At 33.6% G+C, this 121,378-nt stretch overlaps 1 protein-coding gene across 3 annotated transcripts; it reads left to right on the forward strand.

Moving 5' to 3' along the window:
- Nucleotides 1–44,067: 44,067 nt before the first annotated feature.
- On the forward strand, nt 44,068–114,094 carry Bap111 (Brahma associated protein 111kD). Of its 3 annotated transcripts, none has more exons than XM_035359814.1 (14): nt 44,068–44,224; nt 45,151–45,220; nt 66,690–66,745; nt 66,851–66,943; nt 77,749–77,823; nt 78,058–78,189; nt 79,218–79,293; nt 79,425–79,474; nt 79,613–79,676; nt 84,969–85,138; nt 90,906–91,007; nt 103,571–103,858; nt 107,669–107,807; nt 113,877–114,094. In XM_035359814.1, the coding sequence occupies exons 2-14, from the start codon at nt 45,157–45,159 to the stop codon at nt 113,882–113,884; spliced, it is 1,317 nt and encodes a 438-aa protein (XP_035215705.1). In that variant the 5' UTR covers nt 44,068–44,224; nt 45,151–45,156; the 3' UTR covers nt 113,885–114,094. The 3 variants fall into 3 exon arrangements, with proteins under 3 accessions (XP_035215705.1, XP_035215707.1, XP_035215706.1); XM_035359816.1 differs by having other exon boundaries at nt 107,720–107,807; XM_035359815.2 differs by having other exon boundaries at nt 44,069–44,211.
- Nucleotides 114,095–121,378: the final 7,284 nt, after the last annotated feature.

Genomic DNA, 121,378 nt, shown 5'->3' on the forward strand with positions numbered 1-121,378 from the left:
TTGTTGAAAGCCTATTTCCGTAATAAAATAATTTTAATACAAATCACATCGTCCTTTTCAACTTTTGAGGTTTGAAGAACAGTTTCATTTCTGGTGTGATTTCATTTTCTTCTGTCTCATCGGAAAGTTTTCGTGAGGTTGATATCAACTTCGGAATTTTTTTTTCAATTTCTGTTGCAATAAAATGCGATAACTGAACGGCTGCAAATTTTTTATACATATTTTTGCTCCGTTTCTCCCTGGTTTAAATAAAACTTTTACTGGTTCTCGGTGGAAGGTATCGATAGAAACATGCATCATTTTAATTAATTGCTAAAATGTCAAGGCCCTCTTGTCTAAATGTCTCTTGCCCCTTCTCATGATGTTCTTAAACATTTTTCGCTATAATTTCTCATTGGATATGCGCATTTTTTCACAAGTTGTTGAAAATATTAACGTATCTTCGACCAGTTCATTTCGGCTAAAGCAAATAATTTTTGTACGATTTTATCCAAAGTAATTCCTTCTGTCTGCATGTACTTTTGGGTATTGTTTAATAATAATAATTCTCAGAAAATAAAAGGTAAAAAGGCTTACCTTTTAGTCGATCTTCTTTCTTCTCCAAAGGCATATCCGGGAGTATTTTTCTTAATTACATCGATACACTACTCACAGAAAGAGAGAGGCTTCTAAGATAATAAGATATTTAATTTACATTCACATCACATCACTAAAATATATATATAACACAAAGATAAGGATTACATGTTTCACTCAAACGTCCATCACGAATTCTCAAAGTTCAACTAAAAAAGTTCTGATTTAGTTTTTGCTGCGCGCATGCGCAAATCACGTGGTTGTCGGTGAGAGTATCAACAGGTATGGTTCATCCCCTCAAGAATCTTGCACCACAAATGTAGGTAACCGAGAAAATTGAAATTTCAAATTTTTATTATCAAAATGTGAGATAAGCCTCTCGTGTTTACGTTTTTTTGCTGGATAAGGTTTTTGTTATGTACTCCCAACTATTTAGAAAGTTTTTTTATTCGCTTACGTCGTTCGAAAACGATTTTTCTTTTATGTTTGCAAGTGGAGTGAGAGCGTAAATATATAGCTGTACAATTTAACACATTCTAAATGAACAGTGAAAAGCAGAAATGAAAAATAAAAAAATTACCATATAAACTATTTTATAGCTTTGTTACTTCAACACACACAGAGCAGCATCCACTGAACTGAAACTAAATCCAAATCTCACTTCTTAGCCATCTTGTTGCATTCAGTTTCTGCACTAAACTAACCTAATTTCACTGCGGATTGGAGATCAGCCCTCGTATTATTGCCATTACTTTGGAAGCAAAGCTTAGTAACATCGGCCTACCATATATTACATAGTCCCCCTTGGGGTTGTCGAAGAGTGGGTTCGTCGTACGTCTAGTAAAATAAAACTTTTTACTGGTACATATATTTGGTGGAAAAATGAAGGATGCAGATTCGAGATACATGAAAAACCAGTGACGCTTAAACTGATCTGTACCGGTGGGACTCGAACCCGCAGCCAAATCCAAACGAGAATTAGCTGCGTGTTTGATCGCTCGGCAAACTCTTCGCACATTCAAGCGAGAGTTAATCATCCTGTTCTGCGAAGAAAATTTTTGTCTTAATTGATTTGAATCGCCTATAATTGTTTCGGATGCTGTTTTTGGTCTTTTAAGCTGAGAATACAAGGGGCTGTTGCCAATTATAATTAAAAGTTTGCTTTACATAAATCTTTTTAAATTACATATATATGTAAAATAAAAAGTATGACAGCAAACTTCTAATATTGATTGGCAATATTAATATTATTTTATTATTCATTTTAATTTGGGTACTCCCTCTTTTATCCTAAAAATTATAACTATTTATAATATATCAGTCTAAACTGTGTCATTCCAGATTAATCCGTTTCATGCCACCTTACAAAACACTGCAAGGCAGGTTATAGTCAGTTACTTTTTCAAGAAAAGGAATTTGTTTTACTCTTATCTCCCACTTCTTCTTGTCCTTCTAAATATTTTCATGCTTGCTGTCTTCAAAGGTGTATTCATAAGTTTATCAATACCGATGTAAACATTCTTTAAGAACAGGGGCGATTGGCCCTATTTCATTTAAATTGGATGATAAAAAAATTAATGAAGTTAATGGAATAAAAAATTGGATTAATGAAAAAAATGTGCGCCAACCATGAACAAAATTGAATTAATCCATGTCTGGGAGTTTCTGCTTCGTCTTCTGTGTCTACGGCGCCATTACCTCTTCCAAGTTATACCATATTGTTACGAAATGTACAGGCGCAGTGGGATAGCTTTCCCGCAAAACAGGTTTAGGGTTGCCATAAAATAACAAGGAAGGCAGGATTGCCACATTTGGCGAGAAATCGCCCATTTGGCGACATAATTGGCGATATGCCATGGACGGATGGAGAACCTTCTGAAACGAATTCTTACCGGTTTAGCCCAGAATGTTCTCGAACACAAACCGAAAGCTATATAAAACCTGCTGGTCCGCAGTCAGGGTGCCTCGTAGAGGGCGAGATAGTTAGTAAGTCCGTGAGGAGTCGACCGAGTTGACAGCCGGGCGAGTGCCGAGTAGGTTGTCGAGTGCATCGAAGAGTCTCTTAGTGTATCGCGGTTAGTGCATCGTCGAGAGAGTGTGTTAAGCTCCGGGAACAACTGAACCGAAGAGTCGAGAGCTGTGCTCTGTGTGTCGTCGAGTACATCGCGAGTTGAAGCGTGGAAAGTCTCGAGACTACGTGGAGTTCCGAGAACGACCAATAAGAATCGGGAACTCTAGTCTAGTGCTTTGCCGTGAAGCTGTCTCCACCGTTATAGCCTGATAGTGTGAAGGCTGTGTCGCTGATTGTGTCAGCGTGTTTATAGTAGATCTTCGACAACTGTAAAAAGGGACTTTGGAGCTGTCCTGATTAATACTGGCTAAGTAAAGTGTGTTTCGATATTTCATCAAGTAGTGTCGTCATTATTTACTCCAAGTTCATAGAAACCCCGTACGAACATGAAGAAAGAAAATAACGTAACAACTGTTGTCATAAAAAAAACGCAACAATATATATATATAATAATGTGGCGCGCGTACGGGGTTTTAATACTAGGTGATTATAATTAAAGTTGCGATTTCAAAATGCTATAACTACAGGTCAGAATGACTTGATATTTTACCAGAACATTCCTGAGGTAATGGAATTTTGTTTGACGAAAGAAAAAAAATATTTCCAAAATTTGTCGATAGATTGCGCTGTCACATTGTTCACATTGCTGCTGTGGATGTATAGCCAAAAGGAAATAATAGACTACAAGGGTTTACGACAATTTTTATTAGCGAAAAGCCAAGAATACGTATTTACAGAGAAAACAGCGATAGTGACAAGAGAAGCTTCGCGAAACAAACATCTTACAAGTGATTAATGCATAAGTTGTTCGATATGCTCTACTCCTTGCACCACTGATAATTGGAAGCGCAAAACTGTATATTCCACAACAGATCGGAGGGTAACTGTGCTGATGCTATGAATGTGGTGCGTAATATTTGCTCTAAAGTCGGCCAGATCAGCAATCCGCCCACTGTAAATAATGTTTTTCAGATATCCCCAGAGCCAAAAGTCACACTGATTTAAGTCGGGAGAGCGTGCGGCCACGGTGTTGGAAAATGGCGGCTTATGATTCTATCATCTCCGAAATGAGCGATCAGCAACAGCTTCACACGAGTAGCAATGTTCGGAGGAGCATGAATATAATGCGATCCACACACTGACGTTGATGAAGTGCCGGAAAAACATGGTTACGCAAAAGTAATTTTATACCGCTTGCCAATAGCTGCACAGGTAACGGGACCCGCAGGTATATCTTCTCAAAGAAGAACGGACCGACGACAAATGCTACCGTTATTCCGCACCACACAGTGACCTTTTCAGACTTAAGAGGTAATGGCTGTAGCGGGAACGGATTCTCGGTCGCCCATATCCTGCAATTTTGCGTATTTACAGAACCTTGCAAATGGAAATGAGCTTCGTCAGACAGCAGAATATTCCAAAACCATTCATTATCCACTTCCATCCGGGCAAGAAATTGTACTGCAAACGATTCACGTGGTTCCAGGTCAGCAGGATTAAATTCATCTATAATTTTTCGCAGGCCATATGTGGTGATTGGTTCGAATTTAATGCCTTTTAATGTTCGAAACTTTCTGATAGCTGTTAACACACAGTCACCATTCTGATAGGAAAGCTTCACGAGAATAGTCCGATCCTTCTTTGTCAGAGTCACGATGAGCACTCAAGCGAAATGTTATGTGTAGTACTCTGCATTTTTATCTTAGCCATGTCTACAGTGCGCATGTAACGTCTTGGTAATTTGCGTACCAACAGCAGTATAAACTCTGAGAGCGCCATCTATCGGCATATTTTGAAACTATTTTTTTCCTTCTCCAAACAAAAGTCCATTACCTCACGAATGATATAGTAAAATATCAAGTCATTCTGACAAGTAGTTTTAAAGTTGAGCGTTTTGAAATCGCAATTTTAAATAAATCACCCTGGAAATTGAAAGCACACAGAATTCGTGATAGCTTGATGACATTCTTGAATGCACACAGAATTGATGATAGCTTGATAAAACTTATTTTACCAAAAGGAACACTTCATAATTCTGGAACTTTCCACAAAAATACTCGTACAATTCTTCGCAGTATCACAGAATACAATCAGTAATTACATTTCAAACTACAAAGAACTTTAAATACAAGGCAGTGCAAAGCACTCTAAAGAGCGATGCTAACACGGATATGTCAATACTCCGAACATATGTTGTCTCCGGTCTTATATAGTTTTCACCCAGAAACGGAGAAATCTCTAACAAAGTCCATTTCTCGAAATTTCTCGGTTAAAGTTACATCTAAGGGCCGGATATGGTTACAGTTGCATATTGTGATCAATTGCATTTATTCAATTACAATATTCATTACAGTTATCTAGGGACCGCATCAAAATCAAGTTTGGCAGTTTCTCGCCATATTTGGCAAGACAATTAGCACCAAAAACATCGCTACTTTCGCGATATCTCACCAATTTAGCGAGACAGCAATTTACTCAATGTTAAATAGACGTGCCCCTGTATTGTTATTTTTCCGGTAGCGTATCGCTTCTTTAGATTCTCATGTTACGTTATTAAAAAAATCAAAATCTGAAAGGTTTCAGGTTTTAAATTACGTCAAGAGGAGCGTTTTTTTTTTTTTTTTTTTTTTTTTTTTACATTCTATGTGTTACCTTTATTTATGAAATATCATGTTCATAAATAAAGTCATGTTATTTATGAAATATCATGTCGCTTGAAGTCATGTTATTTATGAAATATCATGTCACTTGAACCATAAAATTCAGTTCAAGAGCACTATCGCAAAATAATTTTTAAATGAGCATATCCTTTAGAATTTCCGATGCACAGTCTCGCGCGCTGGGGATAAAAATGTTTTTCCTATACAACGTTGCCATTGCTCGCTTTGAAATCCTTGAGTTTGTTAATCAAAAATTCGTTTTGATTTGTCTTCAAGTTTTACAGAGTATGAAATCGATAGTAAAACAAATTCCAGATTTCAAATTTGGGCTTCCAGATGCTCATATTCGCAGGAGGATTACGCTATTCAAAATTTGATGGCTGTAGGTACCGTTGTTTTATCACAGTGCGAGAAACATACATACATTTATGTAGATTCTTCATTATTTAATTTCTTTAAATATAATACAGGGCGATAATATTTGGTGGCAACAATTTTTGAAATGTGAAATAACGCTTGTAGTGAATTAACGCAAAATGCCAAAACGAAATTATAGTTCTCCTGAACAAATTACATATAATGTCACTAAAATTAATACGTACAAAATTCATAACAATAGATTTGGTAAATTAGCTGTAAATAATTGGAGGTTGTTTATTGTGCAGGTGCAACGTTGAGAAGTTTTACTGTGTAGATAGAAAGATGACACTCGCAGACAGATATAGCCGTGCATAATTTATTGCCAAACAGCTAATTCTTAAGACACATAGTCTAATTCTCACGTCATCATAGGTGCTATAAGCACCCCACAGTTTTGTATAGCTTAGCACAGCTTGAGACAAAAAAGGTACAGAGAAACGAGCGACGCAGGTTAGCAAGAGGAAGGCAAAGTGCAGGAGCTAGAAGAGAAGGGCTAGCTCATAGAGCTTTTTCCCCTGAAGCAGAAAGTGAGAAGTGATGACGTAGACATGATGACACTGAGCGCGCAGATGCAATTCACAGCTTGAAAGCGTTTTTGAACCAGCGTTTGAAATGAGCTGTGTGTGAAAGATAGCTATAATTTGGAAGAGACAATGTTACTGCTTTATGCATTTTAGACTGAACCATTAAAAAAATTAATAATACTTACTCAATTTGAAAATAATAGATAAAATGTGCTACTCTTTTAACATAAAGTTCCGTGTTTTTTTTTTTTATTTTATTTTATTTTATTTTATTTTTATTTGCAGGTTTTTTATTTAATGCACGTTTATTTTTAATCATTTCTTTATCTGCATGTTAACTGAGAGAATTTTTATACTGCTTCTAAGATAACTATAATAGCAGCTATTTAAATTTACTCAAAAAACAATTTTACATTGACATAGCTTTAAACATATGACATATATGGCAACATTTCTGCTAACCTACGTTTGATTTTTTGCCTAGTTGTAAATTTTACATTGTTATAATTCTCTTCCGATTCAATATAATAATAGATATTTTTTAAATAATTTTGTAATTTATACTTATATCTATATTACAATTAAATAAATGTATGTAAGATTGTTACCTTAATTTTGACAAAATAGCTTTACTCAGAGTACCTAATATAGTTATTTAATTTTTCAAAAGTGTGAGTAAAGGAAACAAGTCTTTTTATGCAAATTACTTAATTATGTTTTATACTATTATATTTTATCTAGAATGCTAATCTAGCACAAAATCTAATCAATAATTAGTTTCAAAGGATACAATAAGAATAATTTTAACAAGTACTTAACAAAATTAGTTTGTTAAATACTTGTTATTCTTGTTGGTACTATTTTGGTACTATTCATAATACCGAAGATATTATTTGTTTCGTCTTTTCGGTAGATAGGTGGCGCTCTTGCTGCGCGCCGATGAAAAATACCACTTGACGCTTGAACCTGAAAAATGACGCATGTCATACCTTTTTGATACTTGATTTTGTTTCATGGCCGCTATAGGCGGAAGTAATATACTATATCATTAAGTTTATCGTTAATAAATGTTATTCCTGTGTTCTGTGAAATCTTGGAAGTTTTGATTTGAAATTCTAATGCTCTCCCAGCCTTTGAAAACGAAACAACTTTGAAATTATGACTCATGGAACATCACCACATTCGTTTTGGTGTCTGAAACCCGCGAAAAGGGGAATTACCTCTTGAAAGATAAGAATTTTGATTTATTTGTTCTTGGTATCGATCTTTGAAAATGAAACATAATGGATAATTTAGCAAAAGAGAAAAAGAGAAACGTGCAATTGTACGTAGTAAAGTTACTACACTTCTGAATAAACTTGAGAAATTATTATCGGAAGAATTAAGTAAAGAACATCTAGAAGATCTAAATTCATCATATGTAGGTTAATTGAATACCATGAGAAACTTAAAAGTCTTGACTCAAAGATCGATGCTCTCATAACTGATGAAAGAGAATATGATAACGAACTACTTTCACGTGAAGAGTATGATGAAAAAATTCTAACGTTTAAAGCTAAGATTGTTAGTAAAGTAAAGAAAATTAACAGTAATGAAGTTGTTGAAAGAAGTATACTTACAACTAATAATGGTATTGGTAGTAGTACTGTAAATGGTAACAATGTTGTTACAAGTAGTGCTTCAGTAAAGTTACCTAAATTAAATATTGAAAAATTTGCTGGTGATCCCAGTAAATGGCTCTAATTCTTTAATTCGTATGATAATGCTATTCATTCTAATCCAAGTTTATCTAAAATAGATAAGTTTACATATTTGAAAAGTTTATTATCTGGTTCTGCATATAATTGTCTAGCTGGATATGCTTTATCTGAAGAAAATTACAATATATGTATTAGGTTAGAAGAGAGTGTGCGATGTAGTGAGCGTTGTTTAGCGTAGTAATAAATGAGATGCGTAATTAACAATATAATTTAATCATTTATTCTTAGCGAGAACAGAGACAGCCTTAATTCAGCGAATACATGTTGCGTTAGCGTTCTACTGCGTAGAAGAATAATGTATCTCAGTTGCCAATTCTCAAAGACTAAACTTTACATTATTTCTCGTTGCCAGATGTAACAGATTAACATAATAAATGCACAATAACAAAATGCGACGGGAAAGTGCTCCGTTAGCCAAACGATATTACAAGTACGGAACATCCCGCCCGGCGTTGAAGTGTTACATTATTTCAAATTTAAAGGGTAAAGTATGAATACAAACATATAATGACACAACAAATACACTAATTAATAATTCAATTAAACAAAAGAATTATCCAACACTAGAAATATCGTTATCTATAATAGGTAAAATACAAATTTTCAAAATTGGTCTTCTGAAAACACTCTTTGGAGTACGTACGTCTACGATTCTGACATTTCCGTCAGGACCTGGGATCACCTTAATAATTCGACCCAAAGACTAATTACAAATGGGAAGTTGAGAGTCTTTTAGTAAAATGAGCATGCCAGGAGTTATATTTGGCTTTTTAAGCACCCAATTAGAGCGTTGTTGCAGATGGCTTAGATAGCTGTTTTGCCAGCATTTCCAAATGTTTTGAACTAATTTTTGAGTCCTCTGCCACCTACTTAGAAGATTATCTCTTTTATCAACTAATTTTGTTCTGGTATGGCATTTATCAGTTTCCCTATCAGAAAATGTCCAGGAGTTAATGCTTGAAAATCATCTGTATCAGTAGATAAGGGTGAGAGTGGTCGCGAATTGAGGATGCCCTCGATTTGAACTATTACTGTTAGAAATACTTCTAAAGTTAACTTAGCGGAGCCTACGACTCTCTTTAGATGGTACTTGAAGGCCTTTACACCCGCCTCCCAAAGGCCGCCAAAATTGGGTGCTCTAGGAGGCAAAACTTTCCACCTGATACCTTCTGAGGCTAACAGGCTCGAAATGTCCTCATTATTTAACATTAATTTATGCAAACGTTTTAACTCTGCGGAAGCTCCAGTGAAGTTCGTTGCGTTATCGCTAAAAATTATTGAACTCTTGCCGCGTCGTGCAAAAATTCTCTTTAAAGCAGCGATTAGAGCTGCTGAAGTGAGATCTGACACAAATTCCATGTGAATAGCTTTAGTCGCCATACATACAAATATAGCTACATAGATTTTTTGAAAAGTACCCTTTCTCTGGCCTTTGTATTTAATTGCAAAGGATCCAGCTAATGCTAAAAAATCCGGCTCAAACCTCGAGTTTCTATTTACCATTTATTGCAATTTTTTGTACATATTTACTGTGTCTTTGAAATGTATTTAATTTTTACAAGAGTTCTTTTTTAAATTGTTTGTGCGTTAAAATTTAATTTTTTCTCACCCTTTTTGATTTTGAAGTCATCTCGATTTGTAATTTTTACATTTAGTTTTTACTAGATAGATTTTACTACTTTAATATTGTTTCTAGTTCTTACATGAATTTATATTTTTGCTAAGGAACTATAGTGTCAAATGTATTTTTTAGCATTAGCTTCTTAACATTCCTCTTGCTGATAAAATTTTAAATATTTTGCTGCTTAATGCGCAAACTTCTTGACCACTAAGGTCTTTCTAATTCATGTTGTCTTGCTACTTTCGTATATGTAAACTGGTGTGCAAAACTTAAGCAACAATGTAAAAATTTAGCAGATACCCATGAAATTGCAGAAAAGGAGGTCTGGAGATCAGTACAATGAAGCAGATAGCCGTGAAATTGCAGAAAAGGAGGTCTGGAGATCAGTACAATGAACACGTAAGTCAGTAGAAATGTCATACGTATTCAAATATCAGGAACGAACCGTCAGAGGCTACGTGAGCGTACACAAAACGCGTGATGTCGGCACGCGCAGCTCAACAGTAGAATAAAAGGAAGGACGGAGACGCAATTCAACATATTCGCTGCAAGTGCCAGTGAGTGAGTTCGTGAGACATGGCTAGAAGAAATCACCTGGACGACTTCACACGTGGAAGAATGATCCGAAAGCTGGAGGAGAGGCGTACTGTCACCCAGTGTAGCTGCAGAGTTCGGAATCAACAAAAGAGTCGTTTCGCGCGTTTGGAAAGCGTTCCAAACCACAGGTACAGATGTTAAAAAGGTTGGTGGTGGCCGCCCAAGGACGACAACTGCAGGGGATGACCGATATAGCATCCTGCAGGCGAAAAGAGGCCGACAGCAGTCAGCAAGCGCCATTGCTCAGCAACTCTATACAGCAACGGGGCGACAAGTGTCGCGGTTTACTGTGGCCAGACTCCTTCACAAAGGGGGCCTATTCGCCCGCCGTCCTGAACGCTGTCTCCCGTTGAAAGTAGGCCACCGACGCCACCGTTTACAGTGGTGCAGAGAGCACAAAAACTGGACAACTTATCAATGGAGTCGTGTCCTCTTTACGGATGAGAGTCGGTTCAGTACCAGAAGCGATTCTCAACGCATTTTGATTTGGAGAGAGGTCGGGACCCGGTTTTATCCCAGTAACATCACTGAAAGACACCGTAACGGTGGTCCTGGAGTTCCTGCCTGTCCTAAAGGCATTATGCTGAACGGGCGAACTGAGCTCCACGTTTTCGACAGAGGGTCTGTAACCAGGGATCGCTATTGTGAGGAGGTGCCATTGGCCCAGAGTTAATTTTTATGGATGACAATGCACGGCCACATCGGACTCTTGCTGTTGAGGAGCTACTGGAAAGTGAAGATATCACTCGAATGGATTGGCCAGCGTACTCCCCAGATTTAAATCCCATGATCCTAGATCATGTGTGGGATGCTTTGGGGAGACGCATTGCAGCACGCTTACGTCCTCCGGAGAACACCCAACAAATCAAACAGATGCTGATTGAGGAATGAACACTCCTACCACGAGAAATGTTGCACCAGCTGGTTCTGAGTATGCGGAGACGGTGCGAAGCAACCATTGCAATGAGGAGAGGGCATATCCCATAGTACGGAACAGCTGCTCGTTGTTCTTTCTCTTAGATAGACAATCTGAGTCACGATACTTATACGTTCAATAAAGCTTGTTTTTGTTTGATTCCATACCGTATGCATTGTATTCCTTTTTCAGCTCCCATGCTTTCGTCATCCCTTACGTACATAATACTCTTCTTCATTTCTGCGTTTCATGCCTCTCAGTTGAATTCTCGTTGAGTTATTTCAAAAAACCCTGCTGTTGCTTAAGTTTTGCACACCAGTGTATAACTGTATTGTAAATATATTACTATACGCAGAGAAAGAAATTGCAGTACATATTCCTATTTATACCCTTTTTAAATCGACCTCACTAGCGGCCGAGCGGTAAAATCGCTGAACACTGGTAGTTCGGTCCGAGATTCGAATCCAGCGAAGAGGCTGGCTGCATGGGCGTTTTTGTGGTTTTTCCCATGTGTAATGTATATACGATCTAGTTTTGTAATAGATCTATACGATCTAGTTTTTGTAATAGATTGTAATAGATAATTTTGTTAGAAAGTCCTCCGCAAAGGCAAGCCTCACCTTAGGCAGATAGCTCTCGAGGCTTTGCCGTAATCACATAAAACCAAAACCAAACACTCTTTAAATCTAAATAAAAAATACACAATTAATGTAATATCTAAAATCAAACCACATAAAAAATCTGATAACTAATTATACATAATTCACTAAAATATTTGCAAGAATTTAATTTAACTGAAAATTATACAGGAATTTAACTTGTATTACACAGGAGATTCTAAAAACTACTGGAACTTGACATTTATATTGGTACAGTTAAAACTACTTAAATAAATTTTTAACTCAAATTTAATATGAATGTTGAATTTAGGATGTGCGCAATTTGAATATATACTGCATATTCTTTAATGCATTTGTTAATGTATCAAATTTTTATACATTGAAAATTGAAATAAAAGTAGGAGAAATACATTTCATCAAAACATGAAATTAAGTACATTAATATAGACATTAGTTTAAAAATTACAATTTTAAATTAAAAGTATGCACTCTTTCTTTATGTGTGAGAAAGAATACACCAAATATATTATTTTCACTAAAAATTAAGTTAAGGAATTCTTTATCTGATAGGTCAATAGCCAGAAGCCTATATCATACAGGGGTGTACTCCAACAGCGCTAATGAAAATCCCCCCCGGGTCCTGCTATAGTCCAACTGCGCCGATCAGAATTTCTTCCCCCTGCTGCCTACAGGGTTACAATTTAACTTTTCGAAGCCAATTGTAGCCAAGAGGAAAATAAAAATAAATAAATGAAATTACATATCACAAGACCAAGTAAAAAACTATCTAACAAGCAGGCTAATTACTTGAATAACAGTATAAATGCGAGAGCTAACAAAGAAAATAAAAGGTTTTGGTAAACATACATATTAGCATTACAAACATCTTCCATTTATTATAATAATATCATAAATTAAATAATTTTAAAGCATACAAATTATATTTTTAATAAATTACATCAATAATAGTCAAGATGTCTGAACTAGAGTGGAAAATTTAATAGAGTTCACTAGCGTGCAAAAAATTATTTCATATCAAAGTGTGTTAAAGTGTGCTAAAAATATTTTTTGTTAATTAAAGTAAGTATGTAAATGTTTGCAGAAATTAAATTTAGTTACATTTAAAAAAAGATTAGCATGACATCTATTATAACTGTTAAAAAATTTTATCAACTTTGTACTATTAAAATTTTTTGATCATTAAATAGATAAGTGAAAGTTCACTTACCTTCTAAATAGGGCTGCCCTGAACTGTCTTCTTTCCTTCTTGTCGGTATCTGTCTCTATGATGAACTTCGATTTACTGCGCAACACAGCTATAAACTTTTTAAGAAATTTTAATTCGTATGAAAGATATCTACAAAATATTTACAAGTTATAATGATTACAAGCATAATTTATACGGAGACGGTCTATCGTTATACATCTGTTAGACGCGTCAGCCGTTCAACTGACTACTTTTAGTCTCTTTCGCCAGAGGGCGTTCGTGGAAGTAAAGTTCTAGTAAGCAAACGCGACACTCCCACCTTGAGGTCCAGTATCAACAGAGGATGGACCTCAACTGACCTGTAGTTCAAGTCTTTTGAGATTTCTTCATACGTCGAGTTCTGTACCTCACTTGCACATCTGACTCAGGTGTAAAGTTGAGTTCAAGAGGTATGAGGTTCTTAGTAGGTCTTATAATCTCCCCTTGTGCAATTTTCAGTTTCACTAATCTAATGTGTCCGTCGTGGGATGGAAAAATTTCCACGATTCTAGCTAAGGGCCAGTTTATCCTTTTTTCGTTGTTGGACACAATTACAAGATCACCAACTTTCACAGAAGATGGTTCGCGGATGAATTTTGAGCTTTGTTTTAGTTGCCCTAAATATTCTGATCGAAATCTTTTTCGTAAATCTTTTCTCAATTTGGCTCTGTAAAGGTATCTTTTATTGATGGATTTAGAATCCAAAAGATCTAATTTAGGAACTCCAGTCTCTGTAATTTCTGTTAGAAACATTGCTGGGGTGAGAGCTCTTAAATCCTTTACGTCTTCTGACAAATACGTGAGAGGACGGTTGTTCATAATGCTCTCGCAGTCACAAATGATTGTCAACAGTTCTTCGTAGTTCAGAGAAGATTTTCCTAGTACCTTTCGAAGAATTCTCTTTAGTACTCCAATTAATCTTTCCCACCACCCTCCCCACCATGGCGAGGAAGGGGGTATAAATTTCCATTCAATTTTCTTAACTGTTGCATTTTCTAAGATAGAATTCCAATCTATGGTCTTAAACAAATTATTTGATCCAACAAAATTGGTTCCATTGTCGGAGTATACAGTGACAGGTCTACCCCTTCGAGCGATGAATCGCCTGAATGCGTGCAGAAAACTTTCGGTTGATAGAGATGAGACTAGCTCTAAGTGAACTGCTCTATATATTGCGCAAGTAAAAATGACGATCCATGTTTTATGGCCTCCTTTTAAAATTAAGGGACCCGTCAGATCAACACCAATAATCTCAAAAATTAAAGCATCTCTTATCCTGTCTTCAGGTAGTGGCGCTTGAGGAATCTTATATGAATCAGAGTCGAACCTTCGACATCGTACACAGTTTTGGATAACCTTGCGTACGGTCTTCCTACTCTTTATGATCCAATATTTTTCACGCAAAGCGCACATAACGAATTGTACTCCAGCGTGACTTAGCCTTTCATGTTCAGATTTGATCAGTTTTAATACTAATGGATGTTCTGAGGGAAGTAAAACTGGGTAACGAAAGTCAGCATCATCGTCTCTCTGAAAGATACGTGTCTTCACTTTTATAAGGCCATTGGAGTCCATGATAGGTTCTAGAGCACGTATTCTTTTATCTTTCAATCCTTCGAAAGATTCTCGTTGGATGAGTTGGAAAACCACTGTTTCAGCTCCCTTTAGTTCTTCGACTGAAATTCTCCCATGAGTTCTTTCAGATGGTGGTGTTGTAGCATTTTTAACGAATCTAAAGATCCAAGATACGACCTTTATGATCTTTTCGAATTTTGAAATATTGTCAAAAAGGTTAAATTTATCTGCATTCGTGTTATTGCTGGCTGAAACCACAGTTCGTTTTCTCTCTCCATTTACTATATCGAAGTCAGGATGTTCTCCATCTGCAATAGGCCACTCTTCTGGAGGTCGATAAATCCAATCTGGTCCTTTCCTCCATTCGGATTTCCTCAATTCTTTTGCAGAGCAACCGCGTGATGGCAAATCCGAAGGATTAAACTTTCCGGGAATGTGATGCCAGTGATCTGGGTTACTCAGTTTTCGAATCTCATTTACTCGATTAGCTATAAAAGTGGACCAATTTTCTTTCTGTTTTATCCAAAAGAGGGTATTTTTGGAATCCGTCCAGTAAAAAACTGGAGCCTCTTTTAGTTTCAAGTCTTCTCTTATTGTATGAGAGAGCCTGGCTCCAATAGTGCAAGCGAGTATCTCTAGTCGAGGTATGGTGAGTGCTTTTAGGGGAGCAACTCTTGCTTTAGATTGTATCAATTGACAAGTGACTCCACTCTCACCGCTGTGCCTAAGGAAAATGCAGATCGCATACGCGTCCTTGCTTGCGTCCGAAAATACATGCAGAGTGGTACTTTCGTCTATTTTGGGAAGCAATCTAGGAATTTTGATGTCTTTCAAATATTTTAACTGAGATGACCATGTGAAAAATTTCCTTGCTAGATCATTCGGCAAATTAGTATCCCAGTTAATTTTCTGTTTCCAGCACTCTTGCAGAATCAGTTTAGGCATGAGAGTAACTGGACTAGTAAACCCAATTGGGTCAAAGATTTTACTCAATTCGGAAAGAACAGATCTTTTGCTCAATATAGGGTTTTCTTCATATTTTACGTGACAAGACAAAGTATCGTCAAACAAGTCCCATTTCAATCCCAATACTGACACAACATCTTCATAATCTTTATCAGAAAGGTTTAGAATTGAAGTTTCATTTTTAAGTCTATTATGTTTCCAACCTCTTAGGTCAAATTTTGCAGTAGCCATGATTTCTCTAGATCGTTTGATAAATGAGTTTAATTCTTCAATTGATTCCACACTCGCTACGCAGTTATCCACATACATGGCTTTCTTTAGCTTTGAAGCTATTTCCTGATGATGTTTTGGTACATTTTCCAAATGGTAGTTAATCGTGGCAGTGAGTAAAAAGGGGCTGGCGTTTACGCCGAATACAACCCTTCGGTGCCGATATATAGTCAGTTTTTCAGGCTGTCCTTTCTCCCACCATAGGAACCGGAGAAAATCTCGATCCGCTGGGTTCACACCTATCTGAAGAAATGCTCTTTTTATATCCGAAATTACTCCATACTTCCCCTCTCGAAATTTTATCAAAATTTTGGGGATCAATTCAAGATAATTAGGACCCTTTTCCAGGCAGTCGTTCAGAGATACCGAATTTTTCTCCTTTGCAGATGCGTCGAACACTGGTCGAATTTCGGTAGTCGAATTTTCCCGAAACACGGGTCTATGTGGCAGATAATGCCCTTTGATCTTTTCTGCCTCCGAAATATCGATAGGTTCAATTATTCCCTCTTCTACCCAATCCTTTAAAACAGTTTCGTAGGCTTCTAAGGAATTCTTTGTCTGAAGGGTTTTCACGCAAGACTTCAGACGCTTTTCTGCAAGGATTCTATTATCTGGCAGCTCAGGATGAATTTGAAGCCATGGAAGTGATACCTGATACCTTCCAGCGTCATCTCTTTCTAAAGTACGGATAAAATAATTTTATGTAGCCTTTTGTATTTCTTGTTTTGTTTGCGAAAGAGCTGGTTCAGTTATTCCGATAGAATCAAGAGACCACTAGTCACAAATTTTTCTGTCACTAATGTGTAGTGATAAAAGAACTTCATTAAAATTCTTTCCCTTTACCTTCGTTCTCCCTAATATTGTCCAATCAAGGTGTGTATTCATCGCTACTAAACTCTCCGTTACGTGTTTTATTTCCCCTGTAAAGAGTTTTCCGACATAATCTGCTCCTACAAGCACGTGTATTTCGTTAGGGTGTTTTTCAAATAAACAAGAATTCTCATTAGTTACATCACTGGGAAAAATTTTGTAACCTCTTAGTTTCTTTAAGCATTCCCTATCCTCCAATTTTGGAATATGTGAGCATATGGTTTTTTGGCTCAAAACTTCCATTTCGCATGTGAATCCTGTTTCTGGATTATTTAACTTAATCAGATACTTGTTGTGATTTTCCCTTTTTTCTATCCCTCCAAAAAGCCCATGAGTCACACTTTCCTGACCTAAAGATTTTAGTTTTAATTTCTCCGCAAGAAATGTGCTGATATATGATCTGCTACTTCCGGTATGCAGAATTATTCGTATAAAATTGCTTTCACCATCTCCGTAAACATTGGCAATTAAAGTTTGCAAGATTACACTTTCATAGGATGAATTATTCGTTAAGGCCTTATTTTCAATTTGTTCTTCCTTAACTTCTCCGTTTTCGTTTTTAAAACACATTATAGTGGCATGTCGTTGTTTACATAATTCACACCTTATTCTAGAAGTGCAAATAAAACTAAGATGCCGTGGGCGTAAACAGCGATAACAGATCCCTTTCGCTTTGCATTTCTCCCTTTTTTTCTCAGTAGACCATAAAGATGCTTGTTTACACGTTATAGACTCGTGATCAGAAGAGTCGCAGAAAACACATGGTGTTTGTCCCCCCCGCAAACTTGCGTTCGTTAACTCCGAAGCTGTGTGTTTCGCAATAGGTCTGGTTTCACTCAGTTTGTTATGCTTTTGCGGCGCCGCCTTTGGCTGGACCGTCTGGAATGTACGTTCCCGCGCAACTAACTGTTCAGAAAGAAATTCCACTAGGTGATTCAAATCGTAATTTGATTTCCGAACTGTTTTATTATACTCCAAAACCAAATCTGCGGGCAATGTTTTAAGCAAAATAGGTGTTAATAAAGCTCCATATGTTTCTGAGGTCATATTTAATGATTCAAGACATCGAATATGTTTCTGTATATAATTGAATAACTTACGGAAATTTTGAATGTCATTAGAATCTTTTAGAGGTCTTATTTTCAGTAATTTATCTATATGGGCGTTGATCAGTACATCTTTATTTCCAAATCTTTCTGTGAGGAGTTTAACTGAAGTTTCGTAATTTTCTTCGGTTAAATCGAAACCGTCAATGGTGTTATAAGCAGTGCCTCCCAAAAAGGATTTCAAATAATTAAATTTGCTTATAGCGTCAAGCGTTTTATTTTGGTGTATGGCTGATGAAAAAGTGTTCCAAAATGTCAGCCATTCGCAGCTCTCGCCATAAAACTTCGGAATCGTAAGTTTAGGAAGCTTCACATTATGACTTTCGATTTTAACGTTTTCTATAATACTTTCACTTAACTGTTCAGTGCTTCGTAACACATTAAATTTTTGTTGTTCTATATTAATTTCTTTCAATTTTTTGTTAGCTTTGTATTTAAATGTATTTATTCTTTCACGATATTCGTCAACACCGTTTAATTCCTGGTCAAGATAATTTATGTCTATTAATTTTTCTATATCGGCATCTATTTGTTTTAACTCGTTCGATTTTTCATTTAAGAGTTCTAAGGAAATTTCTAGTTCCTCTGCATTCACTTCTGTTTTTGGTAATTCAGTTTCGATTCGGCCAATTAATTTTGTAACGGCAGCCATTATGTGGCCGCGTTTCCTTTTCAATGTATCGATGAATTCCGTCATTGTTTAATATTCAACAATTCAACAAGTATCAGCAATCCACTAATTATTTATGCTTATGTATTATCTATATAACTGATATCAATTTAGACAGTTTCAATAGTTAGGAAAACAGCAGTTACTGGCAGTCCCTGTTCGGGCGCCATGTTAAAAAATTTTATCAACTTTGTACTATTAAAATTTTTTGATCATTAAATAGATAAGTGAAAGTTCACTTACCTTCTAAATAGGGCTGCCCTGAACTGCCTTCTTTCCTTCTTGTCGGTATCTGTCTCTATGATGAACTTCGATTTACTGCGCAACACAGCTATAAACTTTTTAAGAAATTTTAATTCGTATGAAAGATATCTACAAAATATTTACAAGTTATAATGATTACAAGCATAATTTATACGGAGACGGTCTATCGTTATACATCTGTTAGACGCGTCAGCCGTTCAACTGACTACTTTTAGTCTCTTTCGCCAGAGGGCGTTCGTGGAAGTAAAGTTCTAGTAAGCAAACGCGACAATAACAACATTACTATGCATTTGGAACACTGACGTATAAATTGTAAATAAGTTTAAATTATTATGCTAAGAAGTTTTTTCTAAAATTTATCTAGAAGAAAGGAATTAGATAAACAATACTGCAAATAAATATAATCAGTCAAGCCTCTCAATAAATAAAAGTTTATTTTTTTAACCAAAAACTAAAAATTGGGATGCAAAAGTTTGAGTAATATACTTGGAAATATCTGAACATATAATTAATTAGATATGTATAATTAAATTAATAACAAGCTAATTAACAGTAACATTAAGCTTAATTTCATTCAATCTAAAACAAGCAATCGATGAGGAGCTCAGCATAACTGAAGATTTAATGCTATTTTACATATTTTACATAATTTATATTTATTAGATTTGTGTATAAAAGAAAAGTTGCACTTGTAAAACAAGTGAATAATGTACTGATAGTCAACAGGAATTAAAATACAGTGGTTAAAAATATAACTGCTTCTCAGAAGGTATGCAAAGTTGCCATGGCTAGAGAAATTGAATGGTTATAGAAATCTCATAAAGTTAAGCGCTACAGTGTGAAAAGAAAATTCTGGAATAAACATGTTAAGAAAATTAGATGAAGAAATAATCCTTAATTTATTGATATCCATATAAACTCTGTGCTTGTGGAAAAATGTTACATATAATTTCCACTGAGGTATCAATCACCGAAACCTAGTTAATTTCTTTCCTTATTTTTCTTATTAGAGGGATTTGTAAAAAGATATGCTAAGGTAAAGGTGAAAATTTTTGCAATATTTTTAAAGAATAAATTTAAAAAGTATTTTTACTTCATGAACTGAAATTATTACGCTACATTTTTGCACAGTAAATAAGTACCCCCCCCCAAAAAAAAAAAGCTGGATGATCTCTGGGATTAGAAACTCGGATCGAACTACCAATATTTAGTGACTTTTCCGCTTGATCGTAAGATCTTTCGAAATTAAGCTGAACAATATATTAAAGAAAGTAGATGATACAGCACATGTAAAAACAAAAGTGGGCTGAATTATAGATTAACATGTTTGGTGAATGAGTTAAACATAGATAAGTATGCCATACAAATAAGTATGCCATTATGAAATGTTAGGAATGTAGCATAAAAGCATCAATGAAGAAGGCAATGGAAATTTAAAACACTGTAATCTAAATGTATAATATTATCAGTGTATGCTATTAATTTCAGTACTGCTGAAAAATTATAAATGAATAATATTATAAATCACACGAACTCGTTGCATTATACAGGGTTCGTACGGTCCTTAAAAGTCCTTAATTTTTTCAAAAATGATTTTGGTCCTTAAAAGTCCTTAATTTTGGCGAAAATGAATAAACGGTCCTTAATTTTGCTCATTTGACATTTCTTATCATTTCTAATGATTGCCATTCTATGTGTGAATTGCGATTTCTCATGAATATGGAATTAAAATTGCACGGCTCTTAACCAATCTGTTGGCGAATTTGCGTTGCAAACGAGGAAAAAAAAAAAAAAAAAAAAAAAAATTAGCTACCCGAACGAAAGTATCGGTGTCTGATTGGTGATTGGCTATTCACCCAATCTTTCGAAACAGGTGTTATCCATAAATTTAGGCAGATTGTGACGAAAGCGTGAAGCCGGAAGTTCTTTAAGAGGCGAAAGTGATGATGAAGGTGCTTGAGAAAAAAAAGGGGTGGATTCTGAAAATATTTGCCAAAATTAGAGCAGTCCCAACCTGGAAGGCCACAACCCTTCCGACGCCAATAGGAACGAGATGCCTGGAAAGTACATTTTCAATAAACTGTGGCTTCATCAAGCTAACTACAAAGACTGGATATTGATGGATGACAATCCTTATAAAGCTAAATGTGGTCTTTGTTTGAAACAAATTGAAATTTCTATAATGGGAGAGTGAGCGCTGAAAATTCACATGAAAATTAAGTTTTATTAGTTCAACTCATTGCAAACTTTTATTCATAATCATGAACAGCACTAAAAACTTATACAGAAAAAAATTACAGACGTCCGCCTTCAACACACCCAACACCAACACATGTGGTGAACGAAAAACAGACAGACAAAGTAGACAGGTGTCTTCTTTTGCACCCGCTAAGTCTTTCTGCACCGATGGGCGAAAAATCAAGCATAGGTGCGAAGGAAAGGTATATAGAAAGGGGGGCAATTTCGTATTTTAGGAGAGTAAAAAGGAACTTGGTACATTTTTTACGAGTTCAAAAGGCCAGAAAGAAAAGATGGGACAAAATAAAATTTAAAATAAATGGCCCAAAAATAACAGAGGGGGAAAAAAAGGGCCTAAAGAAAGAAAAGGAAAAGAAGTAGAAAATATCCTAAAATACGATTGTGTCCATGAGTGTAGTTAAGGAGTTCATCTGCAAAAATTAGTGTCTTTAAGAAGCAAACTTTAGCTAAGTTTAATAAAAAAAAATAAATGAATGAATTCCTACATGGTAATGTGTATGCCCTTATCTTGAAACCTAACTAGAAAAGACATATATCATCACAGAGATGTACATAATATTTTAACTAAAGTAACATTAACTATTGCCGTTCCCAAAAAATTCATGTATATTTCAGAAAAACAGTAATTGACAAAATCATATATCCATACACAGTGTGAGAGCATATCAACAAAAATAAATTATACAGTTTATTTTTCTTAAATATTAGTTAAATATAAAATTAATTTATTAATTTAACCGTTGTAATTTATCATAGTACAAGTTTAATAAATTCCGTCACTCTGTATTTATATTTGATCATAATTCCAAGTTTGATATCTGAAAAAAAAAAGGTCGGGGATCTTAGTTACAAAAATCACAATCAATACTCATCGATGGTCAAGAGATCTCCATTTTTTCCCTCTCAAGAAATTCCTAAGCACGAAGAGGGGGCCTCCGAAGGGTGTGAATTCCTGATAAGAACGGACTACTGATAAGGAATGTGGCGTCTCTACGGAATAGTTACGAAGAAAAGAACCACATGACTTGCTACTATTACTAACTATTGTATAATGCTAGAATCCTATGAAAAATAATAAATAAAGAAATTTAATTGCACTCTAGTGATAGAGAAACATATATTGTATACAGAACAGAATGTTCCTTATCTGAATATTCCGTGTCAGGGCCTCTTTTGGATTTCTCGTGTTGATAGTAAACAGCTAACAAAACACCTGAAGTTTCGAAGAAGCGAAGTTTCCTTTTTCAATTTGATGAATAGGATACATTGCATAGGAAAGGTGCATTAAACTTTTTTAGAGAGTTGAAAATATTTACTGAAACAGTTATTTAAAAAATTTCGGAGCTATGTTTAGACACTGCCTCCAGCTTTCGTGAACGCAGCGCCAGCCCCTTCTCGAAATTATTTGGAAGGTAATACGAGGGTCGAATTAGGTGAACGAAAAAACACATGATCAACAAAACTCTTTAGTCAATGTTACAGTTACATATGAAAATTTAAAAACAATAACACAGCAAAAAAAATGTTCTGAAAATTCACACAATTTAAAAAAATTAAATGCACATTATTACAGTTATTAGCAATGACAAATAATTATTACGCTTTTCTTTCATAATTTAAATTGATTTTTTTACCAATTTCTGATCTATCACCAGGCCACTAAAATGCTAAGTTCAAATCCAATGTGTTGGACTGGTGCAGCCATCTACTGACAAGATAGTGAAATGCAAAGTGTTCTAACATTACTCCCTCACCAGTAACTAAGTTACGATACTTAAATTGCATTGGTAAGGTCAATAATCGAATAACGTGATCACTACATCTCATGATCAAAATGTACTTCACGTATAAAAGAATCAATTTCTAAGCTTGCATCTGGTTCTGAATTGTAAGGTTATAGCAAATTAAAATACAAATAATAATTAAGGTAGCTGGAACTTCAAGATATATCACTAATCTTTTTTGTTCCATGCTGGAAATCCACATAATTGTAGATACCACATTCAATATTCTATACATTCATTATACATTTCATTATTATATCTCAAAGTTAATATATACATACATACTCCATATCTGGGCTTAACTGAACAATTCAATGACATGCTTTCAGTGACATGAAAATAGTTAACACCAATGAAAATCTGATCAGTATTACTAAAATTTTCACATTTCATAGCAGGTATTTAAAATACCAAATGTACTTTTCTTATTTTACTCACTCCTGACTGACTCAATGCAACACTGTCCTGAATATACACCTTAGCAACTAATATTCTTTGAAAATTATTAGTTTTCTGAAAAACAGGTATTAGTACTGCATTAAACTGCAGCTGGATAGAAATTATATTTGCTCTAAAGCTCATATATGCCTAATACCAACATGATTAGAATTTGAAGCAAAAATTTCTAGAACAGTAAAAACAATATGGAAAGTATATCTGAATATATTCATGAACAGTAATATATTGCTCAATATCTACACCACTACGACTCTGGTATATTACAGAAGCTACATAAATTAGAAATTATAAAATCAGTATACATTATTGTGAAGGAGATAAATACGATATGACATTAGCACTAATTGGGGAAGTAGATCATGAATAATAATATTTGCAGTAACAAGAAATAAGAGTTGTGATTTAGTTTCAAGTTCGAAACCTAACAAGAAGTTTTATTTCTCTACCACAACGAGTGTTTGTTGGGAAATTACTATGATGCATTTCCTTTGAGGATCCACCATTGACATCGTCGTCAAGAAGCTGATTCGGTAGCTCTGGCATGCTATCTGCATTCATAAGGTAAGCAGGTTTCAGCCTATCAATAGAGATGTTAACATCTTTTCCTTTAATATGCACAGAATAATACTTATCATGTCTTTCTGCTACAGGAAATGGGCCATCGTATGCAGGCTCTAGTGGTTTTTTCACCCGATCAACTCTTACGAACACATGAGTACAGGTCCTTAAATCTCTATGTACAAAAACTTTTTGATAAGATTTACATGTATCTGCAGACTTCATTGGCTTTACTAGGGCCATCTGCTGCTGAAGATTGTACACAAATGTGTCAGGTTCAACGTGGACATTGGGTTTTTCAAAAAATTCACCAGGAAGCCTGATATTGGTACCATATACCATTTGAGCAACTGAATAGTTTGTACCATCTCTGATAGCAGCTCTTAAACCCAACAAAATAGTGGGTAGCATATCACTCCATTTTACATTATTGTGAGCTTTTATTGCAGCCTTTAGTGTCCTGTGAAAGCGCTCTATTTTCCCATTACATTGGGAATGATAGGGCGTTGTATGCAGAAGTTTAGCACCACAAATAGCAGCAAGATTTTTAAAAATTTGGGAGGTAAACTGGCGACCTTGGTCAGTTACAATACACTGTGGCACTCCAAATCTGCTCACCCAATGGTCATAAAAAGCTTTACTCACCAGTTCTGCAGTGATCTCTTCTAATGGAACTACCTCCATCCAACAGGAAAATCTATCAATGCATGTTAGACAGTAAATTTTACCATTAGATGGTGGCAAAGGCCCAATCAAATCAATATGGATGACGCTAAATCTGGCATCAGGTTCTTGATATGTACCAAAGGTCGATTTGGTGTGTCTTGTTACTTTAACTTTCTGGCATTGCAGACAAGCTCTAGCCCAATCACTTGCTTGTTTCTTCATCCTGGGCCATACAAATCTGGCAGTTATCTGTTTTACAGTGGATCTGACACCAGGATGTGCAAAACTATGGATATGATCAAAAATTTTCTTGCGAAAACTTTGAGGTATATATGGGCGAATATTGCTAGCTGAAGTATCACACCATAGGACATTTTTAGATTGTAGTACATATTCCTCGAAAATTAATGAGGTGTTACTTGCAATTAATTCTTTCAACTCAGGGTCATTCTGTTGTGCCTTTGCAATTTCTTCATAATCAATTACAGATATCTCTTCAATTCTGGAGAGAGTATCTGCTACAATATTGTCCTTTCCACTAATGTGCTGTATATTTGTAGTAAACTGGGAGATGTACTGTAACTGACGCAGCTGCCTAGGTGAAGCTTTATCATTCTTTTGCTTGAATGCAAAAATCAGTGGTTTATGATCAGTGAAAATTTGAAAATCTCGTCCTTCCAGCATGTATTTAAATTTCTTCACAGAGAGATATATTCCAAGCAATTCACGATCATATGTACTGTATTTTCTTTGAGCCCCATTTAGCTTCTTTGAATAAAATGCAACTGGTTTCCAGTTACCATCTTCATACTGTTGCAAAACTGAACCAATTGCCCAATCTGAGGCATCAGTGCACAGAGATAATGGACATTCAGACTTTGGATAACTTAAGAGGGCAGTATTAGCCAAGTCAGTTTTGCACTTTTCAAATTGCTTTATGCTTTCTTCAGTCCAAGGTACTTTACTTTTATCTTTTTTCTTTGCTCCCTTAAGCATTTCATGTAGCATGGCCTGGGTCTGCGCTGCATCTTTCAAGTACCTCCTATAAAAATTTACCATGCCTAAAAAGGTTCTTAAGCAATGAAGAGTGGATGGCAGTTCATAATCAAGAATAGCTTTAACTTTGTGTGGCAGAGGTTGCGAACCAGAAGGCGTAATGAGATACACCAAAAATTCAATTTCTTTAACTCCAAATACGGACTTTGACACATTTATGCATAGGCCATATTTATCAAGCCTTTCGAAAATTAAGCTGAGATGTGTTTTATGCTCATCCTCAGATGACGAGGCGATTAAAACATCATCAAGATAAGGAAAACGAAATCAAGCCCTCGAAACACCTCGTGTACAAATCTTTGAAAGGTTGAGGGAGCATTTCGGAGACCAAAACTCATAACGTTAAACTCGTACAGTCCAAATGGTGTAATAATGGCTGTTTTTGGTTTATCCTCCTCAGCTATGGGTATTTGATAGTATGCTTTGAATAGGTCTAATTTTGAGAAAATTGTTTTCCCACTCAAGATTAAATGAAAATCCTCAATCCTAGGAATCGGGTATCTGTCCGGAATAGTCTACTCATTCAGACGTCTATAATCACCACATGGTCTTAAAGTTCCATCTTTCTTTGTAACCAGATGCAGGGGACTAGCCCACTGTGATTTAGATGGCCTGATTATACCATTGTCTAACATGAACTGAAACTCTTGTTTTGCCAAATTCAGTTTCTTAGCATCAAGCTGCCGAGCACGAGAGTAAACTGGCTGTCCTTTTGTAGCAATATAGTGCTGGACCTTATGTTTCACTTTGGTGTTCAATAAATTGGGCTTCCAGGGTACTTTCGCAACAGCTCAGAGAATTTTACAGAATTGCTCACTGTGCTAATCTCAGTATTTTCAGTTACTGACATTACATCACTATGTACAAACATATTTGTCACACCATCAATTAATTTTCTCTGGCGAATGTCAAGCAGTAAGTGAAACTGATTCAGAAAATCGGCACCTAAAATGCCTCTGTTTACTTTTGCTACAACAAATGGCCATTGGAATGGGCGACGTAGTCCGAGGTCCACGGTCAACACGTTACTTCCAAACGTTGGGATTTCAGTTCCGTTAGCTGCATATAGCTTGTATGAAGTGCAGGTACTTTTAGATTTCGTATCAGCTGGAATCAAGCTGATATCTGCTCCACTGTCAATGAGAAATTTGATTCCTGTTTTTCTGTCTTTGATAAAAAGGCGAAATTTGCGGCAATTAATGTTTCCAGTAGCAGCAGGGCTTGCCGCTGATTCTACTGCTAGTTGCAGTTTTCCGGCTGCTTCCAACTGCAGGGAGGTTTGCATTTATCAGGGTAGCATTTTTTTCCAAATTTGAAATGGAAAAAACAGTATTTTCCATCTGGGTCAAAACGCTTGCGGGATCTGCTGCGACTCCTATTTCTTTGATGGCTTCGACTTCGTCGTCTGTCTCTCGTGTGTTGAACACTCAGAGTCGCAATTTGTTGCTCAAGTGAAGAAATGTTTTTTGGCAACATATCATATGGGCCAGCTTCTTGGACCACACTCGCAAGTTCTATCCGGGGATTCATCTCAAGAATTTTGTCGGCCATTGTGGCCAACTTATCAGTACCTTCATCACTAACAATTAAAATGTTTTTTACTTGGTCTGGCAGTTTCTCCATCCATAAAGTTCTCAGAACTTTATCAGACACATCATCAGCATCTCCAAGGGCACGCATTTTTCGGAGTAGTTGGCTGGGCTTTAGGTCTCCCAATTCTAGTCCAGTTAGCAATTGCTTGATGCGTTTGTTTTCACTTTCTTTAAAAGTGCTGAGAAGTCTTTCTTTAGCGGCTGAATATTTGTTTGGCGTGTCGTCTCGAATGATGTCCCAAATGTTTTCTATAAATTTGGGTTCAAGTTGTGCAACCAGGTAATTAAATCTTGTGTCTTCGGAAGTAATTCCACTGATTTTAAACTGTGCCTCTACGGTGAAAAACCACATTTCAGGTTTCTCTACCCAAAATGGCGGTATCTTAACACTCACTTTACTAGCTTCAAGTTTTGAAGTAGATGCAGATTCACTGTCCAATGGCATGTTTGCAATTTTAAGTCAAACTAAAACATTAGCATTCCTAATAAAACACGGGTCACCAGATATTAGTTCAACTCATTGCAAACTTTTATTCATAATCATGAACAGCACTAAAAACTTATACAGAAAAAAATTACAGACGTCCACCTTCAACACACCCAACACCAACACATGTCGTGAACGAAAAAACACATGGTCAACAAAACTCTTTAGTCAATGTTACAGTTACATATGAAAATTTAAAAACAATAACACAGCAAAAAAAATGTTCTGAAAATTCACACACTTAATTTAAAAAAATTAAATGCACATTATTACAGTTATTAGCAATGACAAATAATTATTACACTTTTCTTTCATAATTTAAATTGATTTTTTTACCAATTTCTGATCTATCACCAGGCCACTGAAATGCTAAGTTCAAATCCAATGTATTGGACTGGTGCAGCCATCTACTGACAAGATAGTGAAATGCAAAGTGTTCTAACAGTTTCGTTTTATCATTTCAATTTGTTTTTACACGGTTTTGCTTAGCTTAATTTCTGTGTTTGTTTCAATTAAGCCATAAATTAATTTTTTAACACCTTCTACGGAGTTTATTCTCTTTCTCACGTAATATATGTATGGTATATCGGGATTGTGAGTTTATTTCTGCAGAGGGTGTGTTATCGATTTCGCGAGAAATCTGTTGGCTCCATTTCGATTTTAGGTCGCCAAGGGCAAATTCGATAACGTTAGTCGAGAAAAAGTGAAGTTCGGAAATACGTTTTGAAGCTTTAATAGACAATTAAGTATTTGGTTTAATCCTGTGCTGTTGATAGTAATGCATTATTTTTGCTAATGGCGATACAATTATTAGTTGAAAACAACTAACTAATTAAAAAATTTTTAGTATTTTTAAAGCTGAAAACAACTAATTGAAACTAATTTTCCTGTAGACACAAAATTAACTTTCATGAATTACTAAAAAGTTATTGGGTAGAAGTTTAACTGAAAATATACATTCCGTATATATATATATATATACAGTACAAAGTCCGAGGTCGGGACTTCGGCTATCCCAGATTTGAGATTTTTCCGGATATTAGATCATTTTAAATCTACTAAGATGGCACGTAGAAATTATAAAATTGAAAATATGAAGTCGTGATTTATGAAATAATGAAGCATTTATGATTTAAAGGGTATGAAAATTTACAAAAGAAAACAGCTTAATATTTATATGTTTACTTTATTAAACATTTCTTTCAATGTGAGTTGTTTGATTTGTTTTCTCTGCTGATACTTTAGACGAATACTATAGACATATAATTTCTTGTTGAGTTATTAAGTTCCATTGTTCAAGTCCTGTAATTGCTGTGTCGAGAATTCCGAATAACTTGTCAATCAAAATTTTTTCTCGTTCAGTAACCTCTCTGTTACTTTCTTCACTATCGGTAGCTGTGTTTTCTGGATCTAGAACCATACTACAGATTTCGCCCTCCGTTAATTGATTGATGATTGGGGCATTGTCATCGCAATGAAAAACTTCTGTTTAACTTCCCTAAATTCTGCAGCCATGCGAGCTCTGGCGCTGGTTCTGGCTTTATGTGAATAACAAATCAATTATTCTTAATTCAAATAGCACTAAATATAATCGTTTGTCCTATGAGTATCATTAACAAAATCTATTTTCAGCATAAGGAAAGAAATTTCTGTTAAATCTCCCCTTGTCAACATTTTAGCGCATTAAACTTAAATCTGTAATCGGATAATACTCTATTATTTGGCGTCGTTGCATGAGTCATCACTCAAGTTGTCATCCGTTGATAAACATGCGGTGATGAAAGCAAAATACAATAAATAATGATTCGCGATTTCGGCATCAAGGATATAAAATATTAGTTGGTGTAAAATTAACAAATGTTTCGGTTTGAGATTATGCCAAGCAGATACACAGCTATGGAGTCAAGTTACTAATCACACAAATTTATGCTAAAATAATTATTTCTTCAATAATGAGATATTTTATTTAGCGCCAAACTGATATTAAGAATCGGGATTTCCGACATGTTTTTTTATGATGAGGAAAAAAATCTAATGCGCATGCGTAAAGCATACCCCTTCCCTCCAAAAAAGCCCTAAAAATTGGTTGGTGGTGGCTTTGAGGTCCGGATTTTAGATCATTCCAGATATTGGATGTCCGGATCTCGGAATTTGTACTGTAAATATATATATATGTATGTATATATAGTAAAAAATGTGTATTTTCAGTATACATTTCTTATTATATAGATATATTTCTTATTATATATATACATTATATACATATATATGCGATACTTAATTTTACTAATGCCTTGCATGTAATGCCCCTTTTAGCTGCAAAACATCTTTCCCTTCTCAACTGCAGAGTTTCTTCTAACAGTAGCATGAATTTTGTCAAGTTAGAAGAACCATCTACTTCAGGAAAAGATGTAACTGCTAATTCAACATCAATAAGTGTAGAAAATAATAAAATAAATTCTTTTCTTTTCAAATCTGGAGTTACCATATGCAGAAATATTGTGGGCTTTTAAGTGCATCAAAAGCCACTATTCTTTTAAATCGTGCGATGATATTGGGCCTTTATTCACTAAAATGTTCCCGGATAGTTCCATTGCAAAATAGTTTTCATGTGGTGAAAAGAAATGTGCTTATGTCTGTTATTTTGGTCTTGGGCCTTATTTTAAAACTTTGTTACTAAAGCATTGTAAAAATGCTGAGTTTTTTACATTACTATTTGATGAGACTCTTAATCTGACAAATCAAAAGAAGCAACTAGATATTTATGTGAGGTACTGGCATCACGAAAATAAGGTCAGAACTCAATACCTTACTTCTGCATTTATAGGGCATGCAAAAAGTGAAATTATTTTATCCAAATTTTATGAATGTGTTGAAAAACTAGACTTGTCAAAACTCTTACAAATATCGATGGATGGTCCTGCAGTAAACTGGAAATTTTATGATTTATTGCAACAGGACTTGACAAAGGAATATAACATTCAATGCTTGACATTAGGGACATGTGGTTTACACATTCTTAACAATGCTTTCAAGCATAGGATGTCATCCACTGGCTGGGACATTCCATCATTCTTATCCTCCTTATATTGGATTTTCAAAGATTCTCCTGCAAGACGTGAAGATTTTTTAAGTATATCTGGCTTAAAAAAGCTACCTGTGAAGTTCTGCTTTTACCGATGGTTGCAAAATGTCCCAGCAGTTGAAAGAGCCATTGAAATATGGGATGACTTGCTACCGTACATTAAAGAAGTTGAAATGGGGAAGTTAAAAAAAAATTCATCGAAATCCTTCTCAAATATTTTGGAGGCAACTAAAGATAAAACATTTCTTATAAAATTAAATTTTTTTCTCTCTCTGTCGAAAATATTATTGCCTTTCCTTGAATATTATCAAAGTGATAAACCACTTATTCCCTTTTTTGCTGAAGATATCTTAAAACTTGTAAATGATTGCCTTCAGCACTTTAAAATTTTGAAACTAGAATATTAAAAAATAACTAAAGCAGAAAATCTTTATAAATTTAATTTTAATGATCCAAATTGTTATAATGATAAAAGTAAAGTTTATTTGGGATTAACTGCTGTGCAGTTAATGAATGATAAATGCCGCAAGAAGGACATTTCACGAGCTTAAAGTTTTGCTTTGAAACAAGGTCAACAATGTGTCTTAACAATAGTACAACACTTAATGTCTAAATGTCCAATAAATTCTTCTCTTATTCGAAATGCATCTTGTATAGACCCGCGATTGATGGTTAAAAGTCCAGAAAAAGCCCAGAACAAAATGAAAATAGTTCTAACGGTATTAATGCAGAATAAACGTGTTTTACAAGATGATTGGGATGAAATTCTGCTGCAGTTTGGAGAGTTTCTAGACAAAGTAGTTAAGACAAATTTACATGAATTTTCTACTTTTGATCCTCAAAATCTTTCTCTTGACACATTTCTCACTTCTTATTTTCATGATTTTCACTATTCAAAAAGTATGGAAAATAGTGAAAATTATTCTTATCTTGTCACATGGACGGGCCTGTGTGGAAAGGGGCTTCTCTGTAAATAAAGCAATTGAAATTGAAAATTTAAGTGACTCATCATACATTTTTCAACGCACAGTATTTGATTACATAAAATTTTCTGGAGTTGCTCTTAATATCGAAATTAATAAAGAAATGAGATCAGCAGCAGCTTCTGCAAGGTCTAAATATATGCAGTATTTAGAAGAACAAAAATCTTTAACTAAATCTGAAAATTCAAAGAGGAAAAGAAATATCATTGCGGAAGAAATTGATTATATGAAGCAGAAGAAAAAATTTCTTCAAAGGGACATTAAAGATATTAATGAAGAAGTAGATGCTTTGTAAGGATCTTAAGTTTTACTAAAGTTTATTTTATTTTAAATCTTTACTATCACTTCTTATTTTCTACTTCCGGCCAGAATTATAAGCGTTAACTTATTTATGCAAAATTTGTCTGGCGAACGCCAAGTACTTAAGTTGTGGCTTTTTGCCAAGCGAGAGAGAGGAAGGAGTTAGACGAAGCAGGCCGCTTGCCTTAGAAGTTTTACTCAGTTGCTGGTTGCCTTCCAGGCCAGAGGTTTAATCCTCTTGATAATTTTAAACGTATTGTAGTGTTAACAGTTCTCTGTACTACATACGGCTTCCTGTTAATATAAGGTCAATCTTCCACGTTTATTATTTCAAAGTCAAGTTAGAGTTTAGTTATATTTTTATATTCTTACGTTTAGACCACAAGTAGTGGGTCTTTGTATTCCGAAGTACGGAAATTATTGTAAATAGAGAAAAATAAAGGGTTTTGTATACCCTTCTTGTGTATCCTGTCTACTTCCCACAGTTATTGAACATAGCTTTAATAAGCTCTCTGTTCCGAGTCAGGTCCTTGCATGTTCCCGAAGAAAGTAAGACGGAACATTGAACTTGATGGTGGCGCCCAACGAAGAAGAATAACCATGGCCGAGTTTCAAGAAGAACCTGTGCTGCCTGCAGAAGCGGCTCAGAATCCAGAAATGCCAGCTGCCGCCCTGGAAGGATTTAGTTACATCGTCCAGACCATGCGCGCTTCGATGAAACCAGAAGCAACATTTAATGGAAACTCACCGGTAACCAGTTTTTTGGGAAAATTGGATGACCACTTCATGCTCTACCCCGTGCACGAATTTCAAAACGTTACCTTAGCTACCAGCGCTTTGAAGGGCCAAGCGCTTAATTGGTTCAAATGTATAGGCAGAAGTCTCTTGGGTCAAGCAGGAAGTCCCACCTATACTTACGAAAATTTCAAGACTGCCCTACTAAAAGCCTTCCCTGTTGTAAGGGATCGTGCGAAATTAGAAACGGAACTTTTCAGTATATATCAGCAAAGAATCGAAAATCTCTCAAGCTTTATTTTAAGAAAAATTCACGTCTTCAAACTCTTGTATGGAAACCGTCCGGATCCTGAGATAATTCAAGTGATTTTGCCGAGGTTACTGCCCCAAGTGCAAGACTTTATTGAATTAAGAAATCCGACTACACTGGAAAAGTTATTTGAGCTAGCAATCCAGTTTGAAAGTAGAAGAACGGCGGACATTGAAAGAAGACGCCAATATCAACAGCGAAACCAATTTGGTGCGCCAAGACTACAGCAAACTCAAGCACACGGCTACGGAAGCAAAGCGAATCAGTGGGCAAGGAAACCCGAGCGTTCAAAAACAGCCGGCGAACGTCGACAGTTCAATAGCAATCCAGGAAAAAAGTCTCAAGGCCAGTGGAAAAAGAAGGAAAGCACGGAAATGAAAAATAATTTAAACTAAAACGGATTTCTGCTGACGGGAGGGTGCGGAAATCCGAAGGCCACGAAAACCCCTCTTCCTTCAAGTTAAATACAGTAATGGTGAAAAATTTGACTCTTCCGAAGATTGAAGTGTTGGTGAATAATATCCCAGCCACCGCACTCCTGGATACAGGCGCGCAGTGTTCCTGTGTGGCAGAAGATTTTTTTAGGAAGTAGTTTCGTAAATATCGTATGTATAATTCGGATAATACGACAGTGTTAGCTGCGCAAGGAGAAAGATGTAAGTGTATAGGTAAATTACCGCTGTATGTCCGTATCAAGGACGAACAAGTAAAGGTTATGTTTTTCATAGTAAAGAATCTGCAAGCACATATTATTTTAGGAATAGAATTTCTTTCAGAGGCACAAGCAACGCTAGATTTTAATGAAGCGTCCCTTAAGCTGACAATGAAACCAGTTCGTGAAGAAAAGGCTGAACCGCCGATGTTAAACCTTGACCACCTGCCTAATGAAGAGCAACGAAGAATCCGACAAGTGGTAAGTGAATTTGCTTCGTTATTTAGTGATATTCCAGGATTTACTCAGGTTACTAACCATAGTATTGGCACCGGAGATTCAATGCAAGTTCGCCACAAAGCATACCGGTATGATAAGAATAAGGAAAAAATTATAGAATGGCATATCACCGATATGCTACGTAAAAGATCATAACGCCCATCTCAAGTAGTTATGCTAGCCCGGTGGTTTTATGTAAGAAAAATAATGACTATCCTTTGACACATCCAAAAAGGTGGAGATTCGCAAATGACTACCGTAAATTAAACTCCATAACTAAATATCCGGTATATCCGTTACCTATTCTAAGGAAGAAATTCTAAGGAACATAACATCCACCAAATATATGACGACTTTAGACTTAACGACTGGTTATTTTCAAATAGGGGTTAGGCCTGAGGACGTGCCTAAGACTGCTGCGTATGCCGTTTGGCCTTTCAGGGGCACTGGCAACATTTCAGCGATGTATGGACATTGTGTTAAGGCCTGTTCTTTGAAAGTCCACATTTATCTATTTAGACGATATCATTATTACTAGTGATAATCTCGACCAACATGTACAGGATTTAAGACAGGTGTTTTCTTTATTAAATGAGGCCGGTCTAAAAGTTAATGTCGAAAAGTGCAAATTTGCAGCCCCTGAATTAAAATATTTAGGTTACAAAATATCTCAGAAAGGAATCGAGACAGACGAATTAAAAATAATCGCTGTACAAAAGTATCCGACTCCAAACACGGCGAAGTAGCTCTCTTCTTTTCTAGGACTTTGTTCATATTATAGGTCCTTTATAAAAGATTTTGCAGCTATTGCTGAACCATTGTTAAAATTAAAAAGGAAAAAGGCAAGATTCTCGTGGACGGCCGAAGCCAATAGTGCTTTCGAAAAATTAAAACAAGCATTAACGCAAGCCCCGGTGTTGAAATTTCCTGAAAAGAATGAGAATTTAGAAATTTCAGCGGATGCTTCGGATTATGCGGTAGGAGCGGTACTTTCGCAAAATCAGCAGCCCGTGGCATTTTTTAGCCGAACTTTAAATCAAACACAAAGAAACTATTCCGCGACCGAGAGAGAGGCACTTGCAGTTCTGTTAGCAGTGCAAAAGTTCCGAGTCTATTTTGGAAAGGCGCCAATAACAGTGTACTCTGATCATGCGGCGGTAACTAGATTGTACTCAGGGAAAAACTTATCCCCAAGGTTAATAAGATGGGCACTCAAGCTACAAGAATATAATCTGGTAATCAAGCATACCCCGGAAAGGAAAATATCGTAGCAGATGCCCTATCCAGAATTAAAATAGATGAAGAAGGTAATACTGTAAAGGTGGCAATGCTCACAGCATGTACAATAAATTCCCGAGAAACTGTAATAACCGAACTGGGTAAGGATCCTGAGTTTGGAAGCATTTATGAGTATTTAAAGGATGCTGAAAATTTTAGCCACCAAGATATTGTGGCGATAAGAAATAGGGCGGCCCATTACGAACTAATAGATGGTCTATTATTTTATACAAAAACTACGAATTCCAACAACGAATTTCGACGTGATATCCCAGCTAGTCTTAGATTAAATATCCTGCAGGAGCTCCATGACAGCCCTTTAGCTTCTCATGCTGGTATTCGAAAAACTATCCAACGCGTATGCGAGGCAGTCTATTTTCCTGAACTGCAAAAGTTAACAAGGGCGTATGTCCAGTCCTGCCCAACATGTCAAGCAGTTAATTATATTAATTTCCGCCCGGCCGGGTTTCTAAATAGTATTAAATCCGAATTTCCAAATGAAATAATTGGCATCGATTTATTGGGCCCTTTCCCAAAAAGTCAGTTAAATAAAAGTCGGTATCTCCTTGTTATGGTTGATCATTTTAGTAAGTGGACCGAAATTGTTCCCTTAAAACGAGCCTCCGCGAAATTAGTTACTGATTCTATTTTAAATAAATATATTTTAAAATACGGGGCGCCCCTAAAAGTTATATCGGATAATGGTCCTCAATTTGTAAGTAATGTATTTGAAGACATGTGCCAAAAACTGGGCATACGTCATTTAAAAATGGTCCCGTATCGGCCGCAGTCAAATATAGCGGAACGGGTCAATAGAAATATAGTGAAAATTATCCGTAGTTATGTTAAAAATTTTCATAAAAGCTGGGATAACTATGTCAATGAATTTGCTTTCGCCCTTAGGACCGCAAAACATGATACAACGGGCAAAACTCCTGCTGAGTTATTTTTAGGCAGAAAGATTAAAACGCCGTTAGATAAATTATTTTATGTGCAACAAAGAGCCCCAGAATTTAAAATGGGTGATATAGAAAAACTAATTAAAGAAGCAAAAAAGAATACTGAAGTAGCACAGAGAAAACAAAAGCTATATTATTACTTGAAACGACGGGGAGTAACTTATAAAGTAGGGGATGAAGTATTAAAAATTAAGCATTCACTTTCTTCAGCACCAGAAGATAAAACTACCAAATTTTTTCCACGATTTGAAGGACCATATGTCATAGAAAAAATAACTCACGCTGTAGTAGTGTTAAAAGCCAAGAATGGTGAAACCTGCTCCGCAAACATTGATCAAATCAAACCCTACTATGATCGTAATAAAATGCATATATTTACAGATCTTTTGCAGGATCCGGCACGGCAGACACTGCAGGCACAAGCTCCAGAGTTGAAACAACGACAAGTACAAGGGCAAGCCATTAAGAGGCAGGAGCAAGTGAAAAGAAAGTTTCCCGCGGGAAAATTGAAGGTAACAAGAAAAAGAAGCCGTTCCACCGTCCAGAAAAGAGAGCTCACGAACACCCCCAGAATGAAGAAGGGAGAAGGACGACGTATGCAAAGAGAGCCAGGAGAAATGACGGCAACTATAACCCGGCTCTAAAACGGAAGATCTACTCATCCGACAGGACTCTCCGCAGCAAATGTCGCCGAACTGCGGAAGGGCCACCAGCGGCGGAGGAAAAGTTACAAGGAAAATTTGAACGGCCAGCAACGAGGTCCAAGCAGGAACGCGAAAGAAGTCTCCCGGTTCCGCCAAGACCAGCTGCCATCAAACGGCCAAGACCACAGGCAGAGGCGAAAAAGAAGGTATTCAAGGGTGACCGAACTGGAAAAAAAAGAAAGCTTCTAGAGGAAGGCACTGAAGGGCGAGCCCGCACAAGAAGGAGGATAAATCAAACGAAAATCTGCGCTACCTTCCAAGACTGGGCTCAGAAAAGAATGTCCGAATATCACAAAGATAAGTAAAAATTTTATGTTACTTTGCAAACTTAAGTTAATCTTTCATTCTTACTGCAAGTGGCAAATTTCAAGAAGTTTTACCTCATGCGAGGTCTACCTTTATCGCCAAAAGGGCGAGAAATGAGTTGTTACCGATTTTGGTATTATGTTTTTCAATTACTCGCGCGTAAAACTAAAGTTAATGTATAATAGCGATGTGTAAATACTTAAATATTGTAAAAGTTATTGTATAAATTTTATTTAAAACATTCTGGCAAGAAAGAAGTTTTAGTCTGAAAGACTTTTTGAAATGTAGTATTTCAATGTAGAAAGAATTGGCACTTGCTTTGAAAAGAATAGAAGTTAGCAATGTACTACTAATGTATGTTTTCAAATGCGAAAAATTAACGGCATGTTAATATGTTCTTATATACAATGTGAACTGTTATTTTAAATGTTAAGAAATAGTTTTCAAATGCGAAAAATTAACGGCATGTTAATATGTTCTTATATACAATGTGAACTGTTATTTTCAATGTTTAGAAATACCGTGATATGGTAAAAGTGAAAGTAATGTTAAAAAATTTTTTATTCGTGTGACTGTAAAAAGACTAAATTGTGGTGAATATGTGTTAAAGGTTGAATGAATGTAGTTAAGCTCTCTGACGCTACACTTCAGAGTTAGCCACTTTCAGAATAGTACCTCAGGGTTTAGAGTTGAAGTTAGGGTGTGTTACGAGGTCTTGGTATGTTGAATTTTAACACGTTAGTGTTTTGATGATAGGAGGAAGTGTTGAACACGTATACATAAACACATTCGTGTTCGGTGTTCTTTTACAACACATGTCAGAGAGCACGGGGAGAGATAATTAAAATAGTCATGAATGAAATAAGAATGTTAAGAGAAATATAAATATGCATGTTACTTGCCATTTTTCATTGTGTAACATTTCATTAAACTAGTTTTCCTTCCAGATCTCTGGAAGGTACCAGATTTGAATAAAAAGCTCCTGCTTAGATGCAGTACAGATGAAAAAATTGCGTGTCCTTGGAGCTGCTATTGTAAAAACAAATCTCTTTTTTTAAATTTCTAGTTTCTAGTGAAAATTGTTTGTAAAAGATTGGCCTCGCGTTAGATTCTAGAGCTAAAAGTTTTCAACAAGGTCGTTTTAGACCTCAGTTTCAAACTAATTAACTCTGGCGGGAAGTATGTAAGGATCTTAAGTTTTACTAACGTTTATTTTATTTTAAATCTTTACTATCACTTCTTATTTTCTACTTCCGGCCAGAATTATAAGCGTTAACTTATTTATGCAAAATTTGTCTGGCGAACGCCAAGTACTTAAGTTGTGGCTTTTTGCCAAGCGAGAGAGAGGAAGGAGTTAGACGAAGCAGGCCGCTTGCCTTAGAAGTTTTACTCAGTTTCTGGTTGCCTTCCAGGCCAGAGGTTTAATCCTCTTGATAATTTTAAACGTATTGTAGTGTTAACAGTTCTCTGTACTACATACGGCTTCCTGTTAATATAAGGTCAATCTTCCACGTTTATTATTTCAAAGTCAAGTTAGAGTTTAGTTATATTTTTATATTCTTACGTTTAGACCACAAGTAGTGGGTCTTTGTATTCCGAAGTACGGAAATTATTGTAAATGGAGAAAAATAAAGGGTTTTGTATACCCTTCTTGTGTATCCTGTCTACTTCCGACAGTTATTGAACATAGCTTTAGTAAGCTCTCTGTTCCGAGTCAGGTCCTTGCATGTTCCCGAAGAAAGTAAGACGGAACATTGAACCTGATAGCTTTAGTAGATGAAGCTGAGACCAGCATGAACATTGATTTGTTTATCAAAGCAAATGAAATTGGAAGAATAGTTAAAGAAAAGGAAATAGACATAAATAAATTAGATGTTAAAATAGCTGAAAAGATTTCAGATTTAAAAAAAGCACAAATGTTTTGTATCTTTTATTGTACAGTTTATTATTCTAGTATCTTTCAAAAAATCAAGGAAATAAATTGTATGTTTACAAATCAGTTATTTTAATCTGCAAAATATTCTTACATTGTGATTATAATAGTAGTTGACTGTGTTTAAATAAATATCAAATAAGTTAATAATAATCATGTAAATCTCTAAACTAGTGGCTGTTATTAGTGTAAAATACACTTATACATGTTTTTAAAGAAATTATGTTCCTAAATTAATGTTATCTACTTTATAACTTGTAGGGAGTTAGTTTAATTTTCAAAATTGTTTTATGGTAAGTATTAAATTGAATTTAATAATAGTACATAATACACACTTCTGTTAGTTTCTTAAAGTGAAATTACAAGCATGAAGTCGGTTGTATGTATAATTGCTTTATTCTATTTTTTTTTGTTTGTTTGTTTGCTGATAGGTCCTTAATTTTTTCTTTGATGGTCCTTAAAAGTCCTTAATTTTCATGTAAGGAAATGTGTATGAAACCTGTTATAAATTACAACAGTTAGAAATATTATTAGCGTGATTTAGCAACCATCACTGCTAATAAATAAGTTCAAGTAATTAATTTTACAAATAATTCAGCCTGAAACTAGGTTGGAAAATAAGCTACATGCTGAAGATTAAGCTTTGCCAAGGTGTTAGAAACATCTTCTATTAACTAGAGTTGTGATGCAAGAATTTGTAAAAATTATCATTTAAATATAGATTCGCATTAATACAAAGCAAACTAGTATGTAAATTCTACATACATGAAAACTTGAGTACAGTGCAACAGTATGAGAAAAAGGAATGTATTAAAAGGGAACTGAAAATTCCAGGATATAAATATAAGGGAGTTTGATTTTTTTTTACTTAATTATGAAAATTCTGCTGATGCTCATAATTATTAATTTATTAATTAAATGTGTATTAGAAATTAAATGTATGCCAAAGTACAACAGGTGGAAAACAGAATAAATATTTAAACGTTTCTAGTATTAGAATATAGAATTTGTAACAAAATTAAATAACCTTAAAATAACTTCAATGACTAAAAATGGAAAGCTTAATACGTGAATATATTGCAATAATTAGAGTGAATTTAGAACGACTTAAGACGTCCAATTTTTAGATTTAATAAAGAGAATTTTTTAATTAAATTAGAACTGTTTACCTAAAATGGTAAATTTGAAAGTTAAAACCATTCTGCTATCTAAGAAGATTTGTTAGTATTTATCTAGATAAGAAACTTATTTAAGGTGGCCTACAAATCCGATATTTGATACGTTGATTATATATCAGTTTTGTGTATGTCATTAATCTATCAATTTTACTATTCAAAAGTGATATATATATATATATAAATCAGCGATTAAAATCTACAACTTGGAAAGTTTTTAATTCTTACAGAGAATAAAAAAGATCTGGCTCATCCCTCTAAGCAGCATAAAACTTTAAAATGGGTGTAAAAGAAATTTATTTTTACTTTAGCATACGCCAGACCTTAAATTAATATTTGTTTTGCATGCACAATTTTTACAATATTGATAAACGAAAATGAAGACTTGCAGTGTCAATAGAATGTCCCATTAATGGCGATAAATGACTTTTTGTAGCACCCAATTTTCTTGGGAAAGAAATAGGGGACAGGAAACGTCACGCAGTTGGTGGATTAGAAAACAGGGGGAGGAGGATCTTTGATCAAATTTGGCGCAGTTCGTACCCTACCTCATACAGATATGAAAACAAGTGAATTATTCCTTACCATTAATTCAGGAGTTATTGCTGTCTTTGATGTGGATGCTTCGGTAAAGTATGGCTTCAGGGCCCTAGTCTGGACACCGTCGAGATAGAAGAACGGGTCGCTTTTTGCGATCTACTCGACAGAGAGCGAGTCTAGTGTCATCGTCTCGATCATTACAGAGATCGACGCGTCAGAAATTTGTCCGTCAGCAGAACAGCTGCCGTTTAAGTTTCGGACTGTCGTTTTTTAGAGCTAAACTGAGGACGGCGGAGGTCAAGGATTATTTTTGAAAGTGTACGTAATAGATATTTTAATTTCTTAAGATTTGTGAAAAACTCGAGTATTTCGCTATAGAAATAACGCATTTGATGCTGATGATTCTACATTATTTATTTATTCTACATTACCAATGCCTTAATTAAATTTTAGTGAAAATAATATATTTGGTGTTTTCCTATTTCACATATAAAGAAGAGGTGCATACTTTTAATTTAAAATTGTAATTTGTAAACTAATGTATATATCAATGTACTTAATTTCATGTTTTGATGAGTAATTTATAAATTCTGAAATTTTATATTTTAAATTATAATTTCCCTCTACTTTTATTTGAATTTATAGTGTATAAAAATGTAATACATTAGACATGCATTAAAGAATATGCAGTATGTAATTCAAACTATGCACATCCTAAATTCAACATTTACATTAAACTGCTTTGAGTTAAAAAATTTATTTAAGTAATTTTAACTGTACCGATATCAATGTCAATTTCCAATAGTTTCTAGAATCTCCTGTGTAAAACAAGTTAAATTCCTATGTAATTTTCGGTTAAATTCTTGTCAATATTATAATGCAAGATTTATAATTAGTTATCAGATTTTTTAATGTGGTCTACTTTTAGATATTACATCAGTTTTGTGTATATTTATTCAGATCTAAAAAGTGCTTAGTTTTGGTTTTATGTAATTACGGCAAAGCCTCGAGGGCTATCTGCCTAAAGTGAGGGTTGCCTTCGTGGAGGACATTCTAAGGAAAACTAGCTCGCATACACGTAACACATGGGGAAAACCACGAAAACGTCCATGCAACCAGCCCGTTCGCGGGATTCCAACCTTGGACCGAATTTCTACTGTTCAGCGATTTTACCGGCCGCTGTTGGGATCGATTTAAAAAGGGTAAAAATATACATGTACTGCAATTTCTTTCACTGCATCTGTTAATATATTTATACAGTTATATATATATATTTAAAACAGATTTTCTGTGCCTTAAACGTCTATGCTTCTGGAAGTTACCAATGATATATCTGTCATTATGACAGATACATTGGTAATGACGCCCATGCGTCCAGCCCGTTCGCAGGATTCGAACCTCGGACCTCACTGCCAGTGTTCGGAGATTTTACCGCTCGGCCACTAGTGGGATCGACATAAAAAGGGCATAAATAGGAATATGTTGCGTCATTTCTAGATCCCTCTATGGCCCGCGCAACTCTGATGACGTAATAATTAAGAACTGAAACTGACCTTGTAAACCAAAACTTTTCTCTTCACGTACTTCCATCTTTCATAACTACGCACTTCAGCTTTTGCTCTCTACCGTGCTAAAATGTAATTTCGCTGGCTTGCTTTCTATCCTTACAATATCAAAAATGTAAATCTTCTGTGGAAAGGCACGACTAGAGTGCCAAGTGATTGTGGCCACAAATATCATTTGGAAATAAAAATGGAATTAAAATCGCTTCTACTGCCAAGTTTTATTTACGAAGTCAACACATTAGCTTACGACGCAATCAGATTACTTCCTCTTCAATATAGGATAACTACGCATCTACAGTGCTCCGTCATTTCCTTTGCTTTTATTATGACATATATATATATATATATGTGTGTGTGTGTGTGTGTGTGCGTGCAAGATTATATGTTTTATAATTTAATTTATAGTTATTTAATTTTTTTAATTTTTCTTCCTATTACTTTTGTTAAAAGTTTGCTATACTTTTACTCACTGCTTATTGGTATCTACGATACATAGTATATTTGTAGCTACGTAATAGGTATAATTCCTGAATAAGTAAAATTATTGATATAATCATGGGTTGCTAAAAATTAAATTTTTTTTATTCAAATTCATTAGGAATATTAAACACGCGTACGCAGTGCTATATTTCAATGATTTGACTTACGACGTTGTTGCAAAACCTTTTCAGACAAAATAATGTATTTTAATCCTAAAATTCCTGTTAAAAAATAGTTTACAAACATGTAACCTTTTAGAAAATTTCCATTTTGCAAAAGATCATACGTAAAATTATGTTTACGTTTCTTCACATACCTGAAGTTTTGAAAATGCTATTTCTTTCTGCGTTTAAAATATCCATTAACGTTCCCCATTTTTTCCCCCATACTCTTTACTAAATCCAGCAGCGTATTTTTTCGAAAAATTTCACCATTTACTCGAACTCGATTTTTTTTCCTACCTCCATCCTCAGTAATAAGCACGTGCGAAACAGCCCCTTTGACAATAAACTACCCCCTTTCCCTGAGCCTGGAGCAATGTAGAGGTGAGATAGACTGGTTTCTATGCAATAAACGTCACTTCCGCACGGAATTTGCACTTCACTTTCCGCCGACGGAATTTGAAGGGGCTAGACTCGCTCTCCCTTCTGCTGTCGAGTGGAAAGAGAATCCCGACTGGTTTTCCGATATCGATCTCGACCGGTGTCCAGATTAGACCCCTCAATTTATTGATAAAGAGTCGAAATTATCCAATAAATGTAGAATCGTTAGCATCAAATAAGCGAAACACCCGAGTTTTTTGCAAATCTTAAGAAATTAAAATATCCATTCCATGCACTTCCAAAAATTATGCGTGACCTCCGCCGTCTTCAGTTTAGCTCTAAAACGACAGTCAGACAGCTACACAGCTGATGGAAACATTTCCGACGCGCCGATCCAACACCGACTCTGTGTTTGCCGATCTCTGTAATGATCGAGACGATGACATGAGACTCTCTTTTTGTCGAGTAGATCGACGGTAACTAGGGCCCTAAGTTACTTTGTAAAATATTTTGAAACTTTCAACTAAGGAGCTTAGAAACCTCATTGCTTTCAACTATGTTCGATGTGGGGTAAAACGTCAGCCTAGGTGTATCAAACCAAGGCCAACATCAAACACCATTCCACGGAGAAAGAACGTGTAGCAACAAGAAAATTCACATCTCATCTGGCAACAGGATAATCTGTAAGGAGAAAAACATAAACTTGAAAATGGTCCGGTGGATTCATTGCAACAAAACTGAAGGGAAGAGTTTCTTGAAATTATAACTGAAGGTCCTTTGATAACTGAATACGTAAGATTGTTTTGTAAGTATACTGTAAAATGAAACGAAACTTTGAATTTGTGATGCGCTCAAAAGTGTGTTAAATACAAATGCTGGAAAATAGCATACTTCTGAATGAATAACAAAGTATCATATGGACACGTATAAGTAAAAAATATCCAGTTAGCTTTAATGTACATAGTGAAATAAATATTCTTGTGACATCGAGGTACTATTGAAGAACGTCAGATAAAATATGTGGTTAATAGCTGTAATATGATGTATTGAGTACTGACAGGATATGAATTTAGGTTCATGACTAACAGATTTCTGTAGTTGTTAAATTTTATTTAAAATAAAAAATGAAATTTGTGACTCGTATATAGTTTCGATTAGAAAATACGAGTTTTTTAAGATTAATAAATGTTAAAGTTGCATATCAGTTGCTGAATTAAAACAAATGAGTTAAATTTAACAAGACATTCTTTGCTGTTTTATCTTACTCAAGATTCTATTATTTTTTAACATATTGAGATGGATTTGTTGTTTCATGTCACAAGGGTGTTTCTGTTGTGTAAGTTCTTAGAATTGGAATTATTTAAAAAACTGCAGCATAGAAAACATTTGCAGTGTGATTAACATATGTTTGTTAGAAATATATACATTTAAAGAAAACAAAATCGTAGACAATATTTTGTTTTTAAGTAATAAAATGGTTATTGAAAGTTTGCATATTTCTTTTGAGCTAAAAGGATTGTGATCAGTCTTTTTGAGGACTGTTCACTAAAAGTTTGTGTAAAACTTCCTTTTATTTTATGAAGTCCGAAACCTATGGAATGAGCATAACTGTCTGCTGTATATTTTATAATTGGTTCTGCTTTTATTCTTTAAGTGTTAGATTTATTTGCATTCTTATATCTAACCTTCTTTTGTCATTTATGTATAAATTTAAATACTTTTTCCCCCTAGTTTGACATGGCTTTGCCACCTAATTATCGACAAGCTCAAGTGGCGGCAGCTCCGTCACCTAGTGTGTCTCGTAAGTATCCATGTAATTAATTACTGTAGGTGTTGTTCAATTAAGCTGTAAAATGTAATGGAAGCACTTCTGCAGAGAACCCGGTAAATGTAAACATCGCCAACTTTGGCAATAATAGTTCAAACCTGGTAACCTAGCGGGTTCATCCTATTCGCTTGTTTGAAGGTTACAACCATTACTCTTGTGTTCATTTTGTTGAATTATCACTGTCGTAGTTCGCATTTGCAGATTTATATTATTCTTCTCTTATTTATTATTATTTTTTCTGAATTTTTTACAACGAATAGAAAGAAATATTTTCCTATAATTAAAGAAGTTTTTGTAGATGGATGCCGGTTTTCGGGATGAAAGGAAGAAAATGTGGTGGGAGGGGTGAAGCTAATTTGTAACACGTGAATGTGCATGTGCATTTTAAATAATTAAGTAATGCTTTTATTATTGGTTATTGTCATCTAAAATTATGAGAATAAATCAATATTTATGGCGTAAAATTTTAACAAGATAATATATGTTGCTGTTTATTAATGCTTTTCTAACAGTAACTTTCAAAGGATGGTAGGCGTGACATAAATAGATGATGAAATTGAAATAAAAAATATTATTGGTTATCTAAGATGACAGAATAGTTTGCATCCCCATGGTCATCAAAATTACCAAACCATTGCTGGTGTAAGGAATATATTGTTTTCTGTGCTAACTGGAATTTAAGACAATTTTTTTTCGTATATCACGTTTAACCGGTTAATTTCAGTACATTAATACTAATTTATATTTTTTAATGAATTTTTATTTCTGTTATAAATGCTTATATATTGTCTTGGCTTATATATTAATATATTCTTTTCTGTGCTAACTTGAATTTAATACAAATTTATTTTCATATATCACGTTTAACCGATTAGTTTTACATCTACATGCATATTATCTGTGAATTTTTACTACCATATGCTTAATATATTGTTTTGTCTGCTAACTTGAATTTACATACACTAAAAATCACGTTTACAAAATATCATGTTTACGATGAGCCGTGAGCTTGGCGAGTAAACAAACAACTATTATCTTGTTAAAATTTTATGCCATAAAAATTGATTTCTTCTCATAATTTTAGATGACAATAACCAATTGTAAAAATAAAAGCATTACTTAATTATTTAAAATGCACATTCCGTGTTACAAATTAGCATTCACCCTTCCCACCACATTTTCTTCCTTTCATCCCAAACTGACGAACTGAGAACCTGCATCTATCTACAAAAACTTCTTTAATTATACGAAAATATTTCTATCTATTCGTTGTTAAAAAAATCAGAAAAAATAACGTTTTATGATTAGCCGCGAGCTTGGCGAGTAAAAATGCGCGGCTTCTCTGCGGATGAAAACTCACTGTAATTAATTTTTAAGAATTTAATCTACAAGAGAGATTTTTATTATTGCCTATTTTTAATACCAATAAAATAAGTATTGGGCTTTAGAGTGTCATACTATTCTTTAATATGTATTAGATCACAAATATCCTTTGTTATGTATAATACCATCATCTCAGTATAAAGTAACAATTGATTATTAATTTTAAAGGTTATTTAAGTGTTAAATAAGAAATTGTGTGATTTTAGGAAATCTTGATTTCTTATGTATTTAAGTTAGATATTCTAGTTAGTGGACTTCACTAGGTAAAATTACTGCCAGCGTATGAAATATCATCAGTAATATTTACAAAACAGAAAAGTAAAGTTTAAAATCTTTCACAGTCATTACAGTGAACTTCAATTTATACTTGAATTGTTTTTTTAAGACGTATTTTTAGAAATTTATGAAATGGCTCACAGTAGCTTTTCTCAAGTAGTACAGTCAAAAGTCTTTAATCCGGACGTCCATAATCCGAAATGATCTATAATCCGGACCTCAAAGCTACAAACTTTCTGCGCATATGCGTTTACGTACGCGCATAATACATTTACGCCTGCGCATTTAATGTATAATGGATGGTATAAGCTAAGCTAAAATTATCTAATTATCTATTTCAGTTAATGTTGCAGTTTTCATTGTTCCTTAATCTTTTAATTGGATCCGGCTTATTTTTTGCAGGCTGTTAGAGCAATTTTATAAAAGTAAGCTTAAACTTTCGATTATGTCAAAAAGAATTTCCGATTCTGGAGCTGCCAAAGGATCTACAAAGTGAAAGCATGTTTCGATGTCCATCAAACAAAAAGTGGAACTGCTGCCTGGAAGTTGATCTGTCAGCACTTTCCTTATCTTCAGGGCAGATGTTTTTATTTTATTCGGCTTGTAATTCCTTACTAAATCTAGTATTTCATCTCGTTGCATCTTGATGTACTCCGTCTTTGATATGATTTAAATCAAATTCCTCGTCATTATAAATATCACGAATACACATCAAATAGTTTTCTGGTTGCAATTTTCTAATTTTGACTATGCGTAATGTATGCTTTACGCATGCGCGCGTTGAAAGAAATGTTTAATAAAGTAAAAAAATAAATATTAAGCTTTTTTTTTTTTTTTGTAAATTTTGATACGCTTTAGATCATAATTGCTCTTTATTTCATAAATTACGTTTTCATATTTTTAATTTTATTTCTGAATGCCATCTTACCAGATTTAAACTGATGATCTATAATCCGGCAAAACCGATAATCCAGAATCGCCGAAGTCCTCATGACTCCGGATTAAAGACTTTTGACTGTATATAGTTTAGGATACCCCTTGGGTTATCACAAAGTTGTTGTTATATTTATGGTAACCTGAGTATTTTACGGTGAATGTTTTGGAAACCCTATTGGCTACCAGTGCTAAGATTAACCTTAAGTTTCTCAATGAGTTGGAACGAATGAGAAGGAAAACATTCATTGACTGGTGTGTAAATGAAGATTTAAATAGGTTCATTCACTTCTCAGTAAATTATGCAATGACATTTAAGGATTCGGAAAGTGGAGCTGATATCAGCACTATGCAAAGTATGTGGGGTGTAACAAAAAAGGGATTTTTGAAAGAAATGCTACTAGCAGTTTGGAGGATATTTTTTATTTTTATGTCAATGAATTTATGTGGCGAAGGCAGTATACAGAGTTTAGCTCAGATAATTTGAAATAGTTTTTGGATGCTGTTAAGGAATTCTGTGTGCCACACCAAAGACAGAAATTTCTAAATAAGGTTAAGTCTGTATTTCCTTTTTGTACTGTGCAGATTATATAACATGTATTTCCATTTTTATATTATTTCCTAGTTTTATTTGTATTTAAATTACAGTTTATTGATATTATAATTTTTTAAAGCTTTAATTATGTTTATTGGCAATATGTTTTGGATGATATTTTGCTTGGGAGAACAAGATTGGCGCCAAAAAATCACCAATTTTCGCCAAAGGGTACCTTGAAATACTTTTTCCCCCTTTTCTTCATTAGACTTTTCTATTTCTTTCTTCCAAGATTTATATTGGCCATTTTGTAGCATACCTAATAATGTATGTAGTTCAAGTAGCAGCTCAAGCTTTCCTGATTCTTTTTTATATTGAATTCATTCAACTCCATATCATGATACGGATTTGTTTTGGTATCCATTTTGCCGCCTCAGGCGATAAAGTTGCCCCAAATGGAATATCCTGCTGGTAACCTTTTATGCTACTTTTTCGAAACAAATCACTGCCATTTCTTATCAGATTGATCATTGAATATTTCTTTCAATACTGGCGTACGATTACATAGAATTTTTACCAGATAGCTCAGTTTTATACTCTAGGGCCATTCGTGATAATTAAGTCAAATAAGGGTGCAATCACACCTCTCTCCCAAAGGCAGAAATATAAAAAAGTCAAAGGTTAAATTCATCAATTCTAATGAGAATGCACTAATAAAATTAAGCACATTGGTTTTTCATAATTACTGAATAAGCAGCTCATATGAATTAAAATAATTCTTGCATTTAAACTTATATTCCCTATTAAGATTTAACTTGAAATTAATGTAGAGAATTACTGAGAGAATTAGATTTCTGGAGTGTAGTTTACGTGAGGTGAGATCACTTGAGGTCGCGTGATATGAACCAGCGAATCAGAATGTTGTACCATGAAACCATAGTAAATTCTTAAATTAACGTCTTTATCCTAATACTTCGAAAATTGGATGAAAAACCAATGAAAATTTGTGATTTGCTTGGAACAGAAGAAGAATCTGTCATATTCTTTGTGATGATAATCATGAAAAAAATTGTATTTCGGAGATGAAATTCAATGATGCTGCAACCTTTCAACTTGTCTTAGTAAAAGAAGTACAGTCAAAAGTTGTTAATTCGGACACCCATAATCCGGACCTCAAAGCTTCAAACTTTCTGTGACGCATGCGCATAAGGCCTTTACGGCTGAGAATGTGCTTGTGCGCGTGCACAAAATACGTTTACGAGTGCGCATTTAATGTATAACGGACAGTATAAGGTAAGCTAAAATTATTTAATTATCTATTTCAGTTAATGTTGGAGATTGCGTTGTTCCTTAATCTTCGAATTGGATACGGTTTATTATTTTTTGCAGACTGTTAAGCAATTTTATAAAAGTAAGCTTGAACTTTCAATTATGTCAAATAAAATTTCTGATATATATTTATTAATATGTAAATGATCTACAAAGCGAAAGTATGTTTCGAAGTTCATTAAACAAAAAGTGGAATTGTTACAAAAAATGGATAAAGGCATATCCTTTGTTTATCTAAACTTTAACGTTTGTTTATCTAAACTTTGTTTATCTTTAACGCTGCGGCGCTGCGCAATGAATTGGAAGTTGATCTGTCAGCACTATCCTTATCTTCAGGGCAGATGTTTTTATTTTATTTGGCTTATAATTCCTTATTAAATGTAGTATTTCATCTCGATGTACTCCATCTTTGATATGACTTAAATCAAATTTCTCGTCATTATAATTCGCTTCCGATAGCGAAGAAAGTGACAGAGGTTATTGAAAACGAAAAAATTTCAAATGACAAATTAGTCGGTATTCTCGACACAGCAATTATAGGACTTGAACAGCGGAACTTTGTAACTGAACAAGAAATTATGTCTGTTTAAAGAATTAAAGAGAATGTATTATCACATAAAAAACGAAGCAACTTAAACAACTTACATTGAAAGAAATGTTTAATAAAGTAAGCAAATAAATATTAAGCTTTTTTTTTTTTTTTTTTGTAAATTTTGATATCCTTTAGATCATAATTGTTCTTTATTTCATAAATTACGGTTTCATATTTTTAATTTTATAATTTCTCTGGTACTTACATATTATCGCAACCAGGTTGGCACTATTTGTAAGTTTGAGTAAAAAAAGTATGAATAGAAAGAAAATGTACATTTATTAATTACAGATAATTTTTAATACAGTTTTTTATATTATTTTGTTGTAAAATATAAAATAGCAATTAAACCCTTCCAGTTTCGAATTTCAATAAGTTGCAGAATTATTTTTTCGGCGGAAATCTTTTGGCTGTTGCTTTTAGCATTGATTGAAAACCGTATTCGCCATAACCATGTACACGTCGACTTATTTTTACTTAAAATACATCCCAGAATTGCACAAAAATGGCATTGCGCACACTCTTGACTTTATCCATGTACACTGCTATTTTCTCATAAATTACAAAAATTTGCACGAAAATGCAGGAAAATTTTGTGAATTTCCACATGCTCTTTTTACAAAACTACGTATAACACGTAGGGTTGCCGTAAGTAGGGTCGCCAAATTTGGCAATTTATGCGAATTTTGGCCTGGTTGCGTTAATACGTAAGTACCATTTCTGCATGCCATCTTACCAGATTTAAGCTGATGATCTATAATCCGTAAAAATCGATAATCTGGAATCGCCGAAGTCCCGACGAGTCCGGATTAACGACTTTTGACTGTATACAGAAAGGCACTTATTTTGATTCATCGAAATTGAGTTTCTTGAAGTGTGGGAGGTTCATTTATGGTTGAAGCGAAGAATTAACTTCAATTAAATGGTGTAGTTGAAAATTAGTTGTCGACTGGAATAGCTACATGCGCTATGTTTTTGTGGCTTCTTTGCTTAAATGTCAACAATGGAAAATAGGAGGATCTGGTATGATATGTTCACGAAGTGCAAAAGCAATGCGAGATGGATTCTACCACAACAGTAGATCTTTGCTGGAGTTTACCGTGAAACAAACAAATGTTGCCTTGTGAATATGCCAAACCGATCCATGAGTATTATATTAGAAGGATTTAATTAAAATATCGAAAAGGAGCTACAATTTATTCCTATTAATGACAATCATATTGCACTGAAAAACTGGAAGAGGAAAGTTTTGAATATCTCAAAGTGCCCATAAATGCAATTTATTGATCTGGAAACTTGAACGCACACACAAAAAATAGAAAGACCTTGGGGTAGCACCAAATGGCAAAATAAGAAACACGGAGGAACGGCATGTCATCATCTGGAAAGTTATCTCATGGAATTTGTTTGGAGAAGGGCAAATGAAAGACCCATTTGGAAAAATTTTAAACAATATTAAAATGTTTATGCCTCCAAAGTAAAAAAATTCTCGGAACTAACATTTTTTATGTATATACTGCGTCTTGTCGCCAATAAAGTCTGCTTGGCGAAATATGCGCCAGTAAAATGGAAAAGTACTTTTGTTTTTTTAATCTGTATCTTATTTATATATATGCCTATGAAAGATAAAAAAATATGCAATTAATTAAAAATACTAACTTTCATTTGCAGTACTCCCATACTTTTTTAATCTGGTTATTTCTGCTCTTTATCCTAAAAATAATAACTGTTTAAATAAATTGCGATTTACATCATATCGAAACAGATACATACTATAATGCTTCAGTTTCACATTTGGGAACCCATAATTAAAACTAACTAATGGGGGCAAATGTGAACTGAAGCTAAATCATTTTGAATTGAGCTTTATTTTGAACATGTCACATTCACTCTGTTTTCCTGTTTAGATAGATCTTAAAAGTGTAAAATTCTTCAGAAGCAGACATGCATTTTTGTGGCTACATATGTTTGAAAAGAAATGATGAATTGCCCTTTAGTGACTGCTACTTCTATATGTGTCTACGTCATCTTCAAATCTAAATTATTTCATATATGTATGTTATAATTTAGAAATTGTTGATACAGGAAAGAAGTCAATTTACAGAATAATGGAGCTTACTGCATTAAAGATGTTAACAGTCATGCTGATAGTGTAATGGATGTAATCTGTGCACTCATATAATAAACACCAATTGTTCCTTTACTGTATCTTATAACAATTAACCCCTTAACTGCCGCGGGCGTATATATACGCCTTGCTCAGCCGATGCGTTAACTGCCCCAGGCGTATATATACGTCCTTCCAAACTGCTATCATTTGCTTTGCGCTGCTACACCTAAAATTATTCGCAAAGTTAACGCATCGGCTGCGCATCTGGGGCAGTTAACGCATCGGCTGAGCAAGGCGTATATGTACGCCCGCGGCAGTTAAGGGGTTAATTTAAGTAATGGAAAGAGAAGCCGTGGTAAACAAGTAGACAGCATGAAAACAAGAGAATTGAGATGAGCACAAGAGGGTTTCAAAATGATTTAGTCAAACTTATTGGCTAAGAGCAATAAAGAGAGAATAATATACACATTATAGTCAAAATATAACTGCAGAAAAATGAATTGGTGAAATTCAAAAGCAAATTTTCATGGAAAGATGGGGAAAACCAGTAACTAAATAAAATGTTTTCTGCACGTTGTTCTGTGGCTAGTTTTTCTGAGCTTATCCAAATTTCCTTTTGTACATGATAAGGAATATGTCAAAATATAATTAATTTATTTTCATATTAATTCTCTTATTTAAATTTGGTTATTTTTCCTTTTATCAAAAAAAAAAAAAAAAAAAAAAAAAATGCTGATAATAAATTTTTCTAAACTGCATCACTTCAGAATTAATCCGTGTTGTGATTCTTAGTTAATGCTCATGATATATATACTTACATAATGCAAAACTCTTTCAGTCATGAACAGCATTAAAGTGTATAAATGGAAACCCTGATTAACCAACAGGAATGAAGTAAAAACCAGAAATGTACTATTCTAAATTAATTTTCATACTAGAATCAATGCATTCTGTTCTCCAGCCAACATGTATTCCTAATCGTCATACTTGAATATGTGCATTCTGCTCTCACGTGCTCTTCTGGTAACATCTATTTTGCAACTTATCTTCAAATACATTATAAAAATTTGAAAAGTACAAATATTAAGAAAAGGCACACAGATTACTTTAATTTATCTGTGTTTGTCAAGAATGTTTTATCAAGAATAAAAGGTGTTCAAAATAGATATTCAACTGGCTGTAGCTTCAAGTACATCTTTAAGGACCATCAACCACATCAAAATTAATATTATAGATTATATGTGTATGCATGTGTATTTGCATCAAATAGAAATTATTTTAGTCAAATTTCTAACTTTAATTTGCAGTAGTTCCTGAACTATCTCTTTCAGTGTGATTATTTCCCCTTTCCAACCTAAAAATAGTAACTGCTTAATAGTAACACTTTCTTAATTACATCATTTCAAAATAATCCATGTTTCATTCTTGCTTATCATTAATGATGCAAGCACTCATGTAAGCTTTAGTCAATATAAATTTAAACTTTGGGAACCAAAGCTTAGAAGAACTAATTTTGAATCTTAAAGTTAAGACTTTATTATAAATGATTAGAGAATTTTGGAAGTATTGCGATTATGCTTCATTGTTAATAGTATAGGTATATGACAGAACTGAATCTGTATTAAAACCATCTTTATTGTACTGAAAATGAAGGTTTCTTCTGGGAAGAAACTATTTATATACAGTGTAAAAAAATTTTGTGTTTAGAATTTATAAATTATTTTTAGTCATGACACTGAACAGATTATGTATGCAAAAAGCAATGAACAAAATAAGAGAAATATTGCACTGTAAAGAGAAAATAAATGTATGCATATTACATAAAGTTAGTTTCATGAATTTTTTTCCCAAAAATTGATTTCCAAAGGTGTCATCTGTTGTTTTTTTATTATATTTTTTTTAAATTCCGTATAAAAATTTTAGCTTATCGCTAATAAAAATCTTTTGAATGAAGATACATTAACTTGAAAACTGCAGAAACATCTACGTTGAATATTCCATGTATTATATGTTTTAATGAAAATTGCTGAAGGCTACATCTGGTATGTTAATTAATTGTTTTAAATTCATAAATAGGTTTTAAATCAGGGAAACAGAAAAAAATTGCTTCAGAGGCATTTTTTTAAGATGCTTCAATTTTAGGTATGTTCTTTTCTAATTGAACACGGAAATACTGAAAATTTACCATCTGTTCAGTTTGCTCATCAAGAATGTTGGTAACAATCCAAGCTGCTTTTTTCTCATTCTGAAAGGGATCATAAACAACATCAGTGCTAAAATATTTTAGACTCTAAAAACATATGTGATATTTGCACAAATATGCAGGAGATGGTGTTCTTGCATGGATAGGAGTATCATTCGGGGAGCATACAGACCTGTATCTGTCACTACATGGAACTCTGAATGCTTTGAGGTGCAGAGACCTACCCTATTGTTCACCCATATACTGCGGCAATTGGCGATACCTTCATTTTTCGAGCAATGGGAGGCATGTTACTATTCTCCAACCTTAGATGGAGTTGGAATCCAAAATCTAAGGTTACTGGGTTAGATAATTTACATGATCACCTGTGCAAATCCTTTACAACCTTTTGTCTTGAATTGTGTAATATCATTGCTGATATTCGTAGAGCTAGCCCAAACCACTAGGCCGTGTGATGGGGAGACTTGAAACTTTAGATAAATAACAAGAATTACAAGCAAGTTAACAACTGAAATTACAAGCCAGATAAAAACAATACCAAAAATTCTTCTTAACATTCTTTGATAAAATTTATCTTTCAGTCTATAAAATACACTTATGTGCAAAATTAAGAAAATTATGTCAAATTTCTGAAAAACTAATGGATATATTTTAATGAAATTTGGTACAAATATGCATTTATAACAAAAAAGCAATGTACCATTCAAAAGTTGTTTTTTGTTCACATGATTGTCAGTAAAGCTTGTAGCTACATCCAAAATCCACGCTGTGATATTGATATGAAAATGTGTCTAATATGAAGTATGCTCATCTTTCAGTCAGATGGGCCATGCAATGTGATACCATACTGTCCAGGAGACAGTTGAGTCCCTGTGGCAGTTGATCCTATTCTTGCAACAAGACAGTTTTCAACTCTGGAATAGTTCTCAGAGTGGGATGGTGAGATGAAATTGCCCTTCCAGCAGCATCTCAGAGATGCTGTATAGGGTTCAGGTCAAATATCTGGTTGGCCAGTTCATGCGGTGAATATCCACACTTTTGAGTAATGATTGACCAGCTGAGCTGTATGTGGAAGAATGTTGTCATTCATTAGCAGGAACTCTGGACCAACTGCAACCTTGTAGTCGAACGTAGGACTCTACGATCTCGCTATACCTCATAGCAGTCAGGGAGCTTTTGTCAGACACAGGCAGAGGTGTACCGATATTCCACATAAGCTTGCCAAAACTGTTACATCCCAACCATTGTAATGACCTTTTTCCCTAATGAGGGAGGGATGATATCATGTTCTAAGCTCTTTCCAGATACAGGTATCAATCAATCGAATTTTACTCACCACTCCTGCGATCTTTCGCAGCTGTGGGAAACCTGTTTGACACTCCCTCTGTCTGGGGAGGTCCATCCTCCGTATTAGGAGGGAGGATGAGGTCTGAGCGGACCGGTATCATTGGCTCGTAAGTGGTTTTGAATCCCCGTAGACACTTGGTTTAGTCCCTCCGTATCAGGCGGGAGGGAGCTGCAACTTAAGTTTGTGCTGATTTAAATGGCCCTTTATTGGTACTGGTCTTTGGGTGCCGTGTTTGTAGATGCCCTTAGGCTGATCATCGTATCTTGGAGGGCCTTTCGGCGAAATCTCCAAAGCATCACACACCATAGTGCGATCCAATGACTGAAAGATTTGTCGGGAAATTATATATCTCACCAACAAATAGTTTTATTTGAGGATCGCAATCTAGATCCTCTTACTTTTATTTATCTCTTTTTTCATTCTCTTATTTTTATTATTATAATTAACAAATACAAAGAAATACTATTTACAATATTTACAAGACTTAGACCGTGTTACATGAGTCGTAGTTTATCTGAGGGATGCCTTATCGCGGCATCTCCTTTACAATTGTATTCTGGTTGTCTGCTACGAATTTTATTATTCGCTGAATGTCCTTGAGGCCTGCTGGAAATTTCACTAAGTGGTTAATCTCCAATGAGGAGAAGGCGTCTTTGAATACTTCTTGTCTTAGCCCTTGGAGGAGTGGGCATTTAGTGACATAATGCAATGCATTTGCTAGTGATGCGCTTGTGCCGCATGCACATTTCGTCTGTCGTTTGAAGAACCGAAGATAATAGCTGGGGAACTTCCCGTGGTTAGTGAGTGCCTGTACTTCGTAATAGTCTGTTCTTGTTCTTTTGGGGGAGACTGTCGGGAATATTTTGAATGTCCATCTACCCGTCTGTTCTTGTTCCCATCTCTCCTGCTATTGACGGATCATTTCTTGTTTTAATTTTGTTTTCATTGCTAATTCCGAGAGGGGGACTTCCGTATCCACTTCTATTTGTTCTGTTGCCCTTTTGGCCTCCGTGTCGGCTCTTTCATTGCCCATTGTGCCCTCATGCGCTTTCACCCAGTGGAAACCTACTGTGTGGGAATCCTGGAGGGTATGAAATAATTCCTTCAAGGCTCTGATGCTCCTGTTGGAGTTTTGCATCTTATTGACGCTTTGAAGGGAACTTTGACTGTCTGTGTATACATTTATTCGATTTTCTGAGCTTATGTTGTGGCTTAGCCATATACATGCTTCCTTTAGAGCCAGGACTTCCGCCTGGAAGACCGTGGCGTCATTATTTAGTCTGATTCTTTTATTATATATTTCCTGCGAGTTGTTAAAGATCACAAAAGCCGCCCCTACTTTATCTTCCTTCTTCGAGCCGTCTGTAAATGCTTCTATACCCTGTCCTTCTGGGGGGTCTTTGTCCCATTTTAAGTGAAATTTTCTAGCCGTGTGTTCCGAAGCTGCAGGGAGTTTTTCCTCTATTTCATTAGCCCAAATTATTATTTCTCCTATGTTTATGTTTTCTTTATAGTGCTGTACCCTGTACAGGCTTGCCTCCATGTGTGCTTTTAAGTCTAGCGGCATTAGACCGGCCAAGACTTGTAGCGCTGATTTTGGGGCGGTTGAGAACGCTTTCGTAATACAGAGAAGCGCCACCCTTTGTATTTGATTAAGCTTTATCTTTTGTCTTTCTGTGCCCGTGTACCATATGGGGCACCCGTAAAGAATCATTCTTTCTATTGCTTGAAGGTACAATATCTTTAGAAGTTTCCCTCTTATGTTCCACCTATGCGTAATCATCTTATTGAGGTTGTTAATGAGGCATAATGTTTTATCCTTAATTTCTCCTAGGTGGGGGATCCACGTTAATTTGGGATCCAGTGTAAAGCCCAGATATTTCAATGTCTCACATCTCGGAATGGTGGTGGTGTTCCATTTTATCCTGGGGGGGAGAACGGTGTAATTTATTGCTTTTGGGGAAGAGAATTTGCTTCGTCTTTTCTATACTGAACTTTAATTTATAGTCTGAGCTCCATTTTTGGATCTGGGAAAGGGCCTTATGAGCGTTTTCCTCCAATCTTGTTCTATTTCCTCCTGCAATTATAAGTATGAAGTCATCTGCGTACGCCTGCAGTTTAATGTCCTCTTCGAATTTTATTTTGAGTGCGGAATCTGCCACTACGTTCCATAATATGGGGCCCAGATTTGACCCTTGGGGGGCTCCCTTCTCATATGTATGTGTTACGTTAACTCCATCCCTTTTATATGAGATTCTTCTATTGTTTAAATAGCTTTTAATTACTTCGTATAAATTCTTGGGACATTCCATCTCTAGGAGTCTTTCCAGAACCCCCGGCCACCAAAGGTTGTTAAAGGCCGAGGCTACATCTAGTGCAATTACACATGTGTGAAGATTTCGTCCTTTGTTCCTGTGAATCTGATTTATTAGCTCATTTAATGCATCTAATGTACTTCTGTCTGGTAAGAAGCCGAACTGCTGCCCATGCAGCTTTTTGTTCGAGACTAGGAAGTGGGTAAGTCTTTTTGCTAATAGCTTATCGAGCAGTTTGCCCCACGCCGACAATAGGCAGATTGGGCGGTAGGCATTGGCCTTAGTTGGATCTTTACCTTCCTTTCTGAACAACACTAAGTTGCCAGACTTCCACGTGTCTGGAAAATAGCCTTCGTGAAGGCAGAAGTTTAGCATCTTGGTAAATTTTTCCCTGTCCGCTAGGAAGAGTTCTTCTGTGATATCTATTGAGAGCCCATCGTCCCCTGGGGCTTTCCCTCTTTTGGTGGACCGTATGATTCCCTCTATCTCTTCTTCCGTAAATGGAAGATCGTCTTCTGTATTGGGGTGGTGTTGGACTTTAGCTCTTATTTGACTGTGAAACCCCGTGTCCTCATCTTCCTTGTCCTGGGGAAAATGATATCTTATAATTGCTTTAATTGTTTCCGTTGTATTTTGTGTCCATTGCCCTTGATCATCCTTTATTCTGCATAATTTGAGAGGGGAGTATGCTTTACCCTTTGCCAAATTAAAGTACGTGCCGAAAGGGGATGTCAACTTTAGGCTTTCCCAGTATATGTCCCATGACTTTAGTTTTTCTATTTGGATTTGTCGTCGGTATGTGCCGGCAACCTTTTTGTAATCTTGCCTTTTGATCTTGCGATCCGGGCCTCTTGCGTTTTGAAAGATTTTTCGGAATCTTCGAACTTTTTTCCTAAGTTCTGTGAGATGGGTCGACCACCATGTTTTTGTGCCTCCTCTGATATGTTGTTTCGCACCTTTGATTGCGCACTTCAAGATTATTTTTATATGCCTCTTTGATTTTGTCTGAGATTATTTGAATTTGCATATTTAGATCGTCCTTACCCTGCGGGTCTTGTATTTCACTGATGACTTTTGATATGTCTCTTTTTAATAAGAGCCAATTTGTATGCGTTAATTTAATTCTTGGTGTTGGTCCTGTTGTTTGAAATTTATTCTGGACTTGAAAGTTGACCGCTTGATGGTCACTAAGAGTCTCCCTTTTGTCAACTTCCCATTGGTCTATGAAGATTTGATTCTTCTGTTGAAGTAGAGTTAAATCTATCCATGAATTACCCCTTGACCCTGAGAATGTGGGGGGGGGACTGTCTGCATCATTTAAGACTGTTAGGCCTGTTGCGGCAATGAAATCTCCTAATCTTTGTCCTCTTGCGTCTGTGGGAGATGGTCCCCAAAGAGGGTTCTTTGCGTTAAAATCTCCGCAGACTATCGTGGAGATCTGGGATCTTTGTATGTGTTCTTCTAAGGTAGGAAGAATCTGATTTAATTCATCATGTGGTGGACAATACACTGAGATTAAATTAAAGGGCGTGTCGCCGTCTATTTTGATTATCACTATTTCTTTGGATGTGTGGATTTCTAGTATTGGTATTTTGGGATCTATTACTAGAATCGCACTTTTTGCTGCTTCTGGGTGATAGTACTGTCTTACCCTCTGTGGAAAGCCGCAAAGTTTATTTTTAATTAGGAATGGCTCCTGGATGCAAGCTATTGAATAGCTGCTATTTTCTTCTAAGTCCCTTCTAAGTTGTAAGCTCGCACCCCTTGAGTGCTGTAGATTAACTTGTGTGATTTTAATTTTATCCATAATTTATTTTCCTCCTTATTATCTCTAGTTCTCTTATTTTACTTGGACATTTATTGTCTCTCCCATTATGTTTATGGTCTAGATTTAATCCAAAATCCTGGTTGGCTTTTCTACAATTTTTACATCTTTCTTTTTTGGACTTACAGTCCTTTTTAAGATGCCCTGTCTTGCCGCATTTATGGCAGCACTGTTCTTCCTTACAGAATTTTTTGGTGTGCCCGAAGCCTAAACAGTTTTGACATTGTGTGACCTGAATGTATTCTCTTACATTTTTTCTGGTCCAAAATAGATTAATCTTTTTATTTTTCATTAGAATTTTGTCAAAAATCAGTGTCCAGGCTCAATCTTGACATCTGTAAAAAGCACGTTGCAACACTGATGTGTGGTCCTAGGCACATATTCTGCGCTCCATGCTATGCAAACTGCAGGTCCTCTGGTACATAGCCATACCTCGTGAGGCTTTGGAACAGCTGTAAACCATGAAACTCGGGTTCTAGCAGCAGCATACAGCTCATATGAGAATTGTGAAGCTATAGCAGTCCTGTGTTGCCATGCTGAAAGTGCCAAATAACTATCCTCACTCATTGTTGTGAATCTTAGTTGACCTTGCCCAAGTCTTCTCTGTATGGATCCAGTGTCTTGAAACTGTTTCCACGAATTGTAGACTGTCCACGAATGCTGGATGTTATATTGAGCTTTGTAGCCACCTGCACTTTTGATTGGCCTGCCTCCAGTCTTTTGACAATTATCCATATCATGGATAGATTTGTGGCTATTCATTTAATTTGATCACCAGTGGCCAAGGGGTAGAGCTGCTGAATACTGGTAGTTCGGTCTGGGGTTCCAATCACGGTAAATGTGTTGGCTGTATGGGTGTTTTTTTCATGGTTTTCCCCATGTGTAATGTGTATATGAGCCAGTTTCCCTTAAAAAGTCCTCCACAAAGGCATTCCTCCCTGTACGTATATAGCCCTCAAGTGCTTTGCCACAATCTAATAAATCAACTCATTTACCTGGTATTTTATAAAATTTACCTAATTCTTGTGAGAAATCCGGCAAATGTCATGAAGCACACAAATTGCCAAAAATACCTTGTGCATTTATACTCTCCACAATCACATCTCTGCAGCATTTCTTCATCAAAATTGCAGTAAGTATATACAGCTGTATATACTTACATATTTGATTCTGAATATTTGCATTATTTTTGATAGCATAATTAGTACCTTTGGTTCAATACTTTTCATAAAAATAGACATAACTTGCAAATTCTGTCAATCTTGCACATAAGTGTGCAATATAAAAATATGTGTATTAATGAAATTTTTTTGGTTGGAGGTGCTTCACTTTTTTTTTAACCGCAAGAGTATATAAAATAAATTAATTTTCCATCATTGACACTTTCCTATGATGTACTTTTCTAGTCCCATTAAAAGTGTTAAAAGAGTGGTTTCACTGTATATTGAAGCTTTGTGTCAAGAAATGCTCTAGAATTAATATAGGCTATATGTATATGTGGTCTGAATCGTATAGCATAAATTTAAGCAAATTGTTTACTTCATAACTTGAACATCTAAAACATACAATGATCCTCATTTAGGTCTGACAGTTACTGTAATGTAAAATGAGTTACTATTTGCTCTACAGATAGGCATTTAATTTGCTCTGATGCAATATGCTTTAGGATTTCCAAAAGGGGGGGGAGAAATTTATTATATTATTATTCGTTATTAGAGGAATTTATTAGAATTTTTTATTATTATTATTCTTAAGCAGTTTATAAAGACAAGTGCATTCACTTTGGTGTCAAGCAGTGGGCAATGTATTGCAGTGTGACTGGATATTGTTATAATGCTGAAATCTATTAATGTCACCTGACTAATAATTCAGAAAGTGATACATATGTGTTACAGATGTCTGTTACACTGACTACCAGGAAAACATTTGCATTTATTTAGATAATTTTTTTGTAAGTTTTGATTTGATGAAAAATTTAAGAGAGAAGTATGCCTGCGATCAGAATGTGGAGATATAATGAGATGATTAAATGTTCTATAAAAACAGATAATGAAATTAAGAAAAAATTTCATAGAACTTTAGATTATGGATATAATGAATGAAATGAAGTATTTGGCCTTGTTTGGAAAGATAACATTATTAAGATGTTACAAATCACTTGAAAGTTTTACAGGGTGAGGCAAATAAAAGTGGCTCGGAGAACCAGATTACAAAAAAACACAGCAAAGGAAAGTCAATAAATGTGGCACGGACGAGTGGATACAATTGGGTGCAAATGTAGGCATAACCACACCACGTGACACGCACACATCCAAACCAGTTCAGAGCTTAGTTCGGGCTGTGCCAGAGTTGAGCAGTGTAAAGGTGAAGATGATATTCACAGTGCAGGAGTGGGTATTCATTGTGGAAACTTACATTACAACAAAGTAGTGGACACCGTGTGTTAAGTTGTTTGCTCATAAGTTTAATGGTGTCAAAGTTCCAGCAAAGAGTGCCATGCAACAATTAGTCAAAAAATGGTATCAGACAGGATCTGTTTTGAACATCAAAAAACATTCCCATGTGTGTCCGAACACCAGAAAATGTGGCTGCAGTTTGGCAGAAAATGCTTCAAGAGTCCTACTACATCAACCCGATGCCTGTCCTAAGAGACCAACATATCACGTCAATCATGCAGACAAATACTTCGCCTGGACCTGAAAATACATCCCAACAGAATGTCCATTGTCCATGCACTAAAACCAGCAGATGCTCATTGCCTCCAGTTTTGTGAGTGGCAGTTCACTGAGATAACAATGAATGGCTTGGACATGGATCATTTTTTATTTTTGATGAACCCTGGTTTCACCTGAGTGAGTTATGTCACGTGAGTGGTTATGTCAACTCGCAGAATCACAGATTCTGGGCAGTGAAGGATCTGCATAGCTTCTACCATACAACATTGCATGATCAGAAGGTTGGGGTTTGGTGTGCTTTGTCTGCATGCTGCATTATTGGTCCCATCTTCTTTCATCAGAAGGTGAATTCGGAGTATTACCTTTCCACCATTTTTAATCCGTTTGTGGCAGCATTAACTGAAGAGTAAAAGACTTACAGTTACTTCTAACAGAATGGAGCAACTGCCCATACAGCCGACCGCACCTTGGATCATATTCACACAATCTTCACGCCTGACATAGTTGTTAGCAGAGATCAGTCTTGTCTCTAGCTGGTCACACAGGACACCTGATCTGTCAGTGTGTGATTATTTTTTGTGTCTAAGTTGTATTGCAAAGTTGTAAACCCTCAAGTCTAAGTTGTATTGCATTTACTCTCGTAGCCTTCAAGAACTACAGCAGACCATTTCTGATTGTAACAATTGCAACAATTCCAAGCTTGCAACAATTCTTGCAGTCCAGCTTCTATCTGCCTTCAGCAATTTACTGACCAGGCCCCAAAAGTGCTAAAGATGAATGGTGATCAATTACAACATCTGCTATTAGTCAGTTTAGTACTGTATTTCTTTTCCCTTACTGTGTTTCTTTTTAATGTGGAATTTTGTTCTCCGAGCCTTTTTTATTTGCCCCACCCTGTACTTCTCTCGAATGCATGCAAAGAAGGTCTAGAACTGAGAAAAAACAAAGCATTAATTTCACACCCTAATTTAACACCACTGCAGATTACAGTAAGGACATGGCTGCCTAATGGGATAGTGGTTAGTGACTCTGACTACCATACCAAAGGACCTGTGTTCGAATCTCAAAGAGAAGATATGAATATTGTAAATGTATAATGTCCTTGCAGTATAGCATCATTCTAAATGTATGGTGAGTGCAAAGCCTTGTCATGTGGGTGGGGAAGAGGGGTAGAAGACAACTGAGCAGAAGAAGTGCTGTCACCTGTATGGTGTTCAAGGTTGATACCAAATAACTGGTACGAAAATTGCACTCCTTGTTATGGTAATGTTCATAGGTTTGTGAGATATGATGATGACGACAACAGCAGCAATAGAACATGGCTGTTGACAAACTTGACTCAAATATACAAAAATATAAAATACAAATGAGAGGCAAGAGATAGAACTTTCCTATTTTCACTTATGTCATAATATGGCTCTAGTTAATTGTCAAATAGTATACTGCATTTTTATAAATTTCAGAAGTAAAGTTCTAAGTTTACACTCTATGCCTGACTATAGAACCATATGAACTTACAGAAACAAATACCAGAATATATAAGAAGAAATCATCCATGGCACTGATAAAAAAAAACATTATGCAATCATTTACCATGATCTGCAAATCACTTTTGAATCAATAAAAATTATGTACAGTACAAAGTCATTAATCCGGACTCGTCGGGACTTCAGTGATTCCGGATTATGGGTTTTTCCAGATTATAGATCATCAATTTAAATCTGGTAAGATGGCATGCAGAAATTACAAAATTAAAAATAGAACCATATGAACTTACAGAAACAAATACCAGAATATATAAGAAGAAATCATCCATGGCACTGATAAAAAAAACATTATGCAATCATTTACCATGATCTGCAAATCACTTTTAAATTAATAAAAATTATGTACAGTACAAAGTCATTAATCCAGACTCGTCGGGACTTCAGTGATTCCGGATTATGGGTTTTTCCAGATTATAGATCATCAATTTAAATCTGGTAAGATGGCATGCAGAAATTACAAAATTAAAAATATGAAACCGTAATTTATGAAATAAAGAGCAATTATGATCTAAAGGGTGTCAAAATTTACAAAAAAAAAAAAAAAAAAGCTCAAGAATTCCGACTAACTTTTCAATCGAAATTTTTTCGTTTTCAATAACCTCTGTGTTGCTTTCTTCACTATCGGAAGCGGTACATCGAAACATGCTTTCGCTTTGTAGATCCTTTGGCAGCTCCAGAATCGGAAACTCTTTTTGACATAATCGAAAGTTCAAGCTTACATTTTATAAAATTGCTGTAACAGTCTGCAAAAAATAATAAGCCGGATCCAAGGAACAACGCAATCTGCACCATTAACTGAAATAGATAATTTTAGCCTAGCTAATACTGTCCGTTATACATTAAACACACATGTGTAAACGTATTATGCGTTTACGCATGCGCAGAAAGTTTGTAGCGTTGAGGTCCGGATTAAAGACTTTGTACTGTATTTTTTTATTTTGTAAAATTTAATGGTCTATGTTTACATGCAAAAACACATAACCTTTATATGAAAAAATGTTTAAAAAAATCCAGCAGTTAATGAGTTAAGGACAAATAGGATAAAGGACAAAGAGTGGTATAAAACAGTGGAATGCAAAATTGTACAAACCAAATTTGTTTTGTTCTGGAATCTTTGTATCACTTATCATGAAAACTCAGAAAGAGATGTTTTTAGAGGGGGAGGCTGAAGTTTTAGAAAGTGCATGCAGGAAGGTATGGGTTTTACCATGATTTGGATATTGTGTAAGGTTTTATGTCCTTGATCAGGATATCTAATTTTTATAAAACATGGTTGTTAAATTGAAAAAACCCATTGTTAAACTGGAGACTGTTATGAATTTTGGGTTTGATCAATGAAAATAGTGGTTCAAATGAGGGTATCCTTAAATAAAAATCTTACGTTATGCCATTAGAGTGAGAAGTTTAGAGTAAAAATTCTTTGCAGTGTTTTAGAATATGGAAATTAGCAAATAACTGTATAGGTATTATATTCTTTGTAATAAAATTAATATGTGTATCAATTCTGAAATAGAGTGCTTATTGTAAAATTATCACTTTTCATCCCTACTGTGTGGTAAAATTATCATTTTTGTGAATAAACATATTCAGTAGCTTTTCACATGCTGCTTGGTGGTTAACAGAAGCTGAGAAAGATGAAAAGGATTATAATTTATGAGTAACAAACTTAGTTTTAAGGCTCAGTTCATTATGCCATAGACCAGAATGAAGCCAGTAAATTTTAATCACAGAAGCAAGTTTTAAAATTTCCCCCATTAAGTAATTTTTATTATTTTAATTTCATAATATTTAGCTTACTTATATATATTACTTATATATATATATTAGTTCAAGGTGTTCATTTATCACCTCTCAGTATTACTGTGGTAAAGATAGCTCTGAGGTTCAGTGATCATTCAAATTAAAATGTTCGGATGTAAAGGATTTTATAGCTTTTGCTTAATTAAACCAATAAGGTTATATGTTATTCTACTTTGGGCTGCTGCGCTGAAGGCAACCTCAGAAAATGTCTATGAAAATTATTTTTAACTTTCTGTAACTTTTCAGAAATATTTCCGTACTACAATTATTTTTAACTTGGCGAACTTGTCAGAAATGGTATCAGTAGTTACTTTGGTTGCAACTGAAGCTTGGAATGAAGTGTAGTGTTGTGACCTGTGTAGATTTAATTTTTTTTTAAGTATTAAGTATTTTAGATATTTATATTTCTTTAAAATTATTATTCGTGTGTTACAATATTCTGTGACTTATTTAGCATGGATAATTGAGAGCTTATTGTAATGTGGTGTAGATAAAGTTTTATTTTTATAGTAGATTTTGTTTTCCTTTTTATATGTTCACTGTACATTCTGTATATTCATTATATTTTCAGAAAGACCACGCTCTCAGGGAACAAATTCTAATTCCTCCTCGTCCTCAAACCAAGCGGTCAGTTAATTTTATTCCTTTCAAAATTACATAATATTTACTTTTAATTTAGACAAAATTTTCATTTTCATTTTTATACTGATATTCCCATGATTTCTGTTCCAGCCATCTTCTAGTTCTAGCAGTCCTTTTGTGCAGTCATCTCATGGTCACCCATCTTTTAGCCCAGTTAAGTTAGGTTCTAGAGGATCCAGTGGGGTATGTAATTTTAAGGATTTCTTAAATATTTATTTAAATTTCAGAAACGTTTAACCAGATATGGGAAGTTAGAATTTGTTACTTTCAAATGTCTTATTATTCTGTTTATTGAATTCACTACTATAAATGCTATGTATGAAAACAACACAGAAATAAAGACTACATTATATTTTTATTAATATTTTTTTTTTTTTTTTTTTTTTTTGTAAGTTACTTCTCACAGTTCAGTTGAGTTTATTTCAAAGCGGTAATTATATAATTTAAAAGAGTCTAAAAAAAAAAATGGTGTTGCTGTATCATACGATTGATTTGCAATGGTGTCCTATGAATTGTAAGCAATTAAAAAAGAACTTTATCAGTCCTGCAGATGGTACTAATGCTCAAACAACTGAACAAGCTTGGAGGTTTTGAAACCAAAGTTTCTACATGACATACAGAGTACCCCACCACAAATACTTCTTTGTTATCTCATGACAAAGATCTTGTTAAAAAAAAGTGTAATGCTGCGTGGCATTTGTAATGTATGCAGCTGAACAACTCATTAAAATGGCCGTTATAAAGATCATGCCTGCTTTTGTTGGGTAAAATTGTAAGCAATTTATATTTAATTAAATTAACAATTTAGTATGTTATTAAGCTAATTAATTGAATTGTTTTTAAGTATTCTTAATTATTTTCATATTTAAAAATAGTGTGTCTTTTATTATCTGAGAAATAAGTAACTAAAAATGATATATTGCATACTACATCAATACATCAATAAATTAAACAGAAATATGTAAATTGATAGCATGTTTCTAGTATACATTAAAAAAAGATTAATTTATAAATTTGAAGGTACTTTTTGACTTTTGCCTCAGAACAAAAGCTACGGTAGTGGCAAAAAATATCAACCTTGCCAATAAATGTTTATCTCTGTGTTGCTACTCTCTGTTGTTTTTGACCTTTAGAGCATGTTCTTTCAATCAAGCATCTGATAAAAATTATTTTATTAGCTTTGACTTGTTTGATCTTTGGACATGTTTATTATTTTCTTCATGAATTTCTTGAATTTACCGAATGATGAAAAGGAAGTCAGCTCTTCTCAAAATTTTAGATTTTTATTGAAATGTAGAGAATGTTTCAATTCCCATGTAATGAAATTATATGTTGCTAAAGACATTATTGCAGAAGTTAATAAGGAAAAGTACAGGGGTGTCTTAAAAATTGATGATAGGAAATTTTTACTATCAACCAGACTGTTATAATATTTATCTCTGCAGCTATCAAAGTAATGTGTGCTTTAGGCTGCCACCAGAAAGCAAGTTTTTTCCCTGCCTGATCTCATGATTTAAAAAACAACACAAGTAACAGTTTGAAAGTTTAACGTAATTTATTGTGGTAAGAGCATAACAAAAATAATCATAAATCAGATATATATAAAAATTGAGAAATCAAAGTTTGAAATCTTGTTATTCTGTTATGAATGAAAAATTTCTAAAATAAATCTTATTGACATATGCGAGTTCCAAAAATTGATTATTGAAGTTTGATTGAATCTTAGGAAATAAAACAGAATTAATAATTTTGATATTATTGCAGACTTGCAATGTAAGAAATTTTATTTCAAATCAGATCTGTACGTTACTGAAGCATAGTTTTTATAATGTATGGCTGGTAGGGAATATTATTATTATCACCGTCAACTAAATAAGATTTATATCACAGTGTAAATTAATTAATTTATATATTTTCTGGTGCATTATTCATGTTCATTTCTAATGGTAATGAAAAAAATCTGATGCAAACACCACATGACTTCCTTTTATGGCCTATTAAGTTATACACATTTTTTATGCATTTTATTTAAACTTATTTTCCTCGAATTTTATAAAGATATATATTTCTCATTCAATTAATTCAGTTCTCACTTCACGGGGAAGCAAAAATACATGAAAACTCAAAATATCTTAATTTAAAATTGTAAAATACAGAAAAGTAGGAAACTTCAAATAATTAAAACAGTTAAAAAATAATTTGTACATTTAAAATTACATTATTACGCATTATTAAGCAAAAGCAAGCAGTTTGGTCAGCGGGCAGGAAGACATATTTTTCGGTGCAGTAATCTGTACTTTTGGTCCACTTGGCAAAAAGGCATTGATTGTGCAGAAACTGACACTATTCTACTGAGTTTTAACTGTAAACAAATGGTGGTTTGTTAAGCTAACTCGCTACTTAAACTTTTAAATTGTTGATAATTCTATAACTATTGCATACAGATTAACAAAAGCCATAAAAACCTTAACCAAAATGTAACCATATAATTCAATGACCTTTAAAGCAAAAAATGCACAATTTTCCAACATATAAGAATTTAAAAAAAAACTAAGTTCACTGAGCCAGGTAACAGAGTGGGACATATTTATGCATGATTGATGCAGCCTATTGCAATGAAAAAAAAGAGGTGCACAATTACGTGTTGTAGCATTTCCATATGCGAAATTTCAGTGTTCTATGGCTACTCATTCTTGAGTTATGCGAGATACATCCATACTTCAAGAAATAATCTCTTCTGAATCCATTTTACAATCCTTTTTGGCAAAAAATGTCTTTTATTCTGTTCAAACGTACAGATGTCACACGAAAGCATCGTTCAGATGGTTTAGAGAGCAGTTGAAATGGATATTTTAATTGCAATATGATGCTAAAATTTTTAGGAAGTAATAATGTGAAATGGGCTTCAAATTATTAAAATCTTGAAATCTTTATGCCACCATATTTGTAACAAACACATAAGTGGAATGTATTCATAAACTGCATAAAATGTTTCACAGCCATAAGTTTGAGGCCACTGTATTAATGTATTGTAATAGTTTAAGTAACTTTTAACTGTATAACTTTCAATTAGGTTTAATATTTTTAAAAGCTAGACTGTAGATCAGAAGTTATTTTATTTATTCGGTTAGCTTTTGTGATTATATAAAAAATGTAGTCCGAATAAGCAATTAAACACAACTTCAGTCTTTTAAGAACCATTTTTCTGTTTATTTTTAACAATAACAATGACTGCGCAAATAGTCTCGCAGATGATTTTCACAGACGATGTGTTAGCATTGTAGAACAAATACAAAAATATTAAACACACCCCACCTGTACTCTGTTAAGAGTACATTTAAGAATTAACAAGAGATCAAATACAATACAAATTAATAACACAAATACAATTATCATAATATAATAGTACTACATGAGCGTACACTGTACTTAATGACATTTGTTATGCATAAGACAATATTAAAGGAGAAATATCAGGTTATTTTAAGTGGATAAATTAACTGGATTGCTCTTTTACATTGTCCCTTGTCAATTCGAATAACATATGAACGTACGTGTCCATCACAACCAGTAAAAACCTCTTCGACAATATCCAGTGACCAGAGAAATTTTGTTGATTTAACGCCCCCTCAAGCAAAACTACATCTCCTCTTTTAAGATCCTTTCCTGGTGATGGATTTGCAAAATTATGTGCATTTCTCAATTGTATCAAATAATTATCTTTCCCATTTCATCCATAGTTGACGTAAAAGTTGAATCTGATATAATTTTTGATGAGTCAAAGTTTTCTTTGTAGAAGGTTGACTGCCGAAAATTTCAACAAAATATATAGGATAGCTAACATTTTCTTGACCAGGAAACAAAAAATGGGCCAGAGTAAGAGGTTTGGGTTCATTTAATTCATTGCTTACATAAGTAAGGGGTCTATGATTTAATACCAATTCGATTTCCGCTAGAATGATTGTCATTTCCTCGAAGCTAAGACAAGACTTTCCTTAAAGTGTCCTTTATGCTTCTCATAAGTCTCTCATAGAACCCACCCCACCATATGACGCATGAGGAACAATAAACTGCCACATTATTTTATGTAGAGCAACAAAAATTTTTGAATCAAAATCAACCAAAATTTGGGAAAAACCTTTCAAAATGTTGTCTTTGGTCTTAAAACTCTTAGCATTATCAGAAATGATGACCTTACAATTCCTCTTTCTTGCCAAAAAAAAAAAAAAAAAAAATCTTAAGGACAAAATAAAACTTTTCGGCGACATATCGGTAATTCGATATGAAGTGCTCTAATAACTCCACGTGTGAATAAGCCTATGTATGATCTTTGTTGAGTGTCCTTTCTGTGCGAAGAAATACTGGACCTGTAAAATCAACTCCAGATACAGTAAATGGAGGATTTTCCAATACTCGATCCTCTGGCAACTGAGCTGTTATCTTTTTAGCAGGTTTTCTGCAGGTTTCAAAATCTGCTGGAATCTGCTGCTTTAGCAGGTTTCAAAATCTGCTGGAAATGAGACAATTTTTTAAAACTTTCTTTACAACTTGTCTACCCTTTGGAATCCAAAACCTATTTCTAATTTTAGCAAGCGTCGCAGATACTGCACCATGGCAAATTTTGTTATGTTCCCTTAAAATTAATAACTTAGTGAATTTCGACTGTTTGGGTGATATAACTGAATGGATTTCATCATTGGCAAAACTGCTTTTCTCAAGCCTACTAATTTTAGTGAATTTCGACTGTTTGGGTGATATAACTGAATGGATTTCATCATTGGCAAAACTGCTTTTCTCAAGCCTACTAATTTTAGTGAATTTCGACTGTTTGGGTGATATAACTGAATGGATTTCATCATTGGCAAAACTGCTTTTCTCAAGCCTACTTCTTACGTGCAAAATACCATTTTGCATTTACCATTCCATTACCTTTTTGCAAATGCGGCTAGCTTATAAAGAGACGATTGCTTAGGAATTTGGGTACCACATTTAAGGCATTCTAATTCAGAAGAGTACACAAGTTCTTTTTCATACTTTATCCAGTCTTGTTCTGCCTTCAAGAGTTCAACTGTAGTGTAAGGTCCCATTTTTACATGTTCTTTTCAGTTTACCAAACAATCTTTTAATTAATACTGTAATTTTCAGTACCTTAGTTAGGTTAGTATAGTTATTGAAATCTAAAGTAAATTGAGAATTCTCTATTGCACATTTATTTTGTGCTATAGTTTCAATTTCCTTTCTCAATTCTGAATCCTCAGTGAGATACTCAATTTTAATCTTATCAGGCCAAAACTCATTAGGATGACTTAATCAAGGTGGTCCGTGCCACCACATAGCATCTCCAGCTAAGTTTAAGGCTGAAATACCCCTGGAAAGGATATCCGCAGGATTTTCCTATACAGGGCAATGATATCATTTGTTAGGATCGTTAAAATTTTGAATTTCTTCTACTCTGTTCTTCACAAAGGGCTTGTATTTACAGGACATATTTTGGAATCGGTCCAAAAGTAACAATTTACATCAAATTTCAAACGTTTACTTACTTGTTTAGGAAGCCTAGAAGATAATAAACCTGTTAGTAATTCCAAACATGGGAAAGTGATAGATTTGAGAGGGGGTACTCTATTCTTGGAGCATATAAACCTAGTAATAACTCTATCGTCTTGAGTGAGTGCTCTCAAATATAGCACTGTCCCATATGCCATCATAGATGCATCTGGAAAAAAAAAATGAATATCGAATGAAACAAAATCACATAAATTGAATTCAGAAAGATAATATCCTGGAGCTCTGACGTTATTCAAATGTTCAACTTTGCTGCACCACAACTGCCACTTGTAGTCTAGTGAAGAGGGGAGTTCATCATCCCAGTCCACACCAGCTGTACATAGCTCTTGAAGTAATAGCTCAAATTGAATTTTGAAAGGTCCGGTGAATCCAATTGGGTCAAAGATACAACCCAATATTTGCAAGACGAAGCGCTTTGTACTGGATTTGTTGGAAAGAATATTCATCAAATTCTTTATGTCGAAAAACATCAATTGTCTTGTCTGTGTTCCAGGCCATTCCTAGAACTTTCGACGGTGTACTATATCCAGTGGTGGTTTCTTCGGTATCAATAGTTTCTATACCATCTCTCTTCCATAGGTTGCAAAGTTCGACAGAATTAGTCTCCCATTTCCTTACCACTATTCCAGCTTTCTTAAGAATTTCAGTGCTTTCGAGAATGGTTTTCAAAGCTGTCTCTACTTCATCAGCTCCAGCAACAAAATCATCAACCCAGAAGGAACTTAGTAGCAATTCACAGGTGTCTGAATACAAATCAATAATTTTCAAAATGAAATTTCAGTGTAGCTGCCAGTAGGTAAGGACTTGATAAGTCCAAACAAAACGAGTAAAATTCAGTACAATAAATTCGTTTGATCATTAATCGAGAAAAATTTAGTACACTGGCGATCTTCTGAGTCGATTTGAATTTGCAGGAAGGCTTGCTGTATGTCCGATGTATAGACTATAGAATTTTGCCTAAATTTTAAAAGCAGTTCAAATAAATTAGGATACAAGTTTGCACCAGTGTGGAGACTTTCATTTAGTGAAAGTTCTCAATCTCCATGAGCTGCACCATCAAGTACAATTTACAGACGGCTGCTGACTTAGTCTTCTCGAATAACAGCGTGGTGGTAAGTAAAATTATAATTCATCCCCTAACAAATGAGAAGATATTTCAATTATTCCTTCTTTAATCTGTTAACTGGGTATGACGAAATTTTTCGTCATGCTGGGAAGACTATTTCAATGGGTATGATGAAATTTTTTGTCATGCTGGGAAGACTATTTCAATGGGCATTCGTCATGCTGGGAAGACTATTTCAATGGGCATGATGAAATTTTTCGGCATTTTTTTGCAATCTGTCACTTGACCATTGTTCAAGAAAAAACGATCAATGGAAACACTTGTCCGCTCATAACTTGTGATAACACTCCTAATTTGCACAACTTAATTTCATTTTGGGCTGCATTTCAGTATTTTACATATTAGTAACAACTTGTAGATTTGAGTAATTGTTAGTTTTTATAAATATGGCTAAAAATTATTGTGAAGCAGAAAATATTTTTGAATTGTCTGAAAGTGATGATGAAATATTTCCCGGGAGGTGTGGTAAACAACGTCGAATTCTAAGAATAAGTACGAGTTCAGAAGAAAGCGATAACGACTTCTTTACTGATGGTCCGGACATTGAATCAAAGGATGATGATATTATAGACCAAAATACTCAACCGACATCAGCTGAATGGAAATGTGAAAGAATATTGCGATTGCCTTTCCCGTTTTTATCTCAATCTAGACTTGCATTTGAAGAACGTGAAGAAAAGGATTGCCTTTTTTTATTTCGAGAAATTTATCGATGAGAATTTTGTAGAAATTATTGTGGAACAATCAAACAAATACGCCAGACAGTTTTTTGAAAAAAATACTTCCATGAAACCGCGTTCAAGATGTCTCTCGTGGGTTGACACATGACCGAGAGATGAGAGTATTTATTTTTTTACTAATTTTGCAAGGAATACTAGGAAAAAAATTTTATCAGCTTTATTTCACAAAGCAAGAAAGTCTGGAGACTTCGTTTTTTTTATAAAATTATGTCAGAAAAAAGATTCCAACTGTTAGTAAAAATTTTACATTTTAGTGATAGCATGCTTTCGATATAAAAGTGTGCAACAAAAAAACCTACAAAATCGATTCCATTTTGAACTATTTGAGAAACAAATTCAAGGTGTTATACGTACCAGATAAGGAAATATCTGTAGATGAGTCTATTTTGCTATGGAAAGGAAGACTGTCTTGGAAACAGTACATTCCATTGAAAAGAAGTCGATTTGGTGTGAAATTGTATAAGATATGTGAAAGTAAATCCGGATACATAAGTGATTTCATTATATATACAGGTAAAGACATGCAGTATGGTTCGAACTATCCAGAACAGGGACCAAATCGTATTGTTCTTGAATTGTGCTACGATTTGTTGGATAAGGGATATATGCTATATCTCGATAATTGGTATACTAGTACAGTCAAACGTCGTTAATCTGGACTCGTCAGGACTTCGGCGATTCCGAATTATTGATTTTTCCGGATTATAGATCATCAGTTTAAATCTGGTAAGATGGCATGCAGAAATTACAAAATTAAAAATATGAAACCGTAATTTATGAAATAAAGAACAATTATGATGTAAAGGGTATCAAAATTTACAAAAAGAAAAAGCTTAATATTTATTTGTTTACTTTATTAAACATTTCTTTCAATGTAAGTTGTTTAAGTTGCTTCGTTTCATGTGATAATACTTTCTCTTTAATTCTATTAAACAGACATAATTTCTTGTTTAGTTACAAAGTTCCGCTGTTCAAGTCCTATAATAGCTGTGTTGAGAATACCGACTAATTTGCCAATCGAAATTTTTTCGTTCTCAATAACCTCTGTGTCACTTTCTTCACTATTGGAAGCGAATTATAATGACAAGGAACTTGATTTAAATCATATCAAAGACGGAGTACATCAAGATGAAATATTACATTTAGTAAGGAATTATAAGCCAAATAAAATAAAAACATCTGCCCTGAAGATAAGGATAGTGCTGACAGATGAACTTCCAATTCATTGCGCTCCCCCCCCCCACCCCCCGCAGAGCAGCGTGAAATTGATAAACAGATTTCGGAATGGTTAGATAAACAAAGGATATGCCTTTATCCATTTTTTGCAGCAATTCCACTTTTTGTTTGATGGACATCGAAACATACTTTCGCTTTGTAGATCCTTTGGGAGCTATAGCATCGGAAATTCTATTTGACATCATCGAATGTTCAAGCTTACTTTTATAAAATTGCTCTAATAGTCTGCAAAAAATAATAAGCCAGATCCAATTCGAAGATTAAGGAACAACGCAATCTGCGATAATTTTAGCTTAGCTTATACTGTCCGTTATACATTAAACGCACATGCGTAAACTATTATGTGCATGCGCATATGCATATTCGCAGCCGTAAAGGTGTTACGTGCACGCGTAAACGCCTATGCGTCAGCACGACGCATGCGCAGAAAGTTTGTAGCTTTGAGGTCCGGATTATGGGTGTCTGAATTAACGACTTTTGACTGTACTGATCTAGCTGAGAAGATGTGCAGAAGAAAAACTGATGTTGTAGGAATAATGCAAAAAAATAGAAAGGGAATACCATCTGATATCAAAAATTGTGTTTTGAAAAAAGATGAACATATTGCTAGGTACAGAGACAAAATAATGATTATCAAGTGGAAAGACAAAAAGGATGTAATTATATTGTAATTATATAATTTATATCCACGACAGTAAATTTGTAGAAATAGAAAAACGAAGGAAAACGATATCAAAACCGGACGTTATCGCTGTCTACAACAAAAATATGGGAGGAGTTGATCTTGCTGACGGACAAATGAAAACTTATGAAATCGCTAGAAACCAAGTAAAAAAGTATTACTATAAGATATTTTTACATGCACTAGACATGGTGTTTTGAATGCATATCTTTTATACAAGAAAGATGGCAGTAACCTAGATAGGCTTCATTTCCTTATTGAAAGTGTAGAAAAAGGTGTTGAAAAATATAGAGACGGATCGAGTTGCCATCTACTAGTACAGGATGATCATCTTTGACACCAAAACCATCTCGACTGTTTGAAAGACATTTTGCAGACTATATACCATCCGACTCTTCAAGAGTAAATGTAACGAAGAGATGCAAATTATGCTATTCCTGAGGTCTTAGGAAAGAACCGAGATTTTGGTGTCTCGACTGCAGTGTTGCTTTGTGTATGCCGAATTGCTTTAGGGAATATCATACGAAATAATTGTTTAAATTCGTTCAATTAATTTGTTTTTCCAGATTAAAAATGTTTAATTTTAATATCATTAAATATTTTTAAATGATTTTCTTTTATTTATTCCTTGCAATGTGCTGAAATTACTGCAAAGGAAAAAGTCCCCATTGTTAAACGATTTTACTGAAAGCTTATTCCCCAGTTAACAGGTTAAACTAACTATGAACAACTTCCCGATATTTCTTATACAACGACAGATCTCTCTTGAATCTCTGAACTAAACAATTAAAACGTTTCAATGTGACTTCCCTATTATTTCCCAATTTTCCCCGCATACCTGCAATCCATGGGAACGTCACACAGTACCTGTCATTTATAAACTGAATCGATTGGTTAAACTCCTTCAGAATTTCCCTTTCTTCGACACCGGAAATATCTGTTTTGGCACTTCTAATGCCCAAACTCTCCAATTCCCAAAAGTGCCTTAGCTCAATGGAGACCAAATCTCTTTTATTGAGAACAAAATTAATCAAAGGAATTACTTAAATCATCATATTTTCTTTGGAGTGACCATCTAAAGACAGTTTCTATTAGAATCTTGATTTAATCTTAATCAAAACGACACCTTAAACAAACTACTACTATACAATGCAGTTTCACTTAAAATTCTTCGAAACTCAAACAAACTATTATCAACAAATTCTCTAACTAAATACTATTACTTACCCCCACTTTCGAAGTGTTCCAACAATTTACGAAACAAATCAATTTTACACCAGGTGATTCATATAATTTCCGAAAACGATGCACCAGTATATAAAAAAAAAGTAGTCCGAATAAGCAATTAAACACAACTTCAGTCTTTTAGAACAACTATTTTTCTATTTATTTTTAACAATAACAACGGTAAAGAAAAAACTGGTAACCATGGTAAAACTTTGCGACTGTACAGATATTCTCACAGACGATGTGTTAGCATTGCAGAACCAAGTACAAAAATGTTAAACAGTGATTATAATGTATTGCTTTGGATGTGGGTGAAGTGCTGAAATTTTTGCTGTCTGTAAAAGCATCTGATTTCTAATAAAATATATTAATTTTTTATCACTATAAAAATAATCTTATTATTTTTTAGGCCGACAGTCGAGTTCCTAAACCACCAAAACCACCAGATAAGCCTTTAATGCCATATATGAGATATAGTCGAAAGGTAAATATTTTACTTCGTAATTTTATTTCTTTTTGAAAAAATCTTCATTAGAATTTTTATTTCTCTTGAGGGAGAAAAAGAAATTTTAATGAAGAATTCTCAAAATTAATATGTATAGTAGTTAATTGTTGTCTGATTTTTTATAGCATTTTTCTTTGATGTTTCTCTTAGGAATGTAATGTACATACTTATTGAGTGCATGAGTTTCAAATTTGGTAATTGTTCTGATTATAGGTATGGGATCAAGTGAAAGCTCAGAATCCTGATTTAAAATTATGGGAAATAGGAAAAATAATTGGACAGATGTGGAGAGAATTGCCTGATGAATCGAAGCAAGAGTATGTTGATGATTATGAAGCAGAAAAAGTAAGTTTTTTTTAATGTAACTTGTATTTGATGTGTTTTGTGTAGTTGGTTATGAAGGTTTTATTGCAAAAAATGATTGTAAATGTTTTGGGATATTGATTCCATATATTTTAAAATGAATACAATAAACTAGGAAAAATTTATAATTCAGAAATGTTATGCGTACTTGAGTTTGTTTCAAAGTAAAACTTTGAAAAAATTTTATTTCATTCAAAAAATTAGAATTTTTTTATGGTTTATATCCTAAATTTTAGATTTTAACTAATTTTTTGTATTTGTGATAATCTGAGCATAATTAGAATTTTAGTATCCTACTGCAGTTTATTTTTTGAAGAACAGTGTATATCGGATGTTCTTTCTCATTTTAAATTCTCAAAAATTTTTTTATCAGAATTATTTTTATAATTTGAAGTATTCATTTAAAAAATATGTATTTTTATTTATTAAATGGTTATTTTTAAAACTTAAAAAAGTGATCACTTTAGAAATTAATTTCAAATCATATTTAAAATTGTTTTTAAACGTGCTTCTGCATGGTATAGTTAAAATATTGATCATCATACTAAAATGTAATTATCCAACACCACCGGCTGAGCGGTAAAATAGCTGAACAGTGGTAGTTCTGTCCGAGGTTCGAATCCTGCGAACGGGCTGGCTCCACGTGTATACGAACGAGCCAGTTTCCCTTAGAAAATCCTCCAAAAAGGCATCCCTCCCCTTAGGCAGATAACCACCCTAGTGTGCTTTGCCATAATTAAATAAACCAAACCAAATCAATATGAGATTGCAGGTGAGGCAGCATAAGCATTAAACTGTAAATCATGCTTCTAGTTGTTGAATTATTCACTTTTAGGATTAATTTGTCGAAAGCAAGAACATAAGCATCTGCTGCAGTTTAGCAATTGAATATACTTAAGCCCGAAAAAGGAAAATTTTAAGACTGTAAATGCATGAGTACTGATTGAAAGAATACGGTAGTTTGAATAATTTGCTTTGAATCATAGCTGTATTCCTTTATAAATTTCTAGATCGAATACAATGAAGCCCTTAAGTCTTACCACAATTCGCCTGCATACCAGGCATGGGTTGCAGCCAAAGTTAGAGGTAATTAAAGTCTTAAATATATGTCATAAATCTTTGTAACTGTTTAACAGTTTTAAGTTTGTAATAACTAGATCTGTAGCAGTTTGAAAATTGATGGTAAATAAAGTTTACCTTCTGCTGAAATTATTTAGCTCAGCAAGCTGCAGAGGAAAGAGAAGCTCTTGAACGTAGTCCTGCTGCTGTGAGTATTATGATATGATATTTTTAATTTAATTTAGACCATTTTGCATAATAAATTTATGTATACTTTTTAATCAATATAATTATTCCCTTATTGTTTTTTCATTTTTATTAATTTATTAAATTATTTTTGGATTAGTCTCTTATTGCCCCTCAGAAAATGGATGGGAAAATGTGCATTCAACCAGCTGAGGATGATGATGGTAAGTAAGTAATTCCGAGCATGACTTTATTTCATATGAAACATCCTGTTTATATTTTTATAGTAAAGGAAGTGTGAATCAATTCATACTATAACTTCAATTGCTGTTCCTGTTGCTCCAAAATGCTTTAAGGAGTACATGTTTTGCTAGTTAATCACCTTATTAGTGATGCCAAATACTAAGCCATGATAGAAGCTTATAGCTTATAGCTTATTGTTACAGAAAGCATTCAGTTTTATTTTGCGTTCTTTCAGCTGCATAAAAGAAATAATAGAGGGAGAAAGGATGAATAAAACAAAATATTTTCATTCAGTTTCTCCTCTCATCCTGAATATAATGCCTGCAGACACAGCAGTTCAAATATATGAATCTTAACATAAAAATATCTGATGTCTCCACCACATGACTTCCCTGTACAAAATAATAAATTATATGCGTTTTACCTGCATTTCTTTTAAACTTCTTGAAATAAATCTACTTCGTCGATAGTGCATAAATCACAATAGAATAAATGCACTCTTTAAAATTCACTATATTTATATACCATAGTGACACTCATGCACAGAAATTATAGCATCTGAAGGATTACCTAATTGTTGCCACATGTTCTATTCAAATACTATAATAAATCTAAAATTATGTATAAAAGAAATTATACATAAGAATGAAACGGTTTTTCACAGATGATTCAGTGCTGCTTACCTAATGTGCATGCACTACTTGTAAACATTCTTCTCTGTCCGAGACAGACAGGCGACAATATTTGCTGCTAATACTAAACACTTATTTTCTTGAATTTCATTATAGATATATTTCTTATTCAATTAATTCAGTTTTCATTTCTTGGCAAGGCAAAAATATATAAAACGTTAAAATATCTTCATTAAAAATTGAAAAATATAGGGGAAAAATAAAACATCAATTACATTTAAATTTTTTTTTTTTTTTTTTTTACACAATTAAAATCAGTTTCTATGCAAAAGCAAGCAATTCAGCCAGAGGCAGATTTTTTCGTGTACAAAAATGAAAGTTTTAATTTTGGTCTCACTCGGCAAAAATACCCTGAAGGTGCAGAAACGGAATTCACTATTCTGCTAAGTTTCAAATGTAAACATATATGACTGCTATGGTAAGCAAAAAATGGGCTTAGCCGCACTTTTAAATTAAATAAACAACTTTTAAATTGTTGACAATTCAAGAACTATTAAATGCAGATTAACTAAAGGCATAAAAACCGTAACCGGAAGATAATTCAATCATTTTTCTTTCAAAGCATAAAATGCTTATAACAAAAAATGCTTTAACATATAAGAATAGTACATATAAGAACATATAAGAACATATAATTATATTTATATTAATATATATATATTTAACATATAAGAACAGTACAGATGCTGAAGAATGGAAATCAGCAAAACTGCCCAAGCTTCTTGAAAATTTTTCTGCAGATGACATCTACAATGCTGATGAAACTGGGCTGTATTATTGTGGTACGCCGGACAGCTCGTTAAGTTACAAACATGAACCCTCTAGCTCCAAAAAAGCGATGAATCATGTAACTGTCTTGAGCTGCTCAAACATGTCAGGAACGGTCAAGAGGAAGCTGTTGGTTATAGGAAAAAGCACTAAGCCTTGCACAGCTTTAAAGGACTTAGGATGCAGAGTTTACCAGTTGTGTGCAAACAGAAATGCGTGGATGTCCTCTGAACTTTTTAAAGAATGGCTGAAGGATTGAAACAGAGAACTACAACGCCAGTCGAGAAAAGTGCTGCTGCTTCTTGACAATTGTGCAGCACATCCTCATTTAGATTGCTTGATGATTGTTCAACTGGAATTTCTACCTCCCAGGACCACAGCTTTGGTCCAGCCAGTGGACATGGGCATCATAAAAAATTTGAAGACCCATTATCGTGCAAGATTGGTTAATTACATCTCTGAAGCAATTGAAGAAAGTTTTCTGACCTCATCGTCAAAAGCCAGCGAAGTCAGTGCAAAGGTCAGCATCTTACAAGCAGTTGCATTTGTGGCCGACAGGTGGCAAAAAGTGAGCAGTGAGACAACTAAGAACTGTTTTTCTCACTGTAGCTTTAAGCACTTGGTTTTGGAGATGGATGTGGACATGCTCATTGAAAGTGAAAATGATGACGGACATGTGGAACTTCAAAATTGTACAAAATTGCGAAGAGTTTTTATTGATCGACAACAAAGCTTCAATGCTACGGTGAAAATGAAGATTACGATGCTGCAGTCTTTGCTCGAGTTGCAGCAAAACACACAACAGCATCGGAAGACCAAGAAAGTAACGATGATGCTGCTGCTAATAAGTTGGTGCAAGTGACAACACAGGATGCGAGGAAATGCATTGAAACTTTGCGTCGGTATTTCATGCAGCAGGGAAATAAAGGCAATCTCATTGCTGCGTTAGATGTTTGTGGCGATTTCGTTTACGTGCAATCCGTCAAGAGAATGCATCAGGTCACATTGAATAAGTTCTTCAAATGTTGACAAGAACTTGTTTGAATAAGTTCTTCAAATGTTGACAAGAACTTGTTTTTATTGTGCTTGCATGCTGAGTATCGTGGAGATCATTTCTTAGAATTTGTTTCTAAATTAATTTTCTCAGTGAAAAAAAAGTTTGCCTGTTGTTTTTGTTTGTACATGTATGTTCGCCATACGTGTGTACCACACAACAAAGGTCATAATTACATTTTAGTACATGATTTACATGTATATTTACTATTTGCTACATATAGCACGTCCCGTATTACAACATAGGACATGTTCGTGTAATTGGTTATTAGCCAGCCGGTTATTAGGACCAAAATGAGCGCTTCCCGATGTGGTCCGATTAACCAGAATCGACTGTATTAATTATTATTGCAGTTTTCTATTTATTGTGTCAAAGTGTTAAAATGCTGGTTTGACAAGGAACTTCTTAGGTTGTAGGAGGCCTACATTGATTATTGTTACTTTAGTACTTCCAATGTAAAAATAATATTACTACCTTTTAATTACTTTCACAGAATAAAATCTTTTGACTATTTAAAACAAGCCGTTCTTATATATATATAAGAAATTAAAATAACAGTAAAGTAATATTGAAAAAAAAAAAAAGAATTACTAATGTATGCATGACAAAAATTGCACTGCGACTTAATCACATATACAGAATATATGATTATAATTTTAGTAATACAGTCAAATACCGAAAATCCGCCAACTCCTGAAATCCGTGTTGCCTCTGAGAATATAAACATTCAGTTTATAGGTTTCGGAAACCGCAACGTTGAGTAAGAAATATCGAAGAAAAAAATACTTACCGAATAATAACGTCATAATTATTGAATAATAATGAGTCAAAATGGAAATATCAAATTATTGATATAAAAAAGTAAAAAAAAAATAAGATAAAATAAATAACTTTTTTCCCCTCTAATCTGCATCGAGGTAAAAAAGCAGACGATTCACTCAACTCTTTTGTTCACGACTCACGTTGTTGTATTTTCTGAAGTGCTGCCTTGTTTTATGCAGATATTTTGTGGATAAATTAAAAATATTTTTAATTTCAGCCCTTTTTAATACAATGACAGATAAGAAACGCACTCGTGATTTCACTGCTTGCAACATTGAAAAACGTAAACACGTTGCATTGACGGTAACGCAAAAAGTGCAAATTCTGCAAAAGATGGAAGCAGGTGCTACTCCTCGATTTATCGCAGAATGGTATGGAATTGCGACACGATTGTGTATGATATACGGAAAAATAAAGAAAAGCTGTTGAAATTTTACAGCAACAGTGATTCTAACACTGGAATCCGAAACCTGAAATCTTTACGAGGCGAAATCGGCAAATATCGATGCTGTGTACATATAATACAATGAATAATATAATCAATTTATATATGTAATAATAATTTAATGCATATAATAAATTATTGCAATAATGTATATAATAATTTAATTAAATGTATCTAATATGCCTTATTCATTTTGCACTTTTAGTCTGAATATTTTGCTTTTATCTTTTCTGTCCTTAAATCCTAAAATCCACACAACCTTTGGTCCCAAGCTTTGTGGATTTCTGGAATTCTACTGTATATTTTTTATTGAAAATCTTTCTATCATCTTAATTATTGGATAAATTATTTAAAATAAAATATTTTGATGCATGTGTGATAGCTGAATGTAGCACCAGTCGATCATACTGCAATGAACGAATGAATTTTATTTCTTTTCCTTAAAGAAATAATTTTCATTGAAAGAGAAAATAAAAGAAAGGAAGAAATATTAAGAAAGAAATATTTTTCTAAATTTAACTGTAAAATAAATTGCATGAAAAGACAGTTTTAATGTGTGCATGAAAAAAAAAATGAAACATAATTTGCAATTAGATTACAATGCAAATTAATCATATATAAATTTACATATTTAAAATTCTTTATTTTAAAAAAGATTTTAAGTTAGCTTGCTTCATTTACTCTTATCTATTTCTCTGTTGCTTTCATACATTGTCCTTGTGTGTTTAAGTTGTAGGCAATGGTATCCCGTATCTCACTTTTTTGTTCCTTAGCTGTAAATTCCTGCATAAACTTTACCCTAAAGAAACAGAATTTTCCTCCATATAACACAGCAACGTATTCTGCTGTGTTTTGGTCTTAATACTTTTTTGTGCCGAACTACAAATACGGCGTGTGAGTGAGCGATATGATGGGAGAATATTCCTAGAACTTTATAAAGCTTCTTGAAGCCTTCTTCCCTCTCTATAAAGTCAAATTGATCCACCGAGGATCACAAAATGGTTTTCTCCATTAAATTGGAGGTGGTAGATAATACTGGCTCTCTCTCTCTCTCTCTCTCTCTTTTTTTTTTTTTTCTTTTTTAGTCAGTATTGTTTGTGCAAATATTAGATGGATCCAGTGATCATAGAATAGGTGTCCTGGCTGCTGTGCATTTATTTTATATAAAATATGCTGCTGCAACCTTATTTTAAAAATATACTGCTGCAGCTGTTGAGCCAAAAATAGATTTTTCTGTATAATATAACATTGAATATATTATCATTTTCAGCCTATTTAATCATTTTTAAGTTTTGAATACATCATAAAGGCAAGTTAATCATTTGTTTTTTAAAAAAGAAAAATAGGCGAATTATGAAACACATTTGGAAATGTTTATTCTTTGAGGATCTATTTTTAGCATTAAATTTCATGTAACTATAGCTGCAGCATTTCAAAAATTGTCTATCTGATACTTAATGATTGTTTATAATGGTTAAATGTAATTTTTCAGAACTTGATGAATTCTCTGTGAAGCATGTGGCATCAGCAAGATATTTGCGAAATCATAGATTGATAAATGAAATTTTTAGTGATAGTGTTGTGCCTGATGTTAGATCTGTTGTTACAACAGCACGTATGAGTGTTTTGAAGCGACAAGTGCAGTCACTTACCATGCATCAGGTAATATTTTTGGTTAAAATGTTTTGGGATTAAACACAATTGTTTCATATATGTTATTGCTGTACATCTTTCAAGGAATCATTTTAAAAATGCATATAAATGAGAAATATGAATAATCAGAATTTCAGTTTAAAAATGTGATATGTATATTTTAGCTGTAGAATTTTAATATAACTAAAGTTTTAATTTTAATAATAATATTAAAAAAATAACTTGTTTTAATCATTATCTTTTTATTTTTAAAAGATAGCCATGCTTAATTTGAACGGCAGTATCACCGTTTTATTTTTGGAAAAACCTGTATCAGAAATAAATTGAATTAAATGTTAAAATAAATAATCCACAAAAGGGAAGAGGCTATAAAGTGTGGAAAAAAAGTGTTAAATTATTTTCAGTAAATAAGTCTTAAATTTTTAAAATGTTACTTTCTGGCAAATGCATGTGATTAGCCAAGATTGAACAGAAAGGCCACAATTTTCCATGTAGGAGTGATATGAAAATAAGTCATCCTGCTTCACCAAACAAGTAATGAGAAAGTACTTTAAAGCGATACTTTCAAATTGTAAAGCTTTGTCCTTTTACAGCTTTAAATAGTCCTCATCACAGTTCTTGGAAAGTGGATACACTAAAGAAGCAAAAGCACTTAAACATCTAAAATCGCATTGATTGATTATGGGAATTGAGTATTTATAAAAAAATTAAGGTATTTAATTGGTTACAGGTAAAACCGTCGCTGCAAAATTGCAAACTTCCATTTATTTCTTTAAATTATCATATGCAAGTCTCAAACCAAATTGTTTAGTTCTGACTGTGAAAAAAAGCTCTGGTGCACAGGTACCACCAAGTTTGTACTTCTAAACTTTTATCTTCATATGAATCACTTACAGAACCATCTATTGCATATAAATTTTCTGGAGAATTGGCATTGGTACAACTGGACTATGAGGAACTGGGTCCAAAGTGGATGGCACATTTGGACAGATGATCCTTTTTTATTCTTCATATTAAAACAGTGAGCACCATAATAATTTCTGTGATTTTGTGGATCCCATCACACCATTGGAACTTCAAATATGAACGCTTCTTGTTCACCCTTTGACCACCTTCTAGGTCCTTCAATGTAGCAAACATAGTAGGATGCTCAAGTTTTGTCTTTATCTCCTAATTTCTCTTCAAAATACACGAGGTGCACTTGTCGATACAAAAGAGACTTACCTTCTGAAATTCTCAAATTAAGTACAGAAAATCTAGTAGGTAGAGATACAGAATGCGAAAGAATGCAGAAGTTTCGAAAACTCTTAAATTTTTTAATATTGAATAGGATTTTAAATGACCTATTTTTGTAATACTCACTATATCATGAACACTAGATAAAGTATTTAAAGAAAGGCAATAGAAATAACAAATAGTACTGAAGTTGAGAATATTTCATCAAAAAGAAATTCTGTAAAATTTTTTTGCTCCTGATGGAGAGGGATCTGTACCTGTCTGTCTTGAAATCGATAAAGTCTTGTTAAAAATCTATGCCGAACCCAAAGTTGTTGCTTTTCCTAATTGTATGTTTTACTTTAGTGGAATCGCTTATCTCTTGCTATAAATGAGTTGAAAGTGCTGTACAAAGACAGTTTACCATCTCCAGAACTTCGAAACGACTCTGAATGAAAACTTTTCCCTAATATTTGATGTATTTTGAACATTCAGCTAAATGCTGAATAATATCTTGCAAATGTGAATGTTCCACAGAGTGAGCTTTGAGATGGCATTAATACATATTCATTTTTCCAAAGAAATATCAGTTAATAACGATATATTTGCCAGTCTACAGACAAGGAAAAGGGAATTCAGGACTGTTTTAATTTCCGAACCAATATGAAAGAGCAGAAAAATGTTAACATCCCCCCCCATTTTTAATTGCAATTTAATTTTATGACTAACATAAATGGTATATATACATCTTTTATATGGTTAATTTAGTAGCTTTATATATATATTATTGTTGCATTATTATGAAACCAAAGTAAGATGAATTTCAAAATTATTTTAATATTCCCGTATATGTATGTGAATGTGTATGCCAGAAATAAAAGTAAAATACCAGAACTTGAGTGAGGGAAACTTTTATTAAGATTTAAAGTATTGTTCCGTTCTATGGGTTCATGGATTTGGAGTGATTGATGACAACACTTGATGAAGAATTAAACCAATTTATTCTCCAGTATTACACAAGGGAGTTGTTTGCAGTTGTCGAAAAACTATGATAAACACGCTGAAGCAATCGGCAATGCAGCCTTCAGGCTACAATGGTGAAGATAGTTTCACAGTAAAGCATTATAGTACAGTTTCTGACTCGGTCAATTGCTGTTGAGCTAACGTATGAACTCACGACACTACTACCAAACTCAAGATATTCTCTTCCCGTAAGTGTTGCGACAAACTTTTGGGGGAGGTAGGGCATATCATAAGGATTAAGAATTGCGTAGGAACCCATGCCCAGAAACGTCATTGTACTCGACCAGGTGTTGCTGTAGAGGAGAGTGCTATTGGAATGTGAAAATTGCTTCTTTCGAGCAATAGGCACCGTAGAAGAGTATGGAACACTATATGAAAGAAGAGTTTGCAGAGATGCACTTAATGTATAGAATAGCTGAGGGTAATGGATGAGACGCTGTGCACATTTATCGAGAATACTTCCCCGACAAATATCAACTTCACCACAATTCGTTTGCACGTCTGCATCAAAATTTGTGCTACGACGGGTCATTAAGAAGTGGCAGGACAAGTGAGGGCAGGCCATGATCAACTCGCTATGTTGTTAGGAAAGAAAGTATGTTGGATATGGTGGAGAATAACCAAAGGACCATTGCCTATCAATTAAGAATATCTCGTATTATTCACGTTCAAGGCATGCTGGAGCAGCGTGTCTTGAACACTGAGTCCTTCGAAGCCTATTATCTCCAAAGGGTTCAGCTACTGCTCCCTGATGGCAATCCTGCACATATGCGTTTCGCACAGTGGTTTCTTCAGGAAAGTACCATGATATTGATTTCCCAGCTTATGTGTTCACAGATGAGGACACGTTCAATGGAATGGCGTATTCAATCACCGCAATCAGCATTTGTGTGCTCAAGAAAAACCCCACAGTGTGCGGCACCCTATGGCACAAAGTTAATGGGGTTGGTCGGCGACTGCTTAGTCAGGCTGTACCTTTTACCATCCAGGTTGAATGTCTTGAATTATGTGATCTTTCTGGAGCAGGCTCTTCGCGGCTTGCTTGACAATGTTCCTCTAAGTGTGAAGTGCAACATGATGGGGCGCATGCTCGTTTTGGACTGGATGTCATAGCCATTTGAACAGATCATTCCCGCATTCATGGATCGGGCGTGGTGGATCAGTTACCTGCCCTCCCATGCTCATTGGATTTATCAAGCCTTGATTTCTTTTTAAGGAAAGCTGCCAAAAGTGTTGTGTGTCACAATCCTGTTGTGTCTGAAATGGATCTTGTGGCAAGACTCACCTCCGCAGCTGCTACAGTCAACAAAAATCCTAGTGTGTTTGAACATGTCTGGCAATCAATGGTCCATAGGTATCAGGCATGTTTGCCGTCTGATGGTGCAAACTTCTAACATCTATTGCAACATTCAAGTTGTAGTACACCAGTTGTATTCATGTCCAATAAATGTTTCAAATTAATCACTCTCTTTTTTCCCTTACCATCATTTACCTCTGCTACCACTTACTACTGAAATGTGTGGGCGTGTGTTCCTGTGCAATTCTTAATCCTAATGATGTATCCCACCTTCCCCAGAAGTTTGTCACAACATTTATAACAACCCTGTTTATAGCTTTTGACCTGCCTTCGAGAATATTCTTGAAAAAACTGGTAGAGATTTGTTCTAGAATATTCTTACTTCTCTATGTAGGTACTACCAATTTTATTGCCAAATGGGCAATTTTGCTCGAAATCTGGCAGTTGTGTCTTTCCACCTTCTGGCAACCTTAAACCCACTTTGCGGGAAAGCTATCATACGGCAGCTAGGCATTTCATAACATTATAACAGTTATTAATATTGACATTATTGGCCTTAACATACCATATTCATCACGTCATTATTACCTATACTTATGAAAATGGTTGTAATAGGCAGAAGAATATTATAACAAAAGGAGTCATAATGGCTCCCTATATTTTCAGCTGGCATTGCCTATAAGACAAACACTGCAATATATTTAAACATCTTCAATAACAAGATACAAAATTAACCATAACATTGAGCAGATACTTTTCTACACAAAATTAACCATAACATTGAGCAGATACTTTTCTACACAAAATTAACCATAACACTGAGCAAATACTTTTCTACTGCATATTAATTGCATCGTTCTTTTCACCTAAGAATGTTGTCAGAAGCACATTAAAACTCGTACTAGAACAGTAGGATGCAAATCAAAACTCGTATGACAATACGAGTCATAATGCCTCCCTGTATGGTCAGTTGGCATACCCATAAGACAAACACTGCAATATATTTAAATATATCAATAAATTAACTATAACATTGAGCAGATACTTTTCCATTACCTATTAATTGCATTGTTCTTTCACCTAAAAATGTTGTCAAAAGCAAATCAAAACTCATACGAGAAGTTTTCAATGCTCTGTTGTTTCTAATGAATAACATGAATCATATATTACTAATATTATATAGGTTATTATTTATGCCCATTTAACTTTACCATTCTGTTCGAAGTTTGTTTATTGTGCCATCCTTATTAAAAAATGTCAAAGCATTTCATTTTTTAAATTATAAAATATAAGTTGTTTTATATTTAGTACAAAAGTAAGAACAGTACTTTTGATTCCACAACTTAAATAAATAACACTTCACCCCCCAGGGAGATTTTTAACACTGATGTTTTTTAATTTTTAGCTTTATTATGTGTTTATTTTAATTTTCTTAAAAAATTTTTAAGTGTCAATTTAAACAAATATTTAAGCATATATTTAAAACATGCTTACCAAATGACATGCAAATTAAGCAAAAAACCAGCCTTGTCAGCAGATTTCATTGTTTAATCTATCCCTGCAAGCAACTTCATTGTTTAATTTATCCCCACCCATCATCAGAATATTAACCCCTGATATATCCATCATCTTCCTTTCTTCATCTAATATCCCAATGTACATTTTCCAAATGCTACTGCAGAAAAGAAGTAAATTTCCCAGCAGTTTCCTAAATTGTGAAAAGAAACATCCATGAATACTCCTTACTTCTCAAGCACTTGCTTTAGCTCTAACACTTGCTTCTCAAGCACATCAGTGAATAGTCAAGGGGGGGGGAATGCATATTGAAATTTATGCATTGTAAAAGTGAAATATTTTATTATTAACATGATTATAAATTAATTGGAATAGAAATAAGATGATGTGTTAATGGAAAATATCAAAATTAAAAATTAGATTGAATTAAAAATTAGATATGTAAAGCATCAATTTACATATCTAATTTTTAATTCAACATTTTAAATTGGTATACATTAAGTATATGTCATAAAATAAGTTATTAAATGCATTATTGTATCATAAAATGTACCTTTATTGATTAAGAAAATATAGAGTAATATTTTTGTTTCTAGAACTGTAATTTTTATTATTTGCATATTTACAGCATTGTATGCAACTGTGTGAATGTGTATGTGAAACACTGCATATTTTCTAAAAATTATTTTGTGTAAAAAATTACCTGAAATGCAATTTTTTTTAAAGAAAAAACTGGAAGCTGAGCTACAACAAATTGAAGAAAAGTTTGAAGCCAAAAAAAGAAAGTTTTTAGAAGCAAGTGAAACTTTCCAGGAGGAATTGAAAAAAGCAAGTATATTTAATTCTTTAGATGCCTTATTGGAGATGAAAACGATTGAAAACCAGAGTTATTTTCCCAACAGTTCTAGGAGATTTAATGTTACTTTAGGTAGCTGAACTCTAGTTTCTAACTCTATTAAATAAAAAAATAAAAATTCTAAAATTCATGTAAAAATGGATTAATTTCTGAATCTGTTATTCATTTACAAGCACATGATGTACAAGTATGTTCCCACATACTCTGCTAAAATTAATCCAGTCTAGCATTGCTTTATCTAGATTTTCTGTATCTGTAGTCAGTTCTGAGTAAATGGGGCACTCATCCTGGAATTAACCTTAACAAACAAATTCCAGTAAAAAAGTTTTCATGTGTTTATTTGGGACAACATGCCATATAATTAATAGTCATAATAATCAGTTAACAATGCCAGACTAAGTGGAAGGATACATAGTTATATTGACATTATTAATTGCATGTTATACCTTGTCCCTCTTGCTTAAAAAACAACTCCTATTATCAATGGATTCATTCATATCTTATTTACTGTTTTTTCATTTTTTCATTTTTTGATTCATGAACTTTTCTCATTTGCTTCACCTTGATGGCTACTTTACTGTCAATTATCATATGTATTGTGTCCAGGAACACATATCTCATAAAATCTGTTCCACAATCTTTTGCAGCCCCCCAGACGGTATAGTGATTAGGGAAGACAACTGAGATGCCAAAGGGCCGGCCTCAAATACGGGAGAAGGCATGGTAATAATTGCCCATCCCCTTCATATGCAAAAGTGGCCCACCTATTAGGTTCTTCCATAATAAAGTGACCACTGCTTCTGGCCTTAGTAGTGGCCAAAGTCTGTGATGACTTGTGTGCTCGCCATTGGGGGGCATTCTTTTGCATCATTTTGATATATACTCAAGTTTATTATCTATATAGAAGTGTTTACAAGCAAAGTAAATTAAATTTAAGTAATTCTCTTGCATATATATACTGCCCACTATTTTGGGTATTTTCCCTTTCCATCCTAAAAATAGTAATTATTGTAAACATCTCTGAACTGCATCATTTTCAAATTAATCCATGACTTACGATTCTTACATAACTCTCATAATGCAGTTAATTTTACAGATTGAAACTCGAACAACCAGTACTAATTTTAGATAGTTATTATTAGCCAGTCAAATTACAGCTAAACCCAAACTGACTTATTTTACCAAGATTTCATCTCTAACATGCCACATTCATTATCTGCTTCTCTTTCTACTAGCCACTTGCTGCTGCCGCTTTTCTTTATGTGTAGTTCTAGAACAGTGTTGATTTATTAAAAATGTGTGTCAGTGAGACTAAAAAGTTTTATGATGTCACCACATGACTCCTTGTATGTCCTATTAAATTATACTCAGTTTTTGCTGAATTTCATTTAAACTTATTACCTCAAATTTCATTAGAGATATATTTCCCATTCAATTAACTCAGTTTTCACTTCGGGGCAAAGCAGAAATACGTAAAAACTCAAAACATATTCATATTATGGACAGTTCTATACCTCCCGTTCAATATTCATTAAAAATTGTAAAGTATGGAAAAACAAAAAGCACCAAATACAGTTTAAAAAAGAAGTTTTTACAATTAAAAGTAGAGCTTCTACCCAAAAAGAAGCAATTTGGCCAGCAGGCAGGAAGACAAAAATTTCGGTGTACAAGACAAAAAGTTTTCTTTTGGTCCCACTCAGCAAAAGGACATTGAAGGTGCAGAAAGACTTAATTCACTATTCTACCGAGTTTCAAATGTAAACAAATGGCAGTTCATTAGTCTTAGCTCACCATTTAATGTTTTTAAATTGTTGATAATTCTACAACTATTGTATGCAGATAAACTAACATAAAAACCTGAACTGGAACATAAAATTCAATGACTTTTAAAGCAAAAAATTCACAATTTATCAACATATAAGAATAATAATTAAAAAAAAAAAAAAAAAACTAAGCTCATCGAACCAGGTAACAGAGTGTGAATATATATTTATATACGATTGCAATGAAAAAGAGAGGTACACTGTGCAAAAAAAAAAAGGAGGGGACAGTTGTATACCTCCCGTTCTACTGGCCAATTGACGAAACTCAACTTGCGTTTTTCATGTCTCGAATGCGCGACCTAGGATATGTATTAGATTTATATATAGCATTGTTCTAACATAGGTATTTTGATCCAAAGTCAGACTTTTTCAGGAAAAACATAGCAATTTTTTCTGTATTTGATTCTACAGCTCAAATTATGCCAAAGGGACAAATTTTTTAAAAATCGCATGAGTTGTTTTTAAAAATTAAGCTCTCGAAATTTTAGCTCCTATATTAATTGAATTTGGTATATATTTATTAATCTCTCTCTCTCTCTCTCTTTTTTTTTATTTATTTATTTATTTATTAAACTTGTTTGATTCTTCCTTTTACATTTCGAATTTAGGGTCTTTCCAAATAAAATTTGCCCATTTTTTATGATTTATTTAAAAAAAAATTTTGAATTATAATCTAAAATTTTTACTATCATCTTAAAGTAGATGTATTTCTAAGCACACCTGCAAAAAAAAAATAGAGCATTTTATTCAAAATTTCTGAAGATAAATGTAGATTTTTATATTGACGCGTTTTGAAATTAGGCATATTTGTTGTAAGCGATAATAACATCAAATGTGGTTTAGGCACTTTGTAAAATTATTTAGTATTAAGTAGGATTGATGTGACTTTTTCCCCTACTTTCCCTACTCGTGCACAGTGTAAAAAGGGAAATGAAAATAGATTGCCATATATTGTAAAATTCGCCAAGTGAATTATTTTTGGCACAAACTGAAAAAAAAAATGTGCCAAGATAAATTTTTGAACTTCTCCATAAATTTCACACCGAATTTTACAAAATTTATTATTTAGGCATAATTTGAGTCATAGAATTGAAATATGAAAAAAAGGGGGGCATGTCATTTCAGAAAAAAGTATGATTTTTTGTCAGAATACCTATATTAGAAGAATGCTATATATAAATCTAATATATATACTAAGTCACACTTTCGAAACATGAAAAACACAATTTGAATTTTGTTAATCGGCCCAGTAAAACAGGAGATAAACTGTTCCTTCCTTTTTTTTGCGCAGTGTGCACAACTACTACATGTTATAAGAGTCCCATATACAGAATTTCAACATTCTACTACAGCTGCTCATTCTTTAATTATGCGAGATACAGATGTACAGATGTGGAAAAAATCTCTTATGTATCCATTTTACAATCATCTTTGGCCAAAAACAGTCCTTTATTCTGTTTGTACATACAGATGTCATGCAGAAACATTGTTTAAATGGTTTCGAAAGCAGTAAAATGGATATTTTGTTGAAATATACCTGGAATTTTTCAAGATTACATGCTTCTTTTACTTCGTACAGGGAAGTAAAAAGCATATTAAAATCAGTTGTTGTGGCTGTTATTTTCTAAGCATCCAGCTATATTACTCCATAAATGATGATGTTATTAATTTCTAAATCATGATACACATATATGTATATTTACAGAAAACTTTAAAGGTGGAAGAAATGTATTGGTTAGTTATGTATACACTTCCTATGAGCAAGTTATGTTTTTTCCACTTTGGATGTCTTTCTGCTAACTTTTTTGTATAATATTGTTTACTGAAACAGTAAGTTTATACTTAGGTTGTATAAATTCTTGAATGATAACCCAAGGAACAAAATTGACAGGTAAATATGTGAAATTTACAATAGAAATTAATTGTTTTAAACATTTCTACAAACTCTTTATAAGTGATCATCTTAGAGAGGGGTTCCCTTTATTTGAAAAAGTCATCATTGCAAAATTTATTTAAATAAATACATGACAGACTTTTTGTAAAATGTGATTTTTAAAAATTTGGATGATGATATTTTAGTGATGCGTATTTGATGTGCTGTGTGCAGTGTCTAATAATGTACACTACTTTATGTAATGTATCATTAATTATGAGAAGATACACAAATTCTGCATGGACTATTTTTTACCTCATTCTTCCACATTTACTCCAGTTTCAATATGTAATGGCTTTTTAACTCGAACAGCAGCTTTCTCTCGTTCTTCCTCTGTAAACCATGAACACAAAAATAATCAGATATGGAAGCAAAATTGTGTTAATATGTTACTAATATTAAGTTTCTATGCTACCTGGAAAACCGGGAAAAGTCAGGAAATTCGAAAATTGACCAAAAAAGTCAGGGAATTTCATACGGCGACCCCCCCCAAAAAGGCGAGTTTTGCGCCGACATTGGAAACGATCACTTTATTGGCGAATTGTTTATCGCGTAAGCGTCGTTTGGCCAGCTGGCATACAGCCAATTTTCGCAGCTCCAATTAGATTGTCTTTTAGAAAGGCAAAGCAAGTTTCCAGTAACCTCGAGAATCGCATGTGCATGTGCAGTGCATGTTGAACTAAACAAAATACTTACTCTCATATAAAACAAAATTATTTTAATATTAATATGCAGTACTATGGGAGTTAAAATCAAAGAATATGTATTGTTAAGAAGGAAGATTTCTCTGCAACAGGGGTGGCTCCGTTCCAACGTAGAGGGAAACAGCTGTGCATGCGTGAAATATCTGTCACCAAAGCTTGAAGCCGGTGTTGAAGTTCAAAGGTCACGTTTTCAAGAGTTCATAAAATGAATATTGTTTAAAATTTCTTTAAAACAAAAGAAAATATTTTTTCTTGCAAGTAAATTAATTAATGGATTAGTTATGTTTAGAAAAAAAACTGTGAAAATCCGTGTTTAAATAATTGCAAAATATCAAAGAAGAAACGTTTATTCAAAGAATGTTTCTTCTTAACACATGTTCCTCAATTTCCTGTACATATCGCAAAGGGGGAAATTCTGGCCGCTAGGTTCCGTCTCCAAATCCCTTGGCGAATTTTTCCTCCCCTTTCTAGCGGCGTATAATAGCATTACGTCTATGGAACCTTTCCTTCTTTACATAGACGTTCTTTGGTTAGGTTTTTTTGTTTCCATGTATTCTGTTTTAACTTCCATGTACAGTACCCACGGGATTTGGCGACATTATGATGAGCATTAAACGTGTTATTTTGGTGTTGGCGACAATTTTCAAAATCGTGCCTAGGCCTTACCGTGTATTAAGATTTTACCACGAAATCTTTTAAACCTTTTTTTTTTTTTCTTTTTAATAATTGCCTTATTTGTCATTTTGCAATAAAATAAAAAAATACTAATCTAGGCTAACTATTAAATATAACTAACTATATTTGCTAAAATATCATTGCTTATTCTAATTCAATTTTTAATTATTTTTATTTTTATGTTATTCGTATCATTTAATGTTGCATCTTCCCTCTAAATTTGTTTATTATTAGTAAACAATACTTTCAAATTTCAGGAAATTTTCTCTTGCATAATCTTGAAATTAATTCTAGCAGTAGTAACATACCATCATGAAATTTAATGCACATATTTTTTGCTTATGTATGCTGCTAAATAAATGTAAAATATCTGAATTTATTTAAAAATATCATTAAATATATTTCTTTCGTTTAGCTGCAAAATGTCTGCAAAAAAATGATTTTTTAAAATCCAGATTGGGCAGATTCTAATCTCAATCTTCAGTGGAGAAAACAATTCCTTTTAGAGTTAAAATACCTTTGGGGATTAATTATATATATAAGTCATATGTAATTGGCAAATTTTTGTGTTTTCAAGTAATACCATAATTAACTTACCTCTTAGCACAGCCAAAATGCATTACGCGGATAAACTGGAATTTTCTTAAAATATACCTGAAAAAGTCTGGGAATTTCATTCTCCTGTTTGAGTGGCAATGCTGTAATTTTCAATTTGTCACTTTATAATGATTTTGATTTTTGTGGCTTTAATTTGTCGTCTATACATTTAATGTGAAATATTAAAATGGTAAAAATTTTATTCAAGTGTTTAAAAACTAGAATGAATCCTCTCATTGTGACCATCTCCCTTAAATGACCCAATATATTTGAAAATAAAATATTGATATTGAAGATTTGTTTAGGGTGACCATCTCTACAAAGAACTAAAATCATTCAAAAGAGGATTCACTGTATTATTTGAGATTCTAAAATATGTCATAATATTAGTGATCTATAACAATATGTAAATGATTACATTTTACAGTTTTAGTCTTTTCTTATTAAAATATTTCTTAAAAAATATGTAAAACACGTTCTCTGGTAAAATACTAAGTTGAAAGATTCTGTGTTTTGAAGTTAGATGGATCTAGTTTTTAGTGTATGTTATAAAAGAAAGTTTGACAATTATGAAATCAGGAGTGGCCAACCTTTTGTTCAGATACGCCATATAATTAAGACACAATAACACGCCATATAACTCGAGCACCTTTTATACAGTCTTACATTCATGGTATATACAGTTTATATAGAAGTATATTTGTAGACATAATTAACTTTTTTGATTGATTGAATTATTGTATGGGGGGGGGGAATCCGTTGCAGCACATAAACGGTACTTAGCATTAATGAAACTTTTGAGCCTCTTTGGATTTTGCAAATCTTTTAATGCTTGGTGTTGTATTTTTTACTGAGAGTAGCAGAGAATTCTTCAAATTTTAATCAGTTATTCATAACCTTGTTTTGCTTTTAATCAGTGTCATTGATGAAAATGTGTGTTCTCATCTGTTTGTTGTTTTAAAGCAACATATATAATTTTTTTGCAAATTTTCTTACCTCAGAGAATTGTCCACATGATAATGAATACCAGAAATAAATTATGTCAAAAGCATATTGATCTGGAGCTCATCAAATTTCATTTTCAAGAATAAATTTGTTTTTAAATCATTTTGTTCCATGATGTAACTAGGCATCTATCTGCATTATATTTTGTCCTCTAAGTGAAAATGGGTTATGAATAAAAGAAAGCAGTTTTCTTCTTTAACATAACCATGAAAATGACATGCGGGTGTCCCTTGCAATATCTTGGATTTTTTCGATATATTTGATTAAATTACTATTATTCTCAGCACGTATCCCTTGCAATATCTTGGATTTATTCGATATATTTGATTAAATTACTATTATTCTCAGCACATTCACTCTTTTTCTTTTGAAGATGGAAATTGATACAAATACACATTTTCTAACTGAGAGAAGAACTGTTTTAATTTCATTTTAAATGAACGGTTGCTGTTTACCAAGCTAAAATAATTTATTCTTGCCTTGTAGTTTTAAATTTAGAACATTCAAAGGGCTAGTAATATTGAATAAAAATGCCAAATTAAATAGCCATTTGTCAAATAATAGTATTGTTTCATCAGGTAGTTCCTTATCTTGTTCCAAAAAATTCAAAACAGCAATTTTCAGTTTCCAAAATCTACTCACAACGTGCCCTCAAGAAAGCCAACGCACTTCACAATGTAGGTTAAAATCATATTTCAAATCTAACATTTCACAACAATATTCTCGGAATTTTTGTCTGTTTAATGCTCTTGCTCTATTCATGCATTTCACAACTCGTGTAACATGTTGCATATGTAAAGTTTTGGCACACAGCACTTCTTATGTATAATGCAATGATATTTTTGTATGGGATGATTTAAAGAATTTTCAAGCAAAGTGTCATTGATTTTCTTTATTATTGATAGCACTCCATGAGTACATTTTCGAGATATGATTTTACTTCTTCAAATATATCTTTTCCTCTTGTTTTACCATGCAGTGACTCCAGACTGGCAGGTTCTTCAAAGGTATTAAAATTATTAATTCCTGTAATAAAAATGTTTAAGTATGTAACATCAGATATGTCTGTTGATTTGTCCACAGCTAGAGAAAAGAAAGTACAAGAATAGATAATGCCTTCCAATTGCTGGAATACATCATGAGAGTGTTCCTTAATACGCCTCATAACTGGATGTTGTGATATAGCAGTCTTGTTTGCATTCCTTTTAATATCAAGATGGTGCAAAGATATTTGAAGACAAAAATTTCTTCTCTGTCAGAAAAATGTTTCTTTTCTTTTGCCAATACTAAAGCAGTTTCATATGATGTTTCTGTCATTGCACACTTCACAACTTAAGCAAATATATTTTGTTTTATGATTTCTTCATTTTTCTTAATCACATGTATTATTCGCAACTCGGATCCAAGAACAAACTTCATTTTCCTTCTATGTAAGTCTGTATGCTGTGTTTTATAGTCTCTCTTAAGGTCATGTCTTCTATTATATGAAATATGAATCTATTATATGAAATAAGGCAAAACGGTTTTTCTTATAATTGTTTTATAAATAACAACTCATTTACCCATTGTCTATTAAATTCATGCTTATTATTTGCACTATAAATATATAGAAAAACACACACACAGAAAAGTGCAAAACTTTAAAAAATGTTGAAAAAAGAAAAAGAGGTCACAGTTATCTGGTTTATAACGAAAGTCTTCAACCAAAAAAACATTTTTAATAAAGTTAGGGGAGGAGGGAAACATGAAAGCAGTACCATAGTGCTGGTAGTAATCACCACCCAAATCTATGATTTTCTGTCACCATTTTGGCAGTTTTTTAAAGCCTTCGGCCCAGAAACTTGGTGGCCATGAGTCCAAAAACAGATCAACCTCATTTGAGATGTCCTGCGCAGAATGGAAAAAGCACCAGCAAGATGTAGCGATAGGTGCGAAAAACGATAGAAGTCAGAAGGAGTGATGTTAGGGCTATATGGTGGGTGTGGCAAAAGATCCCATTTGAGTCCGTACAGAGTCCAGCTGGTGAATGCAGAGACACATGTGGTCTTGCATTATCTTGATGGAACATTACCTTTTTGCACCAAAACTCAGTTCCACGTTTTCCCTTGATAGCAGCGTCAGCACGGACTAGCATCTTGCTGTACACCTTACTTTCGAGGGTTTTACCTTTTTCCAGATGCTCTTTGTGGATAATATCACGGTAATCCCACCAGATACAAAGAATTATCTTTTTGTTTGTCGAATTGCATTTGCTGTGCTGCCAATGGGCTCACTGGGCACAGACCAACTACTTTTTTTGCCTGTGTTGTTGAAATAAATTCACTTTTCATCACAAGTGATGATCCGGTCCAGAATTTTGTCCTTGCATTGATATTCGAGCAGATTAGAACAGTCGAGTTTATGTGATGCATAGTGCAACTAATTACTAGTTTATGTGATGCATACTAACATCTAACTCCATAGCAAGCTCTCGAGTAGTTGCATACGGATCTTCTTCCACAAGTTCTCACAGGCGGGCCTCATTGACATCAGTAGCCTGGCCTTCTTGAATATCCTAATATTTTATTTTAAACTTTCATTACAAAACCTTCTCAGTGTCATACTGTATAATGTTAGTACCTAAAGCTGTGCACATGATTTGGTGATATTCTGTAGCTGACCTTTTGTAACAAAACTGGAAGTAAATGATGGTTCTAATCTGGTAGCGTGAGTGTTCCATTTCAGGCACCTTAATGATATTTTTGTACAAATTTCACAACACAGTGTTCCAAAGTGAGTCTTTCTTTTAAATGTCAAAAGTCATTTGACAAAATATGATTAAACACGCTAATGCAGCTTGTTTGCGTAGACAGTATTTGTGGTGGCAGGGAAACTTTTGTTAAAACCTGATACATACATCATATCACATAAATGCTGTCACAAAAACTCTGCTTCAAAATTCCACATCACAGTGGCTCACTAAGAACTGATTGAAGCGGCATTTGTAATCATCCAGTGTGCAACGGTTTGTTTGGCCGTGTCTGACCTGGTTGTTGATGATTATGGATCTTAGTGCATAAAGATGATATCTGCAATCATTGCACACATTTGCATTTTATTTCTTGACAGTAAGTTGTCAAGAAATTTGACAGTTTCTTAACAGTCTTGACTGAAATCTCCAGACACACACATCTCTAAACTGAAGCTGTTCTTTAAAATTTTTACCCTTTTTATGGCCTTTTTATTGCAAATAAGAAAAATAGGGACAGCAAGCCAAGATTTTCAGATTATATTCTATTGATTAGTTAAGTCCACAAATTCTGATATTATTGTAGGCTGAAGTATTATGTAAGTATCTGCATCATTAGCAGTATGTATAAATCATATCACTGATTAATTTTGAAAGAAAGCTGTTTGGATAGATTTAATATAGGCAGTTTTTATTTTTAGGGCAGAAATGAGAAAGAAATAACCAAATTAGGAGATTTTAGGAAATGTTGCAAATAGAAGTTTTTTTTTTTTTTTTTTAAATCTAAACACACTGAGATACATATATATGTAGCCCATGTTTTGGACTCGATCTGCTCAAAATAATAATCTTCTTAAAATTTCTGTTCCTGGATGCTATAATTTTGCAACTTTTTACACTCCTTACTTTGGTCTGTAGGGGTTGGGTTTTTAAAGACACAAATTATTTGTAATTGTTTTCTGAGATTATTTTAATGGTTCAAAAACAGGCAGATTTATTTACTTCTTTCACTGCACCAACCTTTTGATGACGATGCAATAAAAGATGTAAATCTTGTATTTAATCTTAGATTTTTTAATTTAATCTTGTTAATTTTTGGTTTTGAAATATTTTGCCCCCTTTTTCTTGCAGTTTGCCAGTGTGCTTCTGATTTTTTGGTTTTTGCAGAAGTTTATTCTGAATTGAATATGGGTTGAATTTTGAACAGATAATTTATTTTAATTTGCTTTGCATTGTGTGTGTGTGTAAATTTGATATTTTCTTATGTTACAGCAGTATGTTTTATATTGAACTGATATATATATATACACTGCTGGAAAAATGTTAAGAACAGACAACCAACACTTTCATCCACAGCAATTACAAAATGAAGGAAAATATGGTAAATTATAATAATTGCAATATAAATTAAGAAAGGATATGAATTTTCATTTTCTCGCTTGTTCATCATGTGATAGCCATGATAAAAGTATTAAAAAGATCTGATGTGTGTGGTTAGTGTACCAAGTGAAAGTTTTACAAAAATGATTTAATTGGCCATCTTGAAAGTTTCATTGCTATGTTTTCCGACATCACTTAGATGATTTTACACTTGGCCGTGTCATTAGAAAGGTCTAATAGGGGCAAAATTAACAGATCTTGCCAAGAGTTCAACATCACTCTCAATGCTTTTTATGGTTGTGAAAAGCATTCAAAGCAATGCTGAATATGTAGCCAGCACCATGGAGGTCATGTTAGATATATAGTGTCTACAGAAGGCAATTACATCATCCCGTTCGCAAAAGAGGACCAGTATATCAGAGCTCAGCATGTGGTGAATAAAATTTTTGCTATGTCAGGCCAGTTTATCTCCCAAAAAACTGTAGCTGGACATTTGGGAGAAGAAGGCCTGTATGCCTGCAAACTGTTGTATGTGTCCCTTACAGCATCATACCTCCCATTTGCAATGGTGTCTCTTTATCATTACAGTTGGGTTGAACAGGACTGGTCAGATGAGAGCAAGTTCAATCTGTCATCAGATTGTAGACACTGACTGATCTGGCATGAGAGTGGCACTGCTTATCATGTAGAACATATTCAGGAAATAGAATGATATCAGAGATGCAATCTGATGATATGGGCCATCATGCCCAAACACGTAATTGGAACTCGAACTATGACCGGCCAGAGGTACATTGATGAATTTTATTGCTTCATGTTCACTTTCTCTGTGGTGCTTTTGGTGATAAATTTCTTTTGACGGATGACAATGCTATTAACACTCATTGTTCAGAATTATCTGGACAGTATGAATATTCATCTTCTCATATAGCTAGCATGTTCTCCAGAACTAAACATCATTGAAAATGTTTGGGATACTCTGAGGAGGTGACTTGCTGGTCCTGCAACAATATCCTGCAACAAATAAAACTACCTTCCTTCATCCATACCTTGAGAGAGTATCATTTGCCTCAACCGGGCAATTGGTGCAGGATAATGTTGTGCAAAGCACAATATGGCATGCGAAATGTTGCATCACAAGGTGGACATATTCTGTACAGACATGTTTCTCCAAGGGGCCTGTTGCCATTCATATATATTTTCCCATTTCTTTATACACAACATCAAAAGAATTTTTTTTTAATTTAATTTTATTTTATTTTATTTTTTATTATTTATTTATTTCTGGATGTTTCAAAACCTGCATTTTTCTGAACAATATATGCCTTTTATTCTAATGTCCAAACAGCATAATATGGCTATAATATGGTACCCTGTTTAGCCTCCAGTTCTGCTTAATGTTATTCTACATTGCAGTTTGAGGTGTCTCCTTAGCAGTTGTCAGCAGTATAAGTATATGATGGGAGAAATGATGAAAATTATTTTTGTCTAAATACTTTTGATAATTTCAGGTATTCTTAAAATGCTGGATGTGCACATATATACACATATATCCAACAATATTGCATTTATTTTATCTACGTATTCCGCTATGTATGTATGTGTATGCGCACATGTGTGCATAGTGGAATCTGTAGATAAATTTTCTGAGAGTTTTATATAAGATCTGTAATCTATATTTGTTCCTTAGAGATGTACCAAAGCTGTAGATGATGAGGCATACCAAAAAATGGTTGATCGAGCTGTTGAGCAACTGAAGCGTGATTATTCATCTCGGGACTCTCGCTCAAGAAATGATGCTAGTGCTCCTCCATCACAGCAAGAGCAGCCTGATTGTGATGAACGAGGAGAAAAAATGGAAACACAGTTTTCATTTAACTCTAATAAAAACGATTCTGATATGAATAGTACCAGTGGTACACAGAAGGAAAATCAGAATAGTGATGGTCCAAATGAGCAGAGATCTCCGAAAGATCAAGTAAGGTTTATATATTTTTTGAAATGCTTTTTTTGCAACTATCATTTTTATAATTTTGATATTAAGGCAGTATTTAACCATGAAATTGATTTGTTATTACCAAAAATTGAACCCAAAAGTTCAAAGTCATTTTCTTTGGTGATATAATAAAAATAGGTGATCCATATTCGATTTCTGTGTTTAACAGAATTCTTTTAACAAAAAAATGATTTTTTTAAACACTTATATGAAATAAATTTGAATAAAGGCACTTTCAGTTTTTTTGTTTCAATACTTTTGAACTATATAAAGTTTTTATTTACTTTCTATGACTTGCATGTTCAGTTAACACACTGTATACCATTTTCAGTGATTCTGGTAAATATTTTCAGTGTTATTGGTTACAATTACTCTCATTATTCATTCTGATTACATCTAGACTCAATTGAACTTTTGCTGGGTTTGTAATAAGCCAATGAGTTTAACATCTACTGGTTATGAGATGAGGAATGTCATGAATTTTTTTCATGTTATGTTGTAAATGAGTTGTGATAATTATCATGTTTCTTGTATTATTCATTCTGATGATATCTAGTTTTAGTTTATTGAACTCCTGCCAATTACAACTTTAACACTACTACTTTTGCAACATTATCTTGTTGAGTTTAGCATGCTTTTACAAATATTTTGTGTTACTGCTGTATATGGTAGGCTCATACTTGACTCAGAGGGCTAGCTGGCCCAACATCAAGGGTTTTACTTCAGTGTAATAATGGCACTGCACTAGCTGATGTATATTCTTTCAAAAGACAAAGATAATGATGAAGGTGTAAGTGTAGGATATGATTTCATTTTCTGAATGTGTTAGCAGTAAAAGATATTTAGCAGTGGGCTCACATTAGTAAGTGAGTGGATAAAATCACTGAGCATTAATAGATTCAATTCTTTACAAATAGGCTGGTTGTATGGTCATTTTCATTGTTTCCTTCATGTGTAATAGAAATGTTAGCCTTTCCTTCATGTGTAATAGAAATATTAGCCTGTTTTCCTTAGAAAGTCCACCATGAAAACATGGAGGTAAGTCTTAGGCAAATAGGCTATTATGCCAGTGTGATCCAATCGCATTCAGTTCAAGCAACAACAAAAGTGATATACAGTCAAAAGTCGTTAATTCGGACACCCATAATCCGGAATGATCTATAATCCGGACCTCAAAGCTACAAACTTTGCGCGTAAGACCTTTACGGCTGCGAATATGCGTCTGCGCGCGCGCAAAATACGTTTACGAATGTGCGTTTAATGAATATCGGACGGTATAAGCTAAGCTAAAATTATCTAATTCAGTTAATGTTGCAGATTGTGTTGTTCCTTAATCTTCGAATTGGATTTGGCTTATTATTTTTTGCAGACTGTTAGAGCAATTTTATAAAAGTAAGCTTGAACTTTCGATTATGTCAAATAGAATTTCTGATACATATTTACTAATATGCAAAAAGGATCTACAAAGCGAAAGTATAAGTCCATTAAACAAAAAGTGGAATTGCTGCAAAAAATGGATGAAGGCATATCCTTTGTTTATCTAAACTTTAACATTTGTTTATCTTTAACGCTGCGGCGCGCAATGAATTGGAAGTTGATCTGTCAGCACTATCCTTATCTTCAGGGCAGATGTTTTTATTTTATTTGGCTTACTAAATGTAGTATTTCATCTCGATGTACTCCGTCTTTGATATGATTTAAATCAAATTCCTCATCATTATAATTCACTTCCGATAGCGAAGAAAGTGACAGAGGTTATTGAAAACGAAAAAATTTCGATTGACAAATTAGTCGGTATTCTCGACACAGCAATTATAGGACTTGAACAGCGGAACTTTGTAACTGAACAAGAAATTATGTCTGTTTATAGAATTAAAGAGAATGTATTATCACATAAAAAACAAAGCAACTTAAACAACTTACATTGAAAGAAATATTTAATAAAGTAAGCAAATAAATATTAAGCTTTTTTTTCGTAAATTTTGATACCCTTTAGATCATAATTGTTCTTTATTTCGTAAATTACGGTTTCATATTTTTAATTTTATAATTTCTGCATGCCATTTTACCAGATTTAAACTGATGATCTATAATCCGGAATCGCCGAAGTCCCGACGAGTCCGGATTAACGACTTTTGACTGTATAACCATATTCAGGAGTTGGAAGTCTGTTCTCATTATGATTTAGACGAATTAAATTATGTTTAGACAAATGTAGATGTTTTGTGTAATTGAGAATCATTGGAGGGCTATCCCTCTGTTGAGTTCAGTCTACAAAAAAATAAAAAAAGTAAGGTGAAGACATTTTTTACAGTAATGTGTGAAGCAATAATTTCTTGCACTTTCCTTTGTGCTATCTGGGATGTGAAAAGGTTTTACAATACAAAGTGTTAACATAAAAAAAGTAAATAGTTCCTGTCTTTTATGTGCTAATTTCTTTTATTAAATATCTTTTTATATATTTGAAATAATAATTTTTGCTAACAGGTGTATGATAATTGTATTCTGATACATAAATGACAATAGTCAGTGCAAAGGAATCATCTGTTCTTCTGTAATGTTATTAAAATATGTGTGTATGCAGTAATCTTCTGTAGTGGAAAAAGGATGTGTTAAAGTAAAACAGACAAATTTAGTTACAAACGAAACTGAAAGCTTAAGTCAGAATTACTAAATCATTTTGAACTAGATTGAAACTTTTCAAAATACACGTGTGGAAAACTTAAGCAAGCAACTTTTCTGAATGTAGCCATAATTCCGCAAAAAATCACCTGGGATACATGGAATTTATACGACAGAGGCACAATGTAATACTTAAAAGAGTATTAAATAATAATAAATTAAAATTAAAATTTTTTAGTCATTGACTCTTAATTTGACAGATATTTATTATTCATTATATTTTTTCAGAAAAATTATTCTGGAAAAGCAGGAAATTAAATTTTAGTTTTCTGTGCGATGCAGTACATCCTATACAAGCTGTAAAAATTTATTTGACATTCAAAAAAAAAAAAAAAAGTGTCACAAAAAGTTCATACAAAAATAGTTTTTTTAAATGGTTAACATATGCTGTATTGAGTATGCACTGTAACATTATTGAAAAACAATCTTACCTATTATGAGTTCACAAGGATGAGCCGGTACAATGGATACCGGTGGATATCGGCTCATGTAAATATTTTTGGTAATGAGAAGGCCGATGAGCTTGCAAAGGCATCCCGTGATTCTCCTCAGCCATCCAACTGCCTAACCCTTGTTGATGCCAATGCAGTTGCCAACCAAAGATTAATCGATCAAGTTAAAGGAAACTCCATCCCGGAATTGAACTGTGACAGAGCCATATCGACTATCATAACCAGACTTAGGACAAATCACTTAAAAGGGATTAGGATTTCTGCAGACGGACAGCATAGTTACACCAACATTTGCCCTCATTGCCCAGATGACATCCCACTGTCTCGCCATCACATCTTCAGCTGCCCAGCAATCCAGGCCAGACTGTTTAACATCGGCATTGAAGACCCAGTGGACCTGCTTTATACTGATAGAGCTGCTGAGGTTGCAAAAGCTGTCTTTGACAGCTTTGAAGCTATATAATTGCACTTTGTCGTAGACACGACATCATCATCATGAATTCACAACAACCTCTATATTTATCAAAATGAAAACATTCTATTCACAACAATCTCTGTATTTATAGAAATGGAAACAATATCCTGAAATGTTTTTCTTCATATGTTATGATTCCTAATGTCAGAAAAAATTAATAGTGGGGACTTTTTTATTTTATAGAGCTGTGCTTCAAGCATGAATACTAACCAAGATAATTCAAATATTCAACAGGCTAGCTATCCTCCAAGTGCACAAGCCCCTCAGGCTCATCCTGTTCAAGAATCTCATCAACATTCTATGCAGACTAATTATACTGAAGGTAGTTTTTATAATTTTTATTTTGATTTTTAATTGAATTTCAAATTTGAACTAGTTGCCATAATGGAAAGATATATGTCTTATTATTTTGTTAAAATGTAATATACAAAATTTGTGAACTGTTATTATTTTATTAAAGTTCACTTTTAGAAAGGAAATTTGTCTTATCTAGAAATTAGCCATGGTTAAATATTTGAGAAGAAATTTTGTTTTAAATTATGCACTATAAAAAGGTTTAAAGCAGGAAAAGCATAGCTGGAAGCTTGAAGAAACAGCACAATAATAAGAATGAATTACTGCTTTGAATTAAACAATAAGAAGTTTTGGTTGCCAAGTTATTTGAAGCAATATTTCTGTGTAAAATACTCAGCCTTCCCGTACTCCTTTTTAGCTTTCATGGAATTGCATTTTGAAGCCCTGTATGGAAATTATTTATTATTTTACTGTGAGAAACTATAAGAACTAATGAACTTTAAAAGGAAAAAAAAAAAAAAAAGGAAGCAAAGTATAATAAAGCATGAGAATTTAATCTGATGATATTATATCATGTTCCTGGTGTGCAGGAAAGTTATGTAAACAAACTAGAAGTGTATAAGTGATAAACAGTGCTACAAAAATATGTTCATGTAAGTTTTAAATGTTATGTAAAAGGACAAAAAATGTATTTTGGTCTGAGGCTTTTTGATGTTTAAAATATTTTTATAAGCACTGCTGGATATTATTTTAACTATGCCCATAAGCATTTAAAAATCAACAAGATACCTGGAAATATATATTTTATTTATTCTTATTATTTAAATATTATTTGTTAAATTAATCATAATGATAATCTCCAGTACTCTGGCCTTTTATTTGACATCTTTAAATAATATAAAATATATTAAAATTTTATAATGGTTTGGAATCCTTTGATAGATCTCATTTTTATAACTAACTATACAGTTAAAAGTCTTTAATCCAGACGTCCATAATCCGGACCTCAAAGCTACAAACTTTCTGTGCATGCATCAATGCATAATGTGTTAATGCATGTGCATAATACGTTTACGCATGCGCGTTTAATGTATAACGAATGGTATAAGCTAAGCTAAAATTATCTAATTACGAGGGCTATCCAGAAAGTAGATTACGTTTTGGAATAAAAAAATAAACAAAGTATAGGAAACAAATTTTATTATATACAGATGAAAGCCACACTCAAATACTACTTTTCTACATGGTCACCATACAAATTAAGGCATTTATCGTAGCGATGTACGAGCTTGGAAATTCCTTCGTCGAAAAATTCGGCCGCCTGCGCCTTCAACCACTTCGTTACCTCTTCTTGCAGCTGTGCGTCGTCATCAAAACGCTGCATAGCCAGCCACTTCTTCATTGCTGGGAATAGGTGGAAGTCGCTCGGTAACTCAAAGAAAGTTGCGTTATTGTGAAATTTCGATTTTCACGGACTTTAGCATCGACTTTTTCGAGAAGTTCGGCGGTCACTATGCTGGGTCTCCCACTTCAATCTTCGTCGTGAACATTGGTTCGGCCATTTTGAAATCTTATGACCCACTGACGCACTCCACCTTCAGTGATAATGTTGTCCCCATACACTTCACGAAGCTGCCGATAGATTTCTATCGGTTTACAGTTTTTTGCAGTCAGAAACCTTATTACTGAGCGCACCTCGCAGCTCGCGGGATTTTCAATTAACGCAGACATTTCAAACCGTCACAGTATCTGAACGGAGCACAGCACGAACCTCTCACTAGCACGGCTAGATGCAGACTGAGCTGCGCAACGCTCTGACCCCAAGATGGCCGCGCTAGCCCCGCCCCTAGCGGACACAGACGGAAACGTAATCTACTTCCTGGATGGCCCTCGTATCTATTTCAGTTAATGTTGCAGATTGCATTGTTCCTTAATCTTCTAATTGGATCCGGCTTATTATTTTTTGCTGACTGTTAGAGCAATTTTATAAAAGTAAGCTTGAACTTTCGATTATGTCAAAAAGAATTTCCAATTCTGGAGCTACCAAAGGATCTACAAAATGAAAGTATGTTCTGATGTCCATCAAACAAAAAGTGGAATTGCTGCAAAAAATGGATAAAGGCCTTTGATTCTCTAATCATTCCGAAATAATGACGCGGCCTGCGATGAACTGGAAGTTGATCTGTCAGCACTATCCTTATCTTCAGGGCAGATGTTTTTATTTTATTCTGCTTATAATTTCGTACTAAAGCCCCGTTCACATGCAACGCTCCTTCGCACAGCTGCCGTTAGCAAGAGGAGTAAAAGGAGATATGAAAGAGTTTCGTCTTTAGGACCCGTTCAGAAGACCACCCTCTGCTTTCCCCCTTTACACCTAAGACTCTGTGAACTATCACGTCTCCAAATTGGCAGATTTCTAATACTGTTTACACATTTTTAATGTTGTTTATTGTTGTTAATTTTGTAATCTGTACTTTCGCAACTGGTACCTGAACTTTCGTAATGTTTCCTGAAAAATATATGCTTTTTAATTATTATTATTATTATTATTATTTTATAAGCTGTTATCTTGGTGCTTGTCGCTATGGTTAAAAGATGGTCATGGATTTTTAAACTGCTTCCCGCTAAGATATAGAACTCAAACTTTGTACATACACTGCTTGTGGATGTGGTGTCACGCTTTTGATTTTTAGAGGATTAGATTTTTTTCAAATTTAAAGTCGGAATGACTTTTTGCAAATATTAACAAATAAACTGAGAATCTCAGAATATTATAGTTTGCACCATAATACACTGTGGAGAAAAAATATTAACTGAAATTTGTAGTGTAATTTTTTTAAAAAATATTTGAGAGAATTTTTAAAAAATTGTTCATATTTTTAGACTTTTTGACACCCATTAATTTTAAAATTTCATATCTAAAAATATATCGGTTACAAACTTCTGACATTTTCACAGCTTATAAGACAAACATTTTGCATTTAAAAAAAAATGATAAAAATTAATTGGACGATTTTTTTTACTTTTTTGAAATATATGGAATGAAGCAGAATGGGAAATATTGGTTCTTCTTGAGCATCAATTCGAAACATCGGTTTCAAAGTAATAATCTCATTATATCACACCATTTTTATGACATTTTTTACGCTATATAAGTTGTTATTGTTGCCAGTTGTTAGTTCAGCGTGAGATTGGAGATATTTCTGAGTTAACTTTCTCTTAAGATGCGTTTTGCATTCCGTTGTGTTTAATGTTCTTATTAGATTGAAGCATAACTACTGATTATACTTAGTGATATTCTAAACACTTGTACGAGTATTTCTGTGGAAAATTCCAGAACTTTGAAGTGTTTCTGTTGATAAAATAAATTTAATTAAGCTATCATCGGATTTGAGTGCAATGACAATCTATTACAAACCCGTACGAACGCAACAATATTATAATTAATTAATGTATTAAGATTGTTTTGAACGTGTTTTACGAAACAAAAACAGGTAAAGAAAAATTCTGCTTGCGTTTTGATTTTTTGCAATTTTCTGGCCACATAAGGTTTTTAAAAAAAGATTTGTAATTTACGTGTATATTTGCCAAATGAATAAATAGCACTAGGTTTGATTTATATACATATGTGTGTATTGAAATTCAGTAATAAAATTTTAAAGATTTGAATGATTAAATGTCTATTTAGACAGTTTGTATTCTTTAAACCGCAAATGGAAACTAAGAAACATTTTTCATTTTTTTCAATAAATCCTTTTACTTAAAGTCCTAAAACATATACAGGTAAGGACTAAATAAAAATTTAGTCCTTACCTGTATATGTTTTATGTTTATGTATTAAGATTGTTTTGAACGTGTTTTATGAAACAAAAACAGGTAAAGAAAAATTCTGCTTGCGTTTTATGATTTTTTGCAATTTTTCTGGCCACATAAGATTTAAAAAAAAAGATTTGTGATTTACGTGTATATTAGCCAAATGAATAAATAGCACTAGGTTTGATTTATATACATATGTGTGTACTGAAATTCAGTAATAAAATTTTAAAGATTTGAATGATTAAATGTCTATTTAGACAGTTTGTATTCTTTAAACCGCAAATGGAAACTAAGAAACATTTTGCATTTTTTTCAATAAATCCTTTTACTTAAAGTCCTAAAACATATACAGGTAAGGACTAAATTTTTTATTAATTTTACTGCTTATTTAAAATTATATACTTTATAGAAACAAGGATGGGTTTTGCAAAATACTGAAAGGAAAAATTATTTGAAATGAAGATGCAACTGAGATCATATTTGTTTTAAACATTTTAGATAAAAGTGTATTTTTATTTTTTCTCAGAAACTAATTCATTAATTGCAAAATCATTCCTTGAAGTTATTAAAAACACTCTAATAAATACAATAAAAAAACTGGGGGAAGACATTGAAAATCGTAGGAGAAGAAAGACATTTTAATTGTAAAATTTTTCTTCAAAACTTTTAATTAAAAAAATTACTTGCAAAAACTATTTTTCAGCTTAAAATTATTTTGTCTCACAAAACCATTTAATAATATTCATAAAAAGTAGATGAAAATGCTTAATTAAAAAAAAATCATTCAAAAGGTACAGAGTCCCTTGTCACGTTGAAGCCGACATGCACTTGTCTTAACTTTAGTTTTAATTTGAACGATATTTCTGGAATACCTAGCATCAGATAACCTTGTCTGTATTTGTCTATTATTTCCATATCTTGTACAGTTTTAATTTTTGGGGCTATGCTATCGCATCCTCAGACATCTATCAGCGCGATTGTTTCGCTGACAGTCCAGCGAGCAGTAACTAAAATTAAGTGAACCGCGCAGGTACGGGAAATCTCCCCATTTGCCCTGCTCCCGAGAGGTAAGGAACATTCAACCAAGTTCTACCTCCAATTCGGCGAGGCAGTTAATGCTTGTCCCATGTGAACGGGACACGTTGGAAGAACCGGTTTTCGCTACCAGTCGAATCTGCTCTTGTGAACGTGGCTTAAATGTAGTATTTCATCTCGATGTACTCCGTCTTTGATATAATTTAAATCAAATTCCTCATCATTATAAATATCACAAATATACATCAAATAGTTTTCTGGTTGTAATTTTCTAATTTCGACTATGCATAATGTATGCTTTACGCATGCGCGCACTGAAAGAAATGTTTAATAAAGTACAAATAAATATAAAGCTTTTTTTTTTGGTAAATTTTGATACTCTTTAGATCATAATTGCTCTTTATTTCATAAATTATGGTTTCATATTTTTAATTTTATAATTTCTGCATGCCGTCTTACCAGATTTAAACTGATGATCTATAATCCGGAATCGCCGAAGTCCCGACGAGTCCGGATTAAAGACTTTTGATTGTACCTCTATATTGTGAGCAGAATATCAAACTTTCTAAATTTATAAATTAAGTTGCACATTATTTAAGAAAATACATATTGTCCTCTATGTTTATTTCACATTAAGCCATCATTAATTAATCATACACTTCAGATTAATTTTGTACCTAATCTTAGTCTGGTTTGATGACATAAAATGTGATGTTACTTGGCTGATTTAAAGACAATTTTAATTACATTTAATTTTATATTGCGCCAGTAAATGAATAAGTTGTTACATTTGAGTTAGCACACCAAATTACCATTATTGTAGAAGTTAAAGCAACAAGAATCATTGTAATATTCATAAATTTGCAGGACTAGTTTTGAAGATTTAAATATAGTTTTCTTTTTGAGCTGCAGAAGTTGGGCTGGTATGTATTTAATTTAATTTTATTAATTTTTCCTTTTTTGCATCTCTGCAACTGAAGAAAAAGGATCTATATTTTTTAGACCTTCAAAACTAGTCCTGCAAATGTATGAATATTACACTGATTCTTGTTGCTTTGACTTTTCCAATAAAAGTCTGTGCATTTTGAGGATAAATCTAGATTATATTTCTTCTATTTTGTTACAAATATTGTGAACAAGTTATAATTTTTGTCTTTTTTGTTTTTAATCTTATGATTATATCAGTATTGTTAGACTTTTGTGCACGTATACAGGATGTTAAATTTTGAATTTTATTTCTTTTCAGGAATGTAATTTTCATCATTCGTTTATATTCTTGGCTGTCTTCAGTTGACTGAACTGCAGTTGCTACAAAATATGAAAAAAGGAAAATACCTCTTAAAAATATCATTTGATTTGTATCTGTATATCTTTTCATGTTAATGGTAACCTTCATTCATAAAATAAATGTTTGTGCATTTGCTAAAAATATTGCAAATTAAAACATGATTTTATTCTATTGTTCTTCTAGTTTTGATTTATTTACCACAGTTTGTCCCCCCCCCCTTAAAAAAAGAAATATATATCCAGATTTTTTTAATAATTCACTTGAAAAAAAATAAGAACTTAAACTATATTTATCTCCAAATACTATTATATAATCATGAATGGATAATTTTAAGATAAAAATGTATTTGTCTTAAAATCAATCAGTATGGAACAGAAGCAATCAAGAATATTTTTATAAAATAGCAAAATGTATGGAATGCCAAATTAAGTCCTTTGAGTAAATGATTCTAATTGATATATCATTATATTGTGTGTTGGGGGGATGAGTAGATCTTCACACAATTAAATCTTGATCAAATTTTTTAAATTGTTTGTTAAAAATATTTGTTTTCTGCATCACATATAAATGATTTAATGCCTAAAATTTTCTTCCAATGAAAATTCTTTTTAAAGTTTTATTCAGTTTTTACTAATTCAGAATTATGCAAAATTCTTATGCACATTTATTTTGTATGATTCTATTCTTAAAATTTAAATATTTCATTCTTCTTGTCGACTGGAAAATGACTTTAGTGGGTTCTGCTGTAAATATATGATGAACATAAAATTCTGTTAATTTTCGATCAGTGTTTACAGAATCATGGCAGATATTTCAGAAAGAAGTTGAAGAAATGATTATTTCCTGGACTACTTTGCAAAGGAAGTTGATTAACACGTATGTTACACATGGAAACCTCATGTGGTACAGTAGGACTGTTTATGACAGAGGTCATATTCTGTAATTTTACACCAACTGTAAACAATATTCCATTAACAAAAAATTAACATATAGAGAATAATTAATAAAAAGCATTTAGTTTTTCTCATAGAGTATGATTTGATTCATATGCTATGAGTTCTACTTTATCCTATTAACAAGCTATCAATTGGTACATCACTACAGCAGGGGTTGGAAATGTGATGCTTGCTATTATTGGAAGTACAAATAAATCTCTGCCATTTGACAAAAAATAGCACCACCAGTAAGTTATGGTTTAGATTATCTGATGTAAAACATCAGCGATTTTATGTCAGCATGATATTATTTTTTCATGCAAAAATGTTGAGTTTTTAGCGGAATGAGCATCATTTGCAGAAACTTCTATTTAGTAATTTGAAAAAACCTGCAGAAGCATATGGTGACACTTTTAAGTGAAAGTGACTTTAAGTGAAAGACGTTGTCATGAATGGTTTTAAAAACTTTAAGAACGTTGAATTTATCATCAAGACAAATAATGGAGTGGAAAGATGAAAGTGTATGAAGAAGCAGAATTAGAAGCATGTTGGATGATGAAGATTCGTGCTAAATGCAAGTAGAACTTGCACTTATATTCAGAGTGACTCGACATTTTCACAAAATCATTGGGGATGATTCAAAAGCAAGGAAATTAGGTTCCATATAAATTGAAGCCGAGAAATGTTGAACACTGATTTTTTACACGTGAAATGCTGCTTGCCAGGCATAAACAGAGGGGTTTTTTGGATTGTACTTGTGATTAAAAATGCATCCACTACGAAGAAGAAATTATGGCGACCACCTGGCCATGCTTCAACATCAAGAACCAAGCCAAATATTTATGGGGGGGGAATCATGCTGTGTATATGGTGTAATCTATCTATATTTTGAACTCCTGTGCTGAAACAAATAATAGTACATGCAGGTATAAGTATAAACATTGATTAACCCCTTAACTGCCACGAGCATGTATATACACGTCCTTCCAAAATACTATCATTTACTTTGCGCTGCTACCCATAAAATGATTCGCAAAGCTTTGAAATGCAACACCACAATGACCTTGAAAAGGTATGCAAAGGAGGATACTATTTCAGAGAAGTGTGGGGAGAAATTGGAGAGAGGGCTAAAGCCAGGGATAAATAGAAGGGCTAGGTCATTCCTTTGCTCGACTCCTCCCCGACGCAAACCTCATGGAGGGGGTTAACTAGACATAATCTGATGTGTCTGTGTTGCACCTGTTCTCTGATTTCGCGCATTTAAAGTTTCCTTCAGTTGCGAGACAATTTTCTGGAGGTCGCATATCCCAAATTAATTTTAATCATACATATTTGTTTTCTAATAATGCAAATATTTAAAATATTTTTTGTGTATATATATATAGTTTTAGTCAGTTTTCCTTTTAAATTCTATATTTAAATTTATATGTAATATGGCTTCTTGTGCCGTAACACTTATAGAAATACGAAAGGAAGAGATATTGTATTTCATGCTTTCCCAAAGGACAATTTGCTTTTGACTAAAGAATATAAATGTCGAAGACAGGATTCTATTAATGTGAAAAATGCAAGAACTTGCAGCAAACATTTTCTGTGCAGTGATTATGAAGATGACATGAGAAATCGCTTGCTTGGATTGCCGCAAAAAGAAACTGTTGAAATGCAATACTGTGCTGAAAGTAAATTTATCGTGTGCAGTAAATGAAATAACACCAAGAAATCGGAGATATTTGAAAAGAAAAGTGCTTTTGAAAGACTGACTTAAGCCCAAAGAAAATTTATTTTGAGGCCGTGATTGAAATTAAAGCTGACAATAATAAATCAAAGGTGAATGATTTTGAAATAAAACTCACAAGTGACAATACCCTGAATGCCCTAAATGTAAAGATAAACAATAATTATAAAAGTATTGATAATTTGAAGAATAGAATAATATCCTTAGAAAATTGTAATAAAATATTGAAAAATGGAGAAAAGAAAAATTTTAGAATGTTTGCTCAACGACAAAGAAGGTGGACAACATCCAGAAAGAAATTTGTTTCAGAAATTAAAATCCCAAACAGCGAAATTTAGGAAAAAACAGCACAGATCGGAGAATTTGGAAAAATGTCTAAAGCATATTTTTACAAAGACGCAGATTAATGCATTGCTAGAAAAGAAGGAAAAAGTCAGGTGGACTAGTGAAGATATTTCACATTGCATTGTCATAAGAGCTGTGTCATCTAAAAGCTACGATTTTTGGAAAGAAAAAATAGGAATTCTTTTACCTAGCACTAGCACATTAAAGAAATGGTGTGCTAAATTTTCATGTAGTCCAGGAATTCAGAGTGATGTTCTTGCTGTAATGAAGGAAAGATGCGAATATTTGAATTGTGTAGAGAAAATATGTGTTCTCAGTTTCGACGAAATGCACATAGATTCTAAACTGGACCAAATTCTCGGTCCTTTTCAAAAAGTACAGTTTGTTTTAATCAGAGGTCTTATTTCGCAGTGGAAACAACCAATACTTTTTTTTATTTTAACACTCCAATGAAAAAAGAACGTTTTTCACTCATAAGACATATTCAATCATCTGGAGTAGAAGTGAAAGCAGTAGTGTCTGATTTAGGAGGATTTAGTACTTTGTGGAAAGAGTTACAGATTTCGATTAATAGTTCTGTTTCCAAATCCAGTATTGGCAAACGAAAAAAATATGAGTTTTTGCAGATAATTAAGATTATCTGCAATATTATACCCATATTATTTTGCAGATTTAGCGCACTGCCTCAAATTACTGAGAAACCACTTTTTAGATAAAGGATTTGTTTTAGAAGATGGAACTGTTTTAAAATGTTGATATTATTGAAGAGGTTTTAAATAGAGATTCAGGAGAAATTGTCACGAACTAAAACCAAATTTTTTAATGATCAAGGGAAATGAGACAAAAAGTTTAAATAGTTTATAATTGTGTGTGTTCGATCTCACAGTTTCGAGAGGAGTGCAATCAATGTATCATTATGTCGAATAGGGACATTCTTCCATCTTAATCTTGGTGGATTTTTTTTTTTTTTTTACCAGTATTAAACTCTTCATGAAATACTGAGCACTAAACAAAAATGATATAATAAGAAATGTTATAATTTTTGTTTTATTGCTCTTGAAATTAAGTTTTATATTTATCACTTAATTTTTCTATGTTCTCTAAAACAATGACGATGAAATCATCGGCATATGCTTGAAGAGTGACATAGTTTCCCAAGTCTAACTTTAATCCAGTATTAGTCACAATGTTCCACCAAACTGGACTTTATGTGAGTCTGTCCTAATGTTTTATCTAAATCTTAGCCACATGTAGAAGAATCGGTTTGGTGTCATGTATTATGAGTTGCAATAGCCGAACGAAACCATTATTGGGGCTCTCTACCAAACGCAATTGATGAGATTGAGCTAAGTACCCAGAAGAAAAATGTGCTCACTACTTACTCTAGACATGACAAAATTATTCTTCTGCATGATAAACACTCATCTACATAATTGCGGTGCTCATCTAAACCTATTTCAGAAACACTCAAATGAGAAGTCTGCCCCTTCCTGCCGTATTCACCAGACTAATACTTTTGATTGATGATGCATGGTTTGTCTGAGCAGTGCTTCACATCATATGAAGGCACTAAAAATTGGGTTGATTTGTGGATACCATCGAAAGATGAATGCATTCTTTCAATACAGTATCCATGTGCTGTCAGAAAGATGGGGAAAACTAGATGCTAGCAATGGACAATAATTTTGAATAAAACATAACGTATCATTCTTTCACAATAAATGTCCAATTTTTGATACTGAGATTATAAAACACTGGTAGATTGTAATGATTAATTTTAGTAAAATTTTTTATTCTATCTTTGCTGTTTTGACAATTGTATGAATTGTACAGCTGAGCTTTTTGACAGAAAGTAAATCTTAGTAACAGCTAGATAAGACTACAATGACTAGCTGAATCAATTGCTAGGCACATCCGATTCTGCGTTTAGTGAGCTATTTTTGTCTTCATTAACCTCATATACTCTGTCTAACCATGGCAGGCTACAGTTTACATATGTAATCTCTGTTTGTATGTAAAGTTGTCATTTTATGGATTTATATTTCGAGTTGTATGCAGAGTACGCAATCTTCGTTTTAAATTAAAAGTTAACGAAAAGATATCAATAACTTTGCTTTTGGATAGGTTGGTACTAAGAAAATAATTTTATTTTAGCTGATTATTGTAGATAAACTTATTTCAGTAGCACAGCAACAACAATTTATAGTTAGCTTGTTTGGCTAGTAATATATCTGAACAAAGTGTTATCGCAAGACGTTTTCATAAAAGTTTTTACAATAACAAAACAGTTAGAAAATTGCAACGTATACAATCCACATCTATTAATTATTTTCACATAATTATATATTTATTTTTATTATTATATTAGTTGTTTCACAACGCCTGCCAAAATCTCATATTTTTGAAATATGCCCTTCAGTAAAAAAGGTTGCTGACCACTGAGCTTCAAAACACCTGTATCTCATTTGAAAAGTTTTATTCTCAAAAGTTAAACATAATGATTGCATGAGATATAAATGATATTCCCCATGCATAGCATAAACGAAAGCAAAGTTTACTTTATAAAGGTCTTTTGTGAAAACATCTTTTCTTAAACATATACACTTAACTTGCTTTAGTGTAATCGTATCTCCGACTGCAAAAACAGAAACAAGATTAATAAATCTCTAGTCTATGCCATTAAACTACTGTGAACTGAAAATAAATTTTCTATGCAGACCTGTCATAAGCTGGGTATCAAATTTACCTACATTTTCTGCATATTTTTTTTACCATTTTTAGTAACCTAAAACAATTGAGGTGTGAAAAGTATGTACATTTATTCTCAAGTACTGATTTTATAAGACAAATATAACAGCAGAAACTTGATCTAGTGTTCCTAAAACAATCATTTTCTTGCACATATCATTCACAGTTATGTACAAATCACATTAATTATTCCTGCATGCAGCATTCTTGAAACTGTTATGTTCCAGAGCAGCATTTTCCACGTGGATCATTTAGAAATCACATTAATTATTCCTGCATGCAGCATTCTTGAATTTGTTATGTTCCAGAGCAGCATTTTCCACGTGGATCATTTAGAAGAAAATTTGAAGCAAATTATATATTTGTTATTTGTGTTCTATTTGGATTATAAATTTAGCAAGATAATGCTTCACCTATGGCTAAAAATGCTGCTAAAAATTAAGATTTTTAATATAACATGCATACCAAAAGTAATAACTGTTATTTAATTATAATATGTAATGGTTTCCTATATTCAAAGTTTATTTCCTTCACAGCCTTGAAAAAAAAATTATATAAAAATTCTCTGTATATTAAAATTTAACATACCTGTTCCAAAAAATTGAAATCTTCCCCAGTGACATCTTGTATATAATCTTTCTGGGAGTGGAAGAGGATATATGTAAGTATTCTAAAACTGAATCAATGATTGACTAATGACATCTGTAAGAAGCAAGCAGAAACTATTAAATGGAATAGTTAACTATGCTGTTTGCTAAATTTAGTCAAGATGAATTCTTAATTATCTTAATTTGATGCTCTGTTTCCCTGTCTAATGCTGCAGGTTCAGACATTGATATTTCTAGTATCTAGCTATATTAAGTCATCATCAGAACCATTCATCAGGCATTGAAAACTTATTAAATTATTGTTTGAGATGTTAACTTCCATAATCCACTAAAGATCTCATCATTTTTCTGTAATATTTTACTTCTAGGCTTTAAGATATGATTACTTTAAGCATCTACTCATAATCCTTTGAATTTCAGCTTTATTAAGTGTCATATGCAAGAATAAAGTTAAACCTTCAGAAATCACTGCATATCTCAAATTTATTATTTTCAGACAATCTTCTTCATTTCAATGCACAATATATCTAACTTTGTAATTCCCATAGCAGGAGACAGAATATTTCAATGTTTCTGAAGATACCTGGCAAACTTTGAAGAATACATGGTGATGAAATATATATGTAGAAATAAAGTATTTAATTATGACAACATATACAAAGATTATCAGTCTTGAAGGATGCCAAGTACTTCAAAAACTTTGCCAGCAGTGAGATCTTATGCAGAATGAATATATATAGGATAGTTCAAAAATTTATATGCAATGAATAAAACTGCATTTTAACATCTCATTGTTTTCCAGAAAAAGAGTAGTTCTTTCCCCTTAAATAACACAGTGCATTTTTTACAGTAGCTTTCAGATATTGCAAGAACATTCTAACAGGGTGAGAAAATTCTTTCTGTTCTTAAAAATCTTTAAACCAGTTTGGGAAAACAACTTTTTATCTCAAAATCATATTTGCTTGCGTTTATTTCATCGGAATAAGCATATAATCAGATTGTAAATTAATAGCTGCTATTATTTTTTCAGGTAAAAATTTAGTTATGCACATAAAGAATCAAAGAACCTAAAAAATACACATTTTTCTG

This window comes from Stegodyphus dumicola, chromosome 1 (genome assembly GCF_044657685.1).
Source record: "Stegodyphus dumicola isolate Sdum_Otavi_A_Nest chromosome 1, ASM4465768v1".
Classification (NCBI taxonomy): Eukaryota; Metazoa; Arthropoda; class Arachnida; order Araneae; family Eresidae; genus Stegodyphus; species Stegodyphus dumicola.

Coding starts and splice junctions, on each gene's coding strand:
- Bap111 (XM_035359814.1), top strand. CDS start 45,157: ATGGCTTTGCCACCTAATTATCGACAAGCTCAAGTGGCGGCAGCTCCG. Junction 79,475..79,612: donor TTGAACGTAGTCCTGCTGCT/GTGAGTATTATG, acceptor TTTTTGGATTAG/TCTCTTATTGCCCCTCAGAA. Junction 79,677..84,968: donor ACCAGCTGAGGATGATGATG/GTAAGTAAGTAA, acceptor GTAATTTTTCAG/AACTTGATGAATTCTCTGTG.